The following is a 144,179-nucleotide window of genomic DNA, read 5'->3' as shown; positions in this document are numbered from 1 at the left end:
GTTTTGTCACATAAACTGAAATTAGATGAACTATTAGAATGGGTGGGGAAACGGCTGCTTGCACTGCCATCCAAAACCAGGCACAGTGCGTGGGCCAACAAACACAATCACCCCAGCTCATTAGGGGAACTAGTCCGAGAGTACACAGCTGTAATTGTGTAGATTAGAAGAGAACAGAGTTGAAATAATAGCCTTCTCTTCAAAAAACGCTGGTTTAGTATACCCGGCAATGGTTATTTGCATTGTCCCCGATAGGCATTTTATTTGCATGTAATTTCCAATGTGGGAACAATTTGAGCATCTTAATTGGACGAATCTCAGTAGAATCTGCCACTGATTTCCCTGTCTACCCGAGTGTGATCGTGTACATACAATAACAGTTGAAGTTTGGACACACCTAGTAATGCAAGGGTTTTTACTTATTTTTACTATTTCTACATGTAGAATAGTATGAAATAACAAATATGGAATCATGTAGTAACCAAAAAAGTGTTAACACTGCAAACTATTTAAAGTCTAAGAACATTCCCAGAATACAGCAGTGTCCATTACCAGGGGTTTTAGAGAACACTGGTATTCCTGTACAATTAATTGAACCAAAAGTTGTTAGATGGTCTTGCCACAGTCATGTCACAAAACTATACTAACTGTGTCACTTGTGGTTAAATAAATAACACATCTTGGAAGAGAGGATAAAGTATGATTTTGGTCGATAGGACATACTCCTCACCGATAAAATTGTACAGTTTGGCCAGTGTAAGACATCAGTTGTAAACCGAGAGTGTCAATTTTGAACCATGACATAATTAGGGAGTGGAATGTCTGGGTGTCCCTGAGGGGATGTTTGGAAACCACTGTTCTACTGTAAAAAAAAACATAGTTTACATGCATTGATGGCGGGAGGTGAAAATACATTTTAATGAATATAACCGCAATGGTATCTCCACATAGATTTCCTTAGAGAGGAAAAACATGATTGCTTAGTGTACATGTATGTTGTTTAGTAATAACATGGTGACAATGTCCTTCTCCTGAATGTCAAGTGGTCCTTCTGAGACTCTTGAGTAATTTATTCTACTGAGTTTTACTGGTGTTTATCTCTGTGATATCAGTGCGTAGGCTCTTGACCTGTGACAATGCAAACCCCAAATCTCACTCTGAACTTTTGTTCATCCTCATATATCTTGCCAAGTCATTTTCGAGCATTGTTTCATCATGTGTGGAGTCACAGGAGACCAGGCTGAGAGAGAATGACACCTCCAAAATAGGATTTAATCAAATAAATAAACATCTAACTGAAGGTGATAAAGCAAATCAGTCCTTCCAGGATTTTGTGGAAATTGTTTGTGATATTTGCTGGCAAAAATGCTTGATTTTGCTGCGGCAATACTGGAGGGACTGGAAAATGCCCCAGACATATTTTAAACAATCTCCTCTTGTTTTAGCTTTCCTTCTTTGGTGAAACATGCTTCTTTCTCTTATCGTGAGCGCCAGATGGATATAGTTGAGATTATGGAAAACATACAAATACTGTATATTTCTTGGCTTCTGATGAAACACAATTTGAATTTGATGACAGTGTTATATTGTTTTGTGTTAGGCCTATTGTGGCAACCAACATTACAGCAAAACAAACACACCCCCATTGCTTTGCAATGCATCCACCGGTTTGCTTAATAACTTTTGATTTATATCGTGGACAGCATGTCCCTAAATGCAAGTAGGATAGGACCACTGAATCGGCTGTAGTATGAGGCCACCTAGTGGAAAAAAAGAGGGAATGAGGATCCATTCTCGACTGGTCCAACCAGTTAGTTCCAACAAGGTAGGCCTACAGTCAGCAAAGTCAGTAGTCTAGAGATAACCAAATTGTTTTACTAAAGTGTTGAAAGTATACACCTTTTTCAACTTGTATGCTCCCTGCTTGTTTGTAAAATTGTCTCATTCTAAGGAAAGAGAGATACTGTATCTTTATGAGTGTGGTAGCTTTTAACAATTAAGAGTGTTCTAGCTATTAAAATGACTAACAATTTCCCAAGCACACGTCAAAAGACTAAACAACTGACTCAACAAAAAGCTTACTGTAACAGCTCTGGAACCTGTTCAGTGTTCCTTTTCCTTTCCCAACTGTCGATCTCATATCAGGTTGCATCTAAAGTAAACACTGGTCTGACAAACACAAACTGTATTTTATTTAAGTGATAATGCCCAAGAAGCCGGTGTTTGGAGGATAAACACAGTCTTCGAGGACATTATCACTTTTATACCACGGGATACCAACATATTCAAATAATGATTGACATATTTTCATTAAAAACAGTATTTTGATGAATTTATTCACACTATTTCATCCTTCCACAAGATCCTGAAACAAATCTATGGTTGCTACCCTAGCAGGCTGGTTGTTCGTTTTATCGGTTCGGTTGCCAGAGACACGACCCTGTCGTTCAGTCTTTTTGTTCTGTATCTATGAACTTCGACCCTGTCATTCGTTCCAAATGTTCCATTGCCATCTGGCTGGCAACATTCTTATCCCTTGCTTGCTAGATAGCCAACTATGTCTAACTTACAGTCACGTCAAACAGTGCAGGAAGAATAACAACAGTAGCAGCATTTGTTTAAGCTGTTTTCTAGTTACATTTATTTGGATACATCCATAACAATGAGCTAATGAGGCACAATTTCGCCTGACATAGAAAATGTGCTATCCCGTTAGGACACTGTTGTTGTTCAGAGGAGACAGCCAACAACACAGCTAACACAATAACTTCAAACTGAAGCTGGAAAGTCTGCAAAATAGCTGCACATTGTTTCGTTTTTACCTTTTTCAAATTGACATTTCTTTGAATATATTCATAACAATATGCCAGCTAATTCATGATTTCGACTGGCTGAGAAACGCTGCATGCCTCTCTCTCTCATCCCAATTCCCGACCCCTACACGTTCATTACTATGCGACAGTTGGAGATTGAATGGATTTGAATATTGAAACAATGTTGCAAATGTCCGAGAGACAGACAGTAAGGTTTATACAAATCTCCGCTGTTGAAAACAAAATGTTAGTCTAAAGGAAATGTGAGATAATGTCTAGATGCTTTTTATAGTGGAGATCAAGTTGATAACTTTCCTGCCTGGGCTGATGAGACAGGGACTGTGCAATCAGATAGAACAGAGTAAATAGGCATTTTAACGTCATAGATTTAGCCGGTGGTAACTTGTGGAATAGACACTGGCTGGAATGCGTTTTTAACCAATCAGCATTCAGGATTAGACCCAATCGTTGTATAATATCATACAATCTCACATCATCAAGCTAACATATCAAGCTGCCAGAGAAGCGGTCACATTAACGACCTTGCTAATTATGCAATTTGCAACCATGACATTCAGGACTTGTACACCTGTGCACCATGATACAATGCACGAATTAACCACCAAAAACCTATGAGAACAACTGATAGCTACTCTCCTCCTTGCTCCCTTTTTCCTCCTATCCCTCAGAGTTGCATGGAGTCAGGTTGGGCGCTTGGCAAATGCTTTAGGCTCTAATCAGTCACGGTTGGTTTCTACAGCCCAGCAATCTATGGTTTGAATATTAAATGAACCGTGAACAGCTTGACAGATGCAGATCTTGACGACGTTTAACAGCGCCACGTCATGGATACCAGGTTACAGGTCCTGATATTTGGTAAATAGGTGGGAATTGGATCCAGAATGGGCAGCAATATGTCAGGCCCTTAATCATGTACACACGCTATTGAAAACATATGAAAAGGTCTCAGCTTGGTAGGGGACTGTGGAAATATCTGGAAATAGATTGCCATTTTTTATATATCTGACTTATGATTAATCATAAATGCATTCTTTATGTATTGTATTTGTTCTATTTCAAACTCTTTCACCCAGAGTTGGTTTTTATTCACATGCTGAATGTATTGCCATACTCTGAGAGCTGCAGTGGCATCTAGGTAGGTTTTCATGCCATCTGACGTCACTTTCTGGAGTTGTTCCTGTCACGAACTCGGATACCTCCTGCGCCTCGGCCTATTCCTTCAGAATTGTGTTTTGTTCATAAGTGTTTGTGTCAACACCTGCTACCAACTAGCCAGTTAGCTAGCTAGCTAGCTAGCTAGGTTGCAATGGAGCCCACTTCGCCTGGAATAGCTAACAAACGTTTCCAGTGCTGTAGAAGCTGTGTTTATTACGCCCTTGTCCAGGACAATATTAACAATCTGGAGTTCCAATAAAGTGATGAGGTGGCTAGGCTTAAACTCCTATGGCTGGACACCGCTGGGCCTGATAGATGTTTTGCCGCCTTGTCATCTGTCCCTATCCGAATGGCCTGTGCTACTTGGAACTTGCCTGCCAAGGAAGTCGTCTATCTGCTTCTCCTCCTCCATCCTGTAGTGAAGTAGACAGAGAACAGCAAGAAGATTGGAACAATCAGCGCTGGTGCCATGTCACAATTGACTAAGGAATAGCGTCGCTGCACTTGTCCCTGATCTACCTGCGACTTCATCGCTGGGATTGCCTGTGTCAGCGACAGTTATTCTGCCTCCAACTATGCTGACTCCAGCGGCGGCTTTGTCGTCAAGTTTGGCTCCTTTCCCTCTCTCTGGATCTGACGGGCACTGCCTGCTGTGGGAGATCTGGACCTATCTCCGGGAGCAGCAGGCGTACGCTATCCTGCTTCTTGTGGGCCTGTGAAAGGTTCAACAAATTGTGTGAGGGGTTGGAATGGGCAGATTTCTCCATTCCCTTCTCCGGCCATTGTATTGGGCAGTTGAATGGTGAGAAATGTGTCAGTCCCTGGAGCAAAAACGTTGTGCTATCCAGAAGCACAGGTATCAGCTTGACATCAGTAAGCTGCTCCCAAACATTTTAAACCAGCATCGGGAAATTGAGTCTATCATAGGTCATGTGGGATTCAATGACATTATGAAGGGCAGCTGAAGATGGCCCTCTGCCCTCCCTAAATCGTGGAATTAACATTTCAGCAGAATTTCGCCCGCCATAACTGGCTACAAGACTATTGCAGCTCTGTGGATGTAACATTTATTAAAAATGTTGATACGTTCTGGAAGCAAAGCTAATTTTAAAAGGAGGATGGGATCCAACCATCCTGGATCCTTTTACATCATTATAAGGCTGCATTGAGACAATGACTTATCAATGACCCAAATATACTGATATATTGATACTAGCCATCCCGGATCCGGGATCGTGAATACGGCCTCAAGCTCATTACCATAACGCAACGTTAACTATTCATGAAAATCGCAAATGAAATGAAATAAATATGCTAGCTCTCAAGCTTAGCCTTTTGTTAACAACACTGTCATCTCAGATTTTCAAAATATGCTTTTCAACCATAGCAAAACAAGCATTTGTGTAACAGTATTGATAGCTAGCGTAGCATTTAGCGTTAGCATTCAGCGGGCAACATTTTCACAAAAACAAGAAAAGCATTCAAATAAAATAATTTACCATTTGAAGAACTTCAAATGTTTTCAATGAGGAGACTCTCAGTTAGATAGCAAATGTTCAGTTTGTCCAAAAAGATTCTTTGTATAGGAGAAATCCCTCCGTTTTGTACATCACGTTTGGCTACCAAAAAAAAACGAAAATTCAGTCATCAAAACGCCTAACTTTTTTCCAAATTAACTCCATAATATCGACTGAAACATGGCAAACGTTGTTTAGAATCAATACTCAAGGTGTTTTTCACATATCTCTTCGATGATATATCGTTCGTGGAAGTGTGCTTTCTCCTCTGAATCCCATGTGAAAATGACTGCAGCTGAAGATTACGCACCAATTTCGACAAAGGACACCGGGCGGACACCTGGTAAATGTAGTCTCTTATGGCCAATCTTCCAATGATATGCCTACAAGTACGTCACAATGCTGCAGACACCTTGGGCAAACGGCAGAAAGCGTAGGCTCGTTCAGGGCACATTCACAGCCATATAAGGAGACAATGGAAAACAGAGCCTCAAAAATTCTGCTAATTTCCTGTTTGAAGTTTCATCTTGGTTTCGCCTGTAGCATCAGTTCTGTGGCACTCACAGATAATATCTTTGCAGTTTTGGAAACGTCAGAGTGTTTTCTTTCCAAAGCTGTCAATTATATGCATAGTCGAGCATATTTTTGTGACAAAATATTGCGCTTAAAACAGGCACGTTTTTTATCCAATAATGAAATAGCGCCCCCATAGCTTCAAGAGGATTAATACCTACCACTCTGTCACTGAGTTGTCATAATGCTTCAGAAAATGTACATTATCCCAGGGGCGTTGGAAGACACAATGTAAGTAACCTAATTTATGGCCCTCTTTACAGCCCTGAATGCCTCTGCTGATTCCAGAGCTATTGTATACAGTAATTATGTACCTATTTTTTATTTATTTATTTATTTTATTTCACCTTTATTTAACCAGGTAGGCTAGTTGAGAACAAGTTCTCATTTGCAACTGCGACCTGGCCAAGATAAAGCATAGCAGTGTGAACAGACAACACAGAGTTACACATGGAGTAAACAATTAACAAGTCAATAACACAGTAGAAAAAAAACGGAGTCTATATACATTGTGTGCAAAAGGCATGAGGAGGTAGGCGAATAATTACAATTTAGCAGATTAACACTGGAATGATAAATGATAGATGGTCATGTACAGGTAGAGATATTGGTGTGCAAAAGAGCAGAAAAGTAAATAAATAAAAACAGTATGGGGATGAGGGAGGTAAAAATGGGTGGGCTATTTACCGATAGACTATGGACAGCTGCAGCGATCGGTTAGCTGCTCAGATAGCAGATGTTTGAAGTTGGTGAGGGAGATAAAAGTCTCCAAATTCAGAGATTTTTGCAATTCGTTCCAGTCACAGGCAGCAGAGAACTGGAACGAAAGGCGGCCAAATGAGGTGTTGGTTTTAGGGATGATCAGTGAGATACACCTGCTGGAGCGCGTGCTACGGGTGGGTGTTGCCATCGTAAACAGTGAACTGAGATAAGGCGGAGCTTTACCTAGCATGGACTTGTAGATGACCTGGAGCCAGTGGGTCTAGCGACGAATATGTAGCGAGGGCCAGCCGACTAGAGCATACAGGTCGCAATGGTGGGTGGTATAAGGTGCTTTAGTGACAAAACGGATGGCACTGTGATAAACTGCATCCAGTTTGCTGAGTAGAGTGTTGGAAGCAATTTTGTAGATGACATCGCCGAAGCCGAGGATCGGTAGGATAGTCAGTTTTACTAGGGTAAGTTTGGCGGCGTGAGTGAAGGAGGCTTTGTTGCGGAATAGAAAGCCGACTCTAGATTTGATTTTCGATTGGAGATGTTTGATATGAGTCTGGAAGGAGAGTTTACAGTCTAGCCAGACACCTAGGTACTTATAGATGTCCACATATTCAAGGTCGGAACCATCCAGGGTGGTGATGCTAGTCAGGCGTGCGGGTGCAGGCAGCGAACGGTTGAAAAGCATGCATTTGGTTTTACTAGCGTTTAAGAGCAGTTGGAGGCCACGGAAGGAGTGTTGTATGGCATTGAAGCTCGTTTGGAGGTTAGATAGCACAGTGTCCAAGGACGGGCCGGAAGTATATAGGCTGGTATCGTCTGCGTAGAGGTGGATCAGGGAATTGCCCACAGCAAGAGCCACATCGTTGATATATACAGAGAAAAGAGTCGGCCCGAGAATTGAACCCTGTGGCACCCCCATAGAGACTGCCAGAGGACCGGACAGCATGCCCTATGAACCAGAGTTATACTGTAAGCCTTTGGCGGTGTGCCCTAGTAGGAAGTACACTCTGTGCAGCTCACCCTGCACTAACATGAATAACATGAGCATGGCTACTTCTGATAAGCTTGAAGCAATCAAATATTTAAATATTGACTGGCTTTCATCAGGCTGCCCACTAAAGAGAACGCTTCAAACTGTAACTAGTGCCTGCAACCTGGTTCAGGTTATCAGTCAACCTACCAGGGTAGTTACAAACAGCATATAAATAAAACCATGAACATGTATTGATCACGTCTTTACTAATGCTGCAGAACTTTGCTTTAAAGCAGTATCCAAATCCGTAGGATGTAGTGATCACAATATAGTAGTTATATCTAGGAAAACAAAGTTCAATAGGCTGGGCCTAATATATCATATAAGAGGTCATACAATAAGATTTGCAGTGATTCCTATGTTGTTGATGTAAAGACTATTTGTTGATCTGTGGTGTGTAGTGAGGAGCAACCAGACGTTGCACTTAATACTCACCTGGCCCTTAAATGTACACGAAGACTTAACATTAATGATATGCATGCCAATCTGTCATGGCTCAAAGTGGAGGAGAGATTGACTTAATCACTACTCGTTTGTTCAAGAGGTGTTGACAAGCTGAATGCACCATACCGTCGGTTTAAACTACTAGCACACAGCTCGGATACCCATGCAAACGCCACAAGACATGTAACCAGTCTCTTCACAATCCCCAAGTCCAGAGCAGACTATGGGAGACGCACAGTACGACATCACTACATGGAACTCTATTCCACATCAGGTAACTGATGCAAGCAGTACAATCAGAAAAAAAACTGATGCAAATATACCTTCAGGAAGAGTGGGGACTGTGAAGAGAGACAGGTACAGGCACACTCATACAGGCGCTAGCACATGCACTCTACACGTACATTGTAATATTGTTGTACAGTGGTATCACATATTTTCTGTTGTGGTGGTGTGACAGTGTTATATGATGTACTGTTTTATCTTTGGTTTTATGTGTACTATAAGTGTCTTAAAGAGTTTGGACCCCAGGAAGAAAGGCAGCAGCTAATGGGGATCCCTAATAAAATACAAATACTTAAACATTTTAAAAAGGTGACCAGCATGGTGCTTGTGTTTTTCAGTAAGTAGGTGTGTGTGAGTGAATGTGTATGGTCTAACTTTACTATCCTCACAAAGAAAAACATGGACAATTCTGATAAGTAGAGACATTTAGCCGGTCCCAAAAATGAAAAATATGTTAGGGTTAGGTTTAGGGTTACAATTAGTTTTAGTTTTAGGGTTGGAGTTAAGGTTAGGGTAAATAGGATTTTGATATAAATGTTTTGGTCCCTACCTAGATAGTAAACCAACGTGAGTCAGTGAGTGAGTGTGTGAGTGTGTGTCAATCTGTGAATGCTGCCATGTTCATATAACTTCCACAACCCTCTTGTCAAATTCCTACCGTCCTTCTCAGAAATTACAACTTTTTGCAGTTCCGGTAAAGAAAATCTGAGGTTATCCTGTGAGGCCTATAAAACCAAAACACCCTTGCAGCCCGCTGCTTACTTTTCACCGCTTCTTGGCTGTAGGCAAAGCAACAGACGCAACAGAGCAGGATTGGGAAGAGGGGCAGCAGCAGAGAGAGCCTGGTTACTGAACATTGCACTCACCATTGTTTCACTGAGCGCAGTGTTCATTCTGGTTTAAGCAGGCTACATGAGAGCAGAAAAATGGAACTCCTGAAGGACAGGGAGTTGGTTTTTGGAGCTAAAAGCAAGCGGAGTGGAGATCGAATGACAGCCTTCCCCACAGAGGGAGTAATGAACAACCGAGCAGTGCCGCCATGTTTTTGTTTCTTGAACGTTCACCAAATGGGATGGATGGATGGATGAAAGAGAGGGAGAGTAAACAGAACATCTCCCGATGCCGCAATGATTCGAAGTTTGGGAACTACCCCACTTAGTATGTTTGACTTTCGTGGGTATGTAATATAACTTGTACAATCACGTGTAATATTGTTACAACACCACTAATAGTGTTTCAGGGGGTTGTGTGTGTGGATTGAGTGTGATATACTGCAATATACCGAATGGTATGTTTTGATGGCGCTGAGCATCCAGTTTCTGGGGGGTCACATGTGATGGGCATATCATTGCTCACACCTCTCCATACAATTCTAAAACGCTGTATTAGCAAGCATACAGCACTCAAATGAAAAAAAAGTACTTACTTAATGGTCTGGACTGTTTTGACTGACTATTGCACACCTAGCTATAATCCACCATTACTGAAAGTGTAGCAGTTCTTTACAAGCCAGTGTTCAAAGACAGGCGTTTGGTTGGCCATGAACCAGACACTAAGTATCGTTACACGAAAACACAGGGGAAAATCTGAGTTGTCCAATGAGAAGCACCCTCTGTGGAATCGAGAAGAGACAGGTCTCATTCTGATGGCAGTGGAAAACAAGCACATGGAGACAACACTGCCATTCAGAGAAGAGACAATGCTTCATTCATCCTCAGGTATGACACTGCCCTCCCACTGTGTATGTTCCTACAGGTCTAGGCTGGGGCTTCTAACCTGCCCAAGGCCCAGGCAGAAGTTCTTTACACACCTCTCTTCAGGTGCTGGTGTTACGACACGGGGAACTGAGAAAATTTGGGCTTTCGCAGCTGCAGCCTGTTCCTGCTTGACAAAAAAATCCCCCTCTCGATTCAAAGAAGACATATCTCGGGTTAAACTGCTGTCTTGTTTCTGATGAGTAACTGATATCACTGTCGCTTTTCATTGACTCCGACTAATAAAATAAAGTAGGTGTGAATTTACAGGTTTGTATTGTTTTGTGTATTGGATTTAAATTCAGAAAACAATTGACAATAGACAAACCATAGCTCTACCTGTCATTCCGTTAATGTTATTGGGACCGCCCCAAACATTCATATGAATGCCGTAATACATGCAGACACAAAGGGTGAGGATTTGTTTTTGATAACGCAGCTGTAAATGTGTCATCAGCTGTTTGTATTCACTATGTTGCCCAGGGGGATGTGTGTATGTTCATGCTCATCTAAACTGGGTTGTTACGCAGTGCGTATACCAATCTGGTGGTTTCTCACAGCTTCTAAGTAAACAGTGGTGGTTGAACTACCAAACAGTGGATGAGTTCCAGATACAGATACACTGTGTACATTGACTTTGCTGGTCAGCTGCAGGTCTAAGGCACAAAGTATCAGATCTAAGAGAAGAAGTATGTAGGTGTCTAAAGACCAAATAAAGTTATGTAACCTGTGCAAAATGTAGATCTGGAATGCTACTCTGTGTGTGGGGGCATGTCACAGGTACAGTATGTGGGACACTGGTAGCACAGAGGCCCATTCTCTAGTAAAATTCATTCAGGGCTGACGTTCAATTCGATCACCCCTTTTCAGCTATGCACCTTTCAAAGGCAATGTTCCCGCATTCGCAGAGACTACATTCACAATAAACAATGCATATATCCCCTCAATTGGAAATTACCTTTCAATGTCAAGCGCGCTGTAATGCTAGTCTTCCGAGGTCCGGATTGAATCTAGGCCCTAATGAAAGATACCTGCAGTTGTCTTTTTAGGGGTATAGCTTACTGTTACGTCTTTGTTCAAATGGTGTTATCTTTTTGCTGTTGTTGTAATTCAAGCCTGAGCAAAATACGACAGGCTGGATCCAGACGGCCAGTTAATAAAATGTGGCCCGCAGTAGATTTTATAAAACTATTTAACAAAGTATTGAGATTTTTTTTTGTTATTGACCAAATACTTATTTTCCACCATGATTTGCAAATAAATTCATAAAAAATCCTACAATGTGATTTTCTGGATTTTTTTTCTCATTTTGTCTGTCATAGTTGAAGTGTACCTATGATGAAAATTGCAGGCCTCCCTCATCTTTTTAAGTGGGAGAACTTGCACAATTGGTGGCTGACTAAATACTTTTTTGCCCCACTGTAAGTCATAAAAAAGGCTACATACATTTTTGTCCTGTATACAAAGTGTTAACTCTCCATATTTTCAAGCTGCATCATGTTATGGGTATGCTTGTAATTGTTAAGGACTGTGGAGTTTTTCAGGATAAAAAAAATAAACGGAATGGATCTACACACAGGCAAAATCCTAGAGGGAAATTCACCTTTCAGCAGGACAATAACCTAAAACACAAGGCCAAATCTACAATGGAGTAGCTTATGCTGAGAGTTAACTATGCTGCAGAGGATAAGTTCATTAGAGTTAACTGCACCTCAGATTGCAGCCCAAATAAATGCTTCACAGAGTTCAAGCAACAGACATCTCAACATCAACAGTTCAGAGGAGACGTGAATCAGGCCTTCATGTTTGAATTTCTGCAAAGAAACCACTAAAGGTCACCAATAAGAAGAATAGACTTGCTTGGGCTGAGAAATGGACATTAGACCGATGGAAATCTGTCCTTTGGGATGATGAGTCCAAATTTGAGATTTTTGTTTCCAACCGCCGTGTCTTTGTGAGATGCAGAGTAGGTGAACGGATGACCTCCGCATGTGTGGTTTCCACCGAGAAGCATGGAGGAAGTGTGATGGTGTGGGGATACTTCGCTGTTGACACTGTCTGTGATTTATTTCAAATTCAAGGCACACTGTCCTAACATTGAAAGTCAATATATATAAAAAATATTTAAATAAATAGAGTTCTTAACAGGGCGTGTTTTTTTTGGCTACCACAGCATCCTGCAGCCATACACCATTCCATCTGGTTTGCATTCAGTGGGACTATCATTTGTTTTTCAACAGGACACTAACCCAACACACCTCCAGGCTCTGTAAGGGCTATTTGACCAAGAAGGAGAGTGATTGGAGTGCTGCATCAGATGACCTGGCCTCCACAATCACCAGACCTCATCCCAATTGAGATGGCTTTGGATGAGTTGGACTGCAGAGGGAAGGAAATGCTGCTAACAAGTGCTCAGCATATGTGGGAACTACTTCAAGACTGTTGGAAAAGCATTCCGGGTGAAGCTGGTTGAGAGAATGCCAAGAGTGTACATAACTGTCATCAAGGCAAAGGGTGGCTACTTCGAAGAATCTAAAATCTAAAATTGTTACTAAATTATTCCATATGTGTTTTTTCATAGCTTTGATGTCTTCACTATTATTCTAAAATTGAGAAAATAGTCAAACACAAGGAAAGGTGTCCAAACTTTTGACTGGTACTGTATATATATATTTTTACACATATTTTGGGTAGGCACAAAACTACCTTCATACTACCATTCATTTTTTTCAACCAGTACTTGTTACCTTCAGATGAGTCCCGTGACAATTCTGTTAATGAGAATCTACCCTTTCAATAGTCGGGTCACATTAGTATGTAGCCCAAACGGTTCGGACGCTACAAACAGAAGTTGGCACAGCGACGGTTCCATCGTATTCGTGAGAGTCTCCCTTTTCCATAGTGGTCATAATAGGGTTGTCACGATACCAGTATCGAGATACTCTGAAGTATCGTGGCAAGGAAACAAAACACGAGGCGGATTTAATTTATTGAGGAAAACAGTCCTAAGTTAAGAAACAAGCGGCAATTTGTTGTCACCTAGAGTCATAATTGTTTCTTTTGCAACTTTAGCACCCACAATTTTACATAAAGTATGTTTTTATAGGACCATAGAATTTAGTCAAATTTTTGTTTTCTTTTTTTGCCATTGAACATCTGGTATCGTAGTATCACGATACTGGTAGCGTGACAACCCTATGTCAAAATAGGTCAAATGTAAATCAAACCGTTTGGATGCTACAGATGTTTTCGGGATCTGATAAACACTGCTCTAGCTCTGCCACCTTTCACAGCAGATGCGGAAATGTGACATAGGGGGATGTGGTGGATTGAGACGAATCCAATGCAAAAAAAACATCTCAAGTTTAAACTGACAGATTAAACTTTAAAGTTCTTTAAACAGATTAAAGTTTTTTTTATGCATCAATCGATTCTAGGCGTTTTTAAATAACTTGTAAACACTGCCATAAAGCATTATTACCATCCCGTGTCACTTTACATGGACTAAGAAAATGCACTTAATGACACTGTCATGAAGCATTATGACCACCCTGTTTCACTTTATGTAGACTAAGAAAATGCACTTTATGACACTGCCATGAAGCATTATGACCATCCTTTGTCACTTGACTTGGACTAATAAAATACACTCTGACACAATCAAGAAGCATTATGACCATCATAATCATATAATCCAGATAGAGTGCCTTGCAAAAGTATTCGGCCCCCTTGAACTTTACGACTTTTTGCCACATTTCAGGCTTCAAACATAAAGATATAAAACTGTATTTTTTTGTGAAGAATCAACAACAAGTGGGACACAATCATGAAGTGGAACGACATTTATTGGATATTTCAAACTTTTTTAACAAATCAAAAACTGAAAAATTGGGCGTGCAAAATTATTCAGCCCCTTTACTTTCAGTGCAGCAAACTCTCTCCAGAAGTTCAGTGAGGATCTCTGAATGATCCAATGTTGACCTAAATGACTAATGATGATAAATACAATCCACCTGTGTGTAATCAAGTCTCCGCATAAATGCACCTGGACTGTGATAGTCTCAGAGGTCCGTTAAAAGCGCAGAGAGCATCATGAAGAATAAGGAACACACCAGGCAGGTCCGAGATACTGTTGTGAAGAAGTTTAAAGCCGGATTTGGATACAAAAAGATTTCCCAAGCTTTAAACATCCCGAGGAGCACTGTGCAAGCGATAATATTGAAATGGAAGGAGTATCAGACCACTGCAAATCTACCAAGACCTGGCCGTCCCTCTAAACTTTCAGCTCATACAAGGAGAAGACTGATCAGAGATGCAGCCAAGAGGCCCATGATCACTCTGGATGAACTGCCGAGATCTACAGATTAAAATTAAAATTGGCAAAAATTATTTACAAATATTCCACGTGCTGCATCTGGATTCTCCTCCTTATACACATCAGGCCAACATACATTTTCAACAAAAGAGTCCTGAGAACATTTTCTATGATTTCTTATAAATTACTTTAGGCCTGCCTTTGGTACTTTGGCTTTTCTTGTTATTGCCACACTGTTATGGTCACTGCAGACAATGGGAACTGACATTGCTTTGGATGCCACAGATCCCACACTATTGGTATACAGTACAGTCTAGTTGGAACTTCTTTGGGATAGGGGGCGGTATTTGACGTCCGGATGAAAAGCGTGTCCAAAGTAAACTGCCTGCTACTCAGGCCCAGAAGCTAAGATATGCATATTATTAGTAGATTTGGATAGACAACACACAAGTTTCTAAAACTGTTTGATTCATGTCTGTGATTATAACAGAACTTATTTGACAGGCAAAAACCCGAGGACAAACCATTCAGAATTTAAAAAAATTGAGGTCACTCTCTTTTCAATGGGTTTTCATTGGGAATCCAGATTTCTAAGCTACTTTCTTGCAGTTCCTGTCGCTTCCACTGGATGTCAACAGTCTTTAGAAATTGGTTAATGTTTTTCCTTTGAGGAATGAAGAAGTAGCACTGTTCAGAATGAGGTTCGAGGGAAGTGTACTGTTTGATAGAGGCACATGACCTGAAAAGCATTCTCCACTTTGTTTTCCTCTGGTATTGAAAACAGTATGTCCCGTCTTAAATTGTATTGATTATTTACGTTAAAAAAATACCTAAAGTTGTATTAGGAAAGTACCTTGAAATGTTTGGACGAAGCTTACAGGTAACTTACAGTGGGGCAAAAAAGTATTTAGTCAGCCACCAATTGTGCAAGTTCTCCCACTTAAAAAGATGAGAGAGGCCTGTAAATCTTCATCATATGTACACTTCAACTATGACAGACAAAATCAGAAAAAAAATCCAGAAAATCACATTGTAGGATTTTTTATGAATTTATTTGTAATTTGTGGGTGAAAATAAGTATTTGGTCACCTACAAACAAGCAAGATTTCTGGCTCTCACAGACCTGTAACATCTTCTTTAAGAGCCTCCTCTGTCCTCCACTTGTTACCTGTATTAATGGCACTTCTTTGAACTTGTTATCAGTATAAAAGACACCTGTTCACAACCTCAAACAGTCACACTCCAAACTTCACTATGGCCAAGACCAAAGAGCTGTCAAAGGACACCAGAAACAAAATTGTAGACCTGCACCAGGCTGGGAAGACTGAATCTGCAATAGTTAAGCAGCTTGGTTTGAAGAAATCAACTGTGGGAGCAATTATTAGGAAATGGAAGACATACAAGACCACTGATAAGCTCCACGCAAGATCTCACCCAGTGGGGTCAAAATGATCACAAGAACGATGAGCAAAAATCCCAGAACCACACGGGGGGACCTAGTGAATGACCTGCAGAGAGCTGGGACCAAAGTAACAAAGCCTACCATCAGTAACACACTACGGACTCAAATCCTGCAGTGCCAGACGTGTCCCCCTGTTTAAGCCAGTATATATCTAGGCCTGTCTGAAGTTTGCTAGAGAGCATTTGGATGATCCAGAAAAAGATTGGGAGAATGTCACATGGTCATATGAAACCAAAAATATAACTTTTTGGTAAAAACTCAACTCGTCATGTTTGGAGGACAAAGAATGCTGAGTTGCATCCAAAGAACACCATACCTACTATGAAGCATGGGGGTGGAAACATCATGCTTTGGGACTGTTTTTCTGCAAAGGGACCAGGACGACTGATAAAGGAAAGAATGAATGGGGTCATGTATCGTGAGATTTTGAGTGAAAACCTCGTTGCATCAGCAAGAGCATTGAAGATGAAACGTGGCTGGGTCTTTCAGCATGACAATAATCCCAAACACACCGCCCGGGCAACGGAGGAGTGGCTTCGTAAGAAGCGTTTCAAGGTCCTGGAGTGGCCTAGCCAGTCTCCAGATCTCAACCCCATAGAAAATCTTTGGAGGGAGTTGAAAGTCCGTGTTGCCCAGCAACAGCCCAAAAACATCACTGCTCTAGAGGAGATCTACATGGAGGAATGGGCCAAAATACCAGCAACAGTGTGTGAAAACCTTGTGAAGACTTACAGAAAACGTTTGACCTCTGTCATTGCCAACAAAGGGTATATAACAAAGTATTGGGAAACTTTTGTTATTGACCAAATACTTATTTTCCACCATAATTTGCAAATGAATTCATTTAAAAATCCTACAATGTGATTTTCTGGATTTTTTTTCTCATTTTGTCTGTCATAGTTGAAGTGTACCTATGATGAAAATTCAACGAGTCTGATAAGAAGGATATAAAGCTTTCCCGGGAACATGCCCAAATCCCCGTCATTTACGTTTAGAAAATATGGAGGAAAAGGGGGTGCCGGTTGCCTTCTGAGAATCCGTAGGCGAGCGAGTAAACTCCCACTGCCATCCATTCTACTGGCTAACGTACAATCATTGGAAAATAAAATTGATGACTTAAGATTATACTACCAATGGGACATTAAAAACTGAAATATCTTATGTTTCACAGAGTCGTGGCTGAACGACGACAAGGATAATATAGAGCTGGCAGGATCTTCCATGCACCGGTAGAACAGGGTGTGTGTCTATTTGTCAATAACAGCTGGTGCGCGATGTCTAATATTAAATAAGTCTTGAGGTATTGCTTGCCTGACGTAGAGTACCTTATGATAAGCTGTAGACAACACTATCTACCAAGAGATTATTATTTGTAGCCGTCTATTTACCACCACAGACCGATCCTGGCACTAAGACTGCACACAACCAACTCTATAAGGCCATAAGCAAACAAGAAAATGCTCATCCAGAAGTGACGGTCCTAGTGGCCGGGGACTTTAATGCAGGCAAACTTAAGTCAGTTTTACCAAATTTTTACCAGAGAAAAAAAAACTCTAGACCACCTTTACTCCACACACAAAAATGCATACAAAGCTCTCCCCACCCTCCATTTGGAAAATCAGACCATAATTCTATCCTCCTGATTCCTGCTTACAAGCAAAAACTAAAGCAGGAAGTACCAGTGAATCGCTACAGGACTGTTTTGCTAGCACAGACTGGAATATGTTCCGGGATTCATCCAAAGGCATTGAGGAGTATATCACCTCAGTCACCGGTTTCATCAATATGTGCATCAACGACGTCATCCCCACAACAACTGTACGTACATATCCCAACCAGAAGCCATGTATTACAGGCAACATCCACATTGAGCTAAAGGCTAGAGTTGCCGCTATCAAGGAGCAGGACACTAATCCGCACGCTTATAAGAAATACAGCTATGCCCTCAGACAAACCATCAAACAACGAAACCATCAATACAGGATTAAGATTTAATCCTACTACACCAGCTCTGACGCTCGTCGGATGTGGCAGGGCTTGAAAACTTTTACGGACTATAAAGGAAAACCCAAACATGTGCTGCCCAGTGACGCGAGCCTACCAGATGAGCTAAATGGCTTTGATGCTCGCTTCGAGGCAAGCAACACTGACGCATGCATGAGAGCACCAGGTGTTCTGGATGACCAGAAACAGGTCAACATTCACAATGCCTCGGGGCCAGACAGATTACAATGACATGTACTCAAACCATGCGCGGACCAACTGGCAAGTGTCTTCACTGACATTTTCAACCTCTCCCTGACCGAGTCTGTAATACCTACATAATACCTACATTCAAGCAGACCACCATAGTCCCTGTGCCCAAGGAAGCGAAGGTAACCTGCCTAAATGATTACCGCCCCGTAGCACCCACGTCAGTAGCCATGAAGTGCTTTGAAAGGCTGGTCATGGCTCATTTCAACACCATTATCCCAGAAACCCTAGACCCACTCCAATGTGTATACCGCCACAACAGATCCACAGAAAATGCAATCCCTAATGCCCTTTCGCACCTGGAAAAAAGGAAAACCTATGTGAGAATGCTGTTCATTGACTATAGCTCAGCGTTAAACACCATAGTGCCCACGAAGCTCATCACTAAGCTAAGGACCCTGGGACTAAACACCTCCCTCTGCAACTTGATCCTGGACTTCCTGACGGGCCGCCCCCAGGTGGTAAGGGTAGGCAACACCATGTCTGCAACGCTGATCCTCAACACTGGGGCCCCTCAGGAGTGTGTACTTAGTCCCCTCCTGTACTCCCTATTCACCCACGACTGCGTGGCCGCGCACGACTCCAACACCATCATTAAGTTTGCTGATGACTAAACAGTTGTAGGACTGATCACAGACAATGATGAGACAGCCTGTAGGGAGGAGGTCAGAGAACTGGCAGTGTGGTGCCAGGTCAACAACCTCTCCCTCAATGTGAGCAAGACAAAGGAGCTGATCGTGGACTACAGGAAAAGGCGGGCTGAACCGGCCCCCATTAACATCGGCAGGGCTGTAGTGGAGCGGGTTGAGAGTTTCAAGTTCTTTGGTGTTCACATCACCAACGAACTATCATGGTCCAAACACACCATGACAGTCCTGAAGAGGGCATGACAAAACCTATTCCCCCTCAGGAGACTGACAAGATTGGGCATGGCTCCTCAGATGCTCAAAAAGTTCTACAGCTGCACCATTGAGAGCATCCTGAACTGTTGCATCAAAGCCTGGTGTGGCAACTGCTCAGCATCTGACCGTAAGGTGCTGCAGAGGGTAGTGTGTACGGCCCAGTACATCACTGAGGCCAAGCTTCCTAACATCCAGGACCTACAGTGGGGAGAACATTTACTTGATACTCTGCCAATTTTGCAGGTTTTCCCTACTTACAAAGCATGTAGAGGTCTGTATTTTTTTTAATCAAAGGTACACTTCAACTGTAAGAGACAGAATCTAAAACAAAAATCCAGAAAATCACATTGTATGATTTTTAAGTAATTCCGGAGTGGCAAGTCTAGGACCAAAAGGCTCATTGACAGCTTCTACTCCCAAGCCATAGGACTACTGAACAATTAATCAATTGGCCACTGGACTATTTACATTTACACCCCGCCACCATTTGTTTTGTACACTGCTGCTACTCGCTGTTTATTGTCTATGCATAGTCACTTCACCCCTACCTACATGTACAAATTACCTCAGCTAACCTGTACCCCACACACTGACTCAATACCTATACACCCTGTATATAGCCTCGTTATTGTTATTTTGTGTTACTTTTTATTATTTTTTACTTTAGTTTATTTGGTAAATATTTTCTTAACTCTTCTTGAACTGCACTGTTGGTTAAGGGCTTTTCAGGTCTACGCGTTTCAGGTCTACGCTTGTTGTATTCGAAGCATGTGACAAAGTTTGATTTTGTCACGGTCGTTAATAAGGACATACCAAGGCGCAGTGTGATTTGAGTTCCACATCTTTGTTCAAAGTCAATCTTCCAAAAAACAAATAACCAGAGGAAGGCTCCTGCCATGGAGCGGGACTGGACGCCATTCCTGGACTGGGCACCGGCACAGAGGAAGGCTCCTGTCATGTAGCAGGGCTGGACGCCGTGCCTGGACTAGGCCCTGGGGCGGAGGAAGGCTCTGGACTTGGAGCGGGACTGGACACCATGCCTGGACTGGGCACCGGTGCAGAGGAAGGCTCCTGCCATGGAGCGGGACTGGACACCGTGCCTGATTTGGGCACCGGCACAGAGGAAGGCTCCGGCCATGGAGCGGGACTGGATGACGTGCCTGGACACCAGCGCAGAGGAAGGCTCCTGCCAGGTAGCAGGACTGGACACCGTGCCTGGACTGGGCCTAGTGCGTGGAGCCGGTACAGGTGGCACCGGACTGGTGACACGCACTTCAGGGCGAGTGCAGGGAGCTGGCACAGGACGTACCGGACTGGGGTGGCGCACTGGAGGCCTGGTGCGTGGAGCCGGCACAGGTGACAACGGACTGGTGACACGCACTTCAGGCCGAGTGCAGGGAGCTGGCACAGGACGTACCGGACTGGGGAGGCGCACTGGAGGCCTGGTGCGTGGAGCCCGCACAGGTGGCACCGGACTGGTGACACGCACTTCAGGGCAAGTGCAGGGAGCTGGCACAGGATGTACTGGACTGGGGAGGCGCACTGGAGGCCAGATGCGTGGAGCCAGCACAGACTTCAACAGACTGCTGACAGGCTCTTCAGGTCGAATGTTGAGCAGAAAACACTTGACCAACATCTCTCTCCTCTCTTTCCCCCAACTTCTCCATCCCATCCCTGATGGTCTCTGGCTCTTCAGAGCAAGTGCGGGGAACCGGCACAGGATATAGCGGGCTGAGAAGGCGCACTGGAGATCTGGTGTGTGGAGCCGGCACAGATGGCACCAGACTGATGACACTCTCTTCAGCACGCCTGCGCTGCAGCCTACTCCTCGCCTCCACCTCTCTCCGGTATCCCTCATTGAATTCCTCCACCGTCTGCCATTCGGGCTCTGGCATTCCCCGCTGCTCCGTCAACCACCCCATGTGCCTCCCCCTCCCAAACAAATCTTGGGGTTTCTGTGGCCGCAGCCCCCGGCGTCGTCTCTGTCCTTCCTGATCTTTCGGCGACTCCCGCCAAGGAATGGTCTCACATCCACACCTGATCTTCACCCAGGTCCAACTCACCTTCTCCTCCATGGCTTGCTGCTTGGTCCTTGATTGGTGAGATATTCTGTCATGGAGCTTAACAAGGACGGACCAAGAAGCAGCGTGATTTGAGTGACCTCAGTGGTGCTACATGCACAGACACAAAACAATATCCCACAAAGCAGGAGGGATAAAGGCCTTCCTAAATATGATCCCCAATTAGAGGCAACGATTACCATGGAGGGTAGATACTGATAATCTATTGTTGAGAAAATAATAGTATTTGAGTCACCGTTTTTGTACCATGTCTCCAAGAGTGGGCATCGAGCCAGGTGCCATGAAGCCAGCTCAGCACATCTGGTCTCCAGTGCGTCTCCTCGGGCCGGTGTACATGGCACCAGCCTTACGCATGGTGTCCCCGGTTTGCCAGCACAGCCCAGTGTGGGCTATTCCACCTCGCCGCACTGGCCTGGCTACGGGGAGCATTCAACAAGGTAAGGTTGGGCAGGCTCGGTGATCAAGAGCTCCAGTGCGCCTTCACGGTCTGGTCTATCCGGTGCCACCTCCATGCACCAGCCCTCCGGTCACAGCCCCCCACACCAGGCTGTCTCTCCGTCTTCTCCCTACAGGTGCTCCCGCCTGCCCAGCGCTGCCAGAGCCTTCCTCCTGCCCAGCACTGCCAGAGTCTCCCGTCTGTCCTGAGCTGCCAGAGTCTCCCGTCTGTCCTGAGCTGCCAGAGTCTCCCGTCTGTCCTGAGCTGCCAGAGTCTCCCGTCTGTCCTGAGCTGCCAGAGTCTCCCGTCTGTCCTGAGCTGCCAGAGTCTCCCGTCTGTCCTGAGCTGCCAGAGTCTCCCGTCTGTCCTGAGCTGCCAGAGTCTCCCGTCTGTCCTGAGCTGCCAGAGTCTCCCGTCTGTCCTGAGCTGCCAGAGTCTCCCGTCTGTCCTGAGCTGCCAGAGTCTCCCGTCTGTCCTGAGCTGCCAGAGTCTCCCGTCTGTCCTGAGCTGCCAGAGTCTCCCGTCTGTCCTGAGCTGCCAGAGTCTCCCGTCTGTCCTGAGCTGCCAGAGTCTCCCGTCTGTCCTGAGCTGCCAGAGTCTCCCGTCTGTCCTGAGCTGCCAGAGTCTCCCGTCTGTCCTGAGCTGCCAGAGTCTCCCGTCTGTCCTGAGCTGCCAGAGTCTCCCCGTCTGTCCTGAGCTGCCAGAGTCTCCCCGTCTGTCCTGAGCTGCCAGAGTCTCCCCGTCTGTCCTGACCTGCCAGAGTCTCCCCGTCTGTCCTGACCTGCCAGAGTCTCCCGTCTGTCCTGACCTGCCAGAGTCTCCCGTCTGTCCTGACCTGCCAGAGTCTCCCGTCTGTCCTGACCTGCCAGAGTCTCCCGACTGTCCTGAGCTGCCAGAGCCGCCAGTCTGTCCTGAGCCGTCAGTCTGCTAGGAGCTGCCAGAGCCGTCAGTCAGCCAGGAGCTGCCAGAGCCGTCAGTCAGCCAGGAGCTGCCAGAGCCGTCAGTCAGCCAGGAGCTGCCAGAGCCGTCAGTCAGCCAGGAGCTGCCAGAGCCGCCTGTCACGCCGTCACGTGGAGTCACGTGGAGTGTTTTCTATCCAAAGCTGTCAATTATATGCATATTCTAGCATCTTGTCCTGACAAAATATCCCATTTAAAACGGGAACGTTTTTTTTCTCCAAAAATGAAAATACTGCCCCTAGAGTCGCAACAGGTTAAGGAGGCGGAGAAAGACTATGGTGGAGTGGGGTCCACGTCCCGCGCCAGAGCCGCCACCGCGGACAGACACCCACCCAGACCCTCCCCTATACGTTCAGGTTTTGCGGCCGGAGTCCGCACCTTTGGGGGGGGTTACTGTCACGTTCTGACCTTAGTTCATTTGTTATGTCTTTTGTTTTAGTATGGTCAGGGCGTGAGTTGGGTGCGTTGTCTATGTTAGTTTGTTAGTTAGTTTGCTATGGTTTTCTATTTCTGTGTTTGGCCTGGTATGGTTCTCAATCAGAGGCAGCTGTCATTCATTGTCCCTGACTGAGGACCATATTTAGGTAGCCTGTTTTCCATTGTGTTTTGTGGGTGGTTATTTTCTGTTTAGTGTTGTGTTGCACCTTACAGGACTGTTCATTGGTTGTTTATTGTTTTGTTTTCAGTGTTCATTACATTTTTTTTAAATATGGACACTTGCCACGCTGCACCTTGGTCCTCCTCTCCTTCCCCAGACGACAAGCGTTACACCTAGAGGTCTTAACCAAGAGTTTGATATCAGACCATTTCCTACATGAATATGTCACTTATGATTTGTCTTGCCTTCCAAGTCACTTACTTGGTCATTTTGTAAATATATATTATTTTCTCTAAGTACTTGATGTGCCCATCTCATTGATATCAAATTATTAGAGATACACAAATTGATTTTGCACCCACCATACGTCATGTATGGTGAAATGTGTACATTTTGGGATGTGATCACTCAGTTTGTTTGTTTGACCTGGCGAAGATCCGTTCCGGATCGAAAAGTCAATAAAGAGGTGAATTGGGAGCTTTAACAGCGTGAGGGCCATCTTGTTCTTTATTTAATCTTCAGCATAACAATGGTTGCATGGAGTATACTGCATAGTTAAAGGTACACAGTGTAGTGCTGAAATAGACTGTCAACTTTTTAGCTGTGCACCTCTGATTATAATCAATATTAATTTCATCAGAACAATTGGATCTACCACTATTACCATATCATAACAATTATCAGATCGGAGCTTAAGCTTGCCTTATATCTATCAGATTTAGTTACAACACCCCCCCCAGACCCAACTCATCAGAATGCCCTCACCGCTTGACCCAACTAGCAATTCAGACCAGTCCGAATTCAGGTCCTAACTCCACAAGGTCTCCGTCTTAATAAAGGTTAAATAACATTTTAATAAATCAGCTTCTCGTCTAACCCCTATGTCAAAGAGGACTATGGAGATCTTAAAGCAGCACCCCCCTACACACACCAAACACATATGCACACACGCTCCCTCATTTTTACATGACCATCTGCCAGGGGAGCTGGACCTGATTTCTCAAAGGGAAACTGCAAACACACACTGCTCTCAATTACGACTTTTGATATGGACGTGAGCAATTTAACAAGTGCCCCATAAACATGTTATTTTCTTGCAAGGTTGTTTCTTATTCCATGTCTTAATTACTTGGATGGTAATGGTTACCAACACATGCTACCCAGCTGCACCAAATCAGCATTAATTCTCAACAAAGTCTTCTAACCTGGTAGCCTACCTACACACTGACACATTGATAAACTTTTTTTTTACATAGCTACATGCTAAAAGACATGTTGTAATATAATGAGTTCCAGTACTCAGTAAATGTCATGAGAGTGTATCACATCATTCAAATAAAGTATGGTATGATGATAAACATGTATTTTATAACAAATAAGGATGCATCTTATGTGTATACTTTGAAATGAACATGGTTGCTGATATAGGAAGATGGACTACAGATGGTGGTCTGCAGGTTCAAAATCATTGCACAATAAAGTAGGTTGAGGGGGAGAAAGGGTTGACCTTCTCCCCTCTTACCAGGGTTGTGTTTGAGAGAAAACATGTTGTTTTCCTACAGTGACATATTTACACGCATATGCTGGCACCAAATCATATGGTTCTAACCTTTTGGAATATTTAGGAATCAGCTCTAGAGATATTAATAGTCATTTTAATCACAAGCGTGGCACTGCTTTTCAAAACTCAGGCATTTGATCAAGCCAACATATGGTATTTCTAGTAGGAAGTAGGGATTAGCTGGAAAAAAATACCCCAACTCCGAATGTATCAAATAGCTTTGCATGTGTTTTCATTTAATATAACGGCATGATTTTCAAAAATCAATGTGATGGTTTCTGTTCCAAATGAAGTCCAAAAATTAGAGGACCAGTCAGCTTTATAAACATCAAGAATCATTTTGAATTTAACCTTTGACGTACTCCAGGGAGTATTAATGCTTTGTGCAAAATACTGTTTATTATGATGAGGATGTGCAACTCTAGTGCTAAGGGCCTCTGCTATGGAACGCTCAGAGTGTATGAACAGCCTTGGACACCCGGGTCAGGTTCTGGGTCAGACTCTGTCTGCTGTAGTTCTTGAATTAGTCCATGGGTCAGAACCCCACATTTGGGATATCAGGGTGATGATGTCTGAGTGAGTTTCTTAAAGGTCTATGTCCCTAGAGATGGAAAATGTGTGATAGCAATGGCAGCTTTCTCTGTTACCACCCTTTCTTTCATCTGTCATTTTCCCATAGGGATTTTACCCTATGACAAACAATGTCAGTATACAACAAGTTGCTCACATATACCTTTTAATCATATATCATTGGAAAGCTTAGATTCACAGCTATCCATCAGACACATTTTCAGGAATGTTCAGGTCAACAGAACTTTGACCTCTAGGGTACATATCAGAAATGCCTGTATAAATTGCTTAATGAAACCCTTATCTTATACATTTTGAACTTTGTTTGAAACGTGGTTCTGAAAGGACATGAAATTACCTTTTCAAATGATATATAATATAACCAACTTTGAAAGCACAACCTACAACTATTGATTAAAAATAGCCCATATTGTGCAATTTGACATTAGAATGTTGGAAGCTGTAAGCCATAGAAATCCATGTAGTGGAACAGCTATGTTTTTGAATCAAATTACACACAGACACCTAGAAAATAGTTTAAAAAATATTTGTAAATATTTTTATCTACAAATATTCAGAGTGTAATAAGCGAGAATATTACTCGCTAATGTTCAGTCTCTGGATAATAAAGTTGACGAGCTCAGGGGAAGGATTTCTTTCCAGCGAGACATCAGGGATTGTAACATACTCTGTTTCACGAAAACACGGTTCTCTCAGGGTGTACTGTCTGAGTCCGTCCAGCCAGTTGAGTTCTCAGTTCATCGCGCTGGCAGGAATAAATGTCTCTCCGGGAAGATGAAGGGCGGGGGTGTATATTTCATGATTAATGACTTATGGTGTGATTGTGATAACATACAGGAACTCATGTCCTTTTGTTCATCTGACCTAGAATACCTCACAATCAAATGCAGACAGGATTGTCTTCCAAGAGAATTCTCTTGGCCCTGTATATCCCCCATCAAGCCGATAACACGACGGACCTCGAAGAACTTCACTGGACTGTATGCAAACTGGAAACCACATATCCTGAGGCCGCATTTATTGTAGCTGGGGATTTTAACAAAGCAAATTTGAGGAAAAGGGTACCGAAGTAGCCAACATATTGACTGTAGTACTCATGCTGCTAAAACACTCGACCACTGCTACTCCAACTTCCGGGATCCCTACAAGGCCATCCCCCACCCCCCTTTCGGCAAATCTGATCACAATTATGGTCCTCCCTTCCTATAGGCAGAAACTTAAACAGGAAGTACCCATGCTAAGGACTATGCTTCAAGAATGTTTTGATCAAGCGGACTGGGATATTATAGCCTCCGAGAATAATATTGACGTATGCACTGATACAGTGACTGAGTTAGTCAGGAAGTGTATAGGAGATGTTGTACCCACTGTAACTATTAAAACCTACCCTAACCAGAAACCGTGGATAGATGGCAGCATTCCCGCAAAACTGAAAGTGCGAACCAACGCATTTAACCATGTCAAGGTGACTGGGAATATGACAGAATACAGTGTAGTTATTCCCTCCGTAAGGCAATCAAACAGGAAAAACGTCAGTAAAGAGACAAAGTGGAGTTGCAAATCAACGCCTCAGACACGAGACGTATGTGGCAGGGTCTACAGACAATCAAAGGGAAAACCAGCCACGTCACGGACACCGACGACTTGATTCCGGACAAGCTAAACACCTTCTTCGTGGCTTTGAGGATTTGACACAGTGCCACAGAGACGTGAGTAAGACATTTAAGCGTGTTAACCCTTGAAAGGCTGCCGGCCCAGACGGCATCCCTAGCCACGTCCTCAGAGTGTCATGCCCTGATCTGTGTCACCTGTCCTTGTGCTTGTCTCCACCCCCTTCCAGGTATCGTCCCTCTTCCCAATTATCCCCTGTGTATTTATACCTGTGTTCTCTGTCTGTTTGTTGCCAGTTCGTCTTGTTCATTCAAGCTAACTAGCGGTTTCCTGTCCGCTCCTATTGTTTCCCAGCCTCTCTTTCCTCGTCCTCCTTGTTTTTGACCTCTGCTTGTCCTGACCCTGTACCCGCCCACCTGACCTTGCTGCCTGTCCCTGACCCTGAGTTCACCTGCCGTCCTGTATCTTTGCCTTACCCTGGATCTTCGACCCCTGCCTGCCTTGACCTGTCTTTGCCTGCCCCTGTTGCGACAATAAACATTGTTACCTTGACAGTCTGCACCTGGGTCTTACCTTGATTTCTGACACAGAGCATGCACAGACCAGCTGGCTGGAGTGTTTTCAGACACATTCAATCTCTCCCTATCCCAGTCTATTGTCCCCACATGCTTCAAGATGTCCATTGTTCCTGTACCCAAGGAAGCAAAGGCAACTCAACTACTCAACTCAACTTCCGGCGCCGACAGAGATGGCCGCCTCGCTTCGCGTTCCTAGGAAACTATGCAGTTTTTTGTTTTTTTACGTGTTATTTCTTACACTAGTACCCCAGGTCATCTTAGGTTTCTTTACATACAGCCGAGAAGAACTACTGAATATAAGATCAGCGTCAACTCACCATCAGTACGACCAAGAATATGTTTTTCGCGATGCGGATCCTGTGTTCTGCCTTACAACCAGTGTAACCGAGTGGATCACATGCAGCGACCAAAAAAAAAACGACTCAGAAAAAGAGGGAAACGAAGCGGTCTTCTGGTCAGACTCCGGAGACGGGCACACCGTGCACCACTCCCTAGCATTCTTCTTGCCAATGTCCAGTCTCTTGACAACAAGGTTGATGAAATCCGAGCAAGGGTAGCATTCCAGAGGGACATCAGAGACTGTAACGTTCTCTGCTTCACGGAAACATGGCTAACTGGAGAGACGCAATCCGAAGCGGTGCAGCCAGCGGGTTTCTCCACGCATCGCGCCGACAGGAACAAACATCTTTCTGGTAAGAAGACGGGCGGGGGCGTATGCCTTATGGCCAACGTGACATGGTGTGATGAAAGAAACATACAGGAACTCAAATCCTTCTGTTCACCTGATTTAGAATTCCTCACAATCAAATGTAGACCGCATTATCTACCAAGAGAATTCTCTTCGATTATAATCACAGCCGTATATATCCCCCAAGCAGACACATCGATGGCTCTGAACGAACTTTATTTAACTCTGCAAACTGGAAACGATTTATCCGGAGGCTGCATTCATTGTAGCTGGGGATTTTAACAAGGCTAATCTGAAAACAAGACTCCCTAAATTTTATCAGCATATCGATTGCGCAACCAGGGGTGGAAAGACCCTGGATCATTGTTACTCTAACTTCCGCGACGCATATAAGGCCCTGCCCCGCCCCCTTTCGGAAAAGCTGACCACGACTCCATTTTGTTGATCCCTGCCTAAAGACAGAAACTAAAACAAGAAGCCCCCACGCTGAGGTCTGTCCAACGCTGGTCTGACCAAGCTGACTCCACACTCCAAGACTGCTTCCATCACGTGGACTGGGAGATGTTTCGTATTGCGTCAGACAACAACATTGACGAATACGCTGATACGGTGTGCGAGTTCATTAGAACGTGCGTTGAAGATGTCGTTCCCATAGCAACGATTAAAACATTCCCTAACCAGAAACCGTGGATTGATGGCAGCATTCGTGTGAAACTGAAGGCACGAACCACTACTTTTAATCAGGGCAAGGTGTCTGGTAACATGACTGAATACAAACAGTGCAGCTATTCCCTCCGCAAGGCTATCAAACAAGCTAAGCGCCAGTACAGAGACAAAGTAGAATCTCAATTCAACGGCTCAGACACAAGAGGTATGTGGCAGGGTCTACAGTCAATCACGGACTACAGGAAGAAACCCAGCCCAGTCACGGACCAGGATGTCTTGCTCCCAGGCAGACTAAATAACTTTTTTGCCCGCTTTGAGGACAATACAGTGCCACTGACACGGCCTGCAACGGAAACATGCGGTCTCTCCTTCACTGCAGCCGAAGTGAGTAAGACATTTAAACGTGTTAACCCTCGCAAGGCTGCAGGCCCAGACGGCATCCCCAGCCGCGCCCTCAGAGCATGCGCAGACCAGCTGGCCGGTGTGTTTACGGACATATTCAATCAATCCCTATACCAGTCTGCTGTTCCCACATGCTTCAAGAGGGCCACCATTGTTCCTGTTCCCAAGAAAGCTAAGGTAACTGAGCTAAACGACTACCGCCCGTAGCACTCACATCCGTCATCATGAAGTGCTTTGAGAGACTAGTCAAGGACCATCTCACCTCCACCCTACCTGACACCCTTGACCCACTCCAATTTGCTTACCGCCCAAATAGGTCCACAGACGATGCAATCTCAACCACACTGCACACTGCCCTAACCCATCTGGACAAGAGGAATACCTATGTGAGAATGCTGTTCATCGACTACAGCTCGGCATTCAACACCATAGTACCCTCCAAGCTCGTCATCAAGCTCGAGACCCTGGGTCTCGACCCCGCCCTGTGCAACTGGGTACTGGACTTCCTGACGGCCGCCCCCAGGTGGTGAGGGTAGGCAACAACATCTCCTCCCCGCTGATCCTCAACACTGGGGCCCCACAAGGGTGCGTTCTGAGCCCTCTCCTGTACTCCCTGTTCACCCACGACTGCGTGGCCATGCACGCTCCAACTCAATCATCAAGTTTGCGGACGATACAACAGTGGTAGGCTTGATTACCAACAACGACGAGACGGCCTACAGGGAGGAGGTGAGGGCCCTCGGAGTGTGGTGTCAGGAAAACAACCTCACACTCAACGTCAACAAAACTAAGGAGATGATTGTGGACTTCAGGAAACAGCAGAGGGAACACCCCCTATCCACATCGATGGATACACATCACAGACTCGGCATACACATCACAGACAAACTGAATTGGTCCACTCACACAGACAGCATCGTGAGGAAGGCGCAGCAGCGCCTCTTCAACCTCAGGAGGCTGAAGAAATTCGGCTTGTCACCAAAAGCACTCACAAACTTCTACAGATGCACAATCGAGAGCATCCTGGCGGGCTGTATCACCGCCTGGTATGGCAACTGCACCGCCCTCAACCGTAAGGCTCTCCAGAGGGTAGTGAGGTCTGCACAACGCATCACCGGGGGCAAACTACCTGCCCTCCAGGACACCTACACCACCCGATGCTACAGGAAGGCCATAAAGATCATCAAGGACATCAACCACCCGAGCCACTGCCTGTTCACCCCGCTGTCATCCAGAAGGCGAGGTCAGTACAGGTGCATCAAAGCTGGGACCGAGAGACTGAAAAACAGCTTCTATCTCAAGGCCATCAGACTGTTAAACAGCCACCACTAACATTGAGTGGCTACTGCCAACACACTGTCAATGACAACTGACTCTACTCCAGCCACTTTAATCATGGGAATTGATGGGAAATGATGTAAATATATCACTAGCCACTTTAAACAATGCTACCTTATATAATGTTACTTACCCTACATTGTTCATCTCATATGCATACGTTGATACTGTACTCTATATCATCGACTGCATCCTTATGTAATACATGTATCACTAGCCACTTTAACTATGCCACTTGGTTTACATACTTATCTCATATGTATATACTGTACTCGATATCATCTACTGTATCTTGCCTATGCTGCTCTGTACCATCACTCATTCATATATCCTTATGTACATATTCTTTATCCCCTTACACTGTGTATAAGACAGTAGTTTTTTTTGGAATTGTTAGTTAGATTACTTGCTTTTTATTACTGCATTGTCGGAACTAGAAGCACAAGCATTTCGCTACACTCGCATTAACATCTGCTAACCATGTGTATGTGACAAATAAAATTTGATTTGATTTGATTTGATTTGATTTAAATGACTATCGCCTCGTACCACTCACTTCTATCATCATGAAGCGCTTTGAGAGACTAGTCAAGGATCATATCACCTCTACCTTACCTGACACCCTAGACCCACTTCAATTTGCTTACCGCTCCAATAGATCCACAGACGATGCAATCGCCATCGCACTTCAAACTGCCCTATCCCATCTGGACAAGAGGAATACCTATGTAAGAATGCTGTCCATTGACTATAGCTCAGCATTCAACCCCATAGTACCAAGTTCATCATTAAGATTGAGGCCCTGGGTCTGAACACCGCCCTGTGCAACTGTGTCCTGGACTTTCGGACAGGCTGCCCCCAGATGATGAAGGTAGGAAAAAACACATTCACTTCACGGCCCAACTAGGATGCGTGCTCAGGATGCGTGCTCCTGTGCTCCCTGTTCACCCATGACTGCGTATCCTCACACGCCTCTAACTCAATCATCAAGTTTGCAGACGACACATCAGTAGTAGGCCTGATTACCAACAATGACGAGACAGCCTACAGGGAGGACTTGAGGGCCCTGGGAGTGTGGTGCCAGGAAAATAACCTCTCACCCAATGTCAATAAAACAAAGGAGCTGATCGTGGACTTCAGGAAACAGCAGAGGGAGCACCCCTCTGTCCATATCGATGGGACTGCAGTGGAGAAGGTGGAAAGATCCAAGCTCCTCGGCATACATATCACTGACAAACTGAAATGGTCCACCCCACATGGACAGTGTGGTGAAGAAAGCGCCTGTCGGGCCGTATCAACACCTGGTACGCCAACTGCACCGCCCGCATCCGCAGTGCTCCCCAGAGGGTGGTGCGGTCTGCCCAACGCATCACCGGGGGCAAACTACCTGACCTCCAGGACACCTACAGCACCCGATGTCACAGGAAGGCCAAAAAGATCCTCAAGGACAACAACCACCCGGGCCACTGCCTGTTCACCCCGCTATCATCCGGAAGGCGAGGTCAGTACAGGTGCATCAGGATATTTGTATAAATGGTTACAATGTGTATCGCACTGATCGAGTTAAGAAAGGTGGGGGTGTGTCTATATATACTAAACTCCTTGTAAGTGTGGCAAAGTCAAACTATTTGTAAATAGTTAGAATTTCTTGCTTAGAATCTTGAGGTTTCAAAGGGTCTCTCTATAACTGTGATTGGCTGGTATAGACCCCCATCTGCTCTCGGTGATGCATTTTCTTCTCTGATGCACCTTATGTCTAAACTTCTTTACAGTGAAATGATGTTGATTGGTGAAATGGTGTTGGCTAAAGCCGGTGTCTGGTGATTTTAAGATGTATTTTAATTTTATTAAATTTACCCGGGTGATTAACTCACCTACCCGCCCAAATCTTAAATGTCCAGAGAAATCTACCCAGATTGATTTGATATTGACAAATGTTCCACATAAATATTCTGCGGTCTGTGTTTTCTGTAATGATTTAAGTGTTGCTGTTGGAAATACAAATGTTCCTAAAACAAACCAACGGTTTAATCGTAAGAGAAAATGTTAAGAGTTTTAATGAGCAGGCGTTCTTTCATGATTTGTTTTATTTTGACTGGAACAAGATTGAGCTTATTAAACTGCCTGGAAATGCTTTCATTATTTTTTTTCTCCAAATAGTAAACAAACATGCCCAATTCAGCAGGTTCAGAGTTAACCTGTAGTGACACCCCATCCCCTGTACGGGACCGTTGTCATCATCTGACAATAATTAGCATAACGCAACGGACATAAATCCTCCTAGAAAATATTCTTATTCATGAAAATCACAAGTGAAAAATATTGGAACACAGCTTAGCCTTTTGTTAATCACCCTGTCATCTCAGATTTTCAAAATATGCTTTACAGCCAACGCTAGACAAGCTTTTGTGTAAGTTTATCATAGCCTAGCATAGCAGTATGCCTTGCTAGCAGCAGGCAACCTTGTCACGGAAATCAGAAAAGCAATCAAATTAAATCGTTTACCTTTGATGAACTTCGCATGTTTTCACTCACGAGACTCCCAGGTAGACAGCCAAAGTTAATTTTCTCCCAAAATATTATTTTTGTAGGCGAAATAGCTCCGTTTGTTCTTCACTTTTGGCTGAGAAATCGCCCGGAAATTGCGGTCACCACAACTCCGGAAAATTCCAAATTAGCTCCACAATGTCCACAGAAACATGGCAAACGTTCTTTAGAATCAATCGTCAAGGTGTTTTTCTAATATCTATTCGATAATATATCTGTCGGGACAATTTGTTTTTTCACTAGGACCGATTGGAGTAATGGCTACCTCTGTATTTTACGCGAGAATCTCTCTCGGAGCCACCATGTGACCACTTACGCAATGTGGCCGCCTACGGCTATTCTTCAACATAAATGCATAAAACTATGTCACAATGCTGTAGACACCTTGGGGACTACGTAGAAAGTGTAAGCTCATTGATGGTACATTCACAGCTGAATAGGGAGTCATTGGAACGCAGCGCTTTCAAAACCTGGGGCACTTCCGGATTGGATTTTTCTCAGGTTTTCGCCTGCAACATCAGTTCTGTTATACTCACAGACAATATCTTTACAGTTTTGTAAACGTTAGTGTTTGCTATCCAAAGCTGTCAATTATATGCATATTCTAGCATCTTTTCCTGGCAAAATATATTTTTCCAAAAATGAAAACACTGCCACTAACACCAAGAGGTTTTAAACGGCAGGATAATCCATGGTTTTCTTCTGAGCTGTTTTGTATTATTCACGAACATAATCTAGCCTGGGTTAAGGCAAGGAAATAATTTTTCTGATGCTGATTGGCTTCTTTTTAGGCAGCTACAAAACAAGTGTTCTTCTCTTCTTGGGAAAGCTAAGTCTGAATATTTTAAGTATGTTACCATTGATGAATGTTTTGGAAGGCTATTAAGTTTATGTCTGGTAACAGTAATGTTAATGAATTACCGTCATGTGAATTGAAGGACTCTTTTGCTGTATATGACAAAACTGAAATGCTGAATTGTTTCAATGAGCACTTCGCATCATCTAATAGGCTGTTTGATTCAGTATTCTCTGGCTCTGTACACTACTGTGTGGATGAACTGGTGAGAGCTGGTCAAACCTATAGTTGTTTGCCATTCTCAGTGCAGGAAATCCTTAGATCAGAGAAAGCCTGCAGGTCCTGATCTTCTTGATCCATGATTTTTAAAACTGGCCGCTGATTTCATAGCTGAAATTCCAAGGATCTGGAAATCAGCACTTGTCCTACCACTTTTAAAAGAGGGAGATCCAACTATTTTAATCATTTATAGGCCAATCTCAAAGCTGTCAACCCTGGCGAAAATACTTGAAGCCCTTGTTAGTGAACAGCTAAAAGAGTTTTTATATACAGTACTAACTTTACTAATTTGATCAATGTACCAATCAGGCTTCCGAAAGAGGCATAGCACAATTACAGCAGCCATGAAGGTTTTAAATGATATCAATGATGCCCTTGACAAAAAACAGCGCTGTCTCACTTTTTATTGATCTCTCTAATGCTTTTAATACAGTTGATCATGCTATACTGAGACAGAGATTGTCGGGCGTAGGTCTTTCGGTGCATGCACTTGCATGGTTAGGTAACTATCTGTCTGACTGAACTCAGTGCACTCAATTTGATGGGCACATGTCTGTTAAATGGTCTGTCTGTAATGGTGTGCCCCAGGGCTCTGTACTTGGTCCCCTCTTATTCACTATTTCAAATGTGCAAAATGCGCATCTTCACTGTTATGCTGATGATACTGTTATTTATTGTTGTGCCTCATCTCTCACAAACGCTTTCCAGAACTTGCAAGCTGCTTTTTATAATGTTCAACATACCCTGTGTCAATTGAAGCTTATTGTCAATGCTGACAAAACTAAACTAATGGTGTTTTCTAAAGCAAGAAATAGACCTCTGAACCTTTCACCTATTACTACCTGTAAGGGCAATGAGATTGAGGCTGTAACCTCATATAAATACAGTGCCTTGCGAAAGTATTCGGCCCCCTTGAACTTTGCGACCTTTTGCCACATTTCAGGCTTCAAACATAAAGATATAAAACTGTATTTTTTTGTGAAGAATCAACAACAAGTGGGACATAATCATGAAGTGGAACGACATTTATTGGATATTTCAAACTTTTTTAACAAATCAAAAACTGAAAAATTGGGCGTGCAAAATTAGCCCTCTCAACAAGGGTGTCTATGTAATGATGAGTGGACTGGATCTGGTGAGACTTGAGCTCGCATCAGGACCTATCAGGTAAATGTACATTTTCTTTTGGGTTTATAACACATGGCCTTGAGCATATTCTTTCTACGTCTCAGTTTTTCAGTTAAGAAAATGCTCTCCTCTCATTATGCAAGCTGTGATGGATTTTGCCGTTCCCTACCTGCACATAAGAGAATCTTTTGGACAGAAGATTGAACACTTCCAGGTGGGACATCAACCAAAACCAAATGATTCTCAGGCGGTTACCCTTTCTAGCGCAGGCGTTTCGCTAGCGGAACCCCTCGCCAACATTCCGCTGAAAAGGCAGCGCGCGAATTTCAAAAATATTTTTTCAAAATATGTAACTTTCACACATTAACTTACAAACATCCGGTGATTTTGCAGAAATACTCATAATAAACATTGATAAAAGATACAAATGTTATTCACAGAATTAAAGATAGACTTCTCCTTAATGCAACCGCTGTGTCAGATTTTTAAAAAACGGAAAAAGCATAATCTGAGAACGGTGCTCAGAGCCCTATCCAGCCAGAGAAATATCTGACATTTTGGAGTCAACAGAAGTTAGAAATAACACTATAAATATTCACTTACCTTTGATGATCTTCATCAGAAGGCACTCCCAGAAATCCCAGTTCGACAATAAATGACTGATTTGTTCCATAAAGTCCATCATTTATGTCCAAATAGCCACTTGTTGTTAGCGTGATCAGCCCAGTATTCCATCTTCATGAGGCGCGAGCACTTCGTCCAGACAAAAACTCAAAAAGTTCCGTTACAGGTCGTAGAAACAAGTCAAACGATGTATGGAATCAACAATAATGTTCCAACCGGAGAATTCCTATGTCTGAAGAAAAGCACTGGAACGAGAGCTAACTCTGTCGGGAGCGCACGTCACGAGCCAGACCACAGACTCAAACAGGTCTCATGAGCCCCTCCTTTATAGTAGAATCCTCAAACCAGTTTCTAAAGATGGTTGACCTCTAGTGGAACCCGTAGGAAGTGCAACTTGACTCCATAGACACTGTGTATTCGGTAGACCAAGCTTTGAAAAACTACAAACCTCAGACGTCCCACTTCCTGGTTGGATTTTTCTCAGGTTTTCGCCTGCCATATGGGTTCTGTTATACTCACAGACATCATTCAAACTGTTTTTGAAACTTCAGAGTGTTTTCTATCAAATACTACTAATAATATGCATATATTTGCATCTGGGACATAGTAGGAGGCAGTTCACTCTGGGCATGCTATTCATCCAAAAGTGAAAATGCTGCCCCCTATCCAAAAAAAGTAAATTAAATTGAACCGTATTATAACCTACATGTTTTTTCTCCTGTTTCTCTTGCATTTACCACTTCCTTAAACGTTTTGAAATGACTCATTTGATGTAGGAGAATGAATGATGCTCTAGCACTCCAGAGGTATGATGATAAAGAGGTATAACCTATTTGCCCTTTCTGGAATTAATGTTTTTTTCCTTCCTACCAGTTGATGCAAGCAAAGATGCCTGACATGTATACACGCCGGGGCGCCTGTCAACCATATTTGTATAACGTGGCAAGAGCCTGTGACAAGGGACACTTCAGTTCCATGGTGAGAAGTTTCAACAATAGCTATTATTTTTCCAGTATGGTTGAAATGTAATGTGAAATTCAAAGATGTAATGTGATAGAAAAATATCTTGGATAGCATATTATTCACTTGGGGTGTCATTGCAGGACTGTGCTGGGGTCATCCTTTATTGTGCTGAGAATGCAACTCAAGTCGCTCTGGATGGATTTCAGTGCCTGGGTAAGACCCATGCAAACCATGCACTTCATTGAAAATGTTTGATCTTCGTAGCTAATGTAATCAATCACTTGCTAAACTGTTTTACTCTTGCGTTCACCCTAACTACAATCTCTCTGGGGTAGAGGGCTTGTTTTTTAAATTGATTTATGTCAAGTAATTTCACATTCCTTTGCCCGCAGGTGGAAATGGCTACATTAATGATTACCCCATGGAGCAGGCACCAGCGAGGTGCGCAGGTTCATCATTGGTCGAGCATTTAACGCCATGTACAAGTAGACTTCGAAGGCTGAAGTACAGTACATAAACAGATGGACTTGATCACTACACACCCTTACACAGGCCTTACATGAAAAAAACTTAGAAAAAGTAATGTGCTATTGTTTCAGTGTATGGTAATTAGAGCTTCATTGGGCTGCTGCCAAACGTAGAGACCGCTCCCGGACTTGGGAGAGGCATAGGGTGAGAGCCGTGCGTCCTCCAAAACACGACCCAACCAAGCCGCACTGCTTCTTGATGCAATGCCCGCTTAACCCGGAAGCCAGCCACACCAATGTGCCGCCACAGGAGTCGCTAGTGTGTGATGGGACAAGGACATCTCTGCCGGCCAAACCCTCCCTAACCAGGACGACCCTGGGCCAATTGTGCGCCACCCCATGGGTCTCCCAGTCTCGGCCGGCTGCGACAGAGCCTGGACCCAAACCAGGATCTCTAGTGGCACAGCTAGCACTGCGGTGCAGTGCCTTAGACCACTGCGTCCCTCATGAGGTCCCAGTTTTAATAGCGTTCAATCAGTTTATGATAATTTTTTGTCTTAATTATAATAACGTTTATTCCCTCAGACCAAATCCCTGTTTGGGATGGGGGCAGCACTTTCAAGTTCGGATGAAAAGCGTACCCAGAGTAATCTTCCTGCTACTCAGGCCCAGAAGCTTTTCAAAGCTTGGCCTACCGAATACACAATGTCTATGGAGTCAAGTTGCACTTCCTAATGCTTCCACTAGAAGTCAACAGTCTTTAGAACCGTGTTTGAGGCTTCTACTGTGAAGTGGGGGCGAATGATAGCTGATTCAACCAGAGGTCTGCCAGAGTGCCATGAGCTGATCACACGTGCACACGTGAGAGCGACCTGCGTTCAATTGCAATTCTAAAGACAAAGGAATTCTCCGGTTGGAACATTATTGAAGATGTATGTTAAAAACATCCGAAAGATTGATTCTATACATCGTTTGACATGTTTCTACGTACTGTAATATAACTTTTCGACTGAACTTTCGCCTGGACTTGCCCGTGCCTCGTGAGTTTGGATTTGTTTACCAAACGCGCTAACAAAATGAGGTATTTGGACATAAATGATGGACTTTATCGAACAAATCAAACATTTATTGTGGAACTGGGATTCCTGGGAGTAGATTCTGATGAAGATCATCAAAGGTAAGTGAATATTTATAACGCTATTTCTGACTTTTACTGACTCCACAACATGGCGGGTATCTATATGGCTTGTTTTTGTGTCTGAGCGCCGTACTCAGATTATTGCATGGTGTGCTTTTTGAAATCTGACACAGCAGTTGCATTAAGGAGAAGTATATCTATAATTCTGTGCATAATACTTGTATCTTTTATCATAGTTTATTATGAGTATTTCTGTAAATTGATGTGGCTCTCTGAAAATTCTGACTCTGACCTAACATAATCATATGGTGTGCTTTCGCTGTAAGGCCTTTTTGAAATTGGACATGATCGGTAGATTAACAAAAAGTGAAGCTTTAATTTGGTGTTTTGCACTTGTGAATGTATGAAAGTTACATATTTCTATGTATGTTGTCGAGTTCCTCTAGCAAACTCCTAGCCGTAAGATTAACCGAGTGCCTTTTCAGCGCAAGGCGCTATCTGTTTGGGGTTTTAGGCTGGGTTTCTGTGCAGCACTTTGATACAGCACTGAGATATCAGGTGCTGTAAGGGCTTTATAAATACATTTGATTTGATTATACATCTCACAGGAAAAAGTCAATGAAAGATAAATCTGAAGACAAATCCATAAAATGTAATGTTCCACTTTCAGTATTCTTCCTCGGCAGTTACATGTTTCATGATCAACACCTATTTATACATTTCTTCCTGAAACAAACTTAGATAGTTGTTGTTTTAGGTCTGTTTCATGTAAACAGTTTGATAAGTTAATGTAAATACAATGCATTTGGAAAGTATTCAGACCCCTTGATTTTGACCACATTTTGTTATGTTACAGCCTTATTCTAAAATGGATTAAACAAAACATTTTCCTCATCAATCTACACACAATACCCCGTAATTACAAAGCGAAACCGATTTTTAGAAATGTATGCACATTTATTACAAATAAAAAACAGAATGACCTTTTATTTAAATAAGTATTCAGACCCTTGCTATGAGACTTGAAATTGTGCTCAGGTGTATCCTGTTTCCATTGATCATTTGAGTATCTGCAGAGAAGAATGGGAGAAACTACCCAAATACAGGTGTGTGACGCTTGTAGCGTCATACCCAATTAGGCTCGAGGCTGTAATCGCTGCCAAAGTTGCTTCAACAAAGTACTGAGTAAAGGGTCTGAATATCTAGGTAAAAGTTATATAAATATATATATACACATTTCCAAAAATGTCTAAACCTGTTTTTGCTTTGTCATTATGGGATATTGTGTGTAGATTGATCAGGGAAAAAAACTATTTGATCAATGTTAGAATAAGGCTGTAACGTTAAAAAATGTGAAAAATGTCAAGGGATCTGAATACTTTGAGTGCACTGTACAGTACATTGCTTTTTATTTTCTTAATGGCACTCGCCTCCTTTTCACCTCATGTAACACTTGATTTACTTAACGAGGCACATCTCAATCGGTGGTCCAGGTAAGTCGGGGGGGCTTTCCTCTTTTGTTTACTATTGTTCCTCAAGCAAGATGACTTCAGATTCCCATCAGACTAACACCTTGAATGCCTAAAAAGTTGTCTAAAAAACACTTTTGTTAAATGTATTTTCTTTACTTAAGTGTGTGTACTTTACTGTATTTATAGTTGGGATATTCCTTTTCAAAAAGTAAAAGTTCAGAAATCGCTGCCTTTGGAGGATGTTGCATTTGCCATTTTAATGGAAATAAGACAATATTTAAAAAACCAACAGAAGATTGCTTTACGTTGAGGTTAATGAAATCAAAGGCATATGAGTGTTAGAACACAATTGAAATGCATGCATCTTATACATAAATACAACATTAAATCAACTCAGAGAAGATTACTTTGAGATTTACTTAAATGAAATCAAAGCCATATTTATGATAGCGTTGGAGCACAATCCTTTGTACAACAAACTTATTCACACACTAACTATAGAAATGGATTAATAATACAAGACATATTCACCACAATTAGAATAAAATGGTCTTTCTGCAACATTTACACAAAATAGCAATGAACAATGTGATATACAACAATGTATGTACAATGATTTAAAATAATGGACAGTATCTGAAATAAATAAAAAAATAAAACAAGAGTCCAAACCACATCCATCAATGGAAATAGATTTTCAGCTCCTGTGTGTGTGTCTTTAGTCACTCCCCCTTCTCCACCATCCATCTTGACTTTTCAGTCTCATAAAATGCAGACTGTTGGAGCTCTCGCCAATGCCAGGTACAGGGAAAACACTTTGGCTAGGCAGTAGATATTTTCCTGCCACTCAAGGAAAGCCGGTATGTGTGTGAGGGCTCTTGTGGCCTTGTTGCAGCGGCTGGTGGCAGAATCTGTAGACAGCCGGAGGGTTGCTGCTCTGAGGATTTTCTCTTTCCTCAGTTCATTCCTTCCTAACTGTCTCCCTCTTCATTGAGGCCTCCAGCTCCCATTGAAAGAAGCAAAATCCTCAAATGGCATCCTTGAATTGGTGAGGCTTTCTGCTGTGTAAGTGGAGGTGGCAGGGAATGGGACTGGGACATTAACTGTTTCACTCTTTGCAGTAACATAATGCCATAGCTGTGTGTCTCTAGAAGCATCTCTGGGCTCGTGTTAAGAGCAAAACAGATCCACCCACTTCGGGATCTCTTCCTCCACGTGATGCATGGCCAGTAGGACATCACTGGCAGCTCTAATGGGCTCTGTCCATTGGAGTTGGTCAAAGATGAAGGGCCGAGTGGAGAAGTTGTCAAGGGCAGTGGTGGTGTGCTTGGCAGATCTGAAAAAGAGGCACAATATTATTTTAATGACAAAGACTTTCCTATACACTAACCTAAATTTTGTGTGTGTGACATGCAAATGTCGATGGTGCAGTTGTAGATCCCTTTGAGGATCTGAGGACCCATGCCAAATCTTTTCAGTCTACTGAGGGGGAATAGGTTTTGTCATGCTCTCTTCACGACTGTCATGGTGTGCTTGGACCATGTTAGTTTGTGGACACCAAGGAACTTGAAGCTCTCAACCTGCTCCACTACAGCCCTGTCGATGAGAATGGTGGCGTACTTGGTCCTCCTTTTCTTGATCACGTTGAGGGAGAGGTTGTTGTCCTGGCACCACATGGCCAGGTCTCTGACCTCCTCCCTATAGGCTGTCCCGTCGTTGTCGGTGGTCAGGCCTACCACTGTTGTGTCATCAGAAAACTTAATGGTGGTGTTGGAGTCGTGCCTGGCCCTGCAGTCATGTTTGAACAGGGAGTACAGGAGGGGACTGAGCACGCACCCCTGAGGTGACGCACCCCAGCGTGATCACCTTTACCACCTGGGGGCCACCCGTCAGGAAGTCCAGGATCCAGTTGCAGATCCAGTTACTTATTTCAGTGATGAGCTTCGAGGGCACTACGGTGTTGAACGCTGAGCTGTAGTCAATGAATAGCATTCTCATAAAGGTGTTCCTTTTGTCCAGGTGTGAAAGGGCAGTGTGGAGTGCAATAGAGATTGCATCATCTGTGGATCTGTTGGGGTGGTATGCAAAGTGGGTGGGTCTAAGTTTTCTCGGATAATGGTGTTGATGTGAACCATGACCAGCCTTTTAAAGCACTTCATGCCTACAGACGTGAGTGCTACGGGTCTGTAGTCATTTAGGCAGGTTACCTTAGTATTCTTGGGCACAGGGACTATGGTTGCCTACTTGAAACATGTTGGTATTACATACTTGGTCAGGATTTCTTATAAGCTTCCAGGTTAGAGTCCCGCTCCTTGAAAATTGCTAATTGGCAATCAATCCCTTATGGCATTACTTGACACATAAACAAACATTAATAATTCACGATTATTAATAATTCACTTTGGTAATTCAATTATATTCTTCTTCCGGCGTTCTCTACATTGCGCATCACGTAGAGTGAAAAAATAAAAAGTAAATCAATACATAATAGTAATAAGGTTATACAAACAATAATTACATCCCAAGAGCAGTAAAAGAACATACATACATACCAATAAAAACATATATATATATTTTTAACAGAAGTCACTTGAACCCAGTCTGACACAGAGAAGATTCATATGGGAGATTTTTTAACTTACTTTTATTAAAACTAGGCAAGTCAGTTATTAAGAACAAATTCTTATTTTCAATGACAGCCTAGGAACAGTGGGTTAACTGCCTTGTTCAGGGGCAGAACAACAGATATTTACCTTGTCAGCTCGGAGATTTGATCTTGCAACCTTTCGGTTACTAGTCCAACGCTCTAACCACTAGGCTACCTTTTGCCCCAGATAAGCAGATTTGCAAAGAAAAAGCCATATCTCAGACTGGCTAATAAAATAAAGATTAAGATGGGCAAAAGAACACAGACACTGGACAGAGGAACTCTGCCTAGAAGGCCAGCATCCTGGAGTCGCCTCTTCACTGTTGACGTTGAGACTGGTGTTTTGCGGGTACTATTTAATGAGGCTGCCAGTTGAGGACTTGTGAGGTGTCTGTTTCTCAAACTAGACACTCTAATGTACTTGTCCTCTTGCTCAATTGTGCACCGGGGCCTCCCACTCCTCTTTCTATTCTGGTTAGAGACAGTTTGTGGTCTTCTGTACAGCTTTGTACGAGATCTTCAGTTTCTTGGCAATTTCTCGTATGGAATAGCCTTCATGTACCTTATCTGTTTTGAAGTATATTTTTAGCTTTCATCTTCTGTTGCTGCCAAGTACGTTTTGTGCCTGTTGGATTGCACCTGCATAAATGGTAAACACGCACGCGCACACATTATATAAATATCGAGTAAGTGGAACACTTGAGATAAAACTTTTTTTTTTACTCACGCATTGACTCGTCTGCAATATTCTGCCACACCAGCTCACATTCTTTTGCTGCTGCTGCTGCTACCGTATTGCTTTTTTTCTTAAATATTTACTCATCTTCTGCATAAGTATCCATTAATATTTCTAACTCCACTGGGGATAAGTAGGTTTGAGCTCTTTTTTCTCCTGTTGCCATTATGAATCATGTAATCTGCGTTCCATTGATGAGGGCTTTTTGTCTCCTCATGCATGTGCTTTACTCAGGGTTAACTTAATGCAGAGTTGATTGAACTAATTGTTATCACCTGTTCTGAAACCGAAAACTGAGCTTGCAGGCTCAGAGTTAGTCATCCCAGAGTTCAGGTTTAGAGTTTGTTAAACCTGCTTTCTGAAACTGGGCCGGGTGTCTCATCTGATTGAGAATTGCTGATACTATCTATGTCTATTTTCTTCAGGAATTCTGCCACTGAATCACACACATTTAATCAGGGCAAGGTGACCGGAAACATGACCAAATACAAACAGTGTAGCTATTCCCTCCGCACGGCAATCAAACAAGCTTAAGCGTCAGTATAGAGACAAAGTACAATCGCAATTCAACGGCTCAGACACGAGAGGTATGTGTCAGGGTCTACAGTCAATCACGGACTACAAAAAGAAAGCCAGCCCCGTCGCGGACCCTGATGTCTTGCTCCCAGACAAACTAAACAACTGACACGGCCCGCTACCAAAACCAGCGGACTCTCCTTCACCGCAGCCAACGTGAGTAAGACATTAAACGTGTTAACCCTCACAAGGCTGCCTGTCCCAGACTACATCCCTAGCCACGTCCTCAGAGCATGCACAGACCAGCTGGCAGGTGTGTTTACGGACATATTCAATCAATCAAGCCAGTTAAGAATCAACATGTAATAGTGCCAGACATGCACACAAACATATACAGTTGGCATTGCTGTTATGATTTAGGTTGTCCTTGGTGTCCTTTGTTTTAAATGTATTTGCTGTTTTCCTCTGTCTTTTCCTTTTTTCGCTTTAGTTCATTCTCTTGGGCCACAGTGTCTCCTGACCCCTCCTGTCTCAGCCTCCAGTATTTATGCTGCAGTAGTTAATGTGTCGGAGGGCTAGGGTCAGTTTGTTATATCTGGAGTACCTCTCCTGTCCTATTCGGTGTCCTGTGTGAATCTAAGTGTGCGTTCTCTAATTCTCTCTTTCTCTCTCTCTCTCTCTCTCTCTCTCTCGGAGGACCTGAGCCCTAGGACCATGCCCCAGGACTACCTGACATGATGACTCCTTGCTGTCCCCAGTCCACCTGGCCGTGCTGCTGCTCCAGTTTCAACTGTTCTGCCTTATTATTATTCGACCATGCTGGTCATTTATGAACATTTGAACATCTTGGCCATGTTCTGTTATAATCTCCACCCGGCACAGCCAGAAGAGGACTGGCCACCCCACATATGCTCTCTCTAATTCTCTCTTTCTTTCTCTCTCTCGGAGGACCTGAGCCCTAGGACCATGCCCCAGGACTACCTGACATGATGACTCCTTGCTGTCCCCAGTCCACCTGACCGTGCTGCTGCTCCAGTTTCAACTGTTCTGCCTTATTATTATACGACCATGCTGGTCATTTATGAACATTTGAACATCTTGGCCATGTTCTGTTATAATCTCCACCCGGCACAGCCAGAAGAGGACTGGCCACCCCACATAGCCTGGTTCCTCTCTAGGTTTCTTCCTAGGTTTTGGCCTTTCTAGGGAGTTTTTCCTAGCCACCGTGCTTCTACACCTGCATTGCTTGCTGTTTGGGGTTTTAGGCTGGGTTTCTGTACAGCACTTTGAGATATCAGCTGATGTACGAAGGGCTATATAAATAAATTTGATTTGATTTGATCTTGGTTGTTGGTGCATTTGGGGGTTCTTGGGGGTGGGGAATGGGATTTAATTGTATTGTTATTATTTTTATTTCGGGGGGGGACTGTGGGAGGGGTCTCGAATGGTTGAGAGACAGCTATTGGGGAACTGTGGGGGATCTTGGAGGGTTCGGGTTTTACAAGATTGTGATCATGAAAAAGGAAACTGACATATTTTATATCACTATCATGCACACGCACCCTCACACGTAAGGATGGCTCTGTTGCGGAAAGACTGATACATGTTTGATAGTGTCTTGATGCTGTATTGTTTGTCCTTCATGTTCTAATACTTTAATGTTACCCCTTGTGTGTTTTTTTTGTAATAAATTAAACGTAAAAAAAACAAACATACGTTTTTCATGGGAGACCTGCTGTTATGGATAAAGGCTTGAGTATTTTCACTCTTTAATGCAAGTGAATAGCTAAACAAGTGACACTGCCACAGCTGCATGAATTTGTGATATCTCCATATGTTCATTTAACAATTACAATTTCTAAGTCCAACTAGATAGACAGACAGTGTTCCTGCTACATTGTTGTCTTTCAGTAAAGGTGTAGCTAGCTGCTGTAACTTTCACTGTACTAGCCTACTGTAGCCTACAACCAAACTAAATAACGTTATAGTTAACACACTTTTGTACATCGCGCTGTAACATAGAATTTACCTTATTTTAGCACCCCAAAAATGTAATACTTCCAGGTCAACTGTAATATGAATACCATTGTAAAGCACAACTTCATGCTGTCCATCTCTGCATGATTGATGAAGGCAATGAGCTCAGTTGGGTCTTTTTTTTAAATGACGGGTGGATAAGTGAAACCTGCTGCGTGATAGAGAAAGGGGGAGATAAGCCTTGTGGGGAAACAACTTTTTCACCCGATCTGTCCAACTTATCACCTCTGAAATGTACATTAAACACTACAAAGAGTTTACATAATGTGTCATTACATACCTATTTGATGACTATAAAGTTCTAAAAGCAAAAGTGACCTATCTGTCTTTTTGGCGACTGCTGATCTGCTGGCAAACTGGATCTAGAGCCAGCTAAAGTTAGCTATCTTGGACATAAAACAGAGGAATTAATTTCAGTTGTGTTGTAAGAAGTAATTTACAGATGGAGAAATGCCAGACCGATCTGTAATAACTAACAAAAATCTGAGTCTACAGTGATGGTTGTTCACTCCTTTTTTTTATCCTTTATTTAACTAGGCAAGCCAGTTAAGAACAAATTCTTATTTACAATGACGGCCTAAGAACAGTGGGTTAGCTGCCTTGTTCAGGGGTAGAACAACAGATTTTTACCTTGTCAGGGATGATCTAGCAACCTTTCAGTTACTGGCCCAACACTCTAGCCACTAGGCTACCTGCCACGTCCTTCTTCCTCTTCTTTTTCGATGAGGTTTAACGGTGGTTGGCATCAAATATATGTTGCATTACTGCCACCTACTAGACTGGAGTATAACTCCCTTATACTTTGCTTTAAACAATAAATAAATAAAATACAACTAATACCCTACCATCTAACACTACACTCACAAAAATCCCCAAATAAAATTTAAATAAACATACTTGACTATTTGAATCTATTTAGTCCTACTTCAGGACAACAGCCTGAAAGGATGGGACATCACCACTTAATACACCCTGTAACTCTTCTGATGTCAAGTCTCGCACACCCGAATACCTCTCTGCAGCTGCCACCACAACCTCTATTTTCTGTGACTTATGTTCCATCCCCGCAGTACAGTTGATAACCATTATTATAAATGCTAAAAATCCAATCTTACTGAAACATATAACACTTGTTGGTTTATCCCTCTGTACTGGTACAGATCTACTACTCACTCCACTTCTCTCAGTATCCCTCCCCCTATCTTTCTCTACTTTTTTCACTGCCTCAGCATATGACAACTTCTGCACTACTCTAACCCTGAAACCTCAACCTGCCTCTCTCACACAGCACATTTCTTATCCCCAGCCCCATGGGCGCCCCTATAGTTTACACATACCACTACTTTCCCCAATGCTACACATTCCTTTGTCTCATGCCCTTCTGCACACTTCTCACACCTAGGAACCTCCCCCCTACACACTGCTGGCACATGCCCATAAGCTTGACACCTGTAACAACGTAATGTATTTATCACAAAAGCTCATACAGGATAGCTTATATATCCTAACATCTCTTTGCCGGTCAAACATCAAAACTCAAAAGAACAGACAATGACACTTCTGTTTCTCCACATACGCCACCCTGTCTGTCACCTAAAAAACAAGCATCACAAACACTGGGAATCTTCCCCTTCATTTGGTCAGCTTTCACATTTCCCACTACCCCAGTAATCACTCCTTTCAATGGCACCCTTTTCTTGAGAGCAAAACAATCCACATCTCTTGACCCCATTCGTTTAACACGGAACGCCTGCTTCTTCTGATCAGCAGAAACACAAACAATTATCGCAAAACCACTTCTGGTTACCCTTACCGATTCCACAGCACCCAACTATGTTTTCACCCACCCTGAAACCACAAATGGATCAGCCAAAAGGCAAGGGTCCACTTTTGCCAAAAACTTAACTCCTACTGTCACAGACTCTGCTCCTTGCTCCGTGAGTTACCTAATGTTTTAGTATAGACAGACTGAAAGTGTCCTTTCTACAGTGGCCTATGGAGTGTGGAACATTGTCACAAAACCAACCAGTGGCCAGAAATATATTACACCCATAGTGATAAGACACCTTAGAGAATTAATAGGAAAAATTTAGGAAAGTTGAGCTTTACTATATCACACACACGAACCGACCATTCCAACATTATACCCTTGTCACCTCTGTATCCCCTGTTACTTATAATCTGATTCAGCAGATTTAGTGCCGGGAAGGCAGTGTTCCCATTTTGAACTATTTCATGTGTCTGAAGGTAGCTCTCCACCTACCCGGAAGGCCCAGAGAGCAAATCAAGTGCACCTATTGGCCTACCACTGGCCAATCAGATAGCAGCAAAACCTTTAAAAAAAATCATGGCTAGAGACTCAACGAATACAGCAAAGAGCTGCTGTTTTTATGAGTAAGTTCATGTTTGTTGTTATTCAGCACTTTCGACAGTTTTATAAGCCATAAAATGCCCGTTCCTCCTACTTCCACTCACACTACAACCAGCACTGCAGCTGCAATGAATGAGTATCACAGAGTCTTCCAATAAGTTTGGGTTGTTAATATTAGCGGCTTGTGTCTTTTTATATTGAGGAATATTTCACATTCTCTGTTCAAAGGAGTAACAACATTCATTGGTGCATGAGGCAGAAATAACGCAGTTTCGCCATCAGTTGGAAGACTGTGTCCCTTTTTCTTAGCGGAGGGAGAGCAGAGGAACGGTGAGTAGGGTGAGAGGCCTCCCTGCTGCTCCCTCCCCTCAGACTGACCGTCAGATGAAGGCCATCGGTCCAGTAAAAAAAAAAAAGCTAATTATCTAAAAAATGGTCTGAGAAGAACACATTGGCAGGGCAATTCAAGCACAGCCAATACTGTATGCAGTGATAATGTATTGAGCCTATAGCCTACTGCACAAAACTGTTTTTAATTGGTTAATGTTGCATAGGTTTACATTTTTAAGTATTTAAAAAAAAATCTTAGTGGTAGATCTCGACTTGCATTTTGGTTCAAAGTGATCTTGACTCAGAAAAGGTGGGTGACCACTGAATTAGGCTATTAATTTTGAATCCACAGGTGGCACCTTGTGTGGCCATACATCTCTGGAATCAAATTACTATGGTGGTGCATAAATGCCATGGTTTGCTATTGTGATGCATAATTGATAGTAATTTGGAATGTTTAGTCATTGAGCAATATGGGAAATGTAGTCATTCTAAAATAATAGTTTTAAACATGGAATTTTAACACCACTAATGTCACGAATATTACCGAAGGTGACTCCCCTTCTTGTTTGGGTGGCGCTCGGCGGTCGTCGTCACCGGTCTACTAGCTATCGCCGATCCGTTGTTCTGTGTTCCTTTGGTTTTGTCTGAATAGTATCACCTGTTTCTTGTTTGGTTGTTAGGGTAGGGTTATATATAGTTTGTTCAGCCCGCTTCTGTTTCGTGCGGGCTTGTTAGTCTGTTTTGTTGTTTGAGTGTATTTTGTTTGTATTTGGGTTTCACGCTGTCCATTTATATTTCTGATCATTTGTTTTCTACTTTTGGTTCATGTTATGTTTCCGGGAAATTAAAGCGTGTTTTTTCCCACATATTTTGCTCTCTGTGCCTGACTCCACACCTCCTCACTCATTTATAGTAACAACTAATACATCTTTAATTTCTTGTTATTTCTTTACAATATACAGTCGGGTCCAAAATTATTGGCACCTTTTGATAAAGATAGGAGAAAAAAAGACAAAATAAATAATACAAATACTGGGCAATATTGTATGCTCACAAAATGGGAAAACTACTCAAACCCTTAGAAGAGCTGCTGCATATATGATTGCCATGCCTATAGCATAAACTGAATTATTTTTTAAAGTGTTTGAATAGTTTGTACATTGTCTTTTGGGTCGATATGTGATACAAAGCAAATTCAATACATTTTCACAACCAAAATGCAATTAATCCCATCTATAAATCGCAGGAAAGTGTGTAGGCTTATATCAATGTCATGGAGTATAGTAAACCTACGTTTTATTTCCATATGAAAATGTATATTTCCCATGCCTGCATGCATCCATATTTTTGTCAGGCACAGCCACCCAGATAGGTTTGATGTGAGTGACATGTACTGTATGCCCATGGCCCTTTAAGAAACTCCATACCTGTGTTCGAATACTCATACTAACTGCAATACATACTATTTGTGATGTAAATAGTATGATTATTGGTCATAGTATGGATATAGTTAGTATGCCAAAAGTTCCCAGATGTTGAACTACATTCGGCAAAATAGGAAGTGTACAAGCAGTGGACACTATTTCTGTGCTTTTAGGGCCTGTCGTGCAATTCTTCAGAAAATGGCCGTGGTCAGAATTGAAGAAAATGGTGGAAAATATGCAGCTGTATTCCGTCGAGACCAGATACAAATTCGTTGCTTTAACTAATTATGACAAACGTTAAGAAAATGTTGAGCAATGTAATAAAGTAATGACTTTTCAAATAAGTTATACGTTATGTTGGATGACAATTTGTTAGCTACTCTATCCTTACGATCCGCATAGCATATCATTGCAGTAGTATGTACCAGTATGTTAGCTAGCAACTAGTACATCGAACTTGCCAGTATATTAACTATATGCTGTCTAATTAACTACCCAGCTGTGTGTTTGTAAATTTTGTTTCGCTCTTGGAGCGTTCAGAGCGCACAGTGGACGCTCTGGTTGATCCGAGAGTTCTAACCTCACAATGGCAGTCAAGCACCCAGGCTAACTGGTTGACGTTGGCTGGCTTGCTAACTACTTCCAGATACAAATGAGAGAACACCTCACTCTGACCGTTTTACTTACCCTTGCAGTGCTGGTAAAGCTGTTTTCATGTTATCCAGTTGTTGACTGTAACTGTGCTGCTGGCAAAAAAAATAAAAAATGTGTTATGTGCTTCTTTGCCGTTGTTAACTGACACCGGTTGTATTCAAAGGGTTTTGAGCATTCGTAAATTTGTCAACTCAAAGTTCGTCAATGTACAGTGTCTTGCGAAAATATTCAAACTCGATTTTCAACCACTCCACACATTTCTTGTTACAAACTATCGTTTTGGCAAGTCGATTAGGACATCCACTTTGTGCATGACACAAGTAATTTTTTCAAAAATAGTTTATAGACAGATTATTTCACTTATAATTCACTGTATCACAATTCCAGTGGGTTAGAATGGTACATACACTAAGTTGATTGTGCCTTTAAACAGCTTGGAAAATTCTAGAAAAATGTCAAGGCTTTAGAAGCTTCTGACATCATTTGAGTCAATTGGTGGTGTATCTGTGGATGTATTTCAAGGCTTACCTTCAAACTCAGTGCCTCTTTGCTTGATATCTTGGGGAAATCAGCCAAGACCTCAGAAAGAAAATTGTAGACCTTCACAAGTCTGGTTCATCCTTGGGAGAAATTTCCAAATGGCTGAAGGTACTACGCTCATCTGTACAAACAATAGTACGCAAGTATAAACACCATGGGACCACGCAGCCGTCATAAAGCTCAGAAAGGAGACGTGTTCTGTCTCCTAGAGATGAACATACTTTTTGGAGAAATGTCCTCTGGTCTGATGAAAAAAATAGAACTGCATGTTGTTACAATTGCACCAAAAGTCGTTAATCGTGAAACATACACCCTCGCCCTTCTTCCTGGAGAGATGTTTACTTCTGTCGGCGCGATGCACAAAGAATCCAGGTGGCTGTATCGACTGCGACAGTATATCCCGAGAGGGCCATGTTTCCGTGAAACAGAGTATGTTACAATCCCTGATGTCTCTCTGGAAAGCAACCCTTGCCCTAATTTCGTCTACCTTGTTATCTAGAGACTGGACATTAGTAAGTAATACACTCGGAAGCGGTGGGTGGTGGACGCACCTCCAAAGTCTGATCAGAAGACCGCTCCGTCTACCTCTTCTCCGGCGGCGTTGTTTTGGGTCAGCGTCTAGAATCAGTTCAAATGACCTAGGTAGTTAACTTCTTGCGTCGAGCCATCCCGGATCCGGGATCGTGAATACAGCCTCAAGCTCATTACCATAACGCAACGTTAACTATTCATGAAAATTGCAAATGAAATGAAAATAATATGCTAGCTCTCAACCTTAGCCTTTTGTTAACAACACTCATCTCAGATTTTCAAAATATGCTTCTCAACCATAGCAAAACAAGCATTTGTGTAACAGCTAGCGCAGCTAGCGTAGCATTTAGCGTTAGCATCAGCAGGCAACATTTTCACAAAAAACAGAAAATCATTCAAATAAAATAATTTAACTTTGAAGAACTTCAGATGTTTTCAATGAGGAGACTCTCAGTTAGATAGCAAATGCTCAGTTTTTCCTGAAAGATTATTTGTTTAGGAGAAATCGCTCCGTTTGGTGCGTCACGTTTGGCTACCAAAAAAAACGAAAAATCAGTCATCAAAACGCTGAACTTTTTTCCAAATTAACTCCATAATATCGACTGAAACATGATAAATGTTTAGAATCAATCCTCAAGGTGTTTTTCACATATCTCTTCATGATATATCGTTCGTTGAAAGCCTCCTCTCGCCTCTCAATCACTGGATGACTGCGTGCTGCTTCTGGATTACGCACCAATTTAGACAAAGGACACCGGGCGGACCCCTGGTAAATGTAGCCAATCTTCCAATGATATGCCTACAAATACTTCACAATGCTGCAGACACCTTGGAGAAACGATAGAAAGGGCAGGCTCATTCCCGGCGCATTCACAGCCATATAAGGAGACAATGGAAAACAGAGCCTCAAAAATCCTGCCCATTTCCTGGTTGAAGTTTCATCTTGGTTTCGCCTGTAGCATGAGTTCTGTGGCACTCACAGATAATATCTTTGCAGTTTTGGAAACGTTAGAGTGTTTTCTTTCCAAAGCTGCCAATTATATGCATAGTCAAGCATTTTTTCGTGACAAAATATTGCGCTTAAAACGGGCACGTTTTTTTATCCATAAATTAAAAGAGCTTCCCCTATATCCAAGAAGTTAAAGGCATATTAAAGGCATGCTCACATCAGGGAGATACCTATTTAGGCAATCCCATAGCTGATGGGTTGCTAAATCCTGGCCCTGGAGGTCTGCTGTACTGTTGCTTGTCACTCTGGCCTTGGCCTAACACACCTGAAACCAATACTGAATGTTTCACTAAGATCCTAAAGCTGAGTGGGGTGTTTTGGGGGGGGGGTTGAGATCTGACAATAGGTTGTCCATGTTCGATAAAGCCACTGGGTGGAAACCTTACAATGTATCTTTAGTAGTCTAAGTGTTTTCCCAAGCCTTCATTGGTAAAGTGGCTCTTAAAAACCTTCACACATCTACGAGTGATCCAGACCACTGGTAGAGCTGCATCGTAAGACGTGCATCGTAAGATGCTTTTTTTCTCCTTCCGTGTCACTTTATTTACAGAAGACCTCCGCTAAACATAGAATGAAGTAGATGAGGCTATATGGCTGACTGTGACTGCTGATAACTTCAGAATGAAGTTGACTACAAATACAAAGTTGCCAAAGAATTTGCAAGTGTTACAAACAAGTGAAGTGAACAATGATGCTTCAAATTAAAACTGAGATGACCTCTTTAAAAAGTACATAGCCAATATAGGCCCTTGTAGCCAATTTCAAAATATTGAAATCAAATTCATATTCAATTTAGTTAGATTTTACGACTAGGCTTCTGTCTGTAGTTTTTGCCTCAATGTGTTTCATGATGTGTAGCAACGTGTGCAATGATGTGACCAATCTGTGATTTAGTGCATTATTATTGGGTAAGCACAATAAGCTGCCTCAATAGCCTATTTGCGGCCATAGGTTGTAATATCTCTCTAGGAGGTGATCCGTTGTCTGTATTGTGGAATAGTTATAATGTTAAGGTAAGATTTGAATGTAAAAGCTGATCAGAGAGCAGCGCTGCTTTTCTTTCAAACCTATCAGTATTGACACATGGTCTAACAACGAACTAAGAAAAAAGATTTCGACAGGCTTTTTTGGGAAACACTTAAAAAGTTTACCTGTAAATAAGAATGCATCTGGTACGATCATCGGAATGCTTAAGTTTGATCGCAACTGGAAACCGAGGCCCTGACTGGTCCTGTGTCCTACACTGTCCAGACCGCAGAAGATGTCATTTGGAAAAGGCTGGGTGACATGCTAACCCAGCAGTCATCGACCTAGGGGCTTACAAGTCACGTTCTCAGGACACTGACTCAGCCGCACCCACACAAGTGTGTGACGAGACGGTGACACAGGCTACTCGCATGCCTACGCCTGTGTCAATGCCACAGTCTAAAGACATTGTTGTTGAGAGTCAGGTTGACCGCCGTTACCCTACGAGAGATAGGCAGGCACCAAGATGCTTGGACTTGTAGAACAAGCTCTCTCAACAGTTAATGTAGAAGGGGAAGATTTGTTGTGTATTGGGGTTGTGCCGCAGAGCACAGTCTCCCCCCATGATTATTTTTGAACGTTGAAGCTCATTTAAAGCATTTCTATTAATTAAAATAAACTTAAAATACTATTTGGAGAACAGAAAAAAACTATAAAAATGACCACAGCCATTATTCACCTCAGTCGATCTACAAACAAATAGCCTATTAACTATACAATTGTAATGTTATACCCCTGACTGGCGGGAAATATGAGAAATTATTAATACTGAATCAAATCAAATCAAATCAAATTTTATTTGTCACATACACATGGTTAGCAGATGTTAATGCGAGTGTAGCGAAATGCTTGTGCTTCTAGTTCCGACAATGCAGTAATAACGAGCAAGTAATCTAACTAACAATTCCAAAAAAAAAACTACTGTCTTATACACAGTGTAAGGGGATAAAGAATATGTACATAAGGATATATGAATGAGTGATGGTACAGAGCAGCATAGGCAAGATACAGTAGATGATATCGAGTACAGTATATACATATGAGATAAGTATGTAAACCAAGTGGCATAGTTAAAGTGGCTAGTGATACATGTATTACATAAGGATGCAGTCGATGATATAGAGTACAGTATCAACGTATGCATATGAGATGAACAATGTAGGGTAAGTAACATTATATAAGGTAGCATTGTTTAAAGTGGCTAGTGATATATTTACATAATTTCCCATCAATTCCCATGATTAAAGTGGCTGGAGTAGAGTCAGTGTCATTGACAGTGTGTTGGCAGTAGCCACTCAATGTTAGTGGTGGCTGTTTAACAGTCTGATGGCCTTGAGATAGAAGCTGTTTTTCAGTCTCTTGGTCCCAGCTTTGATGCACCTGTACTGACCTCGCCTTCTGGATGACAGCGGGGTGAACAGGCAGTGGCTCGGGTGGTTGATGTCCTTGATGATCTTTATGGCCTTCCTGTAGCATCGGGTGGTGTAGGTGTCCTGGAGGGCAGGTAGTTTGCCCCCGGTGATGCGTTGTGCAGACCTCACTACCCTCTGGAGAGCCTTACGGTTGAGGGCGGTGCAGTTGCCATACCAGGCGGTGATACAGCCCGCCAGGATGCTCTCGATTGTGCATCTGTAGAAGTTTGTGAGTGCTTTTGGTGACAAGCCGAATTTCTTCAGCCTCCTGAGGTTGAAGAGGCGCTGCTGCGCCTTCCTCACGATGCTGTCTGTGTGAGTGGACCAATTCAGTTTGTCTGTGATGTGTATGCCGAGGAACTTAAAACTTGCTACCCTCTCCACTACTGTTCCATCGATGTGGATGGGGGTGTTCCCTCTGCTGTTTCCTGAAGTCCACAATCATCTCCTTAGTTTTGTTGACGTTGAGTGTGAGGTTATTTTCCTGACACCACACTCCGAGGGCCCTCACCTCCTCCCTGTAGGCCGTCTCGTCGTTGTTGGTAATCAAGCCTACCACTGTTGTGTCGTCCGCAAACTTGATGATTGACACGTAGCGTCAGCGACTGTTCAGTCAGTTGTAATGATGAATTGCATAAAATCGTCAACTCATCAACTGCCGTTCACATTTGTATTCCTAGGCATTACTAATCAAGCTCCGCACAAACAGACATCATTGGAGCACACAGATGATCATATTATCACATTCACATCAGTGGAGGCTGCTGATTGGATGACGGTTCACAATAATGGCTGGAACAGAGCGAATGGAATGGCATGGAAACTATGTGTTTGTTGTATTTGATACCATTCCACCAATTCTGCTCCAGCCATTACCACCATCCCGTCCTCCCCAATTAAGGTGCTACCAACCTCTTCCACATGAACTATTAGAATAGTACTTACGAGTCTTTATTCATGTCAGTGATGTAGTGGTGAAAATGGTGGGTCATGGCCAAACTATATCTCCAGTAGGTGATCGAGATAAGATCAACAACCACCGATATAAACTAAAACATATGACATTTTTAGAGCTGTATTGGTTGCATTTTGATTGCATTTTAATGTAGGCCTATAGGTAAGATAGGCCATGTGGAGATGTTCATATTGAAACATACCTTCATTTTTGAAAGTTCCTAACTTGTTTGATAAGATAAGTATCGATTTTCTCAGAGGAACCCACATGGGGCCACTATGCTAACGTCTCTCTTTGCTTGCTTCCTCTCTCTCGCTGTCTCCTCTGCTTCCTCCTGCATGCATTGCAACCTGCCTTAGCATCACCATCGAGCACCACATCACTGTCTGTCTCAGTAGCCTACTCTCTGTTAAGCAAAGTTATTATGATAACTTAGTATCATATTGTTTGATCCTGCTGGTGTAGGCTCCATTTAACTTTAGCTTCTAACTTCATCCTTCTAGCTGGCTAAGTAATACTAGCCAGAGCCCTTTAATGTTACTGCAGTAGCTGGGATCAATATTTACTGTAGATTTTGAGCCATAATTGATTTGCTGTATACAACATATATAAATATTTATTATTACATTTTTCAAATTCAACCTCTGTGTCCTCATATGTAGTTATGGCCCTGCTGGTTGCCAGTGTCTGGGACAACATTTAGAATTACACATGAGAATGGAAATGTAATTTTTAATTTTACCTTTATTTAACCAGGCAAGTCAGTTAACAACACATTCTTATTTTCAATGACGGCCTGGGAACAGTGGGTTAGTGGGCAGAACAACAGATTTGTACCTTGTCAGCTCGGGGGTTTGAACTCACAACCTTCCGGTTACTAGTCCAACACTCTAACCACTAGACTACCCTGCCGCCCCAAATGCAGCCCTGTCGGTTGCCATTGAGTGGCCATGACTGTTCCTTCTCTTTCCATGGAAGCAGGAGTCTGTTATAATGAGAGAACTAGTGAAAGCTGACTGGGGTAGAAGGGACTTGGACACAGAGCACATGGAAAATAAATCCATACCCATTTGTAATAGTCACACAAACACAGGAGATTGGTGACACCTTCACTTGGGAGGATGGGCTCCTGGTAATGGTTCGAGCGGAAAGAAAAAAAATCCATTGTCTTTGTCTTGACCCATCTTTTTCTTTGCGTTCTTAATATTTTTCCTAAACCTCAACCTCAACCTCAAATACTCTCCTGCAAAACGCCTCACCCAATGTGGTGTGGATCTGTTTTTTTCCTAAAGTATTTCTATTTACCTCCGAACTGGAATGCCTCAACTGAAGCTAGCTAGCTAACTAGCTACCAGCTATCAGTCAGATACCCACTGCTAGCGGTCATCAGCTAACCTTTAGCTCGGAAAGCTCTCGCCAGTTCGTACAACACATTTCAAACCAGAGCATACCGGACCTATTTTTCTCTCCATATTCCCGAATTCCTACCACAAACTCTGAACCTTTTCATCTGGATCATCACAGCTAGCTAACCGCAACCCGGGTTGACTACTCCTGGCTAACGTTTCCGTCCCGAAGCTAGCACAAACTAGCCTAGGGCTAGCCCATGCTAGACCCATCTCCCGGCTCACTCCTAGGCTACAATATCCGGATCCCTTCTACTGCCGGTACGGGGCACGGAACCCCACCGATACTCTACGACTGGGATACCGACATAATCTGCCCGAGGATTCCAACAGGCACCTCAGGCACGACGTCCGCTGAAGGCCCATTCTGCTAACCCTGCTAGGCCTGCTAGCTACCTAGATCTACCTGGAACCCTACTAACTCCACGACTGGTCTATCGACCTCACCGCATGAAGAGGCAAAAACAGACTTACCCCCATCACGATGTCCCCCAAAGGCAAACTTGCTAGCCCTGGTCTACTAACTGCTAGCTTGCCTGCCCCGGTCTGCTAACCGCTAGCTTGTTTAGCCCCGGCCTGCTAACTGTCTGAATCGCCGTGTTCCCAGTCAGCCCAACCACTCACTGGACCCATATGTTCACTTGGCTACACATGCCTCTCTCTAATATCAATATTCCTTGTCCATTACTGTCCTGGTTAGTGATTACTGTCTTATTTCACTGTAGAGCCTCTAGCCATGCTCAATATGCCTTAACCAACCATGTTGTTCCACCTCCTACATATGTGATGACATCACCTGGTTTAAACGTCTCTAGAGACTATATCTCTCTCATCATTACTCAATGCCTAGGTTTACCTTCAATGTACTCACATCCTACCTTACCTTTGTCTGTACACTATGACTTGAATCTATGCTATCGTGCCCAGAAACCTGCTCCTTTTACTCTCTGTTCCGTACGTGCTAGACGGCCAGTTCGTATAGCATTTAGCCGTACCCTTGTCCAACTTCTCCTCTGTTCCTCTGGTGATGTAGAGGTTAATCCAGGTCATGCAGTGCCTAGCTCCACTACCCAGGTGCTCTCATTTGTTGACTTCTGTAACCGTAAAAGCCTTGGTTTCATGCATGTTAACATTAGAAGACTACTCCCTAAGTTTGTTTTACTCACTGCTTTAGCACACTCTGCCAACCCAGATGTCTGAATCCTGGCTTAGGAAAACCACCAAAAACCTTGAAATCTCCATCGCTAACTATAACATTTTCCGCCAAGAGAGAACTGCCAACGGGGGCAGTGTTGCAATCTACTGCAAAGAAAGCCTGCAGAGTTCTGTATTACTATCCAAGTCTGTACCCAAACAATTAAATCTTCTACTTCTAAAAATTCACCTTTCCAGAAACAAGTCTCTCACTGTTGCTGCTTGCTATAGAATCCCCTCTGCCCCCAGCTGTGCCCTCGATACCATATGTGAATTGATTGGCCCCATCTATCTTCTGAGCTCGTGCTACTAGGTGACCTAAACTGGGATATGCTTAAAGACCTCTCTGGGATATGTTGGACTCTAGCGTCCCAGCTGGCCAAAAGCAAGAGAAAATGCAGAGCACCAAATTCAAATTAATTACTTTAAAAATCAAACTTTCATGAAATCACAAAAGCTACACGTGTTGTGAATCCAGCCAACATGTCAGATTTCAAAAAGGCTTTTTGGCGAAAGCAAACGATGTTATTAACTGAGGATAGCACCATAGAAACAAAGAGAGAAAACATATTTCAACCCTGCAGGCTCGACACAAAACGCAGAAATAAAAATATAAATCATGCCTTAACTTTGATGAACTTCTTCTGTTGGCACTCCGATATGTCACATAAATATCACCAATGGTCCTTTTGTTCAATTAATACCGTCGACATATATCAAAAATGTCCATTTATTTGGTGCGTTTGATCCAGAAAAACACCAGTTCCAACTTGTGCAACTTGACTACAAAATATCTCAAAAGTTACCTGTAAACTTTGCCAAAACATTTCAAACTACTTTTGTAATACAACTTTAGGTATTTTTCAAAAGTAAATAATCTATAAAATTGAAGACAGGATGATCTGTGTTCAATACAGGAAGAAAACAAACTGACTCTACCTTTCTGGTCACGCGCGTATAACAAACAGTACACTTGAAGTGACCCTCGTTTTGAACAGGGCTACTTCTTCATTACACAAAGGAAAAACCTCAACCAATTTCTAAAGACTGGTGACATCCAGTGTAAGCGGTAGGACGGTCCCTTAGAAATCTGAATTCCCAATGAAAATCCATTGAAAAGAGTGATAAAAAAAAGTGTTTTTCCTCTGGGTTTCACCTGCTACATAAATTATGTTATACTCAGACATTATTCAAACAGTTTTAGAAACTTGAGAGTGTTTTCTATCCAAATCTACTAACAATATGCATATCTCATCTTCCGGGGATGAGTAGCAGGCAGTTGAATTTGGGCATGCATTTCAGCCAGACGTGAAAATACTGCCCCCTGTCACCAAGAAGTTATTAACACCCTGGCCATCCTACAATCCAAGCTTGATGCCCTCAATCTCACACAAATTATCAATGAACCTACCAGGTACAACTCCAAATCCGTAAACACGGCACCCTCATAAATGACATCCTAACTAACTCGCCCTCCAAATACACCTCTGCTGTTTTCAATCAAGATCTCAGCATTCACTGCCTCACTGCCTGCATCCGTAATGGGTCTGCGACCAAACGACCACCCCTCATCACTGTCAAACGCTCCCTAAAACACTTCTGCGAGCAGGCTTTTCTAATTGACCTGGCCAGGGCATCCTGGAATGACATTGACCTCATCCCGTCAGTAGATGATGCCTGGATATTCTTTAAAAGTGCCTTCCTCACCATCTTAAATAAGCATGTCCCATTCAAAAAATGTAGAACTAGGAATAGATATAGTCCTTGTTTCACTCCAGACCTGTCTGCCCTTGACCAGCACAAAAACATCCTGTGGCGTTCTGCATTAGCATTTAATAGCCCCCGTGATATGCAACTTTTCAGGGAAGTTAGGAACAAATATACACAGGCAGTTAGGAAAGCTAAGGCTAGCTTTTTCAAACAGAAATTTGCATCCTGTACTACTAACTCAAAAAAGTTCTGGGACATGGTAAAGTCCATTGAGAATAAGCGCACCTCCTTCCAGCTGCCTACTGCTCTGAGGCTAGGAAACACTGTCACCACCGATAAATCCACTATAATTGAGAATTTCAATCAGCATTTATCTACAGCTGGCCATGCTGTCCACCTGGCTACCCCTACCCCGGTCAACTGCACGGCACCCTCCACAGCAACCCGCCAAAGCCTCCACCATTTCTCCTTTACCCAAATCCAGATAGCTGATGTTCTGAAAGAGCTGCAAAATCTGGACTCCTACAAATCAGCCGGGCCAGACAATCTGGACCCTCTCTTTCTAAAATTATCTGCAGAAATTGTTGCAACCCCTATTACTAGCCTGTTCAACCTCTCTTTCGTATTTTCTGAGATTCCCAAAGATTGGAAAGCTGCCGCGGTCATCCCCCTCTTCAAAGGGGTGACACTCTAAACCCAAACTGCCACAGACCTATATCTATCCTGCCCTGTCTTTCTAAGGTCTTCGAAAGCCAAGTCAACAAACAGATTACCGACCATTTCGAATCCCACCGTACCTTCTCCGCTATGCAATCTGGTTTCAGAGCTGGTCATGGGTGCACCTCAGCCACGCTCAAGGTCCTAAATGACATCATAACCGCCATCGATAAGATATATTACTGTGCAGCCGTATTCATCGACCTGGCCAAGGCTTTCGACTCTGTCAATCACCACATTCTTATTGGCAGACTCGACAGCCTTGGTTTCTCAAATGATTAACTTGCCTGGTTTACCAACTACTTCTCTGATAGAGTTCAGTGTGTCAAATCGGAGGGCCTGTTGCCCGGACCTCTGGCAGTCTCTATGGGGGTGCCACAGGGTTCAAACCTCGGGCCGACTCTCTTCTCTGTATACATCTATGATGTTGCTCTTGCTGCTGGTGATTCTCTGGTACACCTCTACAGAGGTCGAAACCATTCTGTATACTTCTGGCCCCTCGTTGGACACTGTGTTAACTAACCTCCAGACGAGCTTCAATGCCATACAACTCTCCTTCCGTGGCCTCCAACTGCTCTTAAACGCAAGTAAAACTAAATGCATGCTATTCAACCGATCACTGCCCGCACCTGCTCACCCATCCAGCATCACTACTCTGGACGGCTCTGACTTGAATACGTGGACAACTACAAATACCTAGCTGTCTGGCTAGACAGTAAACTCTCCTTCCAGACTCACATTAAGCATCTCCAATCCAAAATTAAATCTAGAATTGGCTTCCTCCATCGCAACAAAGCATCCTTCACTCATGCTGCCAAACATACCCTCGTAAAACTGACCATCCTACCGATCCTCGACTTCGGTGATGTCATCTATAAAATAGCCTCCCACACTCTACTCAACAAATTGGATGCAGTCTATGACAGTGCCATCCATTTTGTCACCAAATCCCCATACACTACCCACCATTGCGACCTGTACGCTCTCGTTGGTTGGTCCTCGCTTCATACTCGTCGCCAAACCCACAGGCTACAGGTTATCTACAAGTCTCTGCTAGGTAAAGCTCCGCCTTATCTCAGCTCACTGGTCACCATAGCAGCACCCACTCGTAGCAAGCGCTAAAGCAGGTATATCTCACTGGTCACCCCCAAAGCCAATTCATCCTTTGGTTGTCTTTCCTTCCAGTTCTCTGCTGGCAATGACTGGAACGAACTGCAAAAAATCTCTGAAGCTGGAGACTCATATCTCCTTCACTAGCTATAAGCACCAGCAGTCAGAGCAGCTCACAGATCACTGCACCTGTACGTAGCCCATCTATAAACAGCCCATCTATCTACCTACCTCATCCCCATACAGCATTTATTTATTTATCTTGCTCCTTTGCACCCCAGTATCTCTACTTGCACATTCATCTTCTACACATCTTCCATTTCAGTGTTGCATTGCTTCGCCACCATGGCCTATTTATTGCCTGAACTCCCTTATCTTACCCATTTGCACTCACTGTATACAGACTTTTTTTCTTTTGTTCTACTATTGACTATATTTTGTTTATTCCATGTGTAACTCTGTGTTGTTGTATGTGTCCAATTGCTATGCTTTATCTTGGCCAGGTCACAGTTGCAAATGAGAACTTGTTCTCAACTAGCCTACCTGGTTAAATAAAGGTGAAATAAAAAATAAGTGGAATAGTATCAAAAACGTTAAATGCATGGTTTCCATGTGTTTGATGCCATTCCATTTGCGCCATGTCAGCTATTATTATGAGCCGTCCTCCCCTCAGCAGCCTCCTGTGTTACACAAAGTGCTCACAGGGAAAACATTTTCAGTCAATCCATTTGAACTGTGTTGGACACACAGAGGCAATTTACCTGACATAATATGATGATATTGACAGCTTTTGTCTGGCTTTCACAAGGGGGCACAAATCAAATAAAATTGTATTTGTCACATGCTTCGTAAACAACAGGTGTAGAATAACACGGGGGTACCAGAACCGAGTCGATGTGCAGGGGTACGAGGTAATTGAAGTAGATATGTACATATAACTTGGAAAAAGTGACTTGTAAACAGGACAGAAAAATAAACTCGGGTCACTGGGCAGTTCGCGGCTGAGTTTCCCACACTCCGAGGGCCCTCGGAGTGTGGTGTCAGGAAAATAACCTCACACTCAACGTCAACAAAACTAAGGAGATGATTGTGGACTTCAGGAAACAGCAGAGGGAACACCCCCCTATCCACATCGATGGAACAGTAGTGGAGAGGGTAGCAAGTTTTAAGTTCCTCGGCATACACATCACAGACAAACTGAATTGGTCCACTCACACAGACAGCATCGTGAAGAAGGCGCAGCAGCGCCTCTTCAACCTCAGGAGGCTGAAGAAATTCGGCTTGTCACCAAAAGCACTCACAAACTTCTACAGATGCACAATCGAGAGCATCCTGGCGGGCTGTATCACCGCCTGGTACGGCAACTGCTCCGCCCACAACCGTAAGGCTCTCCAGAGGGTAGTGAGGTCTGCACAACGCATCACCGGGGGCAAACTACCTGCCCTCCAGGACACCTACACCACCCGATGTTACAGGAAGGCCATAAAGATCATCAAGGACACCAACCACCCGAGCCACTGCCTGTTCACCCCAATATCATCCAGAAGGCGAGGTCAGTACAGTTGCATCAAAGCTGGGACCGAGAGACTGAAAAACAGCTTCTATCTCAAGGCCATCAGACTGTTAAACAGCCACCACTAACATTGAGTGGCTACTGCCAACACACTGTCAATGACACTGACTCTGCTCCAGCCACTTTAATAATGGGAATTGATGGGAAATTATGTAAATATATCACTAGCCACTTTAAACAATGCTACCTTATATAATGTTACTTACCCTACATTATTCATCTCATATGCATACGTATATACTTTACTCTATATCATCGACTGCATCCTTATGTAATACATGTATCACTAGCCACTTTAACTATGCCACTTTGTTTACATACTCATCTCATATGTATATACTGTACTCGATACCATCTACTGTATCTTGCCTATGCTCCTCTGTACCATCACTCATTCATATATCCTTATGTACATATTCTTTATCCCCTTACACTTTGTATAAGACAGTAGTTTTGGAATTGTTAGTTAGATTACTTGTTGGTTATTACTGCATTGTCGGAACTAGAAGCACAAGCATTTCGCTACACTCGCATTAACATCTGCTAACCATGTGTATGTGACAAATAAAATTTGATTTGATTTGATTTATATTCTGTGATAGTTTGCAAGCCCTGCCAAATGGAGGGTGAGGGAGAACTTTGTACGCATTTCTGTGTGTGGAGCAACTCTTCGAACACACCGATAGCGTCATTGCGCAAAATAGTATGCAGCCTCATCTGGATATGTATGCAACAAAAGTTTAACATTCACCTTCTGCTACCATTTCTGTCAAGCCGTCTATGTATACAGTTTGACACTTATGTTCGATAAATTCAACGAATGCACCACACCGAAGGCACTGCAACTGCCTCTGCAATGCAATGCTGCAGGGCAAACGCAGTGTTTCATTGGAAATTAATGTAATTCTGGTGTACCAAAATGCAATGACGCTGTCGGTGTGTTCGAAGCGTCAAGGTGATCTAGAGTTTTTTCTCCTCTACTAGCTACACAGGTGACATGCTGGTAGAAATGACATGAAACAGATTTCAGTTTTCATTCAATAAAATCATTGGCCACTAGGCGTGCCACCTCTGGATGAGCATTTTCTTGTTTGCTTATGGCCCTATACAGCTCATTGATTGCGGTCCTAATTCCAGTAGCAGTTTGTTATGGTAAATAGACAGCTACGAAAAATATAGATGAAAACTCTCTTGAGAAATACTATAGTCTACAGCTTATCATGAAGTATTCTAACTCAAGCGAGCAGAACCTCGAGACTTCCTTAATATTACAGATTGCGCACCAGCTGTTGTTAAATTTAAAAACTTGTTAGGGCTAGGGTGCTTTTTTTCAGAATTTCCACCTGACTGACGTGCCCAAAGTAAACTGCCTGTTACACAGGCCCAGAAGCCAGGATATGCATATAATTGGTACCACTGGATAGAAAACACTTTGACGTTTGTAGAAATGTTACAATAATGTATGAGACTATAACACAATTAATATAGTAGGAGAAAATCCAAAGAAAAACCAACCAGAAGTTTGCAAATCAGAGGAAGATTTTCAAAAAGTAAGTGATTATTTAATCGCTATTTGTGATTTTATGAAGCCTGTGTTGGTTGAAAAATATGTTGATGTGGTGTGCCGTCGTCAAACAATCGCATGGCATGATTCCGCTGTAAAGCCTATTGGAAATCGGACAATGCAGTTAGATTAACAAGAATTTTAGCTTTTAACCGATATAAGACACTTGTATGTACCTAGATGTTTAATATCCATAATTTTACGATTATTTATTTGAATTACGTGCCTTCCAATTTCACCGGAAATTGTCGACAGGTGTCCCGCTGATGGGATGCCTAGCCCTAAGACACATACTCCTCCTTTAGTGACAGGACAGTCTCGAACAGAGCTAGTCCAGTTTGTCTCCGTTGATTCTACATTCGCCAATAGTAAGGGGGGTTTTGTCAGAGTGCCCACACGTCAACCTCTCTTACTTTGCCTTTTTCTTTTTTCCGAATTTCGGCAATTAAGGGCATGGTCCAGGGTGAGCAGTATGTCCTGCATCTCCAACTCGTTGAAGTAGAAATCTTCATCAAAATCAAGGTTAGTGATCGCTGTTCTGATGTCCAGAACCTATTTTCAGTCATAGGATATGATGGGGGAAACATTATGCTCAAAAAAGTTACGATCAGCGGAAGAAGAAAAATATGCAGAATTGGTCATCCAGCCTGTAACACAACAGCTATCCATTGCAGCGCATTTCTTCTTCTTTTTTACAGTTGATTGTTAATCTATTATCGGTTGAGGCTGAGAAGACAAATAACAAAGATGGAGCATTCTCAGGACCATATGAGAAGGTTATGGCATTATGGATTAAGGCAGTGTTTCTCAAACTCGGTCTTCGTTTTGATTGCTTGTGAAGAGAGACTCAATCTGAAATGGTATGAATGGTTCCTGTAAACACACTATGAATCTCACTGCCGATAGACTGCTGATAGGTACTTATCACAGCGGGAGGTCGTTCCTTCTCTTGCTAGAACAAAAGTGGTACCTCCTGTGAGGCGACCCGGTAGCAACGATCCTGACACTTCTACTTTAAAATCGCAATGCTCGACAGTGGCCAACAACTTGACATTGAGCTAATCAGAGAGCACAAACCCCTGCAACGGGAGCAGGGTTGGGGAGTAACGGATTACATGTAATGGAATAAAAAAACTGTAACTGTAATTCGATTCATTACCAGCCAAAAAATTTGAAACCGGATTACCAATACTTTTGAAAAAGTTTCTAATTACTTCTAGGATTACTTTCAAATTTAGAAGGGATGTTGGCAGAAAAAAAATATCCATGAAACAATTTCCTGTTTTCTTAATTACCTTTCATAATAACATCAGTAATTAACCGAGTGCTACTTTGATCTTCCCGCCTGAGCAACATACACGGTCACAAAAGAAAACGTATGGTGCACCAACGCAGTGCATATTTTGGATAGCGTTTCAAAGAACAAATTGTGATCAAACAAGAAAAGGGCAGGAATGCAAACTGTTTGCCCATGGTAAAGCTGCTTTCGACATACAGAGACTCAACTTCGAACCTGAAGAAACACTTGGAGATAAGGATGATGATTGGCAGGTGTGGCATGCTAGCTAGTCTCTAGAGACAGACAGGTTGCCAGCTTCATGAGGTAGTCATCTGGAATGCATTTAAATTAAAAAGTGTGCCTCAATTAAAGTTCATTTGTGGAATTTATTTGAATTTATTTATTTGAGTTTGAGCCAATCAGTTGGGTTGTGATAAGTTAGAGGTGGTGACATAAGATAGCTCCATTTGGTAAAACACCAAGTCCATATTAGTAAAGAAAAACCCTTGAATAAGTAGGTGTGTCCAAACTTTTGACTGATTTCAGAGAGTTCTAGCTAGCTAGTTAGTCATATTTCTAGCTAGCTAACCTGTTTAGTTTGCTAATTTGCTTGCCAACTTTCCTACACTATGTGGTATGCTGCTAACTTTTCTTGGGTCACCCATCCCATTAGCGGGATCATTTTCGTCAACATCCGCTGAATTGCAGAGTGCCAAATTCAAATTAAATTACCGAAAATATTACATTTTTATGAAATCACAAGTGCAATATAGCAAAACACAGCTTGCTTTACAGCAAAAGCTATCCAACTGTTTATGTTAGGACATCTCTCTCTCAGCAGACAAAACATTACAAACAGCTAGCAGCAAAGTAGATTGGTCATGAAAGTCAGAAAAGGAATAAATTAATTGCTTACCTTGATAATCTTCGGATGTTTGCACTCACGAGACTCCCAGTTACACAATAAATGTTCCTTTGGTTTGATAAAGGTAAGTTTTATATCCAAAAAGCTCTATTTGGTTGGCGCGTTTTGTTCAGAAATCCACAGGCTCGTGCAGGTCATGACAGGCAGACAAAAATTCCAAATAGTATCCGTAAAGTTCGTAGAAACATGTCAAACGTTTTTTATAATCAATCCTCAGGTTGTTTTTACAATAAATAATTTATAATATTTCAACCGGACCGTAGCTTTTTCAATAGGAGAGAGAGAGAAAATGTCTGCTCCAAGCTGTTGCGCATATGCAAAACTCTGCTGGCACCCAGCCAACCACTGACGCGATGTGATAGTTCTCCTAAAGCCTAAAACTATGTCTAAAGACTGTTCACACCATGTGGAAGCCATAGGGAAAGGAATCTGGTTGATATCCCTTTAAATGGAGGGAAGGCATGCAATGGAACAGGGAGATTAGTTTCTCTTAGGCACTTCCAAGTTGGATTTCCTCAGGTTTTCGCCTGCTATATCAGTTCTGTTATACTCACAGACAATATTTTGACAGTTTTGGTAACTTTAGAGTGTTTTCTATCCTAATCAGACAATTATATGCATATTTTAGATTCTGGGCCTGAGAAATAGGCAGTTTAATTTGGGTACATTTTTCATTCAAACATCAAAATACTGCCCCCTACACTCAACAGGTTAATGTTGCTCTGTTGGTTGCTAGATACTGTAGTCAGCAAGATATTATTGCAAGTATGCTATTATGCTAATTTGGTCACAATTTCGCTAATTAAATATATTTTAAGTAAGAAAAATCAGTTGTAGACAATTGGGTGGCATTCATTTAGCTACCTAGTATAGCTAGCTTGCTACATCAAAAGTAAAAATAAAAACGTTTTGAAAGCTAGTTGCACTCTGTAACCCAACATAACAATATGCTCACTGTCAGGGTTGCTATGGTTTCAGAGTAATATGCTTCCCAAATCAATAAAGCCACACTACAGATTTCCTGCTGTTCAATTGTTTTTCAACCCAAATAAATGCCTCTTATTAAATGTGTGGCTCAAACATTCGGCAATAAATGTTGTTAAATTGGTAATAATCATTTTTTTATTATGTGTATCCAAAAGTAATGGAAAGTAATTACGTTTTTCTTTTTTTTTAGAGGGTGGATCAGCTTAATATTGCGGAAAGACTGTTGCTTCCATCAATGTAATTGTCTGCATCATTTCCAATCCCCCATATATATATTTTTGTAAATACAGTGGGGAGAACAAGTATTTGATACACTGCCGATTTTGCAGGTTTTCCAGGTTTCCAATAATTTCCAAATTACAGACCTCTACATGCTTTGTAAGTAGGAAAACCTGCAAAATCGGCAGTGTATCAAATACTTCTCCCCACTGTATATATATCCATATATATACACATATGCATACATATACATACACATACCTATATAGATATACATACTTTTTTTAGAATATACCTTTACTATTCCCCGCAAACCATACCACCCTTCCCCCAATTGGAGTGAACTAATAAACAATAGCACTTAGACTTCTACCTTCAGTTTATACATCTTATACACATTTTACAGACACAATATATTTTACAATAGTAATATTTGGTTTGTTTTTAGTCCTTCCTCTATTTCTGATGTCCATCCAGTTTGATTTCTATTTGTACATGTGCTATTTCACAGATTTTCTGAACCTATATTCATTTTACAGACCCCCTATATTTTACATTGGTTATCTTGTTATTAGTCCCACCCTTCAGCCCCATTCAACCCCTGCCATCTATCTCTCAACACCATCCATTTTGGAACGGACTGCCGACCGCCGCCGGAAACTCCAGACTGCGGACCACCGCCGGAGACTCCCGACTGCCACCGGAGACTCCGGACTGCGGATCGCCGCCGGAGACTCCGGACTGTCGCCAGAGGCTCCAGACTGTGGACGGTCTCAGGAGGTTTCGGACTGGGAAACGTCGCCGGAAGCTCCGGACTGGGTAACGTCGCCGGAAGCTCCGGACTGGGGACTGTCGCCGGAAGCTCTGGACTGGGAACTGTCGCCGGAAGCTCTGGATTGTGGAGGCGCACTGGAGGCCTGATGCGTGGGACCGGTACAGGTGGCACCGGGTTGATGACATCCACCTCAGGGCGAGTGCGGGGAGGAGGCACAGGACGTACTGGACTGTGGAGGCGCACTGGAGACAGAGTACGTATGGCCAGCGCAGGATATACTGGGCCGTGGAGGCGCATTGGAGGTCTGGAGCGTAAAGCTGGCACACAGGGCGCATTGGGCTGTGAAGGCGCACTGGCGACACAGTGCGTAGTGCCGGCACAGGATATCCTGGACCGAGGAGGCGTACTGGAGACCAGGAGCGCTGGGACGGCACAACCCATCCTGGCTGGGTGCTCACTTACGCATGGCAAGTGTGAGGAGCTGGCACAGAACATACCGGGCTGTGAATGCGCACTGGGAGACACATAGCGTATCTCCGCAAAACACTGGTCCCACGCTCCTCACGGCGACTGTCTTGCTCCACCAAACCATCCACTCTACCTCATCACTCCCCTCAACAATCTCAAAATACTCCTCACTCAGTCTATCCCAATGCACCTTTTCGCTCTCAAACTCTCCCCTCGAATTCGGCAACCAACCCGTGTGCCCCCGCCCCCAAAAATTGGGGGGGCTGCCTCTCGGGCTTCCTTCTTGGTCGTGAACTTCGGAGTCGCCGTTGGTCCTTCTGCGCTGCCTCCGCCTGCTTTCATGACAGGGTCCCTGCCATAACCTCCTCCCATGTCCATGATGTCCTCCACTCACTTTTCTCCCGGGCCCAGGATCCCTGCTCCTCCTGGCCACACTGCTTGGTCCTTTGGTGGTGGGATCTTCTGTTACGTCCGTTGTTAGAAGGAGACCAAGGTGCAGCGAGGTAAGCGTACATTATATTTTTATTTTAAATGACACCAAAAAACAACAAAATGCTAAATGAACGTAAAGCTATATGCAGTGCAGAAAGCAACTACACACAAAGAAGATACCACAACTGAAGGTGGGAAAAAGGGCTGCCTAAGTATGATCCCCAATCAGAGACAATGATAGACAGCTGCCTCTGATTGGGAACCATACCCGGCCAACAAAGAAATAGACAAACTAGAATGCCCACCCAAATTACACCCTGACCTAACCAAATAGAACAATTAAAGGCTCTCCAAGGTCAGGGCGTGACAATTTTGGAGATTATTTCCTTTTCAAACAACCAAAAGTGAGCAGTTGTAATCTGAATAAAAGGATCAGATTAGGTTACCGATTACAATTTTAGACAGGTAATTAGTAACGGATTACATTTAAAAAGTAACCTACCAAACTCTCAGTGGGAGCCAACAGAAGTGTCAACAAAAAGGATAATAAACAACACTAAATACACTAAAGGACACTAAACAACACACAACAACACAACACTAAATACTTTCTACAACTCATTATAATTCAATCACAATGGATTCATTTCCATTAAAAAACTGCCTGTGTTAGCTGCTGAGTTAGTGCAATGTCATTGGCTAGGTAGCTAGCGAATATGCTAATGTTCACTAGCTAGCTAAACATTTGTCTATGGGCTGGCACTGTTGGTAGTGGATTATGCAGAGTGAATTAAACACTGTATTTGTCATCTTGCTAGGTAGTTATCAAGCTGTGGCCATCTCGCTAGTATCAACAAGGGCTAGACCATGAATTAAGCAACACACACAGACATGCATTGCGAAACAACGCTACTGGCACCTTCTGGATAGAGTATTTTAACAAGGCCGAGTGGCTGACTACTTCAAGGTTTTTCTGTGTGAACACAATAAATATTGACTGCTGACACTCTGTATGGAGGTCATAAGTGCTGTCGGCAGGCAAACATTTGACAATCCTACCAGTGTGTCTGAGCTATACGGATTTATATCCTATGCCAACCCTTCCATTATAGTTCAGAAAGCTATTATTATCAGACACATTTAATGTCTGGTAGCCTATACCACATGTCCTAGGATGGAGAAATACATTTCTACAGATCACATAATTTACTTAATTTCCAGTGACTATGACAAATTAATCGGCCACATCGTGAAATACAATATTTAAATATCTTAAATGCCTAATTATGTCTATACCCTCCTTCACTCCCCCCAAGTCTGAACCGAGTGCACACCCAGACACAAATGCTAGATCCACAATCGGTGCTATGTGTGCACGCCTTAAGAAGTGAGCATTCTGCTCTTTGGTACTTTTTTGATGGGGTCAGAGGAAAAACCAGGCCACCAGCAGTTTGTTTCCCGACCAAATTGAAATAACAAGTGAAGTGGTAGCAAATTACATTTCTCGAAATACGGAAAAACAATATTACACCGAGACCTTGAATTAGCCTCAAGAGCATCCGGAAATAAAAGGCACTCTAAGTCGCAAACGATTGAATCAATGGACCAATATTTTTTCTAAAGAAAGCAAAGACAGCCACTCCAAATTGAAGATCTTAAGGACAGCTGAAAATGGGATGAGTGACCTTGCAGGTGTACTCCATTTTCTTGCAGGTGTACTCTATCTCAAGTGTAGATAGAGTTCTACTGTCATTGACTTAAACTGTGTACAACATCTGTGCACGGAAACAGACCGACTGAAGTCAATTTTCACTGGGGAACGTGTAAAAGTATTTCACTGCAATAGCCTGCAAGGTATGAGGGGAATGAACACACATGGACACATATTGCCTTTTGCACACAATGTATATAGACTCGCCTTTTTTTTCTCTACTGTGCATTGACTTGTTAATTGTTTACTCCATGTGTAACTCTGTGTTGTCTGTTCACACTGCTATGCTTTATCTTGGCCAGGTCGCAGTTGCAAATGAGAACTTGTTCTCAACTAGCCTACCTGGTTAAATAAAGGTGAAATAATTTTTTTTTTTTAAATACACAAGTGAGGGAACATGCACACAGACACACACACAAACAACCCCAAGGTAATAGATCAATACAGTACAAGGCGATTAAACTGTAAGTAGTTTACCCTTAATAAGCTTTTATCAAACATGCAGGCTGTTAGACATGCAAATGGAGTTAGGTTAAAGGGTTAAGGTTAGGGGAAGGGTTAGCTAGCATGCTAAGTAGCTGCAAAGTTGCTAATAAGCTAAAGTTGTCCGTAATGAGGGAAATCATTTGTGTTGCTAGACATTCGCGTTATAAGCCCAACCAACCGTCCTCCTATTGTTTCTGTCTTAAGTAACCTACTGTCTTTATCTGTGATTGAAATTAACTGTATAGAAAATTATGTAGTGCACACGAAAAAAAATCACATCTTTGTGTGCCTGTCACAAAGTTCCAATAAGCAACTTGTGTCTATTTCACAATAATCTGTGATACTGGGTTGCTAATTACTATATTGGAATTCCAAGAGTCCTTGAACCCCCTATCTCCTGATCCACTCAATAAGAATATATGAATGGCCACCATTAATTCTCAAGGAAAGGTTGATTACACATTAAAGTGGCATAAGACATCAAAGGGCTGTTGTAAGCACGGGGCATTACCTTTTTGTGACACTCAAAAAGGTGTCATGAGGAAACTATGAAAGGTCAACATATGATAAAAGAGTACCTTTTATCGTTCCAATATTTTATCGGATTTGAGGATCAATATAAATGAAATTAATGTAAACTTCTGTGTCCGTACATATCAGTTGTCTCAAAGAAGAAGTGCTGATCTTGGATCAGCTTGCCCCGTCCATGTAACCTTATTCACTGTAATCTAAAAGCCAAAACTGATCCTTAAACTACTCCTACTCTGAGACGCTTGATACATACGGCCTATGGAGACATCCATTATTGTATTTATCAGAAGACAAAATTATGTTGAATTAAACACTGAAAGCAGACCTAGCAGGACACCATGTGGTGGGTTTGTCTTAGTATGCTTCTCAGGTTGTTCAACAGCTCATCTCACTGAACCAGGAGAAAGTTAAAGAGCAATTCCACCACTTTCCAACCTCATATTCATAATCTCCAGATAATAAGAAAGGTCCTAACAAATGCCTCTCTGTAACCACCTTTCATCCAGTTTTTAAATGCGAAGGAAGTCATACCGTAAGAAAGGGTATTTTCTTGCTCCCCACATCACTTGAATTTCATAGTGTTTGAAAATCACGGTTTTAAACTTTGTAGAACTTTGTAACTTTATGCAATTTTTCTTTAAAACTTTTTTATTTTTTATTTTTTACATACGTTGACACGGGTGTGGTACTGGAGATAATGAAAATGAGGTTGAAAAGTGATGGAGTTGCCCTTTAAAAGCAGAAAGATTTTTATTAGAAAGTCAACTCCGTTCAGGAGCTAAATGAGAGTAAGTTACAGATGTTAATTTGTAAGAACTTGACACAATGTCATGAACACGCAAAGATTAGTCAGACTGACTTTGCAATCTCGTCAAATTAAACTCTTGGATTCAAAATCATATATTATTTATTCCATTTAAATATTGTTTTATATTACACAGGTCCATGTTAAATTATACAAACACTCTGTGCTATGAATATCCTTTCCATGAATTCCCAGAAACTCCATGCTAAAACTTGTAACGTATGCACATAAGAAATATGCCATTCAGAGTTTTCTACACCAGGGAATAAGTTGAATTTGACATTTTACACTCCTTCTATTCCCTTTTTGGTAAATCCATTTGTTATCAATTAACAGAATTTACCAGAAAAAAATGGCATTTAAAAAATACATAAAATAACAATAATGTTGTCCTACTTTTCTTGGAAAGTAGTCAATTGCACAAGTGAATGCATTCAACTGAAATGTGTCTTCCACAGGGGATGCCTTAATCGACGTCATCGGCGCCCAGGAAGCAGTTATTGTTGGGGGTTAACTACCTTGCTCAAGGGCAATGAACACTTGTCATTGGTCAATTCAAGGCAGGGTAGTAGGGCAAAAACATTATCTTGGGGTGGCCCTTCCAGTTAAGAGTCACCGGTCATTCATATGCTGAATCAAAAAAAACAGTCCTTTCCGCCCTCCATTTGCACGTTCATGCACGCCTCCACCACATGCACAATTGTCCAAAACTGAGGGAGTTAAAATGATCAAAGTGATAGCCACAACACGCAGTGCAATATGTTTGGAGTTTGCGCAATATGCATTCATTTGTGTCTGATTTTGAGCAAATACCAAATAAATTACCTCAAAAATTCTATGTAATCTGTTAACTGTTACTGAGGTTTATATCTTCTAAGACAACAAGGGGAATTTGTTCATTAGAATTTCCTGCTCATATAATTATTTAAATTATTATTTAAATGTGAAACATGAATTGCACGATTCAAGTCACAAGTGTGTACCAAAGTTGATGGGTTTATTTCATCACCTCTCCACTCTAGAAGTCCCCCTAGGAATTTCTTCAGCAGCCCATGACAACGGAGGGCATGACAACAAAGGGCACCTCTGAGTGAGTTGGTAAGGGCGAGGGGCTGGTTTGGGATTCACAGGTACTTTACCTCTAAGACAGTGCAGACAGCGAGTCAGTGTTGGCAAACGCCTGGATAATTTCTCGTTTTGAAAAGTCTAAATAATTCACTCTTAAATTACTTTAAAAATAAATTAGATTTTCTCCATATATAAATACATATTTCTCTATGCACTTAAGTCAATTAAAATTTAAATTCAAGACTAAATCATTACAGATAAAAGTGTTAAGCCTTCATTTAATTTATGAGTCATCCCGTTAAATCCAAAACAAGTCTTAACTCGTACCATCTATCAACACAAAACGTGACTACTAACCCACATATTTATAGGCAAAGGAATGGGATGAAGCAAAAATAAAATCATCATTTGGCAAAGTAGTAAAAACAAAAAAGGGGATTTGTGCTTGGGATGATAAAAAACATTTCCTCATTGACCAATTGTGACCCACAGGACTTGAGAGAGAGACATTGAGCAAAAACACTTCCAGACATCGAGACTTACTCAGCCTAAAACTGTTGACATCTCATGCCCCTCTCAAAACAGAGTGGCTTGGTCTGTCTCAACTGGCGCTTTTGGTGAGGATTCTGAGGAAAGAACAAAATAGTGTATTTTTAACCTCTTCTTTCACTGTTTAATATTCCTTCCTTCTACCACTGTCCTCACAAGTGCTACTGCAGGTTCTTCAGGATGCGCCCGTAGCGGAAGTCGTAGACGTGGCGACAGACGAACACCAGGTTGGGGTCGATGTCCGTGGGCACACAGCGGTGGGCAGAGGTTCCATATTCAACACAAGGCCGTACCATTCTGGTGGCACTTTCAGGGAGACCCTTCCCGCGACATTTCATGAAGGCACAAAATCTGAAATACCATGTCAAGAAGACCACCCAAAAGCTTAAATGGAAATTCCACAGTTTTTTAACCTCATTTTCATTATCTCCAGCAAAATACTAGTGTCTCCATATGTGAAAACGGCACATTTCTATGTTTTGTAGAAAAAAATATAACATTTAAAATGTTCCCCCGATGACCTCATCAGAAGTTAATTGATTTTCAAAAGCTAAGAGTTTTGCGCTGCATGGAGAGCATGAAAATACCCTCCCTGTGGCTAGGAACTCGTTGATGGTTTTGAAAATCACTGTTTTTCGTACTTTTAATACTACCTTGTGATGACACAGAGAAGCATTTTTTTCTCGTCTTTTTAATCACAGATCATAGAAACACATAGTTTTTACATATCTAGACACTGGTATGGTGCTGGAGATAATGAATATGAGGGTGAAAAGTGGCAGAATTGCCCTTTAACATCTTAGAATAGCTCACAGAGAAAAATAAAAGTGAACAAATACAATGCAACAGATAAAATGTAATTACAATCCACTCAACATCATGTGGCTGCCACATCCTATTGATTCTCACGCCCAACTTCCATCAGCGAAAAACAGACACCTTACCTACAGTACTGTGCTAACGTCAAAACGTAGCACTTGTCTTCAATGCAGGCCACACTGTTCTGGTCCTGATGACGAGATGCAAAAATCTCATTCTGGAAACAAGGTCAGGTGACAAGACTGAAGAAAATGATGCATGAATCTTCACTTATGAACCAAAACAAATACCTTGCTTAAAGGGATATTTCAGCAATTTTACATATGTTCATGTATCAAAATATGTCATAACTGAACTATCCCTTTAATATGAAGAGGAATCTCGTAACTATGTGTATCTGACATCATCACCAAGACCCACTTACCATCAGGAAATCACACAGTCATGGGAGATCAAAAAAGTGTGTCTTGTTTTAATCCTAGCTAGTTATCCTTACAGAGGCTTTAGTAGAGCAAAGCAGTAGCTTTGGTCTTCTCAAGGGCCTAGGGTATTAAGTAGGGCACACTGCAGCAAAATGTTTTACAACAGGTCATGAAAATCAGGCTGTACCACTCTGGTGGCACTTTCAAGGAGACCCTCCCCGCTATGTTGGACAAGTTCAGTTAGTGCCTCCCTGTTTCAAAACGTTTTTCTCCCTACTAGCTCTCTCGCAGATCATTTCCACTGGGCACACATTGATTGAATCAACGTTGTTTCCACGTCATTTCAATGAAATTACTTTGAACTAACGTGGAATAAATGTTGAATTGACATCTGTGCCCAGTGGGTTGTGAATAAGGTTGCTGTTTATTATTTCTAGCCTGGGTGAACAAAGTCTGTTTGTTCCTGAGGGATATTGACAACGGGAAGCCTATAGCCTATTTCTCCAGGAAATACATAATTCAACGGAAGCAATGTGTTTGCCATCTCATTCCCTACGGAGAACCAGGCTGGGGCTGGACAAACATTGTGGATTGCAGCCACACAGTATGAACTCAGCTTTCTGCAAACTCACCTCACAGTGTGTGCTGGGATTGCGGCCTCCCTGTGTGTGTTCTGGGCGGTAGTACCAAAACAGACTCATCATCATCTCTCCTAAGGATGCACACAGACAGTGCAATTTTCAGAGTGAAAAGAGGATAACTGAAGTTGTATCGAATTATGATGGGTAGGGATTCCATCCGGTGATGGGTAGGGATCCTATTCATAATATTTCACGTTTTGTCACATTCTCTAAATGATTATGCAGCAAACAATGGTCTGTTTAACAAACCTTGGTTCAAATGGTATTTGTTTTCATTCTAATGTTTTGAGCAATTGATTCCTGCCTGGAACAAAAGATGGGCAGGTTTTGTACTTTTGGGGCTATTCCATTAGTTCCATTGTGCAAGGCACGCTCAATCTGAAGTATTTCAAACAAAATCAAAACTATTTGAAACTGTGGGTCTATGGTTTTAAACATGGCTATAGTTTCATTTTTCATCCATCTGGGTCAGTTTAGATTTATGTAAAAAAGGCGGTGCCTCACCGGATTCTGAGTCCTCCCATAGGGCTGAAATTTTGGCTATGTAGGGCAGATACTTCTTCCTGGGGCCAGAGCGCAGCAGGACTGTGTCTCGAACCCAAATGACCTCCCCATCCCGCGTGACCCCTTCAAAACATTTGCGCAACACTGTTGTCTCTTCCCCCTGGAAACATATTCAATATATAACCATTGTTGCCACATACTATTAGCAATGTTATTAGTACATGCAAGCACATGCTAAGCACATGATGTGTAATAATATCATACATGCATACAGACAAAGTTTGTCTTTACAGTACTAAATATAATATTCTATAGCCTCAGCAAGTTACCTTACAAGGTACAACCAATATCCCTTAAAGGAATAATCCACCCCAAACCACTAATTCCAATGTTGAACATTGTTAAATAACACTAAAATGTGAAGAAAAAAAATTTGGGGTGAAGAAATGTTTCATTTTGTTGTTATAACAAAGGTTGGTAGCAACATTATTTTTTATTTTGTTGCAACGTGAAAATCGTTGTGGAAATCTGTTGCAGCTCAAGTCGACTACAAAACCAACATTGTAGCTAGCCCAGAGAGAGAGCATTACAATGTCGGTTTTGTAGTCGACTTGAGCTGCGACAGATTTCCACAACAATTTCCAAATTGCAAAAGAAGCTAGCAAACATAGCTACGTACAATAATACCAGAGTAAATATCAGCATGTAAAGTAGCTAGCTAGCTGGAAAATAACCTAAACAAATTGCTCTATCCATTTAGAAGTGTATCTCACTGAGTCCAACTTGCAGTTCCTCTCTGCCCAGATCAAGTGCAGAGTACATTGCTGTGGGAACAATGGCCCTTTCCCACATTTCCCACAGGCAAACAGGGCGCATTGCGAGATGGTACTTGAAGGAGAAACTGAATTGAACATTTGGTGCACTGTTTAGATTGAGCACATCTAATCAAAATATGCTTTCTTGTGACGATATAAACGGTTGGATGTGTTCTAGACCAGTGGTTCTCAACTGGTTTTGCATCGGGACCCAAATTGAACCAGGTTGTCTCAGTCGTGACCCAATATTTGAAAAAAAAAATAATCGCCAAAACACAATCTGGAAACCTATACTGATCAAAAATATAGACGCAACATGCAACAATTTCAAAGATTTGACAGTTCATGTAAGTGAATCAGTCAATTAAAATAATAAATTGATTGATTTCACAGGACTGGGATATTGATTTCACAGGACTGGGCAAGGGTGCAGCCATGAGTCAGCCTGGGAGGGCATAGGCCCACCCACTGGGGAGCCAGGTCCAGCCAATCAGAATGAGTTTTTCTCTACAAAAGGACATTATTATAGACATAAATACTCCTCAGCACCCCCTCAGATGATCCCGCAGGTGAAGAAGAAGGATGTGGAGGTCCTGGGCTGGCGTGATTACACGTTGTCTATGGTTTTGAGGCCGGTTGGACGTAATTGCCAAATTCTGTCAAACGAAGTTGGAAGCTTATGGTAGAGAAATTTACATTCAATTATTTGTCAACAACTTTGGTGGACATTCCTGCAGTCAGCATGCCAATTGCACACACCTTCAAAACTGCACATTTTAGAGTGGCCTTTTATTATTCCCAGCACAAGGTGCACCTGTGTAATAATCATGCTGTTTAATCAGCTTCTTGTTATGCCACACCTGTCTGGTAGATGGATTATCTTGGCAAATGAGAAATGCTCACTAACAGGAATGTAAACAAATTTGTCCACAACATTTGAGAGAAATAAGCTTTTAGTGAATATGGAATATTTCTGTGATCTTTTATCTCAGCTCATGAAACATGGGAACAAAACTTTACATGTTGCGTTTATCCATTTCTTCAGTATATTTTAAATGCTATATTGATATTAAATGTAGCAATTACATTACAAGGGAACACCATTCCCACCCCTTTTATTGTCAATAATAACATTTTGCCCATATTATTGATGAAGAATGTTAATAAACTCATAGTTTGAGACCACAAAATAAACCAAAATGGCACTGCTAATAGCTCTATGTTAAAAATACTGTTATTAAAGAAAGATTGTTCAGAGAGAAAATTATTTAAAAATGTAAATTCATTATAATTTCTACAAACGTTCTACCTGGTTTAAGTCACTCAAGTTCAGACTGTAGTATTTATTCATAAAATCATTATTATTATTATTATTTTTAAATGACAACCGCAACCCATTCAAATCTTCCCAACAGTTGAGAATCGCTGTTCTAGACAGGTATGCCCATTCCATCTATTGGCTGATTTGGTGACCTGGTGTGCAGGTAATTGTTTTAAAAGCATTATTGGATGTGATAGTGTGATCCCCTATCTCCAGTGACGAGAACCATGTACAGTAGCTATAATGCGTTCCTACATGATTTCCTGATTTCCCAGATGGACCACTTAGAAGTTAAATCACTGGAATATTATCACTTTACCTACTGATTAAACATAGGCTTTCACCAATTGACAGGAGTTTCATGATTTTTATTTCTGGGGGTGGATTATCCCTTTAACACAGCAACACGTACCACAGTGAAAACCTCCCTCTCGAAGGGCACACCCACGGGGAGCCAACCATTGGTTGCCCGGCGACGGGTGAACCTCTGCTGCTTGGCAGCTCTGCAGGCTGCGAGGCCGGCGGGCCCCAGCTGCTGCTTGTCTTGAATGTGGGGGCAGACGGAACACGAGCCGCTGCTCACCCCAGACAGAGAGCTGCTGGGTGGCTTGGCATTCTGAGGGCACTCCCGGACCACCTGCAGCGGGACCTGCAGTTGGCTGGGGTCTGATAGAGAGGTCTGAAAGCAGGCCACTGATTGGGCAGCTGGGAGAGTGCTGGGGCTGGCGGGGCAGCCGGAGAGGGGCCGGGGTGCGGGGGAGGCTGGGACAGAGAAGGAGCTGTGGTCCTCCAGAGATGAGGAGTAGTCTTCTGTAGGGAGAATTGGAGCTGTCAGACACTGGAGTGACCAGTCTCGTAAACACACACACACATGCACCCACACGCACCCTAACATAGACCCTCACAAAAACTCTAGACTCATCCTCTCCTTTCCTGTCATGGTGAGCCCACTCTGTTTCAGCACTACTGATATAGAAACACAGACGCTGCATGCAGTAGAGATTAGAACACTGCCTATCTGTATCCCCTGTATTAATTGTAGCTGTGAGGCACAAGGCTGAAACAGCAGGCCACAAATGCACATCAGAATGACAGAGATGTCCATTTATTGTGGTCTGATGGACCACAGACCGGCAGTGTGGAATCAGAGAACTGGTTAAAGTTGATATGATACTGTAATATACAAAGTGATGCAGTCAGTCAATGTCAAAGCATTTTATGCACCTTTTTTTGTGAATAGCGTTTAGCCACCTATTACGCTAAATGTTTTTTTTTTTTTGTATTATAGCATTTATGCTACTTGACTCTCATCTCAATCGGCACTCATTTACCACTTCTGTTTATTCCTGGAAGTATATTATTACATAATCTGATGCATGACTGGGTCTGTGCACAAAGGTAGTAGAGACGCTGTATTGTACTCTAATGTAATGTAGAGTCTTTTTTTTTAAACATAGGAATCAACCAAGCTGTGGGGCAGCTTCACCTGACCATTAAGGCCAGCTAGGATGAGAGAGGATGCAATAAATGTCACATGTGCAACAATATGATGAAGTGTGAATATTTCTGCCACCCACATACAGGAAAACGGTTCCAAATAAATTACATTATTACGTGTTCCACCACCCATGTTATTTACATGATTAAATTTCCATGTGGGCTGTGCTATGTCGGTAAAACCTTCCACTCTCTCAAACAGAGAATCAGTGAACATAAACGACAGGGATTATCCAGTCGGAGTACATTTTAATGACCTAAAGCATGACATTTCTACCTTTTAGATTTTGTGGCATAGAGAAAGTTAAGATATCAGATAGGGGAGGTGACATTAATAATACTCTGAGTAAAAAATAATGTTTTCGGATTTTCACCCTCCAAACATTATTTCCTAAAGGTCTTAATGATATGTTATGTTGTGAATTTGAACATTAATTATTCCCCTATTTAAGATTACTCTGATGTTTTTCGTACGATGTACCCAATGATTAATGAAAACTTGCTCTGTAGGTCATCTTATATACATCTTATTTACACACTTTATTTGAATATTTGTGAAATGCATTTTGTTATATTTGGTAACACTTATTTGTTTTTCCTTCACCTCCAACCACTTTCGATGTGTGGAACGGATGTGGGTGGGGCTAGGTCTACATAAGGGTGCTTATTTTTTTTAAACTCACAAAAGCTCTGACGAAGGCTGTGAGGCTGATACGTAAAGCTTATTAAAGATCAGTGATACTATCAAGAGCAGTGTGCGGTTTCCTTTTTCCTTCATCATGTGTGTACAGTACCAAGCTCTGCTACAAAGATTAACAGACCCTATATAGAGGACCACTGGGAGCAATTGGGATTTCAGAGTAACTGGACTTCAGTTGATCAAAGACCACAGCTTGGCATCTCCGCATGAACACTACTCAGCTTCAGTAGTAAATACAGGACATTCTATCTAAACCATCTGTGGTGAATACTCATACAACTAGTGGCTAGATACAGTAGTTGAGGAACTCCACTCACCATGTACGTTGAGTGGGGGGGGGGGGCAAGGATAAAGAAACAAAGTTCAGTTCAGGTATGTGGATGTGGATGTTAAACCCTACCAGGCTTTTAGACCCCACTGAATGAATCCGGAGAACATGACTGAACAAATTTCTTGTAAAATGTTGATTCTTCCCTCCTATGTGACATTTCTTATTCTCTGTAACCTTTTCCTATAACTGCCATTCCTGTGAGGAGTATTCTCATGGTCAAAACATAAATATTCTCCACAGATTGTTGCTGGTTTGACTGATCGACTTAAAGGACACTGAGCCATCTCAAACATGTGGTTAACACCCTGCAACTATCATGGCCATTTCACATCATTATCACTGTATACATTCATTTCCAAAATGATTAGCGTCCTTGATAAAGATGAGCAAAAAAAGACTGTATAAAATAAATTCGACAAATACTGAGCTATATTGTAAACTAAAAAAAATATATTATTTTAGACGAATACAATTGCTCAGAGAAAGAGATTTTGTTTAACAAGTGATAACAATAAATCAAAAAATTATTGGCAACCCTGTTTTTAATACTCCGGTAGCCTTCCCTTGCGAGGATAACAGCACTGAGCCATTTTCTAAAATGTTTTTGGAGATTGGAGACATATTGGGAGGGATCCTCCATACAGAATAATCCCAGATCCTTAATAACCTTTGGTCTGCGTTTATGGACTGCCCTCTTCAATTCATTCAAACCAAAGGTTTTCAATGGGGTTGTCGTCCGAAGACAGAGATGACCATTGCCAAAATTTTGATTTTGTGGTCAATTAATCCTTTCTTTGTAGATATTTATGTGTGCTTGGGGTTGTTGTCTTGCTGGAAGAGCCACTTGTTGCCAAGTTGAACCTCCTGGCAGAGGCAACCAGGTTTTTTTGGCTAAAATGTCCTGGTACATAGTAGAGTTCTTGATGCCGTTGACCTTAACAAGGTTCCCAGGACCAGTGGAAGCAAAACAACCCCATAACATCAAAGATCCACCACCATATTTTAAAGTAGGTACCCAGCTAGCACATTTGGTTCCTTGGAAGTTGTGGGAAGATACATTTTTGGTTTCTCACTAGTTCTGGGAATGAAGCCATAAGTTTCCTGACTGGTAAAACTTTTTTTTTTTTTTTTACATTCTGAGAACTGACGTGAACATTTAGCCTGTTCTGTTAATTCTTAGGTTGCAGGTAGATTCTGATAACGTTTTACTATGGTTCCCTGGGAGACTTTATTAACGATCTGTATAGGTTATTTGAAGCTAATTATTAAATTATGTTCTGAGAATATGTTTCAATAAGACTTTTAATAACACTGCTAGCTTAGGCTAACTGTTTTCTAGCTTAGGCTAACTCCAGGCACACATGGAAATTCATTTTCTTAGGCATTAATCATGGAAACACATTTATTTTTTATTGTGGCACTATGTCCGTGTGATTTGAACCTATGATCTTCTGTTCTCTATCCATGGAATTAGTCCATTGCACCACCAGGATGGAGTTAGCATGCCATGTTTTTTTTACTTATACAAAGCTGTTCATTTTAGTGTATTCAGACAGAACCCATTTCAAAGGAAACAAGTACTCATTAAGATCAGGTGTGGCCAATTAGTGGCTGAAACACTTAACAAGATCGAGGATCGAGATACATGTAGTTTTTATGACGCTGAGAACGGAATGTATATGTTTTTAAATAATATTTTTTAGAACGTTCTCTGAACGTTACTAACGTTTTCTTATGGAAAGTTGTCTTAACGTTTTTCAGAACAATTTGAGAACAAGACTTTAAATAGAACCATGAGGAAACCTGTAGGAAATGTTATGCTGAGTTACTGACATTTCCAGAGAAGGACATTGTTCTGAGAACATTAGAGACAATGTGAGAACATTCCCAATGTCAAACCAGTTGCATTCCTAAAACATTATCAACATTTTTATTAAATCCAACCATGTTTCAACTTTTAGGAAACTTCTGTAAAGTAATAAAATACCAAGAAAATAATTAACCACACTCTCACCAAGCTCTAAGAAACATATGGTTCTCAGAATGTTATTTGCTAGCTGGGTATGAGTTTCTTATCTGAATACACATCCTGCTTTTGTCTCCAAACTCACCACTGGTGTGCATGGCCAAAGAGCTCTATTTTCATGTCATCTGACCATAGCACTGGTTCCAAACCAAGTGCCAATACGTTTAGCGAACTCCTGGCATTTACAATTGTTGGTTGCTCTTAATAATAAAGGCAACCCTTCCAAAGAGCATATTGGTATGGAGGTGGTGAATGTAATTCTCCAACTTTGGCCCTTGGTTTTTTCGTTGCCTCCAGAACCATTTTCCTCACTGTGCGTGGGGACAAGATACACTTGCGTCCAATACCAGGCAAGTTTACCACTGTTCCACTGGTTTTAAACTTCTTAATTGTTGCCCAAAGAGTGGTAAGTGGTATACTCAGTTTTTTTGCAATTGTTTTTTCTCCCATTGCCTGTTTTTTGAAGGTTAACAACCATTTATCTCTTTTCGTTTGTGGGTTCTTTGCCTTTTCACATGATGAATGACAAAGGGATTATATATGTGTGTATTACCTCATTTTTATACCCCAGTGAAATAGGAAGCCATGGAAGACCACAATACAGTTCCTTAAACTGAGATTCATTTTTAAAAGTAGAATGTAAATGCAGATTTTATTTTGTTACATCTTATTTATAATAATCTTTAGAGGTGTCAATAACTTATTTGTTTTACTTACTTGTTTAGCGAAATCTCTTTCTCTGAGCAATTGTATTTGTATAAAATAATATTTTTTTTTTAAATAAGCATATAATATAGCTCAGTATTTGTATAATTTATTTTATACAGTATTTTTGCTCATATTTATCAAGGGTGCTAATAATTGTGGAGGTGACTGTATTTATAGGCATTTCTGCCTCCCCTTACCCATCTTAATCTTGTGGCTGCAGCTGGAGCAGCCTGCGTTATAACAGCATCTCCTGCTGGCTAGAGTCGGTACTGCTCTATATGCGTATCCACTGATTTGGCAGGATTCTCCATAACAGTAGACCGGGTGGGCGATTCCTGAGGGTAGAGAGCCCTGTTGTGGAGCCTCGCTCAACGGGATGGGGGCCACAGAGGAGGGAGGGTAGGGCATGGGGATGGAGCTCACGGAGGTCATGAGGGTAGAGGAGGTTTCATGGTGAGAAAAGTGGACGTAGTAGCCCGAGAAACACGGGTAAGGGTGGGGGCATATGGTTAGGGCATGTGGGTGGGCCAGGGAACGGGGAGAGGGGAGGTAGCTATTGGAGAGCGAACGCTCCTCAAGTTTGTCTTCACCGAAGCTCTTCTGGTTGAGGAACAGGGCCAGTTGGTGGCAATACTCCACTGACCTTTCTTGGGAGCAGCAGTAGAAAGAAGGATTCAACTGCGTCTTGACCTGTTCCTCCTTCACAGACTTCATCGGGTAGCCCAGCAAGGCTCGACACTGGAAGCCAGATCTGATGGAGCCGTTCTCCCCTGTAATCCCTTCCCACTGGGGTACGGGGTGGAGTGACTCCCTCTTATAGAGATTACAGCATTTCTGAACCAGCTGTGGATGGGTCTGGTTTTTCCCGTGTTGGAGTTTATGATACTGTTGTTTCTTTAGCTTGGGGTGCAGTGACTGTTTGTTCCTCAGTACTGCACTCAGTTGCTTGCAGTTGGTCTTAGCCACCCGGTGTTTGGCTTTGAAGGAGGTGCTGGTGATCTTGAGCAAAGCAGCAGCGTTGAGACTGGCCTGACGCCGTGGGGTAGGACCGTACAGACTCAGCAGATCCATGTCCTCCATCTTCATAGACTTTTTGTTTTGTTTGGAACTTCCAGTTACATAAATGTCTGATTTTGCCACTTTAGGACCCCTTGGGGTGTTGTGTCCCAAAATTACTGCATCTTTTGCCAGATTCCCATTGAACTGTAGCTTCTTTATGAGTCTGGCCCCTTGAGGATATTCTCTATATAAGAGCAGACTATTCACAGCCTCCGCATTCAGAGAGGCTAGTCTCCGTTTGCGAGGCTCCACAACAGGTAATGTGCATAACACTTTTAATTGTTTGTTTAATTCCGGCAATTTCTGATAAGCTTTGAAGGTCTTTTGTCTAGACTTGCAGGGCTTGGTCCTTCCACGCACCAGGTTATGGCTCACTTCCTCTTTGGTCTCTATTCGACCCTTCAAGCAGCTCGCCTTGTCCTCATCACCACTCTCCTCCAGACGGGTGAGAAAGACGCGACAGTTGAGGGTGTCCCCCTCACATTGATCCAGTGTCCTGGCCCTGAGAGGGTACAGCTTCCTGCCCTTCTCCTCCTCCTTCTTCTCCACCACTCTCAGATCATTGCGCTCTTTCGCTCTGCCCCTCTTGATCTTCTTAGGCCTCCCTCTTTTTAGTTTTGGGCGATCAGGCCGGGCTCCCATCATGGCCTCAGCATGTGGCACCCCCCCGAACTGCTCCCAGGAGTTACCGGGATGGTATCTGCTCAGAGAGTCATTCTGTCGTGCATGGGTCATCACATCCCTTCATACAGACCCTGGGGGAGGAGACATAGAAATATCAATGAATGGGGAGAGTTTTTTTGCAGAAACTTAGCCGACATGACAGTGAATTAAGAACATTAAGAAAGTAAGGCTCAATACAGGTTTTATTATGGTACATGTTCGAGAGAGTCTCAGCTTTCCATAGTGAGGTCATATTAGTTTCTAGCCCAAACCATTATGACGCTATCAACACAGAGGGGATATGGGTTTTAAATTAGCCACACAGTCAGAAGGGTACTGCTGCTGACTTCCATAGGATCATCTCAATAGATGAATTTCCCCTCAGGTGGACACACACACACACACACACACACACACACACACAATATTGAGTCATGGAAAGCAAAAACTTGCCTTATCCCATTGTGTAGTTCCAATCATGCTTAAGTGATTCGGCAGGTAGCTTAGCGGTTAAGAGTGTTGGGCCAGGCCTCCTGAGTAGCGCAGTGGTCTAAGGTACTGCATCGCAGTGCTAGCTGTGCCAGTAGACATCCTGGTTTGAGTTCAGTGTCGTCCGGGTTAGGGGAGGGTTAGGGATGTTCTTTTTTTCATTTATTTTTATTTTTTATTTGTTGTCTTTTTTATTATGAACACAACAAATACAAAAAAACAGAAATATACATTTTCTTGACCAAGCTTCCTGATGCTAAGTGTACATGTTATGCTATGCTATCGATAAACTTACACAAACGCTTGGATTGCTTTCGCTGTAAAGCATAATTTCTAAATCTGAGACGACAGGTGGATTAACAAAAGGCTAAAATGTGTTTTGCAATATTGCACTTGTGATTTTATGAATATGAATATGTTTTAGTAATATTATTTGACTGTTGTGCTATGCTATTCAGCGGTTGCTGACGAAAATGATCCCGCTAACGGGATGGGTAGCGCCAAGAAGTTAACACTGAACAGACCGGGTCTGTGTATTCAATGGAAAAAGATTCAAATCATATGCTTATTACAACCTCTTTGAAGGGCAAAGATCTACAGTGCATTCGGAAATTATTCAGACCCCTTGACTTTTTCCACATTTTGTTATGTTACAGACTTATTCTAAAATGCCTAAACTATTTTTTCACCCTCATCAATCTACACACAATACCCCGTAATAACAAAGCAATAACAGGTTTAGAAATAATTGCAAATTTATTACAAATAAGACTGAAATGTCACTTGTAGATACAGTACCAGTCAAAAGTTTGGACACTCACTCATTCAAGGGTTTTTCTTTCTTTGAACAATTTTCTACATTGTAGAATAATATTGAAGACATAACAACTATAAAATAACACATTTGGAATCATGTAGTAACCAAAAAAGTGTTAAACAAATGAAAATAGATTTTATATTTGAGATTCTTCAAAGTAGCCACCTTTTGCCTTGATGACAGCTTTGCACACTCTTGGCATTCTCTCAACTAGCTTCATGAGGTCGTCACCTGGAATGCATTTCAATTCACAGTTGTGCCTTTAATAAAAGTACATTTGTAGAATTAATTTCCTTCTTTAATTAGTTTGAGCCAATCAGTTGTGTTGTGACAAGTTAGGGGTAGTATACAGAAGATAGCCGTATTTGGCAAAGAGCAGCGACAGTCCATCATTACTTTAAGACATGAAGGTCAGAACATTTCAAGAACTTTTGAAGTTTATTCTAGTGCAGTCGTAAAAACGATCAATCACTATGATGAAACTTGCTCTGATGAGGACCGCCACAAGCTCATCATTAAGCTAGAGGCCCTGGTTCTCACCACCTGGGGGAGGTAGGAAAGGTAGGAAACAACATCTCCACTTCGCTGATCCTCAACACTGGGGCCCCACAAGGGTGCGTGCTCAGCCCCCTCCCGTACTCCCTATTCACCCATGACTGCATGGCCATGCATGCCTCCAACTCAATCATCAAGTTTGCAGACAACACAACAGTAGTAGGACTGATTACCAACAACGACGAGACAGCCTACAGGGAGGAAGTGAGGGCACTCAGAGTGTGGTGCCATCAAAACAACCTCCTACTCAACATCCAAAAAACAAAGAATATGATCTTGGACTTCAGGTAAGAGTAGAGGGATCACCCCCCTATCCACATCGACGGGACAGTAGTGAAGATGGAAAGTTTTAAGTTCCTTGGCGTACACATCACGGACAAACTGGAATGGTCCACCCACACAGACAGTATGGTGAAGAAGGCACAACAGCGCCTTTTCAACCTCAGGGAGGCTGAAGAAATTTGGCTTGTGACCTAAAAGCCTGACCTACTTTTACAGATGCACAATTGAGATGATCCTGTCAGGCTGCATCACCGCCTGGTACGGCAACTGCACCGCCCACAACAGCAAGGCTCTCCAGAGGGTGGTGCGGTCTGCACAACGCATTACCGTGGCAAACTACTTGCCCTCCAGGACACCTACAGCACCCGATGCCACAGGAAGGTCAAAAGATCAACAACCAGCCGAGGCACTGACTGTTCACCCCGCTACCATCCAGAAGGCGAGGTCAGTACAGGTGCTTCAAAGCTGGGACCGAGAGACTGAAAAACAGCTTCTATCTCAAGGCCATCAAACCATTAAACAGCCATCACTAACACAGAGAGGCTGCTACCTACATCATTGACCACTTTAATAAATGGATCACTAGTCACTAATAATGCCACTTTAATAATGTTTACATATCTTGCATTACTCATCACGTATGCAGATACTGTCTTATAATACACCATCTACTGCATCTTGCCTATGCCGCTCTCTCATTGCTCATCCATATATTTATATATATATATATATATATATATATTCTTATTCCACTCCTTTAGTTATCATTTGTTTTTCAACAGGACAATTACCCAAAACACATTCAGGCTATGTAAGGGCTATTTATTCAAGAAGGAGAGTCATGGAGTGCTGCATCAGATGACCTGGCCTCCACAATCACCAGACCTAAACCCAATTCAAATGGTTATGGTTGAGTTAGAACACAGAGTCAAGGAAAAGCAGCCAACAAGTGCTCAGCATATGTGGGATCTCCTTCAAGATTGTTAGAAAAGCATTCCAGGAGAAGATGGTTAAGAGAATGCCAAGAGTGTGCTAAGCTGTCATCAAGGCAAAGGGTGGCTACTACTCACCTCCCTGACCAAGTCCCTTCTCCCCCAATTGCTCAGTATGGCTGGGAAGCCAGCTCTAGGAAGAGCCTTGTTGGTTACAAATATTTTCATTTTTAAGAATGATGGAGACCACTGTGTTCTTGGGGACCTTCAATGCTGTAGAAATGTTTTGGTACCCTTCCCCATATCTGTTCCTCGACACAATACTGTCTTGGAGCTCTACGGACAATTCCTTTGACCTCGTGGCTTGGTTTTGCTCTGACATGCACTGCCAACCTTCTACAGACAGGTGTGCACCTGCCAAATAATATCCAATCAATTGAATTTACCACAGGTGGACAAGTATCAAGTAGAAACATCTCAAGGATGATCAATGGAAACAAAATGCAACTGAGCTCAATTTCGAGTCTCATAGCAAAGGGTCTGAATGTCTAGAGTTGAAGTCTGAAGTTTACATACACCTTAGCCAGATACATTTAAACTCAGTTTTTCACAATTCCTGACATTTAAAAATTCTCTGTTTTAGGATTCTCTCTGTTAGGATCACCACTTTGTTTTAAGAATGTGAAATGTCAGAATAATAGTAGAGATAATTATTTATTTCAGCTTTTACTTCTTTCATCACATTCCCAGTAGGTCAGAAGTTTACATAAACTCAATTAGTATCTGGTAGCATTGCCTTTAAAATATTTAACTTGGGTCAAACGTTTCGGGTAGCCTTCCACAAACTTCCCACAGTAAGTTGGGTGAATTTTGGCCCATTCCTCCAGACAGAGCTGGTGAAACTGAGTCAGGTTTGTAGGCCTCCTTGCTTGCACACACTTTTTCAGTTCTGACCACAAATTGTCTATAGGATCTAGGTCAGGGCTTTGTGATGACCACTTCAATACCTTGACATTGTTATCCTTAAGCAATTTTGCCACAACTTTGGGAAGTATGCTTGGGGTCATTGTTCATTTGAAAGATCCATTTTACAACCAAGCTTTAACTTCCTGACTGATGTCTTGAGATGTTGCTTCAATATATCCACATAATTTTCCGTCCTCATGATGCCATCTATTTTGTGAAGTGCACCAGTCCCTCCTGCAGCAAAGCACCCCACAACATGATGCTGCCACCCCCGTGCTTCACGGTTGTGATGGTGTTCTTCGGCTTGCAAGCCTCCCTCTTTTTCCTCCAAACGGTCATCATGGCAAAACAGTTAAAAATGTTGTTTCATCAGAAAAGAGGACATTTCTCAAAAAAGTGTGATCTTTGTCCCCATGTGCAGTTGCAAACTGTAGTCTGGCTTTTTTTATGGCGGTTTTTGAGCAGTGGCTTCTCCCTTGCTGAGGTGCCTTTTCAGGTTATGTCGATATAGGACTTGTTTTAATGAGGATTTTGATACTTTTGTACCTGTTTCCTCCAGCATCTTCACAAGGTCCTTTGCTGTTGTTCTGGGATTGATTTGGACTTTTCGCACCAAAGTACGTTCATCTCAAGGAGACAGAGCTCCTTCCTGAGCGGTAAGTAATGACAGCTGCGTGGTCCCATGGTGTTTATACTTGCGTACTATTGTTTCTACAGATGACGTGGTACCTTCAGGTGTTTGGAAATTTCTCCCAAGGATGAACCAGACTTGTGGAGGTCTACAATTTTTTTTCTGAGGTCTTGGCTGATTTCTTTTGATTTTCCCATGATGTCAAGCAAAGAGGCACTGAGTTTGAAGGTAGGCCTTGAAATACATCCACAGGTACACCTCCAATTGACTCAAATGAGAAGCTTCTAATGCAGTGGTTCTTAACCTGGGTTCGATCGAATAACTTGGATACTGGATAACTTATTTGTATTGCTTTTAATCTTTTTAAATGAATTTATCTTATTAACACTTTGTTCTAGTTAGCTATTTGTGTAGGTAGCTATCAAGTAAACGCAATGAACCCCAGGGGTTCGGTGAGTCAGTCTCAGGGGTTTGGCGGAGGTCAAGACACACATCCGATTCATATGATTCGTGATGACACGCCCCGCTTGGCCATCATTGGCTGCAGGTGATCACGCTACATCGCTTGGCCTATCTGTGCTGCAGGGAATTTGGTGCGCTCAGTAGTCGACTTGTGACTGTCGTGATGGTACGTCTTGTGATTTCTTTCTTAATATTTTAATCCCTTCATACTTACTATGTCGAGCAAAAACAGAAAGTGGTCAGACGAATATGTACAATATGGATTCACATGTATAACGGAACGTGATGGGTGTCCTAACTGCATGATTTGCAATGCCAAGTTGAGCAATTCTAGTTTAGCACCGGCAAAACTAAGAACACTTCCATAAGCTGCATGGAGATGGAAAATACAAGAACACAACGCTCGCTGAATTCAAGGTGAAGAGAGCCAGATTCGATGAAAAGGCTACTCTGCCTGTTCTCGGCTTTGTACCCATCAACAAACCGATCCTCACAGCATCGTACGAAGTTGCTTACCTGATCGCAAAGCAGGGCAAACAACACACCATTGGTGAAACACTCATAAAACCAGCTGTGTTGAAGATGGCAAATATCATGCTGGGAAAAGAGGCTGAAGTTAAGTTATCCCAAATTCCTCTTTCAAATGACACCATCAGCGACAGAATAGAGGACATGAGCAAAGACATCTTGGCTCAAGTAGTTACAGATCTGATTTCAAGCCCGGCAAAAATCAGCCTTCAACTCGACTAGACCACAGACGTTTCCAATTTAAGCCAGCTTGCTGTATTCGTGCGCTATGTGAAAGACGACGTGATAAAGGAAGATTTTTTACTTTGTAAGCCTCTTACAACAACAACTAAGGCAGCCGATGTGAAGAAACTTGTGGATGACTTCTTCAAAGACAACAATCTTTTGTGGGATATGGTTTCTGCAGTTTGTTCGGACGGAGCTCCAGTCATGCTGGGAAGAAAGTCTGGTTTTGGTGCGCTAGTGAAAGCCGATGCACCACACATCATTGTTACACATTGTATTCTGCACAGGCAAGCGTTGGCAACAAAAACCTTGCCTCCAAAACTGGCAGAAGTATTAAAAATTGTAGTGGAATGTGTGAACTATGTGCGAACTATGTGCGAACTAGTGCTCTGCGGCATCGCATCTTCAGTGAGCTGTGTAAAGAAATGGGCTCTGAATTCGAGGTACTTCTGTACCCATCTAACGTTCGGTGGTTAACCCGGGGACAGGTGCTGAATCGTGTTTTTGCCATGCGTGTGGAATTAGCCCCGTTTTTGCAAGAGCACCAACATTGTCATGCAGATTGCTTCAAAAATTCTGAGTTCATTCTCATTTTAGCGTACATGGCCGATATCTTCGCAGCTCTCAATCATCTCAATCAAAAGATGCAGGGCGGTGGAGTCAACATCATCGAAGCGGAGGAAAACCTGAAGGCTTTTCAAAAAAAGCTACTGTTATGGAAACGACGAACAGAGAACAATAACTTCGCAAACTTTCCCCTGCTGGACAACTGTGTAAGTAAGATCGAAGATGTATCTGCAATCGGAGACATTTCTGTAGCCGCGGAACTGAAGCAAGCAATTGCCACGCACTTAGATGAGCTTGCAAAGTCTCTCGACGGATACTTCCCTACAAGAGAGTCATATCCAGCATGGGTGAGATAGCCGTTCACGTTTAGTTTTGAGACAACAGACAACAGTCAATGATGAATACCTCGATGAAATCATTGAAATTCAGCAGAGCCAGGTTCAACAGCAACTCTTCAGAACAACAACGCTTTCAACGTTTTGGTGTCAACAAATGGTAACGTACCCTGTTATTGCTAAGAAAGCTCTGGAGATTTTTATACCGTTTGTTACAACATATCTTTGCGAGCAATCCTTTTCGCGGACATAAAAACGAAGAAAAGGAACAGACTTTGTGGCGAAAATGACAGAGTGGCACTTGCCAAGGTGAAGCCGCGCATTTCTGAACTGGTCTCTGATTTGCAGTAAATATTAATTATTATGTTTTTGTTTTTGTGTGAAAATCATGTTTTGATGATTTTGTTCTTTGAACACAGTGATGTTGATGCACGGTTCATTTTGTGCACCAGTCAAATATATACCTATGTTTTGAATTTGAAAAAATCATTTTATTTTTCCAATTAAGAAGTGTTCGGTGAATGCGCACATGAAACTGGTGGGGTTCAGTACCTCCAACAAGGTTAAGAACCACTGTTCTAATGCCATGACATCATTTTCTGGAATTTTCCAAGCTGTTTAAAGGCACAGTCAACTTAGTGTATGTAAACTTCTGACCCCCTGGAATTGTGATACAGTGAATTATAAGTGAAAAAATCTGTCTGTAAACAACTCTTGGAAAAATACTTGTGTCATGCACTAAGTAGATGTCCCAACTGTATGTAAATAAGGTTTTTTATTTTTTTATTGTTGATAAATTTGCTAAAATGTATTTTAAAAAACTGTTTTTGTTTTGTCATTATGGGGTATTGTGTGTAGGTTGATGAGGGGGAAAACAATTTAATCAATTTTAGAATAACGTTGTAACGTGACAAATTGTGGTAAAGTCAAGGGGTCTGAATGCTTTCCGAACACACTGTATGTTCTCTCAGGCACAGAACACAAGAGTAAATTGTTCTTCTCACTCCAGAGAAGCACAACTTTCCACAGAGGCCATTCATATCTTAGACTCACTGAAGCGATCATCCATGCCATACAATCCGGATTGAAGTATTTTTTTCCAATACTGGCCGCATGGAGATAAAACCTAAAAGCTGATATGATCCATAGTCTGCTTGAAAAACTCTAATAGTTACTGTCTGAATGGACATTCTTTAACTGCTTTCTCTTATGACAATTCATGTTTTCTATCATACAAATGCCTATCATCAATCGGCAACCATTCAAATGTTGGTGTGACTACTAAGCAAACAATTTCCTAACAATTAGCCTACCCACTGAAATCAATGCAGAATAACACACATAACTCTAAACTAACTAATCACCCCCAGTACAGGTAGTGGGAAATTCTTATGACATGAATGGAGATGTTGTTTTTTTAATGCACAAATGAATAACTGGTCTTAAAAACAATAACAGGACTACAGGAGCTGGATTTTGTATGAAATACCACTTTGTAACAGTAGGCTCTATACACACCAACAATATGGCACTTTATGGGACCCCAGCCTGCCATTCTATGGATATAGTTTTCTGTTATTCACACAAATTCCTCACACATCAATTAGAACTGAAGTTTGATGTAGGCTACATGAATTGCCTTTTGGAATGCAGAATACCCCTTGTCTATATGCATCATATGCATGATTGCTAGCAAATGCAAGACTCTTAAAGACGTGGGTTCACTCAAATACATGCCTTTTATTGAGCCTGCCTTGAGTGCCGGATAGATGGGGGTTGCACATTTGGGACTACTCCATTGAGTCCATTGTGCCAAGCAAGCTCAATCAAGTGCCGTATTTGAAAGAAAACAAATACTAACTGAACCCAGGTCTGGTCCTTTCTTTCTTCACAATATCATTGCACTGGTTTCCTCCAATCTTTTACAACCAAAGAGCAACCTTTGCAAACACCCACTACCGAGTCAAGAAATTAATAAGATATGACAAAAAAAAAAAAAAATTGAACAGATGCCTGTGGTTCTGGTAATCTTGTTTTCTTATGTTATAATCATTTAATTTACAAATCAATAGTAAGATGTGTATCAAGAAAATAATCCCAAAAATGCAATGTCATTTTCCTTCTAAAAACAAGCCAACTCTCTGCATGATGTTATTCCTTCTTCAGCATTTTCCTATTCTTTAGCAGATGTACATGCAACCAGAATCATGTTCAGTTGACTTGATTCTGGACTGCATTTTTAGCCTTGCATTTCCAAACATCCCGCAATTTAAAGGGACATTATTTCCAGTGGACTCAGAGGACCATGACATGCAATACATTAGAAAGACCATTTTTATTTAGAGATAATGAGGGAACAGATGGGGGCACTTTGAGTTTCTGTCTATGGATGTCAAATCAAGTTGCTTCATTGGGATAAGACAGCAGGCTATGGAACGAATGAAGTGTAAATGACGCACGTTGTTTAAAAAAAAATGTTATTAAAAAAGGAAAACTTTATGGATAACTTGGATAAAGAAAACAATCATAATATTAATATTATATGGTTTATGATATGTCATATCATATTCTTTTTAACTTTCAATAATGGGAGAGAGCGGTTGAAGACCATGGATATGATGAGGGAACCAGGTAGTCTAACGGAGCGTTTGGCCAGCGGTTCGGTAACCAAAATGTCACTGGTTCGAATGCCTGAGCCCGAGAAGGTGAACAATCTGTCGATGTTCCCTTGAGCAAGGCACTTAACCCTCATTTGCTCCAGTTATGTTCTACTACGACTGACCCTGTAAAACAACACATTTCACTGCACCTATCCGGTGTATGTGACAATAAAGCATATATATTTTTTAACCGACCTTCCGTTACAGTGCCGTTCTCATAGGGCGTATCACATAAACCTGAACCACTCTCATATCTATCACGGTTCTGGATTTACCAGAATAATTTACCACCATGAGCAACGAGGCTATGAGTTTAGACCGCCAACTCACACGACTCAATGCGTGTTCAATATTTAGATGAGCGATTAGCCTACTAATCGGACATTTAGCCTAACATTATAGTCAGTCATTATAATCCGGTTAAACCCAAATCATGAAATTGATAATGCACTGTAAAAAATCTGTTCTAAATTCTTGAGTTCGACTCCCGACACGGGCTATTCTAAGGCTATACTATAATATCAGAAGTAACGGTTCAGGTGGGTGCAGGCAAGGAATAACCATGACATCTGACTGCAAGCATAATAAAGCAGTTATAAACATGTTATTACAACGTATCTCACATAGGCGATACATTAAACATGATGCATTATGCGCTATATAATTTTACCTTAGGTCACGATAGATGGTCGATTTGAGTCCACTCTTACTTCAAATTACACCTTTTTATAAATGATGAACAGTGTCGACGTGTAATTGTGAAATAAAACGAGCACCCAATAGAGCTGAGACATGGTAAAACGGTGACCTACTTCCGAAGTGGCATGCTAGAGATAATATTCATGCGCTGCATTCGAGAGACTGCTGTTGCGCTGGGACAACGAACAGTATCGTTTCAAGAGCCACGATTTTCACAATGATAGTTTATTATCGAAGTATACGGACGTCAGAATTAACTACCAGTGGCCATATCAATATGCTCTAACTGCGACGGAGATTATTTTCTGCACAAACTTGCTGCATGAATCAAACATGCTTCACTAGACGCAGCCGCCCAAGACTATGAAGAAATCAATATCAAGGCAAAACTTTGTTGCAAAGTGCATAATTATGATTCTTCCTAAATCAACCCAAATCGGAACAACTCCTTACTAAATGTAAACCAATGACACCGAAGGTATTTGTGTTACCTTGAAATCTAGATTTTCCAATCAAAGTCCTCCCTGGGATGGAGCAAATTCAGTTAATTATTTTAGGCTATCCAATGTCCACCCATTTACAGCCTACAATGAAAGTATAAGCCTACTTAAACCTAAATGAAATCCATGCAGGGCTGGCTCCACTCGCTTAGAGCCCTTGTTTTATCAGTCACTGACAGTAACTCAATTAGCCATGTCAGCTAACATTTATTTCATTGTTAACTTAGTCTCGACAGTTAACTAAATGTATAGTAATCATGGCAGAATATCGACCGGGCATTAGTTACCTTAAGGAGCAGTTCTCTCTCTGTGGGTCTAACCCCAAGAAGTTCTGAAAAACGGAGACCTGGAGACCTGGAGAATAAATGTTGGTGTTACTGACAAGAAGCACATGGCTGAGCTCTTTAATCACCACTTCATTAAGTCAGGATTCCTATTTGACTCTGCCATGCTTCCTTGCCTTCCAACATTTCCTCTTCCACCCATTCTAATGTGACTATCCCCGATGCTCCTCCCTCTTTTTCCACTGCCCCACCACAAAGTTTCCCCCTGCATGTGGTCACTGAGTCTGATATCCTAAGGTGACCTCAATCTGGTTCAGATGGTTTAGACCCTTTTTTCTTTAAGGTTGCTGCCCCTATCATCGCCAAGCCTATCTCTGACCTTTTAAACCTGTCTCTCCTCTTTGGGGAGGTTCCCATTGCTTGGAAGGCAGTCACGGTGCATCCTTTATTTAATAGTTAGGATCAGGTTGATCTCCCCCTTTATAGGCCCATTCCTATTTTGCCCTATTCATCAAACGTGTTGGAAAAACTTGTAAATAATCAACTGACTGGCTTTCTTGATGTCTATAGTGTTTTCTCAGGTATGCAATCTGGTTTCTGCTCTGGGTATGGATGTGTCACTGCAATCTTAAAGGTCCTAAATTATGTCACCATTGCCCTTGATTCTAGGCAATGTTCTGCTGCTATTTTTAATGACTTGGCCAAAGTTTTTAATACGATAGACCATTCTGTTCTTGTGGGCAGGCTAAGGAGTATTGGTTTTTCTGAGGGGTCTTTGGCTTGGTTTGCTAACTACCTCTCTCAAAGAGTGCAGTGTATAAAGTCAAAACATCCTGCTGTCTCACCACTGCCTGTCACCAAGGGGAAACCCCCCCGCCCCCTCAATTTACATCAACAACATAGCTCAAGCAGTAGGAAGTTCTCTCATCCATGTACTCTATATGCAGATGACGTAGTCTTACACTGAAATGGCCCCTCCCCGGATTTTGTGTTAAACACTCCACATCAAAGCTTTCTTAGTGTCCAACAAACTTTCTCTGCCTTAACCTTGTTCTGAACACCTCCAAAACAAATGTCAAACCCTCTGGGTTTGGTAAGAAGAATGCCCCTCTCCCCAATGGTGTGATTACTACCTCTGAGGGTTTTTAGAGCTTGAGGTAGTCACCTCATACACCTCATACAAGTACTTGGAAGTATGGCTAGACTGTACACTGTCCTTCTCTCAGCACATATCAAAGTTGCAGGCTAAGGTTAAATCTAGACCTGGTTTCCTCTATCGTAATCGCTCCTCTTTCACCACAGCAGCCAAACTAACCCTGATTCAGATTACCATCCTACCCATGCTAGACTACGGAGACGTCATTTATAGATCGACAGGTAAGGGTGCTCTCAAGCAGCTAGATGTTCTTTACTATTCGACCATCAGATTTGCCACCAATGCTCCTTATAGGACACATAATTGCACTTCTGTAAACTGGTCAGCTCTGTATACCCATCGCAAGACACACTGGTTTATGCTTATTTATGAATCCCTCTTAGTCCCCACTCCCCCCTATCTGAGATACCTACTGCAGCCCTCATCCTCCACATACAACACCCGAATGCTAGTCACATTCTGGTAAAGGTCCCCAAAGCACACACATCCCTGGGTCGCTCCTCTTTTCAGTTCGCTGCAGCTAGCGACTGGAACGAGCTGCAAAAAACACTCAAACTGGACTGTTTTTTCTCCATCTCTTCATTCAAAGACAATGGACACTTACTGACAGTTGTGGCTGCTTCGCATGATGTATTGTTGTCTCTACCTTCTTGCCTTTTGTGCTGTTGTCTGTGCCCAATAATATTTGTACCATGTTTTGTGCTGCTAACATGTTGTGCTGCTACCACGCTGTGTTTTAATGTGTTGCTGCCATGCTATGTTGTTGTCTTAGGTCTATCTGAATGTAGTGTTGTGGTGTCTCTCTTGTCGTGATGTGTGTTTTGTCCTATATTTAGATTTTATTTTACATTTTTAATCCCAACCCGTCCCCGCAGGAGGCCTTTTCCTTCTGATAGAAGGGGGAGTCATTGTAAATAAGAATTTGTTCTTAGCTGACTTGGCACAAGGCGGTGCCATTCTGTGAATTTATGTGGCCTAGCACTTCACGGCTAAGCCGTTGTTGCTCCTAGACTTTTCCACTTCACAATAAAAGCACTTACACTTGACTGTGGCACCTCTAGCAGGGCAGAAATTTGACAATCTGACTTGTTGGAAAGGTGGCATCCTTTGATAGTTCCATGGTGAAAGTCACTGAGCTCCTCAGGAATGCCATTCTACTGTCAATGTTTGTCTCTAGAGATTACATGGCTGTGTGCTCGATTTCACGAGTGTGGCTGAAATAGACGAATCCACTAATTTCAAAGATTGTCCACATACTTTTGTTTATATAATGTAAATCAAGTAAATGGTTTGACGATGGCCTAATATTTAGGCTGAGACAATTTTATTATCATTTTATTATCATGTTGGCATCATGTCAAAATCACACTTATTGGGGTAAATCATTGGCCTCATCAATATTAACTTTGGAGTGTGTAATTAACTGCTGTAAACGGCCTCATGTACGATTTAATGGAGCATTAAAATGGTGGGAAGCTGCTAAGTTGGCAGACTGCAGAGAGCATGACCTCCTACACTATATCAGCACCTAAATTGCATTCTGAGCTGCACTTGCTCCTCATTTAGGAAGACACCTAGCCTATACTTTCTGGAACCAACTTGAAAATGATCTCTTCATGCAATGGTTTTGAATTGCAGCTGAGATTCATTCCGACTCCAGTTTTAACAAGACAATATCATGCAGAAATTCCTCTATTCTGAATGAGTGAATATGAACAAGCAAATAAACAACCTTCACATCTTCAAATTAGTCAAAAACCAACACGAGTGTGTGTTCATTAAGCACCAAACTAAATAAAATGGACTGAAACAGCAAGGGACTACCTGGATCTTTCCAATAAGAAACATACATTTTAGTTTTCCATTGAAAACCTTTTCCATTACGGGCCTTATTGAACCCAACCAAGGTGTCACGAGAAACAATTGGTCATTTACCATCCCTTCTAAAACAAAGTGACAAGTACATTCATAATCAATGTCAAACAGGATATGATTATAATAGGCTATATAGATACCAATTCAATAAGTTTACAAAAGCTTAAAAATCAGTCACTAAAGTACTGTAGTTAGTACATCCACAGTTCTATAACATTAATATTGACAGAGCATGTCATGCGTTGAATGCTTGAATGTACAGTTGAAGTACACAAACTTCAAACCGCTTGATGCTTGCCATGAACCTAACAGACAGCAAATGCTATGCACTCAAATCAAATTCAAATCAAATCAAATGTTATTTGTCACATATTTATAGCAGATGTTATTGCAGGTGTAGAGAAATGCTCATTTGTACACCTTCGTGCACACAGATTTGTAGATGACAGTACACAACCTCTGATCAGAGGAGATGACACAGGAAGCCTAGTTAGCTGCTGATACAGCTCATCTTCAAAGAGCAGGGGAATACAGGGCAAGATGCCAAAGAGAGTGACAGAGAGAGCTGAGAGAGAGAAAATTAGGGGGTTTGAAGGGAGAGACTAGACAGCGAGAGAGAGAGAGAGAAAGACGGGGAGTCTTCCTGCGGTGAGCACTTTAGATCTCATCCAGTTGCACAGTAAATCATAAACTCATATGGCAATTTCTTACTCGCAACCCGGCCCTTCGTTGACAGCTTTCATACGCTAGTAAAAAGGTTGACATGCCTCTCAAAAAACATCAGGAGCAATGGCTCTAGTAGGGCCTAGTAAGGCCTTACTTTCCCGAAGCAGGGAGGTGCCCAGTGATACTTTTTAAGCATCTGTCACTTTAAGGACACTTTATGCAATGTGCTCGTGCTTTTCAGTGGATGTTTAAAGGGCAATTCTGCCAGTTTTCAACATCATATTCATTATCTCCAGCACCACAGCAGTGCATGTGCCATGACCAGAGTAGGAACATTTGTTATTTAATGCAACCATTTTTTGTGACAAAACTATAGGTCGAGTTGAGAATGTGATGGAAACACATTGAACTTTAGGTTTTTATTCGGTATAGTACATGAAAACAAAGCAACACTATTTGGCCATCAATGTATACAACTTTGATGCCCTTTCTGAGTTTTTTTGTGAGTAGGGAACATAAAAACTGTTGAAACTTTCTGACATCACAGCAATATAACTTCAGCTACATTGAAGTTACTCCCATGCTGTAGTTCTTGACTCAAGGTGGTTTTCTCATCTTTAGAGAGCAGTTTATTACAACGATTACCTCCTGGCTGTTCAGCCCACGATTTTCATCTCCCCAAGATGTCAAAATGAGTGTAGGAACTGTGCCTACCTTATTTGTTGTGCTGGCTCCTGTTCCACTGATCTGGACTCTTTGGTTGGTTTAAGCATTCATAGTGTCCGTCAAGTTCTTACTCTGATAATTAGAACCTAACAGTTGGCATTGTCAGCAGGATTCACCACGGTTTTTAATCAACGTTTATTCTTCCCAAAGAATCGAACGGCAAGAAACATTCACACAAAAGACATTCACACAAGCACTGATATTTAACCATTTCTCCTATGCTGAGTCTACTCCTACACATCTGAAAAGCCAATGCATCTCTGTTGCTAGACAGAACCTTAGTGATACCTGTTCTTCCTCACTTCATCTGACCTGACCCCTGCCCCAAAGTGCACACCCCTCCCCAACTCATGTCTGTCATGTTGACTTGTACCAGACAGTGTATTTTCTCTTCCCATAGGATCCCTGATGGCTAACAATAACATATCTTGACATAATAGTAATTTTTATAAATTACCCTCTCTCCCTCAGTTGAAAGGAATAAGTATATTTCATGATTTCATAAGTCAAGAAATCAGAACCAAACACAGTATTCAATGTAATTTCTCTGAAACAGGCTACAGGCCACATGTGCACCACCAAGTCAGAACAGTAGGCTAAGTTGTGAGTGGGAAAGGGACCAAATTATTAGGGTGAGGCACATGGGCTACTACACAACATACACTTAGTATTACTTTCTTAGCTACAGTATACATACAGTGGGGAGAACAAGTATTTGATACACTGCCGATTTTGCAGGTTTTCCTACTTACAAAGCATGTAGAGGTCTGTAATTTTTATCATAGGTACAGTTCAACTGTTAAGAGACGGAATCTAAAACAAAAATCCAGAAAATCACATTGTATGATTTTTAAGTAATTAATTTGCATTTTATTGCATGACATATGTATTTGATCACCTACCAACCACTTGTCTAATCTGATGGGTCATGTGAAATAAAGATTTACAACTCTGACTCCCTGTAGCAAAACTCAAATTTCTTCCTCGTTTAGGAAGAAACAAGCCTGACACCTTGAACAAAGGACTGTTGACATCTAGTGGAAGCCATATTAATTGCAATCTGGGAGCTGGAATTGAATAGGACCCATAACTTTCCATAGTAAGAGCATGGGTTCTCAAAAAACAACTTCCGGGTGGTTTTTCTTTGGATTTTCTCCTGCCATATCAATTGTGTTATAGTCTCATACATTATTTTAACATTTCTACAAATGTCGAAGTGTTTTCTATCCAATGGTACCAATTATATGCATACCCTGGCTTCTGGCCCTGAGTAACAGGCAGTTTACTTTGGGCACGGCAGTCAGATGGAAAATCTGAAAAAAGGATCCTAGCCCTAACAAGATTTAACACCCAGCAACATATTCCCAAGAGGATGGGTCGCTACAGAAGATGTAAGCGGTACAGCCAAATGGTTACTTGCATAATAGCAATATCAGAAATAGATAGTGTCAATATAAATAATATACAGTATGTAGAAGAACAATATCAATGATGAAGTTATATGCATACAATCAGGGGTAAAGTGGCTGAGCAGCAGGATAAAAAAATAATAGTGGCAACAACGTATGGCATGTGCTAGGAGAGTCATTTGAATAGAGGCACTGCAGATAGTGATGATGACTGGTCCGTCTGAACCACGCATGAACAAGGGAATCTATATTCGGAGAGTTTCTGTCCTGCCCTTGACTGCAGGGCATATGTGATGTCCCATAGCCTCTTCGTCACAACACTCTGATCTTCTCAAAAACATAATGTTGTCTATCTGTGTCCAGTCCAGGTGGTGCTTGTACAGGCAGACCATCTATTTGAGGAAGGATGTCAGCGTTGCGCAGCAGCTGAAACCTGGTCCAGACTGAGTCTGATTGCTTCTTGGCAACAACAACGAAGCAGTAAAACAGGAAATAACAAAAAAATTACATTACAACCTTACAACCTTGCACAACATCAATTCACCTCCCAGGTTTAGATAAGAAGAAGAATCTCATACAATGCAATGAAAATGATAATCACCTGAAGTGCTGGTACTGCTTGAACTGTGGCTGTGCCCTGAAGTACGGAGTCAGGTGTTGCTGCCAGCCATTCCACCAGCACCGTACCATCCTCCAGTCCAACCAACTGTGGGATGTTGACCCCTGTCAAAGTGATGTCCTTCACAACACCAGCAATCTCAGACAGTGTTCAATCTGGTCTTTCTGAAACGCTGCTTGATGAGGCCCGAAACACCAGTCGGGGGCAAACTTGGTGTGGCCAGTGATCAGGAAGTGAAGGTCCAGACTGATGGAGCTTGTGCATGGTTCACCAGGCACAATACCAGAGCACAAACATGTTCTTGTTTTGGCCACTGCAGTTATCACAATTCAGGTCCACACGTGTTTCCCCAACTCCTGTAGTTGGTGAAGAAATGGTGCATGTAGTTGATGACTGCGCTGCTGCCTTTGCTGGATGACGTAGCAGACGTGAGTAAGATATTTAAACGTGTCAACCCTCGCAAGGCTGCCAACCCAGACGGCATCCCTAGCCGCGTCCTCAGAGCATGCGCAGACCAGCTGGCTGGTGTGTTTACATACATTTTCAATTGCTACCTATCCCAGTCTGCTGTCCCCACTTGCTTCAAGATGGCCACCATTGTTCCTGTACCCAAGAAGTCAAAGATAACTGAATTACATGACTACCGCCCTTTGCACTCACTCCTGTCATCACGAAGTGCTTTGAGAAACAAGTCAAGGATCATATCACCTCCACCTTACCTGCCACCCTAGACCCACTTCAGTTTGCATACTGCCCCAACAGGTCCACAGACAATGCAATCGTCATCACACTGCACAGTGCCCTATCCCATCTGGACAAGAGGACTACCTACTGTATGTTAGAATGCTGTTAATTTACTACAGCTCAGCATTCAACACCATAGTACCCTCCAAGCTCATCATTAAGCTGGAGGCCCTGGTCTCAACCCCACCCTGTGCAATTGGGTCCTGGACTTTCTGACATTCCTCCCCCAGGTGGTGAATGTAGGAAACAACATCTCCACTTTGCTGACCCACAAGGATGTGTGCTCAACCCCCTCCTGTACTCCCTGTTCACCCATGACTGTGTGGCCATGCACACCTCCAACTCAATCATCAACTTTACAGACAACACAACAGTAGTGGGCTTGATTACCAACAACGACGAGACAGCCTACAGGGAGGAGGTGAGGGCATTCAGAGTGTGGTGTCAGGAAAACAACATCTCCCTCAACGTCAACAAAGGATATGATCGTGTATTTTAGGAAACAGCATAGGAAACCCCTATCCACATTGACAGTATTGGAGAAGGTGGAAAGTTAAGTTCCACGGCATACACGTCACAGAAACTGAAATTGTCCACCCACACAGACAGTGTTTTCAAGAAGGCGCAACAGCGCCTCTTTGACCTCAGGAGGCTGAAGAAATTGGGCTTGTCACCTAAAAGCCTGACAAACTTTTACAGATGCACAATCGAGAGCATCCTGTCGGGCTGTATCACCGCCTGGTATGGCAACTGCACCGCCCTCAACCGCAAAGCTCTCCAGAGGGTAGTGCGTGGTCTGCACAACTCATCACCGGGGGCAAACTACCTGCCCTCCAAGACACCTACAGCACCCGATGTCACAGGAAGGCGAAAAATATCATCAATGTCAACAACCACCCGAAGCTCTGCCTGTTCACTCCACTACCATCCAGAAGGCGAGGTCAGTACAGGTGCATCAAAGCTGGGACTGAAAAACAGCTTCTATCTCAAGGACATCAGACTGCTAAACAGCAATCACTAACTCAGACAGGCTTCTTTCTACATATATACTCAAATCACTGGCCACTTTAATAAATGGATCCCTAGTCACTTTAAACAATGCCACTTTAATAATGTTAACATATCTTACATTACTCATCTCATATGTATATACTTTACCTTATACCAACTATTGAACCTTGCCTATGCCGCTCGGCCATCGCTCATCCATATATTTATATGCACATATTCTTATTCCAACCCTTTAGATTTGTGTGTATTAGGTAGTTGTTGGGGAATTGTTAGATATTACTGCACAGTCAGGAAATAAAAGCACAAGCATTTCGCTACACTTCCATTAACATATTTTAACCATGGGTATGTGACCAATAACATTTGATTTGAGTATTTAACTTGTTGTGGTATTCCTTCACAGCAGACACCAAACAAGCCACACTTGCATGGAGTTAAAAGTATATGGGACCTGGCTGAATAGGGTAAGGAAGATAATGTTCTTTTGTTGTTTGCAGGTGCACTAAGATAAGTTAATGAAAAGAAATGTAACATAAAACGTAATATAATTTTTGAATGCATCATTATCAGGTAAGTTTCACTTACCTACAAATGTGCAGAGCAGCAGCACTGCATACAGAAACAACATCTTGGAAACTGGAAGTTAAAATGATAACACACCTAAATACAGAAATAATGTGAGATCAATAAAAGTTGTGCCAATCATGTTGGAGGTAAATTAAATAATCAAAACGTGTTGTTTTATTCTATACATACCAAGTGTTGTCATCGATTCCTTGTAGATGTGAGGGTGGACCCAGGTGCAGAGAAGAGACCAGGCGAGGAATCAGTGGTTAAGGATTAACATAACTACTGATAAACAGTAGCCGCAGGATCAAATCCACTCCAAAAGTCAAACGAGCAGTAGATTGGCAGGCGCGAGGAAGATGAAACATCATTGCGCTTGCAAATACTGAATCGAGAGAGAAGAAAATGGTCGAGCTAGCAGAGGACCGGTCCCCCGAGTGCACAGGTCAGTCAAGAGCGCCAATTAAACTTTAGAGCGTGCAATTCTGACTTTGAGTGAGCAGAAGAACATCGTCACCCCCCCCCCCTCCAAAAAAAAATGAAAGAGTACATATAGAACTGTAAGCAAAGAAACGTGATTCAAATGTGTAAAAATGCATTCAATTGTCTCTCAATTTCTCAATTGCTCTCTTTCAAGTCTTGGCACCTTTGGGTTTGGATTTCAGGCTGATTGGGGGGTGGGTTTACAGGCGGGTGCGTGTCTAGAAACCTTAGATTGGTCACTTTCACTGGAGTGATTATGACCCCATCCTCAGTAGCCTATTCCAGCAAGCTATTGGAAAACGCAAGCACTTATTATTGTGAAATCGCCTCGCTATTCAATCATAAATTAGTCTGTTAATTTGAACTAAGCAAGCTGCTAAATCGTTCAGTTTATATCTTGTAGAGTAGACTATCTGAAATGAGATGCAGGCCTACCAGGGGCGATAGGCTACCTGCCCAACGGCTGTATCCAGGCACTCCGCCTTGCGTTGTGCTTAAGAACAGCCCTTAGCCATAGTATATTGGACATATGACATACCCCTTGTGCCTTATAACCTAATAAAATAATTTGAATATATGGCAAGAGAAAAGATAATTTGCCCCTTATAAACTCGCCAGATCATTTTACATCAATGGATGTCGATTTAACTTGTTTGATTGCTATGATTAAGCATTGTCATAGCTTGTGATAATTATTATTTTGAGGAAATCCGGATCTAACGTCATTACAAGTTACTAAGATATTCCTTCTTAATTGGCTCGGTAACGTTTTGGATAAAGGTGTCACATTCTGACCATAGTTCTGTTATTTTATTCTTTGTTTTAGTATGGTCAGGGTGTGAGTTGGGGTGGGCAGTCTATGTTTGTTTTTCTATGTTGGTTTTTGTGTTCGGCCTAGTATGGTTCTCAATCAGAGGCAGGTGTCGTTAGTTGTCTCTGATTGAGAATCGTAGGTAGCCTGGGTTTCACTTTTGGTTTGTGGGTGTTTGTTTCCGTGTCAGTGTTTGTCGCCACACGGGACTGTTTCGTTGATTCACGTTTATTATTTTGTTCCAGTGTCCAGTTGTGTTTTTTTTAAATAAATCAATATGGACACTTACGACGCTGCGTTTTGGTCCAATCCTTACTCCTCCTCAGACGAAGAGGAGGAAATCCGTTACAAAAGGGTTGATAGAAAGGGCAACTGCTCACTTGATGTGAAAAAAAATTTGAGGTTGGTTTTCAGGCCTTTTGGTTCCGGTTTTGAGTGGTCATTGGGCTAAAAATGTTAGTTTCACCTGGCAACCCTGGCTAGCCGGGTTGAGCAGTAAGCGCCTAACAACTTGGGAAACCCATTAGATGTATTGGGAAATACATTCTAATAGGTATACTATACCTTGAGTGAAATCTACTTGCTAAACTTAGCTAGCTTATTACTTGTTCGACCAGCAAAACGAAAAGCAGACAGCTCAAAAAAAGCAGTCAGCTCAAGCAAACACCATTAATCTTGAGTCCACTAACTACAGGCAGGAGCCAGTATTTAGGGGATTAAGCCCAGGGAAGGACACACACACAGCATGGTACCTGGTACCATTCATCCAGTACATAACCAGTCCCAAATAATAAAATATAAACTGACAAACCAGCTAAACTCAGGTTAACATGTCAGAATCTGTTTTATTCGCCAAATACATTTGCATGTACAGGAATTTGAATGTGAAATGGTGCTGCCACAATAGACAGAATATGAGGACAAAAAATATATAGTTGCAGAATTTCCACAGATCCACACTATGAAGAGTAAGTGGCAGGCAGCCTAGTGGTTAAGAGCGTTGGGCCAGTAACTGAAAGGTAGCTGGATTGAATCCCGAGCCAACTATGTCAAAAAATCTTTTGATGTGCCCTTGAGTGAGGCACTTTTCTCTAGTTGTTCTGGATAAGAGAGTGTGCTAATTGACTAAAATGTAAACAATTAAGTGAAATTGTGTATCACAGCAGCATGCCACCCTGCATCCCACTGCTGGCTTGCTTCTGAAGCTAAGCAGGGTTGGTCCTGGTCAGTCCCTGGCTGGAAGACCAGATGCTGCTTGAAGTGGTGTTGGAGGACCAGTAGGAGGCACTCTTTCCTCTGGTCTAAAAATGATCCCAATACCCCAGGGCATTGCCCTGTGTAGGGTGCTGTCTTTTGGATGGGATGTTAAATGGGTGTCCTGACACTCTGAGGTCATTAAAGATCCCATGGCACTTATTGTAAGAGTAGGGCTGTTAATCCTGGTGTCCTGGCTAAATTCCCAAGCAGTCCCTCATATCATCATGGTCACCTAATTATCCCCAGCTTACAATTGGCCGATTCATCCCCCTCCTCTCCCCTGTAACTATTCCCCAGGTCGTTGCTGTAAATGAGTATGTGTTCTCAGTCAATGTACCTCGTAAAATAACAGTAACACAAAGAGCAGTGTGCAGTTTAGGGATGAATGTGCAAAGTTCAGGTGGCAAGGAGGTTTTGGTCGCGAGAACTGGATTGACAGAGAGAGGGAAATAAGATGTCAGGAAATGTCTCAGACAGAGTTCAATTGGAGTTTAAATGTTTTAACATGTCAATGTTGCATTCAAGGTAGCAGTCCATTTTAAGATTGCTGTATCAAAACTGTGGTTAATCATTTAGCCAAATAAGAGATAACAAAATGTGGGACCGAGCTGCAGGGCAATTCCACATAAACAGAGTGATGCTGACACAGATTTTTCACTTTAAAATGTATGTAAAACAAAAAACAATGATTTCAAAGGGAAACAAACCATTACGACTCTATGCACAAGGACTATTTTTAACAATTTGCAATCATTGGTTTCTTTGAGATACATTTTAAAGGGAAAAATCTGAGTCTCAGCATCACTTCTACACCATTTGTCAGTCAGCATGGCTCAGTACTGAACAGCATGCCGTCAGTTCATGACCAACCCACCTCGTGGAGAACTCTCCTCCTACAGGATCATTCCTTACATACACTAATTATATTGTTTAGTGACTATCACATACATTCAGTATAGAACCATCATTCTAACCAATAATATGATTGGTGAAAGGGGGATACCTAGTCAGTTGTACACATTCAACTGAAATGTGTCTTCTGCATGTCACACAACTCCTCTGATTCAGAGAGGTGAAGGGGGCTGCCATGATCAACATCCACAGAACCTGAGAAACAGTGGTTTAACTGCCTTGCTTGGGGACAGAACAACAGATTTTTACCTTGTCAGCGCTGGATTCGATCCAGCAACCTTTCAGTTACTGGCTCAACGCTCTAACCTGCCGCCCTACTAGTAGTGGTTTCTTTGCAGCAAAAAAAGAAAGGTCCCTTTTTCAGGACCCTATCTTTCAAAGATAATTAGTAAAAATCCAAATAACTTCACAGATCTTCATTAGAAAGGGTTTATAAACTGTTTCCCATGCTAGTTCAATGAACCATAAACAATTAATGAACATGCACCTGTGGAACGGTCATTAAGACACTAACAGCTTACAGACGGTAGGCAATTAAGGTCACAGTTATGAAAACTTAGGACACTAAAGAGGCCTTTCTACTGACTCTGAAAAACACCAAAAGAAAGATGCCCAGGGTCCCTGCTCATCTGCGTGAACCTGCCTTAGGCATGCAACAAAGAGGCATGAGGATTGTAGATGTGGCCAGGGCAAAAAATCACAATGTCCGTACTGTGAGACGCCTAAGACAGCGCTACAGGGAGACAGGATGGACAGTTGATCGTCCTCGCAGTGGCAGACCATGTGTAACAACACCTGCACAGGATCGGTACATCCGAACATCACACCTGCAGGACAGGTACAGGATGGCAACAACATCTGCCCGAGTTACACCAGGAACACACAATCCCTCCATCAGTGCTCAGACTGTCCGCAATAGGCTGAGAGAGGCTGGACTGAGGGCTTGTAGGTCTGTTGTAGTAAGGCAGGTCCTCACCAGACATCACCGGCAACAACGTCACCTATGGGCACAAACCCACCGTCGCTGGACCAGACAGGACTGGCAAAAAGTGCTCTTCACTGACGAGTCGCGGTTTTGTCTCACCAGGGGTGATGGTCGGACTCGTGTTTATTGTCAAAAGAATGAGCGTTACACAGAGGCCTGTACTCTGGAGTGGGATCGATTTGGAGGTGGAGGGTCTGTCATGGTCTGGGGCGGTGTGTCACAGCATCCTCAGACTGAGCTTGTTGTGATTGCAGGCAATCTCAATGCTGTGCGTTACAGGGAAGACATCCTACTTCCTCGTGTGGTACCCTTCCTGCAGGTTCATCCTGACATGACCCTCCAGCATGACAATGCCACCAGCCATACTGCTCGCTCTGTGTGTGATTTCCTGCAAGACAGGAATGTCAGTGTTGTGTCATGACCAGCGAAGAGCCCGGATCTCAATCCCATTGAGCACGTCTGGGACCTGTTGGATCGGAGGGTGAGGGCTAGGGCAAATCCCCCAGAAATGTCCGGGAACTTGCAGGTGCCTTGGTGGAAGAGTGGGGTAACATCTCACAGAATGGACTAGTAAATCTGGTGCAGTCCATGAGGAGGAGATGCACTGCAGTACTTAATGCAACTGGTGGCCACACCAGATACTGACTGTTACTTTTGGTTTTGACCCCCCCTTTGTTCAGGGACACATTATTCCATTTCTGTTAGTCACATGTCTGTGGAACCTGTTCAGTTTATGTCTCAGTTGTTGAATTTTGTTATGTTCATACAAATATTTAAACGAAATAAATGCAGTTGACAGTGAGGATGTTTCCTTTTTTGCTGAGTTCAGTTTTGTTGATGCTGAGAACAGAATGCATTTGTTTTTAAACAAAAAATGTAGAATATTCTCTGAACGTAACTAAAGTTTTCTTGTGGTTTTTATGGAATTTCTTGTGGTTTTTACATTCCCAGAATATTGCAAAGAAATCACATGAGAACCACACATTCTCGGAATGTTCTGAAAACAAAGTCGCACCATTTTTGAAAATGTTCCCAGAATGTAGTAAAAATAGGACATTAAATAGAACCACATGAGAACTTGTGTGGAATGTTCTGTGGAAGTACTGAAATTCCTACAGAAAAATGTTTCTTAACCTTGGAACAATTTGGGAACACGACATTAAATAGAACCACGAGGAAACCTGCACCAAACGCTTTGCTGAAATAATGAAATTCCCACAGAATAATTTGTTTTCCTAAAGTTTTCTGAACCTCTTGAGAACATTCCCAATATCAAACCCTTTGGAGAACGTTCCTAACACATTAACAACATTGTAATTAACTTCTTAACTTGGCCAAAAAACAGGGAAAATGCAGTGCGGTAAACTCAAATAAAATGATATAAAAATCTAACTTTCATTAAATCACATATGTAATATACTAAATTAAAGCTACACTCGTTGTGAATCCAGCCAACATGTCAGATTTTAAAAAGGCTTTTCCACGAAAGCATAAGAAGCTATTATCTGATGATAGCACAACAGTAAACAAAGAGAGTAGCATATTTCAACCCTGCAGGCGCTACACAAAACGCAGAAATAAAATATAAAACATGCCTTACCTTTGACGAGCTTCTTTTGTTGGCACTCCAATATGTCCCATAAACATCACAATTGGTCCTTTTGTTCGATTAATTCCATCCATATGTATCCAAAATGTCAATTTATTTGGCACGTTTGATCCAGAAAAAAACAGCATCCAAAATGCGCAACGTCACTACAAAATATCTCAAAAGTTGTCTGTAAACTTTGCCAAAACATTTCAAACTACTTTTGTAATACAACTTTTGGTATTTTTAAACGTTAATAATCGATCAAATTGAAGACGGGTCTATCTGTGTTCAATACAGGAAGACAACAAACCAACGCTACTTTTCAAGTCTTGCACAACTCTCAACAGTGTTACCCGGTTCCTAGATGGCCATACTTCTTCATTGCACAAAGGAATAACCTCAACCAAATTCCAAAGACTGGTGACATCCAGTGTCACAGTGCCTCATTTCCCAATGAGAACTGAACAGGCAGAGACCTAAAAAATATATATATCTGACTGGTTAGTCCTCAGGGTTTTGCCTGCTACATAAGTTCTGTTATACTCACAGACATGATTCAAACAGTTTTGGAAACTTCAGAGTGTTTTCTATCGAAATCTACTAATAATATGCATATCTTATATTCTTGGCCTGAGTAGCAGGAAGTTGAAATTGGGCACCCTATTTATCCAAAAGTGAAAATGCTGCCCCCTATACCTTAAGAAGTTAAGGTACACATTTGAATCAGATTAAATGCAAATAAGATGTTTTCAGTATCATACTGTATAGTGATCTTGTATTAAATCAAATACACAGTCTGTACTTTTAGCTTGAAATAACTGTATTCCAGCATGTTGACCATCTAGTATAAAATGTCATGCACAATTAACACCACAGACAAATAATAATTTTATTTATTTTGCAATCCACATGTTTTAGACAGCCTATGTTCTCTAATTTCCCTTTGGAAATACACAAGAATCATTTATATACATTTGTTACAAAAATACATTGAACAGGTACCTTTTATTGTATTTGAACAACAATATATATTACCCTGTTTTCTCCCCAATTTCATGGTATCCAATAGTCTTGTCTGAAACTCCCAGACAGACTCAGGACAGGTGAAGGTTGAGAGTCGTGCATCCGCCGAAACACAACCCAACCAAGTCGCACTGCTTCTTGACACAATGCCCACTTAACCCAGAGGCCAGCCACACCAATGTGTCAGAGGAAACACTGTGCACCTGGCGACTGTGTCAGCATGCATTGCGCCCAGCCCGCCACAGGAGTCACTTGTGCGCGATGGGACAAGGACATCCCTGCCGGCGTAACACTCCCCTAACAACACTGGGCCAATTGTGCAACAGCCCCATGGGTCTCCCGGTCGCGGCCGGCTGCAACAGAGCCTGGACTTTTGAACAACTTTAACAGCGATCCAAAATAGACTCTTCAAAGCAAGTCTTGTGAGAAGGCTATCTGCCCAGTGTTGTCATCAGTCAATCTGTCTCCTTTCAAGTAGTCTACCTTTTCACTGCTGTATTCAAATCTGGCTGGTGGGGGGGACCTCTACCACTGAGATCCAGTTCCATGGCATAGACAGTTCCACTGCTGAATATTAACTGAAGTACACAGTAGGAAATTGATTGAATGTTGAATGTCACTCACGTGACAAGTCCTCAGTCACCATATTTGGCCATGCTGATTTATTTACGTCCAAATTATTTTGTTGATTACAATGCTGCCATCTAGGGGTAGCTATACAGTACAATGTATACATGTCCAATTATTTGTGATACTTTCTGAACGTGAAAGAATAAGACACAGGTAGAGAAACACTTTTTTTTCAAGTTTATTAACTTTGTTTCAAAAGATTCCTTCATACAAATTAATCTCTCTTCATACTTACAGAATCTTAAATATGTGGTACAGTATATCATACACATGGTCATGAACCTAGTACATTTATAATACATATGGAAATTGACATATAGTAGCTACATTTATAATGATTCCATCTTAACTAGTAATACTCTGGATAGGACTCGTATCATAAAAGCAGTGCCGAAGCTCATTACAACATTAGAGACCATCTCTGGTGCTACATAGTGTAGTAGCCTAACAAAATGCAACTAGTGTGGTTTCAGGATATTCCTTAACAATGAACTGCAGTTTTTTATTGAACCATATCATAAAATCAACATGACAATATTTTATAAAAGTAACAACCAACAATGGACCGTTGCAGTTTTTGCAATGATATGTCATTGAATTCTTTCCCGTTTTGACAAGACATTAATTAACAAGCCAAACACACAACCTAATAACAACAGTATAAGAAATCACATCATGTTCCTGTCCAGTAATAACACATGATAACATATAAGGGTCGTTGGTAAAATGTCTGAAGTGAACAGGTAGTTATTTCTCTGGTGTGTGGCTCTCATCCTCTTCAGGGTTCTGAGTGGCTGCCTCTGGTCCACTCTGTGATTGGTCCGTAGAGATATGCTCTCGGCTCAGTGACGGCAGGAGGAGATATTCCAGCTCCTCAGCACTGACGGCCACTTTCTCAGGTACGAGCCAACGCTTTAGATGCTCCAGGGCACTGTGAAGAACAGATAGAAGTTATGACACACCATTTCATTACAAAAAGAGGCAAAGTACTGGGTGACTTCAACCTCCCAATGCCTGACTTTGACTAATTTCTTTCCACCTCTTATTTCCCCTCCTTGCCACTTGACCTCACCCAGTCACCTCCCACTCACAAGTCAGGTAATAGGCTTGAACTCTACTTTACTAGAGGCTGTTCACCTACCAATCTCACTGCAACCCCCCTCCAGGTCTCAGATAAAAATAAAGTAGGTCTCACTCTCTCCTGCAATCCTACCCACTCAACCTATACCCAGATGATCATGGACTTTCGCAATCTTCACTCTCTCTTCTATCATCTCTCCCTTCTGCTAAATCCGTCTCCTGACTCTGCCGCTTCGAACCTGCTCTCCTCCCTTACCGCCTCATTTGACCCAAACTGTCGCCTCCCCTCCTGCTCCGTGTCTGAGTGACTGCGTGCTCACAGAACAGGGCATTACCTGAGTGACTGCGTGCTCACAGAACAGGGCTGCGGGCAGCTGAGCGGCAATGGAGGAAAAATTATCTTCTGCAGGACCTATCATCCTTCCACTCCCTCCGCCTTACCTACTCTTCTGTATCCTCTGCTAAAGCCACTTTCTATCATTATATTCCAAGCCTCTACCTCCAACCCCGGGAAACAATTTTACCACCTCTTAATCCTACACTTACTCCCCCTCCCTGCGGACGAGATTGTCAACCACCTTGAAAAAGTTTGACATCCGCTCCTCATACACTCAGGCTACCGAGTTCCCTGGTCTCACTCACACATAACTACCCTACGCCTTGACCTCTTTCTCCCCCCTCTCTCTCCAGATGAAATCCTGCGAGTAGTGATGTCCAGTCGCCAGACAACCTACCCACTCCATCCCCTCTTCCCTTCTCCAAAGACCTTCTCCTATTCCCTTATCATCTCATACCTGACCACTGGCTGTGTCCCCTCTGACTTGAAGATGGCCAGAGTTGCTCCCCTCTTCAAGAAATCAGCCCCTCTGATGTCACTGCTCTCTGTGTCACGGAGGCTCTCCGCTCTGCCAAAGCTGACTCTGTCGTTATCCTCCTAGATCTATCTGCTGCCTTAGACACTGAACCATCAGATCCTCCTCTCAGGCTCTGCAACTCCTGGATTGCATCCTACCTGGCAGGTCGCTCCTACCAAGTGGTGTGGAGAGGATCTGTGTCTGCACCACGTGTTCTCACTGCTGGTGTTCCCCTAGGGCTCGGTTCTAGGCCCTCTCCTCTTTTTTCTATACACCATGTCACTCAGCTTCATCATATCCTCTCATGGTCTACTATCACTGCTATGTGGATGACACACTAGCCACTTTAATAATGAAAAATGTATGTAATAAATGTATCACTAGCTACTTTAAACAATGCCACTTTATATAATGTTTACATACCCTACATTACTCATCTCATATGTATATACTGTAAACTATACCATCTACTGCATCTTGCCTATGCCGTTCGGCCATCGCTCATTCATATATTTTTATGTACATATTCTTATTCATTCCTTTACACTTGTGTGTATAAGGTAGTTGTGAAATTGTTAGGTTAGATTACTTGTTAGATATTACTGCATGGTCGGAACTAGAAGCACAAGCATTTCGCTACACTCGCATTAACATCTGCTAACCATTTGTATGTGACAACAAAATTTGATTTGACACTCAACTATTTTTCTCATTCCCCCCTCTGATTCCCATGTAGCAACACACATCTCTGCATGCCCTGCAGATATCTCAGCTTGGATGTCAGCCCACCACCTCAAGCTCAACAAGAAGGAGCTGCTCTTCTTCCTGGGAAAGGCCTGCCCGCTCCAAGACCTCACCATCATGGTCGACAACTCCACGGTGTCCCCATCCCAGAGAGAAAATAACCTTGGCGTGACCCTGGACAACATCCTGTCGTTCTCTGCAAACATCAAAGCAGTGACTCGCTCCTGCAGGTTCATGGTCTACAGCATCCGTAAAGTACAACCTTTCCTCACACAGGAAGCGGTGCTGGGCCTCCCCGCTTGTGCCATCAAACACCTGCAACTTATCCAGAATGTTGCAGCCCGTCTGGTGTTCAACCTTTGCAAGTTCTCCCATGTCACCTTCCTCCTTTGTACACTCCACTGGCTCCCAGTCAAAGCTTGGATCCACTACAAGACCATGGTGCTTGCCCAAGGAGCAGCAAAGAGAACTGCACCTCCCTACCTTCAGGCTATGCTCAAACCCTACATCCCAATCAGAGCACTCCGTTCTGACACCTCTGGTCTCATCAGTCTTACTACCCCCCTCAGTCCTACTAGCAGCGACTTTGCTGATAACATCTTTATTGAGGAAAAATATACGTACTATGACTGAAATGTGGTTGTCTCACCTAGCTCTCTTAAGATGAATGCACTAGGACAAAAGCGTCTGCTAAATTACTTAAATGTAAAAAATGTTAACAGTTTATAACAGAACAATCCATGGACCTGTAAGACTCTTTACAAGCTCAGCCTCCAAAGCTGTCCAGAACTAGTGGAGAAGGTTAATAGGCCTACTCCAAACAGAACAACAAATTATGCTCTTCAGCTCACCTCTGATCTAGTTCACCCTCCTGAAAGAGTTCTGAGCTCTGAGCGTCATGCAAGAATCTATCCCAGCATTCTTTTTTGGCCTGAGATAGGGAGCGCAGCATCTCCCTGGAAGTCACCTCAGTGCACTGGCCCTTTATTCTCTTCAGACGGTTCTCTGAAAGACAGGATTCATAATGAACTTTAATATTAAATGGTAAGAACTATGAGATTAGGATTAATAGAACCTTGATTTCCGACCTTGATTTACGGCTTTCTCACAATCATCCCAAATAGCTGTGTGAAAATAAGACTTAGAAGTGTGTTGCAAGGAGAGAATGGGATCAATAGTAAAATCCCACTGGGCACAGATGTCAATTCAATGTCTATTCCACGTTGGTTCAACGTAATTTCATTGAAATGACATGAAAATGTTGATTCAACCAGTGTATGCCCAGTGGGATATGCATTATGATACTTTCAAATTAATTATTCCTCTATTTCTGGACATAACATTGATGCATGAGAAGTTTTACACTACTGTTTACATGAACACAACACAGAAACTGGAAAGAAGGCTAAGCCTCCAAAACTACAGTAAAGCAGACAGCTGTTGGGTGTGCAGGCTTTTGTTCCAGCCTAGCACTCACACGGGCGTTGGAGTTGGAGTCAAAGTCAAGGACCAGGGTTGATGCCATCAAAAGGGCCATAGATAAGGGTGGAGGGCCACACATGACATAAGTTTGATATTAGATTGACTTTACCTAAACTAGCAATGTAGACATCTGAGTCTTCCATAGGTTCCCAGGCGCTGTGAGAGGAGGAACTCGTAGACATGCCATTAGATTGCAGGCCATTGCCAACATGTGAGGGTTGGAATGAATCTGTGAACAGTGTGGCATCATCCCCCTCTTGGCCTTGAGCTTCCTCCTGTACGTCAGGCAGGCTCGAGCAGATCTCTGACCACAGCTCTCCGCTGGACCGAGTCTCGTGACTCTCGAAATCCTCAATCATCTTCATGCAGATGCAGTCTGTGGTCTGTTGAGAAAAGCATGTCAACAACTCTATGAACAGATAGCTAGCTCAACAATCAATTCAGTGATAGCTAGCTTGAGCAATGCAATTAAGTTAAACTGTATACCAACTGCATGGTCTTGGTAAACTTTTCACCAAGTTAGAAATGAGCTGCTGTTTACAGCATTGAATTAGTGTTTCTACGTTATTTGTTAGCTTGCTAACCGTAGCTACCAAGTTGGCGCGTTAGCTTTAAATTAATCACATTGTCATTGGAATTTCAAAAGTAGAGCTAAATGGAAGCTAAACGTTCACTCTGCTAAACATGTTATCTTGGTGTCTTACCTGCGAATAAAACGTAAAGCAACTAAACCGTATTTTCCAGGCAGTTGGACATAAACGTGCTAGCCTACTAGTCTAGCAGGAATCCTAAACAAATCCAAATACTCCTCCTTTGGCGTGTTTTGAGTGATTTGATTAGATGAGGTCACTGCCTGTCAAGTCATTCTGAGGTTCTATTGGTGCTCATTGGCTTTCAGTTATGTAAACCCAAAGTTATTGGCCAGCTATGGTAGTCCTTTGTGGGGACCAGGAAGTGTCCTGCAACAGTCCAAATGTTGAAGATCGATGGTGGTAAGTAGCTACTATCAAGGTACGTTTTCATCATTTGGAAAAGCTTTGCTACTCACGTTCGTGTTACATGTAGTATTTTATTAGTTATGCAAGCAATAAACCAACCGTTTTTGTTACGTTCGATGGCAAGCTAACAAACTTGATATTTTCGATTGTTTTTATAAACGTGTGTGTGTGTGTGTCGGTCTGAGCATACCTTGCAATGGGGTCTTTGTGTGACATTGTGTGGTTTTATTTTCATTGTCAGGGAGCTCCACCAGTGTAGGAGATGCAAGCAGTGTTCAGACTGGCTGTAGTGGCAGTCCCTATGGGTGTGCTGCTTTCAAGAACCATGGCATGGATGTCCACTGGAAAGACACACCCAGAACTTATCGACCGCCTGAGAGGTATGAGAGACGGATGTCAGTCCTGGGCTGTGTTCAGCAGGACACGACATTGTGGAATGTTCAGATGGAAACATGTTATGTTGACCTGTGGTTCTCAACCTTTTTTGGTTACTGTATATATATTTTCTGGTTACTGCATATCCTGCTAAAAAGCCACTGTGTTCAATAATTGTCTTTGAAAATGACCTCCTTTACTCCAAAGAACATGGGGTTATCCGCAGTGATCGGGTGTTTGACGCCATGCTTGCCACCGACCGAGGGATCTACTCCAGAGACTACCCCTATGCTGACTCCCCTCAGTCCATAGGTACAGTGCCTAGTGAAATTCTACACATCTAATATGTTTTCCAAATTACTTTAACAAAATGGTGTCTTGATTGCGTTTGTCTTCACACCCAAGACTTTAATACAGTACTTACAGCTGTGAATCATTTTGAATAAGATTCTACCATCTTAGGGCAAGATACTCTATATCCATTGTTTTTGTAAAAATTGCTCAAGCTCAGTAAATTTGGATGAATCTAATCTGATTTTCAAGCAGATTTAAATCAGGACTGAGACTGGACTATTCAGGAACACAAAATTCAAATGCTATTCCAGGGTTAGGTATTAAGAGGACTGAGGCAGGGTTTCCTCTAACTTAAAAAAAAATCTGGGCTTTGATCCATTCATATTTCAATCCTACCAATAACATGATGCTGCCACCACAATACTTCAAAATACAGAGGATCAACAACATTGTGTTCACTCCATATTACTGGCCTGTATGACAAAGTAAAAAGAAAGAAGCCTTTGTTAATAAAACAACAAAAAATACACCACTGCAATTTATTATGTTTTGCCAAATTTTAAGTATTGTGGCATTAGCATCATGTTATGGGTATGCTGGAAGGTTTGTCATGTTCAAAATAAATAGGAAAGGAACAAATCTCAAGTAAAAAAGTACAAGGAAAACCCGCCTCAGTCTTCCGAAAACCTAACCCTGTGATAGTTTTATTTTTTAGCAGGACAAATACAAAATATGTAATGCCAAAGACACACCAGAATGGCTTTCCAAGAGGTGGTCCAGTCTCAGTCTTGACTTAATTTAGCTTGAAAATCAGAGACAAGGTTTATCATATTGCTGTCAATCAATGATTCCTAACCAAATTTACTTGAACAATTTTAACAAAAACAATGGATATACACCGAGTGTACAAAACATTAACAAACACCTTCCTTATACTGAGTTGCTTCAACATTAGGAATTACTTCAGTGTAATTTACATACAAAGTATAGGTTATAGAACTTCAGAAATATTTTTGTTGTTCTGCTCATTGATCTGCATTATATACACCAAGTACACCAAACCTTAGGAACACTTTCTAATATTGAGTTGCACCACCCCTTGCTCATTTTAGTTGCCCCCCCCCCCTTTTTTTCTCTCAGAACAGCATCAATTTGTTGAGTTATGAACTCTACAAGGTGTCGAAAGTATTCTACAGGGATGCTGGCTCATGTTGCTTCCCACAGTTGTGTCAAGTTGGCTGGATATCCTTTGGGTGGTGGACCATTCTTGATACACATGGGAAACAGTTGAGTGTGAAAAATACAGCAGCATTGCAGTTCTTGACACAAACCGGTGCACCAGGCACCTACTGTCATACCCTGTTCAAAGGCACTTAAATATTTTGTCTTGCCCATTCACCCTCTGAATGGCACACATACAAAATAATTGTCTCAAGGCTTAAAAATCCTTTAACCTGTCAACTCCCTTTCATCTACACTGATTGAAGTGGATTTAACAAGTGACATCAATAAGGGATCATAATAAGGGATCATCGCTTAAGGGATCAATAAGGGATCATCGCTTTCACCTGGTCAGTCTGTCATGTACAGAGCAGGTGTTCTTAATGTTGTGTACACTCAGTTTATGTTACCCTAAGTGTTCTGCAAAGTTGGTGGAATCTTATTCAAAATGATTTACAGCTGTAATGGATGCTAAAGGGGCTTCCACCAAGTATTAACTCTGGGGTGTGAAGACATACACAATCAAGACATCTTCGTATAATTATATTTTTCATAATTTCTCTTTCACTTTGAAAAGGTGAAGTAGGTTATGTAGATCTATCGGGAAAAAAATGTAATGTATTCCCTTTTTAGAGTTAATTTTAAGGCAGCAAAATGTGAAGACTGTGCAAGGGGTGTGTAGACTTACTTCAGTGTAGACTTACTTCAGTTATGATTAGCATACAAACTTGTACAAAGTAGCATAATTGACAGTTGAATAGATGTTATCACTACATACAGTACATAATGAGCTCCTTTGTTTTCATAGGATTCAAGGCAACAATCAGTGCTCCACACATGGTAAGTTTCTCAGTATAGAACTTGTAGTTTTCTAAGTAGGAAAGATAATGACCCGATGCTGTCCGGTGTTTATTCAGCATGCACATGCCCTGGAGATACTAAGTGACAAGCTAATGGACGGGGCATCTGCATTGGATGTGGGATCAGGCAGTGGCTATCTCACAGCGTGCTTTGCAAGGATGGTAAGTTCCAGAATCGATCAGTATGAGTACTTCACAATAATCATATTTGTGATATTTCCTTATAGTCATTTGCTTCTCCTTCCCTCTGTAGGTAGGGCCCTCAGGGAAAGTAGTAGGGATTGAACACATAGATGAGCTGGTCCAAACCTCTGTGAGGAACGTCCAGGCTGACGACCCCGAGCTGCTCTCTTCAGGGCGTATCAGACTTGTCGGTAAGTCCGGTGAATGAAAGGCTATGTATTCAGCTGTAGGTTCAGACAACATACAAACAAATAATGATAGATGGAAATGTTGAGTTGGCAAACTGTATCTAGTCATGATACACTATATTTTTGTATTGGTGTCTGATAAATCTAAGATTTCTTAAAGTGGTGTCATTCCCTATGGGATTAGTGACCTTTCAATGATTTATTGCACAAAAAAGGCTCAAACTGTCACAACACAATAACTGTTAGGTGTCTGAAACATTATAGCAAAGATGAATTTATTGATCACTTGAATAAAGTTAATTGGGACCCGGTACTTAAATGTCTAGATATGGATAAAGTGTGGGAGTGTTTATAGTGGCTCCATGGAAAGCCATAATAATTAAACAAAGAACTGAAACTTGGATGAATCAGGAAATCCTTGAGGCCATTAAATCAAGGAATACTGCATTTCTAGAATATAACAGAACCAAAGAGGAAGATGCTTTCACTAGACACAGAACCCTAAGGAACAAAGCTAGTCAGATGATTGAAGATGCCAAAAAAGCATATTTTACAACAGAATTTGTGAGAATAGGCATAATCCTAGGATGTTGTGGCAGTCCTTAAAACATTTGGGATATAGATAACAGAAAACGAATTGCAAAAGCTTGGGTATTGAGGCCAATGGAGAAGTGGCAGCTGACAATCTCAATACCTTTTTCACAACAGTTTCCTCAAATTTGTTTGAGAAGCTACCTGGTTGTACTGGAGTGTATGCTAGGATCAGGTCCTAGGCTATTACTTCAAGATGGATGTACAAGCTTATGCCTTTTCCTTTATAGCAGTGTCTCAGGCTGAAGTTGTTAAGAGACGGTCTGAATTAAACTGCACTAAAGCTACAGGCCTCAACAATATCCCTACCAGGTTTTTAAGAGATGGTGCTGAACTTATTGCCCCCTGTGTCACCCAATTAATCAACATTAAATGGGTGATACAGAGTTCCCACGAATACGACACTTGCTAGAGGGATCCCTATCCACAAAAAAGGGCAGCAAAACAGACAAGGGCAACCTGTATCTATTTTCAGTGTGATGTCTAAAGATAGAGGAAAATACTAGTAAGAATGATATTTAATATGAACTACAGTCTGGTTTTAAAAAGTCCCTCTCCGCTGACACACCTATTGTTTTTAACTGACTTTATCAGGAAAGAATTTTACCAGGAAAATTTCTGTGGAATGGTAATGCTGGATCTGCAGAAGGCGTTTAACATGTTTGATCATAGTATCATGCTCTATAAGTTAAAAGCCCTTGGATTTAAGAGAATGGCCATTGACTCGGTTGAATCCTATTTAACGGGTAAAGACCAAATGATGGATGTTAATGGAAAAAATTCTATTGCAAAGGGGATTAGCTGTGGGGTGCCACAGGGGAGGACCTTGGCACACTTCTCTTCCTACTGTACATTAACGATATGAAATCAGCCTGCTCTTGTAACCAGTTGTATACGGATGACTCTGCTCTACTGGTGTCCCATAAGGACAAAGCCTCAGTAGAAGAGAACCTTAGTGCAGAGTTATCCAATATCACTACGATAACAACCAGATAACAACCTTCAGATAACAACCTTTCTCTGCATCTTGGAAAAACATTTTGGTTCCAGAGTAAAGCTTGCAAGGCCCCCTAGTTTTAGTGTCAAAGTGGGCAACTCAGTGGTTACACCAAAAACCTCAGTCAGCTACTTTGAGTGTGAATTGGAGAGACTATGTCCCTGAAGGTTTTAACAAAGATAAACCAAAAAATGAAATTCCTAGCTCGGACCTCAAAATATCTTGATAGTGACACCCTAAAGACTCTGGCAGGTGCACAAGTTCAGTGTCACTTTGATTATGCATGGACATCATGGTTCACCAGCATCCCTAAACATCTAATGATCATGTAAGCGACAGACCAGCCAAAACAAGCTGGTGAGAGTTGTACTTAAACTCCCCCCTCGTACTCATCTGGTGGTTGAGCATTTTAATCAGCTAAGGCTGGCTATCTGTAGAGAAAAGGGTCAAATTAAATCAACTTGGTCTGATCCATAGAATTATTACTTACTCAACCCCTATGTACCTATCAAAATAATTGTACTTATATTAGAGATGTCCACTAATACAACACCAGAGCCAGAGACTCTGTTTTTATATACCGGGACTGTTGAGTGGAACAACCTACCACAGCAACTCAAAGCCAAACCAACCATAACTTCATTTAAAAATAATGTCAAAAGCTGACAAAAATAAACGTCTGTATGTAATGCCCCAGGCTATGACAATGTCGTCCTGTCTTTTTGTTTTGTTATGAGTTATATGTCTAACCAATGTATGCCTAATAAGAGGACCACAATGAAAATACATTTTCAAACTTTCTTGTGTTATCCTTGATGATTGTAAATGCATTATCCACGTATAATTGTATTGTTTTAAATTGTCAAATAAATTCTCTCTCTCCACACACCATAACAATGTTTCATAATATTTATGTTTTTCTCAGTCGGAGATGGACGGTTAGGCTACCCTGATGGAGCCCCATATGATGCCATTCATGTAGGGGCAGCCGCGCCTACGCTCCCTAAAGCTGTAAGGACTTGGCCGATCAATAACTTTCAAGCCAGTATTTTTATTTTACTGACGACTTGAATTTATCATCAGTAATAGATGCGGTAAAGAGGTGAATTGAACATGAGCGAAACAATGGAATTGCCATGGAAACGTGTGGGGTCTCTTCATTGCCCCTGGGTATAATTAACATACATTTAGGCTACTGTTTATGTGTATTTCACACTATGTTGAGGTAAAAATCTTAGTATGTAGGACCTCCCGAGTGGCGCTGCGGTCTAAGGCACTACATCGCAGTGTTCAATCCCAGGCTGTGTCATTACCTGCCATGACTGGAATTCCTATAAGGCGGCACACATTTGGCCCAGCGTTGTCTGGGTTAGGGGAGGGTTTAGCCGGGGGGCTTTACTTGGCTCATCGCGTTCTTGTGGCGGGCCGGGCGCCTGCAGGCTGACTCGGTCGTCAGTTGAACAGTGTTTCCTCCGACACATTAGTGCAGCTGTCTTCCGGGTTAAGCGGGCGGGTGTTAAGAAGCGCGGTTTGGCAGGTCATGTTTCGGAGAGCACATGACTCGATCTTCGCCTCTCCCGAGCCCGTTGGGTAGTTGCAGAGATTAGACAAGATCGACTTTGTCTACTACCACCAATTTCTGTATGCTAGCTATACTAACCAGCTTATACAAACAGGAGTTAGCATTTAGCCATTGTATGCAGAGAAAACAGCCAAATATATCCAAATCGGACTTACATTGCCTTCAGAAAGTATTCACACACCTTGAATTTTTCCACATTTCGTTGTGTTACAAAGTGGGATCAAAATGGATTTAATGGTCATTTTTTGTCACCCATCTACACACAATAATGACGAAGTGAACATTTGTTTTTAGACATTTTTGCAGATTTATTGAAAATTTAAATACAGAAATATCTCATTTACATTCAAAATTCTTCAAGCTCTGTCAAATTGGTTGTTGATCATTGCTAACCAACCATTTTCAGGTCTTGTCATAGATTTTAAAGCAGATTTAAGTCAAAACTCAGGAACATTCACTGTCTTCCTGGTAAGCAAATATAGATTTGGCCTTGTGTTTTAGGTTATTATCCTGCTGAAAGGTGAATTAATCTCCCAGTGTCTGGTGAAAAGCAGACAGAACCATGTTTTCCTCTAGGATTTTGCCTGTGCTTAGCTCCATTACGTTTCTTTTTATCCTGAAAAAATCCCCAGTCCTTAATGATTACAAGCATACCCATAACATGATGCAGCCACCACTATGCTTGAAATTATGAGAGAGGTACTCAGTAATGTTATGTTTGGGGCAAATCCAATACAACACTTTGTATTCAGGACAAAAAGTAAGTTGCTTTGCCACATTCTTTGCAGTATTATTTTAGTGCCTTGTTGCAAACAGGATGCATGTTTTGGAATATGTTTTATTCTGTACAGGCTTCCTTCTTTTCACTCTGTCAATTTGGTTAGTATTGTGGAGTAACTACAATGTTGTTAATCCAACCTCAGTTTTCTCCTATCACAGCCATTAAACTATGTAACTGTTTTAAAGTCTCCATTGGCATCATGGTGAAATGCCAGAGCGGTTTCCTTCCTCTCTGACAACTTTGGAGTTTAGAAGGACTCCTGTATCTTTTTAGGGGCTGGGTGTATTGATACACCATCCAAAGCCTAATTAATCATTTCACCATGCACAAAGGTATATTCAGTGTCTTCTTTAAAACAAAAATGTATCTAGAAGGTACCCTTCTTTTCGAGACATTGGAAAACATCTCTGGTCTTTGTGGTTGAATCTGTGTTTGAAATTCATTGCTCATGTTAAACACTATTATTGCACGCAGAGTAAGCCCATGAAGTTATGTAGGCTTGCCATAACAGAGGTTGAATACTTATTGACTCAAGACAATTAATTTGTGAAAAATGTAACAACAAAAACATTCCACTTTGACATTATGGGTTATTGTGTGTAAGCCAAAGAAGAAAAAATCCAAATGTAATACATTTTAAATGCCAGCTGTAACACAACAAAATGTGGAAAAAGTCAAGGGTTGTGAATACTTTACAATACATATATCATGACAGATTTGACGAATATCCACTTTGTAGGTCAGATTTGTTGAATATGCGCCAATCTGGTCAGTGGAACGTCTGTGTTCCATTGACTCCTTAACCACATCTACAGTACCAGTCAAAGTTTGGCATTCTCAAGAGTGTGCAAAGCTGTCATCAAGGCAAAGGATGACTACTTTGAAGAATCTCAAGTATAAAATATGTTTTGATTTGTTTAATAGTTTTTTGGTTACTACACGATTCCATATGTCATTTCATAGTTTTGATGCCTTCACTATTATTCTACAATGTAGACAATGGTAAAAATAAAGAAAAACCCTGTAATGAGTAGGTGTGTCCAAACTTTTGACTGGTACTGTATATCGGAGCATCATTACATCATGAAGGCCATTATGTCAGAGCATTATTACACCATTAAGGGCATTATGTCAGAGCATTATTACACCGTTAAGGGCATTATGATGTCAAAGCATTACTATATAAATGGTATTAGTATTTCAGAGCATTTTTAATCATTATGGGAATTATATCAGAGCATTATACATTAACACACATTTTACAACATCGTCTTTTCACAAGGGTGGGAAAGTAAATGTGCATTTTTCTCATCATTTATGCCTTCATTACACAGCTATTGGATCAGTTGAAGCCTGGTGGAAGGCTGGTTTTGCCTGTTGGTCCTGATGGGGGAAGCCAGGTCTTAGAACAGTACGATCGCCAGAGTGACGGCACCTTCATCAGGAAAGCCCTTATGGGGGTGATCTATGTTCCTTTGACTGACAAGCGACGCCAATGGCCTGGGTACGTATACAGACAGACCAGTTGAAAGCTATAATCAGCAACGGTGCTGGGCTTTTCACGCTAGCTACTTTGATGCTACTATTGATGTCACTTGTTGGGCAAGACAACATATTTAAGTGCCTGTGAACGGGTATGGTAGTAGGTGCCAGACATACCGGTTTGAGTCAAGAACAGTAACGGTGCTGGGTTTTTCACGCTCATCAGTTTCCCATGTTTATCAAGAATGGTCCACCACCCAAAGGACGTCCAGTCAACTTGACACAAGTTGAAGTTTGTCACCATCAGCTGCCGTCAGGAGGTTCATCATTAGTTCATCATCTCACATCTAGAATTATTTCTCCTGAGAGAGGTTGTTCTGTGTTTCTCTTTCCAGAGGTGAGCTCTGACTGCTGTGTCGTGTGGCTGCCCCTGCAGGAGGTGGCGCTGGTGCTGCAGCTCTTGTGTTACCTAGATCGCCATCTGTCTGCAGCCTAGCAACACGTCCTATGTGCTTATTGACTAAAACTGGGTTGCAGATGACAGTTGTCCCAGAGGGTTGCCAAGGGCTGTTGGATTAATGGTTGCAATTGGAGTTGCATTCAGAACATCAAAACACAATGTTTATGTTCCTCACAGATGTCTGGCTGAAAGGTTGGCTTATTTATTATAAGGTTTCATAAAATAAACGTATGATGTAATTTTACAAAGATGCAACACTCATACAAATTCAGTGATTGGCTTCACCAACCAACATGAAGCTGTCTTGATAAAGGGAAGAAATTCATAAAAAATGTTGCTAATGTCTGACGTGAATCCAAGTAAACATAGTGACCTAAATGACCACAATTACTGTCTTAGTAACAGAAAAACAACCCTTTTTACATAGCGATGGGAATACATCCACTTTATTTAGAAAAAATAATTGAAATGATTATGCGCAAATGCCATAACCTCTTAATAAAAACATTGTAATGAAAATGCTTGCTTGTTTGTAAATGTATGAGAAATAATGTTGCTTTTTTTTGAGACATTGTGGATTATCCATCTACAGTATTCACACCCCTTGAGTTTTTCCACATTTTGTTGTGTTTCAGACAGAATTTAAAGTGGATAATTTTTCATATTTATTTATTTTAACCTTTATTTAGTCAGTTAAGTCAGTTAAGAACAAATTCTTATTTACAATGATAGCCTACCGGGGAACAGTGGGTTAACTGCCTTGTTCAGGTGCAGAACAACTGATTTTTACCTTGTCAGCTCGGGGATTCGATCCTTGTTTTTGAAAGAATAGCAAAAAAAATGTCAATTTAAAATAACATCAAATTGATCAGAAATACAGTGTAGACATTGTTAATGTTGTAAATGACTATTGTAGCTGGAAACGGCAGATATTTTTTTTTAATGGAAAATCTACATAGGAGTAGAGGCCTATTATTAGGAACCATCACTCCTCTGTGTTTCAATGTCACGTTGTGTTAGCTAATCCAAGTTGATAATTTTAAAAGGGTAATGTATCATTAGAAAACCCTTTTGCAAATATGTTAGCACAGCTGATAATTGTTGTGCTAATTAAAGACTAGTTGAGTGTCTGGAGCATCAGCATTTGTGGGTTCGATTACAGGTTCAAAATGGCCAGAAGCAAAGACCTTTCTTCTAAAACTCGTCAGTCTATTCTTGTTCTGAGAAATGAAGGTTATTCCATACGAGAAATTACCAAAAAACTGAAGATCTTGTACAACGCTGTTACTACTCCCTTCACAGAACAGTGCAAACTGGCTCTACCCAGAATAGAAAGAGGAGTGGAGGCCCCGGTGCACAACTGAGCAAAACAGACGCCTCACAGGTCCTCAACTGGCTGCTTCATTAATTAGTACCTGCAAAACACCAGTCTCAACGTAAACAGTGAAGAGGTGACTCCGGGATGCTGACCTTCTAGGCAGAGTTGCTTTTTTGAGCGGTTCTTGCCATAATATGTACTTCGTCTTTTAGCAAATAGCAAATAGCCCTATCTACTGATTGGTTCAAACGCATTAAGGAGGACTGAAATTCCCAAAGTGTACTTTTAACAAGGCCCACCTGTTAATTGAAATGCATTCCAGGTGACTACCTCATGAAGCTGGTTGAGGGAATACCAAGAATGTGAAAAGCTGTCATCAAGGCAAAGGGTGGCTACTTTGAAGAATTTGAAATCTAAAATTATATTTTGATTTGTCTAACACTTTTTTGGTTATGCGTGATTTCATAGTTTTGATGTCTTCACTATTCTACAATGTAGAAAATATTAAAAAATAAAGAAAAGCCCTTGAATGAGTAGGTGTGTCCAAACTTTTGACTGGTACTGTAATTTCAACTGATGTTCCAGCTGGTGGTGCAATGTTGTAAACGCAGTCTGCACTACTGTTGTGATTTAAATTTTTGAATACCTTGTCAAGTGTAAATAGAGATTGTATTACTCTACGCTGAATCTTAATTTCTTTGCACAGTGATGTGAATTATCTGAAGGAGCCACATGATGGATGGAGCCACAGGCCAGTAAAATCCCTGTTTGTCAAATTCAGGCCTGCCAATAAATGTGCAAGACATTCCTTTTTCATTATCGAAACTGGGATATGCTTTAACACCCCAGCCGTCCTACAATCTAAACTAGATGCCCTCAATCTCACCCAAATTATCATGGAACCTACCAGGTACAACCGCAAATCCATAAACACGGGCACCCTCATAGATATCATCCTGACCAACCTGCCCTCTAAATACACATCTGCTGTCTTCAACCAGGATCTCAGCGATCACTGCCTCATTGCCTGCGTCCGTAATGGGTCCGCGGTCAAACGACCACCCCTCATCACTGTCAAACGCTCCCTAAAACACTTCAGCGAGCAGGCCTTTCTAATCGACCTGGCCCGGGTGTCCTGGAAGGATATTGACCTCAGTCCATCAGTAGAGAATGCCTGGTTATTCTTTGAAAGTGCTTTCCTCACCATCTTAAATAAGCATGCCCCATTCAAAAAAAAATTCAACCAGGAACGGATATAGCCCTTGGTTCACTCCAGACCTGACTGCCTTTGACCAGCACAAAAACATCATGTGGCGTACTGCATTAGCATCGAATAGCCCCCGCGATATGCAACTTTTCAGGGAAGTTAGGAACCAATATACACACAGGCAGTTAGGAAAGCAAAGGCTAGCTTTTTCAAACAGAAACTTGCATCCTGTAACACAAACTCCAAAAAGGTAAGGGACACTAAAGTCCATGGAGAATAAGAGCACCTCCTCCCAGCTGCCCACTGCACTGAGGCTAGGAAAAACTCACCACCGATAAATCTACAATAATCGAGAATTTCAAGAAGCATTTGTCTACGGCTGGCCATGCTTTCCACCTGGCTATCCCTACCCCGGTCAACAGCTCAGCACCCCCCATAGCAACTTGCCCAAGCCTCCCCCATTTCACCTTCACCCAAATCCACATAGCTGATGTTCTGAAAGAGCTGCAAAATCTGGACCCCTACAAATCAGATGGGCTAGACAATCTGGACCCTCTCTTTCTAAAATGATCCACTGCAATTGTTGCAACCCCTATTACTAGCCTGTTCAACCTCTCTTTCGTATCGTCTGAGATCTCCAAAGATGGGAACGCTGCCGCGGTCATCCCCCTCTTCAAACTGTTACAAACCTATATCTATCCTACCCTGCCTTTCTAAGGTATTCGAAAGCCAAGTTAACAAACAGATTACTGACTATTTCGAATACCACCATACCTTCTCCGCTATGCAATCTGGTTTTAGAGCTGGTCATGGGTGCACCTCAGCCACACTCAAGGTCCTAAACGATATAACCACCATCGATAAAAGACAATACCGTGCAGCCGTACTAATCGACCTGGCCAAGGCTTTCGACTGTCAATCACCGCATTCTTATCAGCAGACTCAACAGCCTTGGTTTCTCAAATGACTGCTTTGCCTGGTTCACCAACTACTTCTTAGACAGAGTTCAGTGTGTCAAATCGGAGGGCCTGTTGTCTGGACCTCTGGCAGTCTCTATTTGGTTGCCACAGGGTTCAATTCTCGGGCCGACTCTTTTCTCTGTATACACCGATGATGTCGCTCTTGCTGCTGGTGATTCTCTGATCCATCTCTACGCAGACGACACCATTTTGTATGCTTCTGGCCCTTCTTTGGACACTGTGTTAACTAACCTCCAGACGAGCTTCAATGCCATACAACACTCCTTCCGTGGCCTCCAACCGCTCCAACCTCCAACCGCAAGTAAAACTAAATGCATGCTCAGTCTGGTTAGACTGTAAACTCTCCTTCCAGACTCACATTAAGCATCTCCAATCTAAAATTAAATCTAGAATCAGCTTCCTATTTTGCAACAAAGCATCCTTCACTCAAGCTGCCAAACATACCCTCGTAAAACTGACTATCCTACCGATCCTTGACTTTGGCGATGTCATTTACAAAATAACCTCCAACGCTCTACTCAGCAAATTGGATGCAATCTTATCACAGTGCCGTCCATTTCTTCACTAAAGCCCTATATACTACCCACCACTGCGACCTGTATGCTGTCGTTGGCTGGCCCTTGCTTCATATTCGTCGCCAAACCCACTGGCTCCAGGTCATCTATACGTTTTTGCTAGGTAAAGCCCTGCCTTATCTCAGCTCACTGGTCACCATAGCAGCACCCACCCATAGCACGCGCTCCAGCGGGTATATTTCACTGGTCACCCCCAAAGCCAATTCCTCCTTTGGCCGCCTCTCCTTCAGTTCTCTGCTGCCAATGACTGGAACGAACTGCAAAAATCACTGAAGCTGGAGACTCATATCTCCCTCACTAACTTTAAGCATCAGCTGTCAGAGCAGCTTACAGATCATTGCCCATCTGTAAATAACCCACCCAACTACCTTGTCCCCATATTGTTTTTTTGTTTGTTGCTCCTTTGCACCCCAGTATCTCTACTTGCACATTCATTTTCTGCACATCTATTACTCCAGTGTTTAATTGCTAAATTGTAATTATTTCGCCAGTATGGCCTATTTATTGCCTTACCTCCCTAATCTTACTTCATTTGCACACACTGTATATAGACTTTATATTGTGTTATTGACTGTACGTTTGTTAATTCCATGTGTAACTCTGGTGCTGTTTGTGTCGCACTGCTTTGCTTTATCTTAGCCAGATCACATTTCTAAATAAGAACTTGTTCTCAACTGGCCTACCTGGTTAATTAAAGGTGAAATAAAAAGGCTCAAATATAGCTCTGTACCTGCAGGTCTGCAACAGTGCTGTTCAGTTCCCCTAATTAATTAATACACACAAAATTGTCTTCACAGTTACCAAATTAATGTTAAATTTCTTGGCATTGACTTTGAGCAACAGCAATGGGTGGTACTTTCTGACATTAAAATGGTTACACAATGTATATAGAGATGACTACATCTCTGAACTATTTTTAGTTATTTGATGTGAATTACATCACTTTTCCATGTTAAGATAAAGTGAGGTGTGCCTCTTGCTTTAGTGGTCTTTGCCTCTAATCGCATGGCACAAGTTAATAGCATAGGCACAAGCATTGCAAAAGCGCACCTTCTCTCACATCTAAAATGTATTGGGAAATTATTCCATTTGTGGATCAGTCCAAGACAAAAAGGCCAGTGACTATCCAAGTTCCAGTGTCTGTCTAGCTGTGAATTTTCAACATTTCTAAATCCATTATGAAGAATCTTTGTCACATAACATTCCACATGAAGCAGTATCTGCATTAACTAGACCTGTTTATGATAATACTTTATCAAAGGATAGTTTCTGATTGAGCGAATGAAGCTGCCAGACGATGAACTGAACACTTTTGCATGCTTAGATTATTTTGAAATCGCATTCAGTTTATATCTTCCCTTGGCCCAACTCGTTTGATCCATACATCAGGCAAATCTGGTTTACTGTTTGGCAACATGACTGGTCCTTCACTCTGGCTTGTATGACCCCTCCCACATCCGGGAGAGGCTGTCTCATAGGTGGTCTCTCTCAGGGAGTGACGTAGGGTGTCTCTCTGTCCATTAATAAGGTGCCCTGGTTGTGATTCAAGTTCTCCCTCTGCTTTAATAGATATTTGTTGGTTTGAGGGCCCTGGTTCAGTATCACTCAGCCAAGTCTCATTGGAATCTTCTAGCGTGTCAGATGAACTCTGAGTTGACTGTCTTTGGCGCTGTTGGTTTGGGTAAAGAGAATTACCCTGGTCTTTATTGAAATTCCTTTGAACTCCCAAAAGCCCCTCTAACTGCAGAGGTCAAGGACCTAGGTTCTGATGCTGAGCAGGATGGCAAACCTTCAGTTCCCTGTTTAGATGAACATGGCAACATTATTTTACCACAGTTTTTTTAGGACTGAAAAAGCAACATAGGGATTGGAAAAAGGTGGCAAATCCACATGCTACACATTTCACCAGAAGTAGGATTATCCCCAGCTGTCTGAACAACGAGGCAGTAGTAGGGTGCATAATGATGCCCGCACAGCAAAAGGCCATGGATCCAACTCTTCCAGCTCTATCAGCGTGTGGAGCTGAATTATATGATATGCAGTAGTTGGCAAAAAGTCAAGACAGCCCAGCAGCAGCTGATATGCAGAGTGCCTCCACACCACTAACCTGCCATTCTAGAAGGACAAGGAGACCGATGGTGACAAAAAACACTTTCTCCAACAGCAGGAGTGCCATAAATACTCAGTGGAATATTCCATATGGTCAGAAGAAGCAAGGCAAACGTTAGGGCTATGGAGAACCCAGTAACCACAAGGGTCTCTGAGTTTAGACATTGTTGCAAGTCAGTGTCAACTGGCTCCCAGTGGAGCCCTAGAAATTTCTCCATTAAACCATGACACAATATCATTATAGAAAAGGGTGGTGTTACTAAAGTTGTAACTATAGCGGTGCGTAGTTCTAAATACCATTACCAGGGCTTCTATTTGCCCATATGCCCCAAAATGTAGGCCTCCAACCTCGGACACATAACCCTCTGCATGCCGCTCGTCCACCATCATGCTCAGGCTTTGTTCAAAAACACCCGGTAAGTAAGGAAAAGGAATAGCGTTGCAGCAACAACAAAAAAGCATCCTCATTCTCGGAGCAACGTCGAATAGACACCCAGTCTATGAGTTGCTTGACAATACAGACATTGTCTGTTGAGCCTTTGTTTTCGGACGATGAGGGTAAATAAAAGCCTTGGGTTTGAACTCTTCCACACAATTCCACACGGTTTACTCATGTTAAACTCTGGATCCATAACTATAAAGATCCATTGCTTTTTGGATTAAAGGGAGTGCCATTATCGGTTGGGATGACTCCCCAAACAAGAGTTAATGTAAAAAAACTGGTCCTCCCCATTCACCAGTCATTCAAACATTAATTGGTGGCAATATTCAGCATCATATCTTTCAAAGGGATGGCTGGAGTGGAATAACTGAGTTGCCCTGTTGTCTAAAGTGGGTAGTCTCATACCAGGGTCTACAGCTGAGATATATGTTCCACCTGCGGCCAACACTGCGAACCAGCAGACCCAAATGTAGCTGAACTTGACCACTCCACAAGGGAGGATTTTTCAGGGAAAGTATATTAGAGGTGTCGGACAGTCCCCGCTTCTGACCAAAGGTGAAGATACATTGCCTTAGTGAACTTGTGTCCCAGAACCCGCCTGGGCTTTCCGTTCCGTAAGGCTTCCAGGTCTGAACAGTAACTGAGGCTGAGGCAGCCGCAGTGTAGCGCTTACACAAAGTGAGAGAGCTGGGCAACCACGCAAGGGCGGAGAGAGTACAGATTAAGTACGCAGTTCTCAGGTACACCGCAAAGCATCACATTGCTGTGATGAGAAAAACATGGCACTAGAAGTCAGTCGTGATGCAAGTATCAAATATCCATCCTCTTGGAGAACTTGATTGACTCTCTTCTCTAGAGAAGCAGGTGGATTCTGGGATAGTTGTAGGTTCCAGAAATCAATGAAAGTAAAAGTCTGGTTAGAGCAACTGCCGAACAGGACGAGAGCTGAAGCTAAGTTGAAGAATGTCAGCTGGAAAACCACTTTGTAGAAGAAATAGGAAGTCAAGAGCGAACTCACAATTGCGAGTAAAGACAGTGCTGACAGGAAAAGTGACCGCAAATAAAGGGCCATGGTGAGGAACAGCGAAACTACAGCCAGAACAGGGTAGATGGCATCCCTAGCCAAATAATACTTGAATAGCTTTTGCTTGATGCCTAGGTCCATTCCTGTAATAGTAGTGTTCTTGTATATAAGCTCAAGATCTTCAAGGCTGTTCATGTATATCTCCATCAAGTGATCTCCTTTTTCCACCGGTAGAAACAGGAGGCTATATTTCAGTGAGGGGACCTGATATTCTATTGTCTGCCGCCCTAGGAAGCCCTTATCAACCAGGTAATGCAATATCTAGAATACTGCACGAGTGTTTGCACCGAGTTGGCACAGATGCACAGTGACCTTGCTTGCCCCTCTCTGCACAATACGCCACCAGGCTTCCATTGTGGTAGTATGCGGTGCAAAAGCGGAGAAGGTGAAGACTCTCCGTCACCTGCAAAGATGTCAGGCTTAGACAGGATGAGGCATTGCTGAGAAATGCCAAGGTAGTTTCCCAATGACCAACTTGGACAGTATCCGCCCCTGATCATGGCACCGTCCACTTCCAAACAGATATGTTGCTTGCAGAGTTCTTGGAAGTGGGGTTGTGAATGAATCTGAAACATGGAGAAGAGAATTTTGTCATTTTCTCTTTCTTTCTCTCTCTCGGAGGACCTGAGCCCTAGGACCATGCCCCAGGACTACCTGACATGATGACTCCTTGCTGTCCCCAGTCCACCTGGCCATGCTGCTGTTCCAGTTTCAACTGACCTGAGCCCTAGGACCATGCCCCAGGACTACCTGACATGATGACTCCTTGCTGTCCCCAGTCCACCTGGCCATGCTGCTGCTCCAGTTTCAACTTCCACCTGACTGTGCTGCTGCTCCAGTTTCAACTGTTCTGCCTTATTATTATTCGACCATGCTGGTCATTTATGAACATTTGAACATCTTGGCCATGTTCTGTTATAATCTCCACCCGGCACAGCCAGAAGAGGACTGGCCACCCCACATAGCCTGGTTCCTCTCTAGGTTTCTTCCTAGGTTTTGGCCTTTCTAGGGAGTTTTTCCTAGCCACCGTGCTTCTACACCTGCATTGCTTGCTGTTTGGGGTTTTAGGCTGGGTTTCTGTACAGCACTTTGAGATATCAGCTGATGTACGAAGGGCTATATAAATAAATTTGATTTGATTTGATTTGATTTTAACACATCTATGGACTTCTACGATAATTTATTCTCACTCTACCCATGCCAAAAACTATATAATTATGTTCCATCTACCTTTTATTACAAGAGCAAAATGAAAGGTGCAGATTTTTTTGCAACTTATCATCAGGTAACTTATTGTCATTAGCAGGTAGCCTAGTGGTTAGAGTGTTGGACTACCAACCGAGAGGGTGTAAGATCGAATCCCAGAGCTGACAAGGTACAAATCTGTCATTTTGCCCCTGAACAAGGCTGTCATTGAAAATAAGAATTTGTTCTTAACTGACTTGCCTAGTTAAATAAAGGTAAAATAAATCAATTGTCACCCAATGGGGATCCATAACAACTTTATTTTCTTTCAAATTAAGAATAGCACACCATTTTGTTTATTATATCAGCGTCTGCCAAGTTCTGCATCCCAGAATGGTCTTTAATTTGTTTGTTGGCTCCCTGATTTCATGGTCTGGTTCGTAATGGTGGAAAATGGCAGATGGTCTGCTGATTTAAGATGAGTAAAGACCTAGTCACCTACCCTGACCTGCTCAATCTCACACATGGAGTAGATCGCCTTCAGGCTCTGAAGACTGGCATAATTTTCTGAGCAGAAGACCAGTGACCTGTGATACCATAGATGGCGGCAAGAACATGGCACCCCTCATCATCATCTGTGCTCAGTCTTCACTTACAAAAATGGAGCTAGAGTGACTGCTTATATTCTTACATAACTGAAAGTGAACACTTGAATGATGAATTAGTGGGTCAATACCTACAGTTGAAGTCGGAAGTTTACATACACCTTAGCCAACTACATTTAAACTCAGTTTTTCACAATTCCTGACATTTAATCATAGTAAAAATTCCCTGTTTTAGGTCAGTTAGGATAATCACTTTATTTTAAGAATTTGAAATGTCATAATAATAGTAGAGAGAAATATTTATTTCAGATTTAATTTTTTTCATCACATTCCCGGGTGGGTCAGAAGTTTACATACACTCAATTAGTATTTGGTAGTATTGCCTTTAAATTGTTTAACTTGGGTCAAACATTTCGGCTGGCCTTCCACAAGCTTCCCACAATAAGTTGGGTGAATTTTGGCCCATTCCTTCTGACAGAGCTAATGTAACTGAGTCAGGTTTGTAGGCCTCCTTGCTTGCACACACTTTTTCAGTTCTGCCCACTAATTTTCTATAGGATTTAGGTCAGGGCTTTGTGATGGCCCCTCCAATACCTTGACTTTGTTGTCCTTAAGCCATTTTGCCACAACTTTGGAAGTATGTTTGGGGTCATTGTCCATTTGGAAGACCCATTTGCGACCAAGCTTTAACTTCTTGACTGATGTCTTGAGATGTTGCTTCAATATATCCACATCATTTTCCGTCTTCATAATGCCATCTATTTTGTGAAGTGCACCAGTCCCTGCTGCAGCAAAGCACCCCAACAGCATGATGCTGCTACCCCTGTTCTTCTCGGTTGGTATGGTGTTCTTCGGCTTGCAAGCCTCCCCCTTTTTCTTCCAAACATAACGATGGTCATTATGGACAAACAGTTCTATTTTTGTTTCATTTTTGTCCCCATGTGCCGTTGCAAACCATAGTCTGGCTTTTTTATGGTGGTTTTTGACCAGTGGCTTCTTCCTTACTGAGCTGCCTTTCAGGTTATGTCGATATAGGACTCGTTTTACTCTGGATATAGATACTTTTGGACCTGTTTCCTCATACATCTGTTGTTCTGGGACTGATTTGCACTTTTCGCACCAAAGTCTGTTCATCTCTAGTACACAGAACACGTCTCCTTCCTGAGTGGTATGATGGCTGCATGGTCCCATGGTGTTTATACTGCGTACTATTGTTTGTACAGATGAACGTGGTACCTTCAGGCGTTTGGAAATTGCTCCCAAGGATGAACCAGACTTGTGGAGGTCTACAATTTTTTTTATTGAGGTCTTGGATGATTTCTTTTGATTTTCCCATGATTTCAAGCAAAGAGACATTGAGTTTGAAGGTAGGCCTTGAAGTACATCCACAGGTCCACTTCCAATTGACTCAAATTATGTCAATTAGCCTATCAGAAGCTTCTAAAGCCATGACATAATTTTATGGAATTTTCCAAGCTGTTTAAAGACAGAAGAACTTAGTGTATGTAAACTTCTGATCCACTGGAATTGTGATACATCGAAATAATTGTTGGAAAGATTACTTGTGTCATGAACCAAGTAGATGTCCTAACCGACTTGCCAGAACTTGTGGAGTGGTTGAAAAACTAGTTTTAATGACTCCAACCTATGTGTTTGTAAACTTTCAACTGTGACTGTTCATTAGACCTGCAATTGCACTGATATGCTTTCACTTGTAGCCACAGTGCTACCGAGGGAGACATTCACCATCAGCGGGTCAGGGAAGTCTGGTAGGGGACCAATTAACAGGCCGGCCATCTTAGGAGGACCACTGCACAGCCGACGAGCACTGCCAGAGGATACTCCACTACCACCTGGGAGTAACTGTCAAGGAAATGCCACAGGAAAAGAGGCTCGCTTTGCATAATTAAAGTACTATATATCTCTAGGAAAATCTAAGTAAAACATTGAACATGAAATCTTGAGACATTGGACACCAGTACTCATATTTTGAGTCACACAATACTATCTTGAGCTTATGACCGTGTTGTATAGCTAAATTAAGAGCTAAAGATTGTTGTCCTAAGATTGTTGTCCTACAACCATGCGCTGAGTACAATTGGACGCAAGGTAAATTGTTGGTCATTTTTATTCACACAATGATCTTATTGTCGTGGAAACTGACTTTCTAGGGATCCAGTAGAGTCTGTCATCCCTAAAATAGAAACATAATTCTGTGTCATTGACCTTGTTTTGAGATAATGTTTTCCCATGATAATATGCTAATGTATGTACAGTATATATAGACTACAGAGCTGACTGTGACCACTTGATGCTGTTTGGACTTGTGGGGGCCACCGCCGTCATTGGGATGGGCTGCAGGTGCAACTGGTCTTGAAAGCGCCCATCGAGCAGTCGGCGTGAGGAGGACACACAGTAATTGGGTGTGACTCCAGACACGCATTGCCTTTACAGTGACATCGTCGGGTCTGTGGCGAATCGTTGGCATCGCCCTGTAAGACTTGGTGGTAGAGTTGGGAGGAGGAGGGCCTGGAGAGGCTGCAGCTGTCAGACTGGTCCCCTTTGGTTTGGATCAGAGTCGCCCGGGTCTCCAGACACACAGTGTTGGGAAGACACAGTGACATCACCGGTATCTCACTGTCAGAAGACAGACCGAGGGATAAGTGTATTTCTGTATAACCCCTACAGTAGCAGTGCTTGCCATTTGTCAAATGTACACTGGAATTTTCAGTAATCAAGGCCCAATTAGGCAGAGATGCTCCGCCTGTCCACATTCATAAGAGAGTCCCGTGGATAGGGACTGCAGCGGATGAAATGAACAATAACTGATGTTTATGGAAGAAGTGGGTAAAGATATTTTAAAAAATCTTCCTCGTGTTGTCTTTAGGCCTAACGCAATTACTAATGGTGCATGACGTTGTCATCTCTGGTGGTCAGCAGAGTTTCAGCATGTACAATGTTGATGTCCAATTCCTAAATCAATCACTATTTACTGAACTACATTTACATTTTAGCCATTTAGCAGACACTCCTATCCAGAGCAACTTCCAGGAGCAATTAGGATTAAGTGCCTTGCTCAAGGGCACATCAACATATTTTTCATCTAGTTGACTGAGGAATTTGAACCAGCAACCTTTTGGTTACTGGCCCAATGCTCTGAACCGCTCGGCTACCTGCAGCACTGTAGAAGTCAGGGCATTCATACTTCTTGCCCTTCGCAGAGCAGTGTAGAGCTGTTGTGAAGGAAATTGTCAAGAAAGTGAGTGTGTGTCTATACAGGAATGCAAATTAATTACTTAAAAATCATAATGTGATTTTCTGGATTTTTGTTTTAGATTCCATCTCACAGTTGAAGTGTACCTATGATAAAAAATTACAGACCTCTACATGCTTTGTAAGTAGGAAAACCTGCAAAATCGGCAGTGTGTCAAATACTTGTTCTCCCCACTGTAATTGACATGGGAGACGTTCTATCAAAGGTTGATATAACAATGTATTTTGGTCTAAAGTATCATATGCTGATACTTTGCTGTGTCCACCAGAAACAACCTCAGTTTGGCAGTGCTGGGCTATTTGCTAAATGTTGATGTTACATCATATTTGGGTCTAAAGAGGATATTGATTTGCTGACACTGCTGCTTTCATGTTTGCCAGATACTGCTACTGTGGCCTGCATAGCTGTGGGAAGTAGGGGTTCTGGAGGTGCTGTAGCATCCCCTGATAAATGTAAATCATCTTGCCATAATTAGGCTATATAAATAATATTTTTTCATACAATTATATCACTCTTGTCTATTTTGAAAATCATTCAAAAATATTACACCAGAGAGCATAATTTAGCCACAGAGGATAAATAGCTTCAAAAAATAGCTGTTGATTAAGTTTTATCATAAACCCTTACTCGGGAAGGCTGCAATTTGGGCAGCACACGTGCCAAATATAGAACAACTTGTTGTATTGTGGCCATAGACATGTAATCCACAAAAGGGTTTTGGAACCTCTAGCAAGGGTTCTGGAACCCCTGGAACCCCTGGCAATTTGACCATTAAACACATGGATACACTAGCAATGGCTGCCAGTCCTGACTTGAATTGGAACCGCCATCTATGGATTACATTTCTATGGCAGTCAGTTTGCCTTTCGCACATTTCTAAATACAATCGCGAGAAGAATGTACAGTTTGGAAAGCAAATGCCTACTGCTGAAAAGAGAAGACAAGTCTGTCTGTAGAAACTAATAATGATGCTTAGCATTTTTAACACTACAGTTGACCAAACAAGTCCTGCAGGCTCTAGTTTTATCTAGTTTTAATGTTTAGAAATCTGACATAAAGCCATAAACCTGTAGCCTATGTCTGCATAATTTATTGTGAATAATAAAGTATTGTCACATAACTAGCCTATATAATAGGCAATACTATCCCTTTAGGTCAGATTTGCAGAAGCAATTGTGAAATTACACCTTGTTGGTGGAAATACAATACAGAAGACATAAACTACGCCTAATATTTTTGAATTGTGGTCCCAAATGTTTAGATTTGGGAAATAATCTTAGTTTTGCTTCCAAATGGAATTGCAGTACTCCATTAATTCAAGTATATCTCCAGCTCATATTCCTAGGCGGTAACCTGTAGTTCTACCACCACCGTAGCCATCAGGTGATGACGCTTTTCTGCTGATACACACTCTGCTGTCCTTGGTGACCTGTAGTCAGAAAAGGCACCTGGGACAAGAGAGGGAGAGCAAGTGTGTTCTTCCTTGGGTTACTCTATCTTCTGCTCTGGTGAATGATCATTGGCATGCCAGCTGGTCTGTGTCAACAGATTAATCATAATGCAGACACCTCATCACTGAACCCATTAGAGTAGGCTGGAGGAAGGATCAACGGTATTTTTGACACTGAGGCACCCAGTGAGCAAAATTGGTTAAAAATCATTTTTTTGAACATCTTTCGCACTGTCTTCCATAGAAACACAGTCTGGAAATCAAACTTTATCAACGACTTGTCAAAGTGTCCAAAAAATGTCATTTCAATGGTCCAAGCAAAGCAGTCAGTTTCTTAGAGAAAGCATTCCTTTTTGATGTATGCCTTAGTAATCTAATAATCACAGCACTGACTATAACATTTGAAATATGCCTACACACTAGCGTATTATGTGAAGAACTTGTTGATGTATTTCAAATTTAGATATACATGTTCCAAGCGGCCCCTTTTTTGGGAGAAAACATAGATTTCATATTAGTTCCCCAAAAACTTCAAAGGCTTAACTTTAAATAACATTTTAAATATGGCTTTTAGTTCTTAAGATACATCTATATATGTTTAAGTAGGCTAAGGCTAGCGGGACACCTGCCGACAACATCCGGTGAAATTGGAGGGTGACCAATTCAAATAAATAATCATAATATTAAACATTTATGAACATATAAGTATCGTATATCGTTTAATAAAAGCTTACATTCTTGTTAATCTAACTGCATTGTCGATTTACAATAGGCGAAAGCATACCATGCAATTTTTTGAGGACGGCACCCCACATTGACATATTTTTCAACCAGCACTGGCTTCATAAAATCACAAATAGCGCCTTAATAACTCACTTACTTTTGATAATCTTCCTCTGTTTGCAATCGCAAGGGTCCCAGCTACAACATGAATGGTCATTTTGCTAGATAAAATCCTTCTTTATATCCCAAAAAGTCAGTTTAGTTGGCGCCATCGATTTCAGTATT

At 42.1% G+C, this 144,179-nt stretch overlaps 3 protein-coding genes and 2 pseudogenes across 6 annotated transcripts; 1 reads left to right on the top strand and 4 right to left on the bottom strand.

Annotated features, from left to right (window-relative positions):
• Positions 1 to 74,334: 74,334 nt before the first annotated feature.
• Positions 74,335 to 107,171, bottom strand: LOC112256407 (bromo adjacent homology domain-containing 1 protein-like). 3 transcript variants are annotated; one of them, XM_024429658.2, is made up of 7 exons: positions 107,097 to 107,171; positions 85,849 to 87,465; positions 80,802 to 81,199; positions 78,254 to 78,413; positions 77,741 to 77,820; positions 76,812 to 76,903; positions 74,335 to 76,218 (listed from the first exon to the last, which is right to left on the bottom strand). In XM_024429658.2, the coding sequence occupies exons 2-7, from the start codon at positions 87,443 to 87,445 to the stop codon at positions 76,029 to 76,031; spliced, it is 2,517 nt and encodes an 838-aa protein (XP_024285426.1). In that variant the 5' UTR covers positions 87,446 to 87,465; positions 107,097 to 107,171; the 3' UTR covers positions 74,335 to 76,028. The 3 variants fall into 3 exon arrangements, with proteins under 3 accessions (XP_024285426.1, XP_024285425.1, XP_024285424.1); XM_024429657.2 differs by lacking the exon at positions 107,097 to 107,171 and adding an exon at positions 98,309 to 98,483; XM_024429656.2 differs by lacking the exon at positions 107,097 to 107,171 and adding an exon at positions 97,493 to 97,805.
• Positions 107,172 to 114,932: 7,761 nt separating this feature from the next.
• Positions 114,933 to 119,739, bottom strand: ccdc32 (coiled-coil domain containing 32). Its single transcript, XM_024429655.2, has 4 exons — positions 119,635 to 119,739; positions 119,040 to 119,313; positions 118,300 to 118,453; positions 114,933 to 115,701 (listed from the first exon to the last, which is right to left on the bottom strand). Exons 2-4 carry the CDS (start codon positions 119,293 to 119,295, stop codon positions 115,518 to 115,520), a joined length of 594 nt encoding a protein of 197 aa, XP_024285423.1. The 5' UTR covers positions 119,296 to 119,313; positions 119,635 to 119,739; the 3' UTR covers positions 114,933 to 115,517.
• Positions 119,740 to 119,822: 83 nt separating this feature from the next.
• Positions 119,823 to 129,461, top strand: pcmtl (l-isoaspartyl protein carboxyl methyltransferase, like). 2 transcript variants are annotated; one of them, XM_024429654.2, is made up of 9 exons: positions 119,823 to 119,922; positions 120,170 to 120,308; positions 120,511 to 120,615; positions 122,627 to 122,658; positions 122,736 to 122,840; positions 122,932 to 123,052; positions 125,563 to 125,648; positions 128,335 to 128,504; positions 128,878 to 129,461. In XM_024429654.2, the coding sequence occupies exons 2-9, from the start codon at positions 120,191 to 120,193 to the stop codon at positions 128,888 to 128,890; spliced, it is 750 nt and encodes a 249-aa protein (XP_024285422.1). In that variant the 5' UTR covers positions 119,823 to 119,922; positions 120,170 to 120,190; the 3' UTR covers positions 128,891 to 129,461. The 2 variants fall into 2 exon arrangements, with proteins under 2 accessions (XP_024285422.1, XP_024285421.1); XM_024429653.2 differs by having other exon boundaries at positions 119,851 to 119,941.
• A 5,198-nt stretch (positions 129,462 to 134,659) lies between these two features.
• Positions 134,660 to 135,518, bottom strand: LOC112255715 (annotated as a pseudogene).
• Positions 135,519 to 136,309: 791 nt separating this feature from the next.
• Positions 136,310 to 137,157, bottom strand: LOC112255714 (annotated as a pseudogene).
• Between the last annotated feature and the right edge of the window lie 7,022 nt (positions 137,158 to 144,179).

Source organism: Oncorhynchus tshawytscha, linkage group LG24 (genome assembly GCF_018296145.1).
Source record: "Oncorhynchus tshawytscha isolate Ot180627B linkage group LG24, Otsh_v2.0, whole genome shotgun sequence".
NCBI classification, from domain to species: Eukaryota; Metazoa; Chordata; class Actinopteri; order Salmoniformes; family Salmonidae; genus Oncorhynchus; species Oncorhynchus tshawytscha.
This window is presented reverse-complemented; position numbering and strand designations above follow the sequence as displayed.

What these genes read in the sequence shown, in the direction of transcription:
- pcmtl (XM_024429654.2), top strand. Translation starts at nt 120,191, where the DNA reads ATGCAAGCAGTGTTCAGACTGGCTGTAGTGGCAGTCCCTATGGGTGTG. An exon ending in ACTTATCGACCGCCTGAGAG is followed by an intron (nt 120,309 to 120,510) that starts GTATGAGAGACG and finishes TTTACTCCAAAG; the next exon opens with AACATGGGGTTATCCGCAGT. An exon ending in CAATCAGTGCTCCACACATG is followed by an intron (nt 122,659 to 122,735) that starts GTAAGTTTCTCA and finishes GTGTTTATTCAG; the next exon opens with CATGCACATGCCCTGGAGAT.
- LOC112256407 (XM_024429658.2), bottom strand. Translation starts at nt 87,445, where the DNA reads ATGACCCATGCACGACAGAATGACTCTCTGAGCAGATACCATCCCGGT. An exon ending in ATGGGAGGACTCAGAATCCG is followed by an intron (nt 77,821 to 78,253) that starts GTGAGGCACCGC and finishes GTGCATCCTTAG; the next exon opens with GAGAGATGATGATGAGTCTG. An exon ending in ATCCCAGCACACACTGTGAG is followed by an intron (nt 76,904 to 77,740) that starts GTGAGTTTGCAG and finishes CCTTGTTTCCAG; the next exon opens with AATGAGATTTTTGCATCTCG.
- ccdc32 (XM_024429655.2), bottom strand. Translation starts at nt 119,295, where the DNA reads ATGAAGATGATTGAGGATTTCGAGAGTCACGAGACTCGGTCCAGCGGA. An exon ending in TGTCTACATTGCTAGTTTAG is followed by an intron (nt 118,454 to 119,039) that starts GTAAAGTCAATC and finishes CCTGTCTTTCAG; the next exon opens with AGAACCGTCTGAAGAGAATA. An exon ending in GAGGGTGAACTAGATCAGAG is followed by an intron (nt 115,702 to 118,299) that starts GTGAGCTGAAGA and finishes TGTTCTTCACAG; the next exon opens with TGCCCTGGAGCATCTAAAGC.